The sequence below is a fragment of the Nyctibius grandis genome, chromosome 5, assembly GCF_013368605.1.
Source record: "Nyctibius grandis isolate bNycGra1 chromosome 5, bNycGra1.pri, whole genome shotgun sequence".
In the NCBI taxonomy this organism is placed as follows: Eukaryota; Metazoa; Chordata; class Aves; order Nyctibiiformes; family Nyctibiidae; genus Nyctibius; species Nyctibius grandis.
Genome location: NC_090662.1, coordinates 91,510,671 through 91,654,849, shown reverse-complemented (window position 1 = coordinate 91,654,849; position 144,179 = coordinate 91,510,671). Strand labels below are relative to the sequence as shown.

Here is a 144,179-nt window from a genome sequence, read left to right as displayed (position 1 = left end):
GTTTAGAAATAAATGCTCTATGACTTCCTCTGTCCGACTTGCTACTTGAGTATTATATATCAAACTGTAATTTAAATATCACTAACTGTATATTAAGCACATTAAGCTATATTTAACAGACCTGGCTTATATGTCTTTATTTATGATAATATATTTCTCTATATATTTATGTAAATATGTGGAAATGGAGTATGTATTATAGGGGGTCAGATTTTTCCCATGAATATATTTTTCTGAATGGAAATGCAGTCTTTAAGAGCTCTGAATTTCCCCATGGCGTTTTGCTGGAGTTTTTTACTCCCTATTGGGAAATATAAAATGTTTTGTTTTGAATTAGCTCAGCCTAAATGGAAATACTTTGGTTTGTCAAACTGAATTAAAACATTTCATGATGGGGCAGTTCAGCTTTAATTTATGTCCACAAGAGTTACTATGTGCCTTGTGGACATTTTAATTTATAGACATCATACTCCCATAATGCATCGTAATCGTCCCTCTCATTAAATTTTTGCAGTGTACTCTGGGAGTCAAATGGCCACAAAACATCACAGGATGCCGGCTGGGAACTTCGTTGACTGAGGGATGTGATGTATCACCCTCATGAGGCACCACAGCAGCTCCAAGGGACTCACAGTTATATCGAACCAAGATGAAGCTAAACTTTTTCTGAGAAAGGACAAATTTGCTTTCAGTAAAAATATTACTGTTTCAACATTTCGTCCAGACGTGCATCCAAAATAAATGTTGATATCAGAACTTTCCATAGAACAAAACATATAAATTTTGACAACTTTACTGTCTAATAAATAAGTCCTACCTTCAAGGTTTTAAGTGCTTTTCCCTCTCTGTTATACAGGAGCATGCACTGTAGTTTTTGATGTAGCACAAGCATCAGTGACCTGACATCTAGGTAGAATTATTTGCCGTGACTTGGGTCAGGAGCATGAGGGGAATCTGGTGAATTTCAGTAAAAGCTTGAAAACTCCCCATCTCCCCAGGGTCATGAGAAATGGTAGATCAGAGGAAACAGAGCACAGGAATAGATAGTTTGTAAAAGACGTTTCTCACACTGAAAAAAAAATATTAAAATTATATACCATGAAAGTTAAGACTTTCACTTCAAAATATTAGGAAATTCAGAGTCATGATTGCCTTATTGAGTCTATGACTGCTAGTTGCATTCTGGTAAGGTCTTTAATTACATCAGCACACAACACAGAACATAAAGCTTGGAAAATATTTATACTACAGCTCTGGATTAAATCTATTCAGGCATAGAAATGTGACATATCTTGGGGTGATGCTGAAAGAAGGCAGAGACTGTTATGGAGTGGGTGCTCAGGTGATGATAGAGCACATGGTTTGTTATGAGCTGAGCGTCAGAGTGCATGGCATAAAGCCTTGAGGTAGCACCGAAGAACCTTGACTCTAGTTGACATTGCATGGAACTACAAGAATCCAGTATGCAATTACCTGGGTTGGCCTTCAGTCAGGACAGCGTGGCTGAGACCTTCTCTTTTATTAAAAGTGATAAGGCAGATTTAGGACAAGGTTTTCACAATGGCTTCTGCCAAAGCTAGCACTCCAGCCAGTGCTTCAAGAAAGGGCAAGAGCAGTCAATGCTGCCAGTACCACTGTGAATATAACAAGTACGGACACCATTTGCACAGAGCATGTTGAATAATGGTGAAAGAGCAGAATAGTGATTTTGTTTGGGTTTAGGATTTAGGGGACTTGTCACTTACATGGTTTTCGTTTTTCATTAGGCTATCACGGGACAGGAGAATTGTGTCACTGAAACATGGAGATCCAGGCTTTTGACAAAACCAGACGTAGGATTATGCCCAACACCTGATTGCCCCTTCCAGAGCACAACACTCACATTCCAGGCTGAGAATACCTTAGTCCTGTGTCTGCTTTTCTCTATTCTTGAGGGAACACTCCTAGCTAGAGAGGGGTTAGCTACACGTAACTGAGAAGTGTGTCAGACAATTGCCCCTTTAAAGTCTCCCTAAGGATTGCTGTGAGGCAGCAGGCCTATGTTTAGAAGACATTACAGGAGACTTGTTTTGTCAGCAGAAGTGGTGGGGTTTGCTGTATCAAAATGAGTGAGAGCTCTGGATGCTGCCCTCAGCTGGCCCAGAGACAGAGTCCTATCCATACTGCTCATGACCTTGACATAAAATACCAGCTGTCTTCCCCTTCTCTCTGACCCTTCAAGGTCATGAGAGCATGAGATCCAAGGAAGTTGAAGCCAATTCGGTGCCATTCCTGCTTTCTCTGCTGATTTATCCAGAGCACCCCAGCTAGGAATGCCACAGAAATCCCCTCATTCAAGCCTTTGTCTTTCATCTCAAAGCCTTGGCTGGTGTGTATCTGTGTTTATTTAAAAGACTGTCTCGACATTGGCATTGATGCCCAAAAGACATCAATGAAGAATGCTGGAAAACTACTCTGGGTATATCCTTAAAACACTATCATTGCAGAAGGGGGTCACGGAGGGTGCTATTGCAGAAAGCCACTAAGACAGCTGCATATTCCTAGACTAAGGGGAGCCCAGTCCTTCCCGCTTTGTAGCACATCATGTAAAATGAACAGGGAAAATGATCAGTGCTAGAATCAGAAATGATTGCAGAGAAAACTCCCTTCTCCTTCTCAGCTTGTTACAACCCTGTAGCAGCCACAAGATGAAACAGGTCTGGATTTTGCATTTTAATAGTCACTTTATATTTTATAGACTTGGAAATGTCAAAAAAGAACACCCACTAGAGAGATCCCTTTTTATGTGTCACAGTTTGTTCATGAACTCGCACCAACTGGCTCCATGTGTTGCTGTGTTTGGCACCTCCACAGAGGAGGAGGAATCTCCCTTCAGTCCTCTCCCAGGAGGTCACTTCCATTCTCGAGAAACACAGGGATTAGCTGAGCTATCAGAGCATGTGCATAACGCTGCTGGGGAGAATGGAAAGTGCTGCACGGCTTCAATGGAGTCCTGTTACACACACAGCATTGACAACTGGAAAAAGAAAGGAAGCGGCTGAGAAATCATGAGAGGGACTGAAGCATACAGGGTAGTGTCGTGGCTAGTGAACGTCACCTTCGTGGTTAAAAAAGGCACTGCACTTGCTGCTCAACCCTCTCAAAGAATGCCTCAGATGCGCCATCTGCTCGGCAATTTTGCATGCTTGCTGTGAAAAAGGCAATTCTAAAGAATACTTTCAACAACTCCTAATTGCCAGCCTTTGAAAAAGGAAGCATTAAAAATACAGATTTCATATTGACTTAGTTGAGTGCCAGTGCCTCTTACACCATGGGACTCAGACTTTTCAAAGGGGTATGTCCTGTCTTCTCTACATGTATTTGTTGGGGAAGAGGCCGTGTCTCACGGGCCATCTGGAGTGCCTCCCAATGCAGGGGCACTGGCAAGGGCACTGCAGCAATAGCAGGAAATACTTACATCTTCTGATCTTCCAGTCAGAAAAGCTGTCTTAACCAAAATTAGCAAGAAGATCCCTGAGGATTACTGAAGATGAAGACAGCCCGGATAGAAGCTTATGTACATGGTGACATACTTGGTGATAAGGCGATTAACAAAAAAAAAAAAAAAAAAGCCTATGCCTGCTTTTCCTAACCAGACTAGTGAAAAAATTGATTTAAATTAAAGGAAGGTAATGATTCTTATTTTTAGATTAGTTGGCATGCATAATTGGTCTTCTAGGCTTATGAATAGTGTCTCAGTACTGAAAAAAAGAAAGGAAAATAGGAAGGACAATGAGAAAATTAAGTTGGCCATGCTGATAATGCAGGCAAAATATATTGATGTCAGATACAGTTTATATAGATGCACACACACATGCATTAGCATATATAGAAGATATACATCCCAGATTATACACAAAATCAGTAAATTTTGAGTTAGCCAGATCGTTTTAACAAATCTAAAAAATCCAATGTAGATTAACTTATTCAGTATTTGTGTTGCTAGTGTCAAATGCCTACATGCTGTCAGCTGATTGCAAGCAAAATGTAAATAAAAATATTACCTTTGGTTAGCAAAAGACTGAACGTAGCTCACACTCTGAGGTGCTGCTAAAGATGTGCCTCTCAGAATGTGGACTTTCCTTGGGGAATGTTTGACCTCATAGCTGTGGTTTTGCACAAAAGGACCATCAGGTGAAAAATCTCAGTCAAAATGGTCATAACTATCACACCAGGCACCAAAATGTGGAGCGCTCCGAAAACTAAAAACACCTTCGTCTGAAAAGGAGCCAAGAGCCCGTGCAGTTCCTGGAGAACAAGACTTGGAAAGTAGCCCAAAAAAAAGACCTGTTGCATTAAGGTAGTGTACTGGTAGATGTGACACAGTCCAGCGGTAGCTGAGTAAAACAGTAACTATGACAGTTTAAATATCTTAAAGTCAGAAGATCTGGCTAACTTGTAGTCAAGGTTTTTTTAAGTGGATCAGGGAGCTTTCTGAGATACTGGATTTAATTTCTCAGGTTTTGAAGAACTGGAAGGATTCCAGTGAAATATTAAGAAGCTAGTCTGATGACATTTTAAAGTGATAAATGGCATAACAGGGGAAGTTATAGGTCAGTTAGGGTGATATTGATGCTGGGAAAAAATAACAGTGGGATACAATCAATAAACAGTTAAAGCACAAAAATTCAATGAGTGTCAGTCAATGAGGTTTCATGGAAAAGGTATTCTATTAAAATAACTTCTCATTTTTCATTGAAAAGATTGTGTTCCTGGCTGACAAAGCTAATCCTGTTAATGTAGGTTTCAATTTCTTCAAAATGTGATTTTAAAATATTTTGCTTTCTGAATGAAAACTAAGACTGTGCCAAGACACTATTGCACATATTAAACAAATTAGAAACCACCTAAGTGACTGAAAACTGTATTTGCTAACAGAGAATCTTCAGTAAAGGGGTGTGTGTCTCTAATGCAGTCCCATACAGGTCTGGTTTTGGTCTAGCACTGTTGAGTATTTTTACTGATAATCTGAAAGCAAGTATAAAAAGTATTTCTAAATAAGTTAGCTGATCGCACAAGATTTATGGAATAGTAAATGAGGATGTGAGCATCTGAAGGATGTAAAGAAAACTGGGTTACTTGTTAGGGCTGAAAATAGTTGAATATGTATGTGAATATATATATATACGTAGTGCACATACAGCAACGAAAAAGTGTGGGTGATGTTTACAAGATGGGAGACCTCATTCTCAAAAAAAAAAAAAAAAGAAGCTATGAAAAGGACAGTGAAAGAGTGAGGCGATTGAGAAATATGACCAGGTGAGAAGACCTGCACCTAGGGGGATGCATTTGGGCAGGCCACAGAGGAAGCAATGGGTACCTTGTTCCTCATGAGAAACAGTTTGGGGTAGTGCCACTGTGAATCCCAAGAGGAATGTGCATGGTGGGGCTGGGAAGTACTCTCAGAGCAGCTGTACTGGGGCTGTTTCAGGAGGTGTTTTAGAATTACACCTGTGGGGAAACTGCTAAGCTGGGAAAGTTCCTGTGTTGTACAAGTTCACACAGAAATCTCATAGCCTTGAAATAAGCTCTTGAACTTGTCTGCTGTGAGCCTCCTGGTAGGCTGACAAGAGCTCTGCCCAGGTTAGTTAGGAAGGCAGCTGTGAGAATGCCTCCCTTGAGAGAGCACAGACAGTGATAACACCACCAGGCAATTTCTACCTTGTTATTTCTTTAGGAGGAAAGTGACCTTTTGGTGCAGCTCATATTTTTAGGGAGAAAGCCTGGACATTCTAGGGGAAGGAAAGGGTAGCATAAGTTGAGCAAGGATATCGATTAGGCTGGAAGGCTGGAAAGACTTCGCTTGTGCCTCAAAGAACATCAGCATGGAAAGGATCTCTGTCAGACCTCCCTGGTATGTGATGCCCTCTGGGAAGCTGCATAGGGAGATGAGCATTCAATGCGTCAGTCTCCAGCTACCTTACTCATCCTAGTGATAGGCACTAAAAGGCCTGAAAGGAACAGGCAGGTTAGACTATGTGAAAGATGTAGGAGCAATTTTTTTCTTGTGTGTGAATCTCTTTCTCCTCACCTATTACAGCGTAGTTAAAGACACTGATACCTGGTGTTACATTTGTGTCACAGCACTGACGCAAAGTAGACATCAGATTTATGAAACAGAAAGGTTCCTTGCTGGCAAAGGCAAGGTAATTGAGTTTCTGATGGGAGCCTGTGTTGTTATGGGCTTTTAGGAAGGAAAAGAAGATTGTCTTTGTCTGATAACCTGACATGAAGGGCCATGTTTTGAAAGTGACCTTGACCTGCCCTTGAAACTTGCACCTGCTGTTCTGCAAGTACAGAGTTGCTGGGGGAGGGTAGAGATTTACTCTTTTCCATTTCTATAATTTGATTTTGCAGGCAGAGATACAGGCAGGCCCTTAATGAAAGTCAGTAACAAGTTCACAAACACATAGGCTATACTGCTTGTCTGCCCACAAGCTTACCGTGTTTTAATTTTATGGCATTTGGGCTTGTGATTTCAAAAAAGATCATACCCCGTACTTGCACATGGCTCAGGTGGGCAAGTGAAAATTCACAAGCCATTTTTGAAATGTCTTCCAACGTTTGCATTTCATTCTGTCCAATAAAAGAGATGAGAATTAGCTGGTAATGGCACAGCTGGCGAAATAGCAGATCCAAATCTGGTAGGATGCTTTGAGTTGCATACTGCTAGCCTGTACTGTGGACACACAGGTGGAACTGACCAGGTAAAGAACAACTCCAGCTGACTTCTAGGAAAGGGTTTGTGTCAGATGACAAAAATGGTTGCAAGCATGACAGATTTCCAGATGAGTGAGGAGACCAAATCCATTCAGTGTAGAAAGAAGAGATGGAGGAGGGGAAATGCTAACAAGAGCAAAGGGCACCCCTGAATTTGAGCAGCAGCACCACATTAGAAGGTTAATCTAAGGAGATTTCTATTTTTTTTACATAGTTCATACTGAATCCATAGTGGTCAGGAAAACATCTGAGGACTGTGTCAATAGTTAAAAGAGATTCAAAAGTGGGCATGGTGGAGGAGAATAGTGAAGTCACAGTGGAAAATAATGTTTTTTAAAGCAACAGTATGAACCCCTTCACTTGCGTTGGCAGAAACTAGGAAGAAGCTTTTCCTGTTATTCCATTCCACAGACTTGGCTACAGAAAGGACACCAGGGCACATTTCATTCACGTTTGGTCAGGTATGACAATTGTTTTGTCCCTCCAGAAGTAACTAGAAAAGAAACAGTTTTAACATGCAGTGTCCAAATGCCATTTTATGGATCCTCAAGATACTCCTTTCTGAAGTCCCATGTGGCAAACAAGCAGAATTCTTGCTGCTTCTGCTTTAATCATATTGTTGGGAGTGTCATCATACCAAAGTCTTATCCAAAACTTTCAAAAATTGAACATGATCCACATACATAACTTTTGTTTGTCATTCCATACTAAATCCTACAACCTTCTTGCCTTTCACAGCAGTTCCCATCAGCCTTTTTGTGGCTTAGCTTCAGATGTTGATATTCTTGACTAAATTCTTCAGGCCTTCCTTCAGATTAGAGTTCATGTTTTTTCAAAACAGACACAATGCACCCAACACCTCATCAAATAGTCAGTTACCCCTTTGAGTTTATAGCAAATAACAAAGCTTTTTCTGGAAAGCAATCTTGTTATATAAACAGTAGTTAAAAACAGACATAAATGTCCTAATACCTTGGAAATGCCTATGAAAGTAGCATTAGACTTCTAGTTGCAGAAAGAGCAACACAGAAATTGTGAGACTGCTAAGCTTCTGATGTGATTTAAATCTCTTACGTGCTACCTACCGGTTCAACGTCTGCTTAATTCTGTGGCCTTATCAAGCCTGTTGACCATTCACATTCTCTGGAAACCCAGGATAACAGCAAAACCTATGTGGGCACCTTTTCTGAGTAGCCTGCCAGCCCAAACATGAAAATCAGACCAGATTAAAAAGTTGCTAGTGCTGATACACACCTGGGTACTATATGCAAGTTCAGAAGAGATCTTTGAGCAAACTGTTTGTCAGAGATGTCATGTCAAACCTGCAACGATGGGCCTCTCTAAAACTGAATATCTAATAAGTTGTGACACTCCTATTGTAGACCCACAGACCCTGCAGAGTGACATGTTTGAAAAGGATGAACCAAGGCTACCAGGAGTGCTAACAGAGCTATGTAACAAAAAAAGACTAAAACAGCTCAAGGGTTTATGTGATGACAGATCAGACTGTCACATGATAGGTTGTGCCCAGCAAAGTTATTATCAAAGAGTTGAGAATCTTCGTATTTGGAAAGTAAAAATAAATTATGATAAACTTACCTTTATTATTATAAACTAATGAACAATCTAAATGCAAACTTATAACAGCAATATGTAGCACAACATATAACTAGGTTTACACTATCTTGATATTAAATGGATTTTAGAAGGATTTCTTGTATGCAATGCTATTGGATATCAAAAAGAGGAAGAAAATATGGTAAGAGATCTTTTCCTGTGAGGTGGAGTAAGCCAGAAAGCCTTCTGAAAATGGTCAGAACTTCAGACAACAGGCTATGGAATAGAAAGAGAAAACTAGTGTAAGACAAGGAAGAAAATGGCTCACTGTAAGGTAGGGAGGAAAAAATTTAATGTAGGTAACTTTGCCAAGTGTGGAAAGAGTTTCAAAATAGTTTTGGAAGAGAAGTGAAAGATATTTATAACTAACATATTTATCTAGGGTGGCTGTTGTTGTCCAAATCTCTTTAGATATCATAGATTGGAGATGACATTCTATGGAAGTTGGAAATTGGGGTAGAAAATTAATTTGAAAATAGGTAGAACTAATATCATCTTATGACTGAGAAAATAGTCATGTAGAATATGTCCACCTGAACAAAATGGCAGGTATGTGTGTCTGTTTCCAAGAAGATCGGTACTCTCTGACTGCACAGTGTGTCAGACAACACACCATGAGGGACAGAAGAGCCGCTCATGTTCAGTTTCACTCCTGTAGACTTTAGCTCATCATGATATAATGTGTTGCCAGTTGGTTTCATGTGCACACCAGTCTCTCCAGAGTTCTTGTGGACCTGGATAACTTTTGCTATTGTTATGTTGGTCCCAGTATGGTAGCATCTTGGTGTCACTCAGTGTTTAGGCACTTCTACCTGTATGGTTAGTGAAGCGTGTGGCTTCTGGAGGATGGAACAAAAGTGGTATTTCTTGATGATGAACCTACAGCTGGAAAGACATTTCTCCCCAGAAGACTGACTCATTGAATGGTCTATTTCTAGCATCCTGAGCTACGGAAGCATAGAACCGGGTGGTGTACTCCAGCTCTACCCTGGGAATGTGAGACTGCAAGTTGCAAGAACAGGGTTTCTTTGCTTAACAGTGCATAAGCAGCTGCACTTTACTCTATGCTTACATGAGTGAACTTGCTTCATGAAGTCTGGGTGTCAGCAGCCGGTAGTCTGAAAAAATCTGATGCAGACTAGTTGTGTTGTGTTAGCTGATGTGATTAGGTTTGCATGGCCTGTGGCCAATGAAAAGGTTTTAAGACAAACACTTGACTTACAGTGGTGCATTTTCTGTCATCCCACATGAATATGTTGTCCCTCTTCTTGGCCTTCTGGTGGCACAGAAGACCTCTCAGTGTGCTGAAGCTCATCCAGTGAGGGCAGTAAAGCAGTGGGAAAGGCTGCCCAGAGGGGTCACACATCACAGCTGGAGCAAGCCCTGAGCAATGTGATTTGTTCTCATAGCTGACTCTGCTTTGAGTAGCGTCTTGGGCTAGAGACCTCCTTCAGGTTGGCAGGATTCTGTGATTCTAGGTCATGGTCACGTCTTTATCAAGGGATCCCATTTTACCACGTTCAAACTCCTGACTTCTGGGCACACTCTGACTATGTCCTGATTGCATGCCTGGCTGATGACTTGTGTTCACCGACTCCTATCCAGTCTGGTTTCCTTTGGAACAAGGGAGATGTGATATGCTTTAGTAGGTCTTCTGGTCTGGATAACCAGAGTCTTCTGGGGGGAAAAGCACCCAGAAGTGTTCAGCACCCTGAAAGGGTCTTCAGAAAAACCTCATGAGCAGTCACTGCCTGCTCTGTGTGGTGCACCTTTAACTCCACAGCTGACTCCAGTAAAGGTCATTTGCTGAGGCTGAATCTGTCACTCTCAGCCTTACCAGGTCCCCTGGTAAGGGGAGTAATGTCCCTAGTTCAGCCTGCAGGGGCCCCCCAGGGAGCAACTTCCATTGATTTACCAGCGGCAGAGCATAGACGGCCCTTCTCTGAAGAAAATTGCCACCTGTGAATGCTTGCGAAGATTAGGAAGGCCTCATACGTCAAGTAGGAACAGACAATGCTCTGTTCTTTCACCCAAATGACACTCTCAGGCGTCTGAGGCTTATCTCTAGTGCATTTTCTTCAGCCCCTGAGCCCCCCACCCATCCTACCTCCCATCCTCTGGCTGCTGAGCTCCATTGCTCCTGCGCAAAGCTGCAGCCCATTTAAATCAATTCTGACACCCAACACCTCTCTGTTTTCTCAGCCTGCCTGCCCCAAATATTTCCCTCCAGCCTTGACAGAACGGGTATTCACAGGGCAACTCCAGAATAACAAGTTTCCATTTTTGAGGCGGTTGTATGGAGAGCTTTGTGGTGTGGCAGCTGGCCAACGGGTGGTCATTTAGCCAGGGGAGCTCACCACTGGGTAGTTAATTTGACATGCAGAACAGAGGGGTTAGGCTCTCTCCGAAGTCCAGTCAGACACTTCTAGGTTCCCAGCATTAAATTATACCTGACATGCAACTCCAAAATACGAGCACTTGAGTGCAAACCTTGACTTCGGTGAGGCTGATCAGCCCAGCAGCAGCTCATTCACTCTGACACAATCAATTTTCTCCAGCAGACTGTGGGACTATTAGTTGCTTTAGCTGCTTTAGAGAAATACATGAGTTGCACTATGCTCTCCACAACCTCTGCATCACTAAGCTGGAAAAAAAAAAAAAAATAAGACATATCAGTGACAAATAGTGGTGATGAATCCATAAATATGAGGCTGGGAAGAGCCTCTTTCAGTGGTAATAGGCCAGGACTCCGAATTCATCCCTAGCAAGTGTAGGAATGAGAGCATTGTTGCAAAGAGGGATTCCCACCTTATACATGCTCTTTCTCCATCTCATTTAGGTCTTGGACTGAATAATCGTTATCACCACATGGTAGCTATCAGGGGCTAGCTGACACATTATAAAAGCCTAATGTAGCCAATGTGCATTAGAGTCTTAGCCAGCGCCTGAATTGTTTGCCAGAATGCTTTTGAGATAGACTGTTCTTGTGGTATTTGTATCGCTGGCAAGAACCAGAAGTAGAGGAAATCTGGAAAACATTTCTCAGGGAAAAAAAAATATCTGTGAAGTGTTGCAGAGTCTAGAGGTAGATAGATGGTACTGAAATTCTGATTGCTTATTCAAATGGCTGTGGAGTTTGGGAGTCTTCTGGGGCCCTAAGACCAGTATTTCACACTTTCTGATTATGTTAGCAGTTGTAATTGGTTGGTCCTTTATTTTCCCTGAAATTCTTTGGCCACTCATCTTGCCCAAGGCCTGTGCTTTGGCATTGCTATCCCTCTAAGGAAATGGGAGGATTGTGCCTACTGAACTCAGTCGCTTGGAAATCAGGGGGAAAATATTTGAAGTATTGATGAAAAATGTCTTCTGTTCATGTGGCACTGGCCTTTCCTGTTTCAGTGCTGTCCCCAAACTGCATACAGCATCCTGAGGTCTTTACGGAGCATTTGCTATCTAATTAGGCAGTTGCATATTAGGATGACAACTGGAACATAAACCAAAATAGCCATAAAGGAAGCAGAACAGTCCTTCTGGGATAGATTTCTATTGCCATTCATATATGTCTCTCACACAGAGCTAATTGTGAGAAGTGCTATAACATGACTACTAGAGCCCTGTGATGGCAAATGGAGAAAAACACTGACACTACATAAATACAGTTGGAATCTGTGGCACCCATTCACCAGAAAATTCTGATATTTCAAAATATTTTCCATCCTAATGGATGGATGGCAAAACTATTAAGGTTTTCCACTACACCAGAAGAACTGAGACATCCTAACTGACCTCTGCCTGACATTTCTTACTGAGATGAAGTTTTTAAAGAGAGCAAAACTGTAGCTGTAGTTATGAAAAAACTGAACCGGAATGTCTCTACAGCAAGGGCCAGTTCAGCCTTTTTCCAAGTCCCCAGGAGGTGTGATGGACCTCCTGGGACCCCCTGTGTCCCCTGCATCCTTTGCGGGCAAGAATGTGAGTTGAGCTTCCTCTTGCTGTTGCTCTGCTATGATTCTCCCAGGCTTTTTCATTTCAGTGAAAAAATACTTGATTGATTTGAATTGCTTCTCTTACTTTTGGGAATATTTGCATTTTCTCCACTGCCTGGCCAAAGAGAAACTCGCCAAACATCTCAAGCAAATTTTGTGGGAAAGCTGATGTAAAATCCCTTTATCAGTTGTGTGGAAAGGAGTGTATTTATCCTGTAGGACCCCTTGGTCAGATAACTTTCAATGAGAAATGTGAGCCTGGGACTCCTTCAATTCATGCTTGATAAAAAAGGATTGCCTATATTTTTGTCTTCTTTTCTTTAATTTTTACTCACTTCATTAGAAATTTACAGTGGAAAATTACATCTTTACACCTTTTGCCTGGAAAACCCAATGGACCACTGGATAATTAGTAAGACTGCATTTACAAACATGCAAAGAACCTGAGTAAGTGGGAATTGAAAGACCTTCTAATCAGACTGCTAAAATAGACATGTGGCAGAATATAAGGAGGAAAGAGGGAAGCAAATGCATTAAGCCCAAGGGTAAGAGGATGCCAGGCAAGAATGGTGGTACATCCAGGCAGGAAATACATGCATTTTGCTAGAAGATCGTCAAGTGCCATGCTGAGAATTCCTGCCACTCAGCCCCTCTTGATCCCACAGAGCACACACAGCTTGGCCACAGGGTATCCAGTGTTTTTGAATGTTTTGTTGTCATCTCCCCAAAAAGCAATCCCTGAAGTCTCCAGCCTCTGTCCCAGGCTTGTGCAGCCACATTTATAGCAGAGTTCATGAGGAGTGCTGGAGCAGACCCTCATCCCTTTACATGGGGATGTACCCATGGCTTCGTGAACCCATTTTATGGCTTTTTAATAATGTTGTGATCACCACTGCATTAGTCCAAGGCCAGTGTTTCTCACCATTGCAGGGAGGCTGCTTCAGAACCAGTCCTTTTTTCCTGTCTCAGACATTTGAATTGTCACCTTCAGCTGTCTCGGTTCACTTCCACAGAGGATATCCCATACCTCGGGATCTTCCAGATGCTATGAAGCCTAAATAGAACCGGACTTCCCAGTAGAAGACAGTTAACACCTCTGGTTGGTAACAGAGCTGTACCTGTAAGGTAAGTAAAAGGTGAGAAGGTGAAGTTTGGAAGCAGCAACCTTGTTTTTCCCCTGTTTTAAGCTGTGGTGGCAGCTGAAAGAGTAATCAGAATGGACCTACTTTGTTCTATAACATCTTCTCTAGGATGTAAATTAAATGCCGATGTTGGTGGGAGCTGGGCTCTTGGCTTGCAGGAGAACTGTTTGTATTACTAGGCCTGGAAAAAAAAATGTTTCTGTGGTCAGAAAACCCAGGAGGGAAACAGGAGCTACCTGTGCCCTAAATGGCTGTCTGCAAGTGCCACATGGGTCCCCTGCTGTGTGCTAAGTGACCACAGAAATGCACACCATGGTCACACCAAATGGGAGCTGAGAAGCTGAGGAGTGCTGTGCTGACATGGCTCTTACCCTATGTGGCTGGAGGCATTCGACACCTCCTCTTAAAGCTTTTGTTCCAAGCAGATCACCTTTCCGGGAGGCTGCTTTGTCACTGGCAAATATAAGGGGACATGGTTCCAAGGGGTCGGCCTCTGTTGTCTCTAATTCCCTGCAACTATGCGTAAGTCTGTCAGGTTATGAACGGTGGAGGTTAGTAGAAGAGTTGGTGTTCAGATGGCGATAGAAGAGCTCTCTGTTTTCAGATAAAGGGCTCTTAATGAGAGATTTTTGGATGTAGCTCTTCTCGGTGTTTCCTATCACCTCGTGACCTACCACTTTCCTTTTCCTTCTGATTAGTTTAATTTGAACATTAGTGTTTGCACCTTAACCTCCCAGTCTGCAGGGAGTGGGGAGAGGACATGCATCTGAGTAAAACGCCAGCAGTGACTGGTGCCATAAATCAGAGGGATTTTAGAATCTGATGACAAACCAAATTCTTGTCAGAAAAGAGCAGAGCTGACCCCTCCCAAACTGTCATTGAAGCTGGGCCATAAAAATCACAGCTGTCACCAAAGCATGCCAGGCCTCTGGGGGACATGCCATCCTGGGGACTCATTTGCTGCCTCCACGGCCAAATTCCAAGCCTTCAGGCACATTCCACTTGACATTTTGTCACATCTCTTGCTGGTGCATCTGTTCAGGGGCATTAACTCTTCCTAAATCACATTATCCCTTTTTTTGCTCAGAAAAAAAACAAGGTTAAGGGGGATATAGAGCTCTGAGCAGTGGTCTGTGGCACAAAACAGAGTCCAAATATTTAAAAATTGTCAGCTTTCAGGGTAACTAATCCTGTAGGCCATGTTGTTACAATAGTAGCATCAGAAATAAAACCTGTGTTCACATAAACTTCAAAAAATTATTTTAACTACATTCATACACCCAAAATGACAGGAAATCTTCCCAGTTGTGTCCAGTTGAGCTTTGGCCACGGACAGAGACCTGTTTCCAAAGCAGCTGGGTGAGCATGAAGTCAGACCATGATGGCTATGGTTGACCTGAGATGACTGTGCACTCAGTAGCGACATATAAAAGACAAGATGTTGAGGTACCTTTCTCAAAGCAGTTGATGGAGTCCAAGTTCTAAGATGCCTCTGTGTGCATGAACGAAAGGAATGTTTCTCTGTTCCACCTGTGCATGAGATAATAACCAAACTGGGTGGCATCAATCCTAGAGCCAAAAAAATAACAGTCCTTACAGCTAGAGTGGGGCAGTTTTATGACATAGAAATTAGAATTCACAGTTACAACTTGTCCAGCAGGGATAGCAGCTCTCTTGTCTCCAGACATCAGAGAGGCTGTAATGTACTGAAGAGTCGCTTTTATTTCAGAATCATGAAATTTGAATGCATGTGGGCTAAAGGTCCAACTACTTTCACTGAGGATGGGCAATGACAGACATCTGGCTGGGGAGTATTTGCTGGACTTCTCATATTGTTAACTAGTGACAAAACTTCTAAGAGTTTCTAAAAATAATAGGTGGTAATTTCTTTACACGCAGCATCCTGCATCCGGGATGAGGTATCTCAGTACCAACTGTTGTGCTGGACAAGGAGTTAATAACTAACCTAAGGGTCACTGGTAACCTGAAAGCCAATGATGGCAAAAGTGTATTTGTCACATGCAAACAGAATTGCTTGAAACAGTAATTCAATTTTTATTTTAAACTCCAAAGGCCATTTTCCAACACTTGTAAGTATTTCTGACTGGAAAACTTGGAAAAGATCAGCTAAGCCTGGGAGTCCTTTGTGAATCCCCTATCAGATGAATGCTTACAAGCCATCATCTTGTGCATGCGTAAAATGCTGTTTTGTTGGGTATGGATGGAAATATAGCTGAATGGAAATGATCCTGGTTAAAAGGTTATCTGAAAACAGTGATTCAATAACAAGCTGTCAGATAAAAAAATAGAGAAAGAGAAAGTAGCAGATGATTAGTATAATTTATATATTAAAAATACATGTGTGATAAGTCGGAAAAAAAGCAGTTTTTAAAATAAAAGTGACCAATGTGTCTTTAAAGAAAACATTTTAAAATATATTAGGAATAACAAAAAAAGAAAAAAAAAAGCCTTGCTTGGATAAGTAGCTTTAACAGCAAAATTGTAAATCAGAGGTGCTCAGTCTACATTGTATTTCAGTTCTACAGAAAAAATAAAGCAATGAGGTGGGGTTTATTATGTATGATACTATGGAAGGAGTAAAAAGTTTGCAGTCTGTAGCAAAGGAAGGTGGGAGACAGAAGCTACATAAATTAAACAATGAAGATTTTGAAGCAGTGAAGGGAGCTTCCTGAATCATACTATTTTCACAAATCTTGGGAATCTGGAAAAATTTGGAAGTCTTTGAGGATTCTTACTTTTGCTCTGGGGGTTAAAAAAAGGAGAGAGCCATGGGAAAATCTTGAGCCTCAAAAATGCCCGTTCAGTTTCCAGCATGAGATGTGATGGTTTGGAAAGCAATGGCTCAGAGAAAGTCACATGCATCAAAGTTCTCAGTAGAAAAATTATCTCCCTTTGCCCTAAGTATGCTGAAAACCCCTTTCATTTGGTATAACTCTCTAAGCAAGTAACAACTGAAAGCAAATACAATTCATCAGAATTTCCTCTAGCTCCCTGCAGGTATCAGAAGGGAGGTTTTCCTCAGTGTTCAGCTGACCAGACATGTCCTGGTGTGCTTTCTGGCTTTTGGGGAAAGAATTAACATTTATTTTCTTGCTTTGTTTTTTTCTTAAGGGCTGAGAAATTACCTAAAGTCAAAGACAGCTCTTTGAGTGGGAACTGAGCTGTGCTCCAAAGTGCTTCTGCTGTAGATGCCTGGGGATGATATCCTTGTGCTTCTTTGCTCAAGGTCACAGTAACCAGTTTACTGGAGGTGCAGATGGGGCTTCCCCAAGGTCACACTGGCATAGATTTGGAAGGGGTTTCACCTTCTGCAGTACAGAGTGCACTTTGTTGGCAGGGCTGTTGGTTGTGTTAATGGATCGCTTCCCTGCTCCTGTAGGGATATGGGCACAGGGCTTGTCTGAGGCTTCTGCTGTGCCTTGTCCTTGGCTTCGGTCAGGCTTTGGTCTTGGGATTTAATGTAGAAGTAGCTGGGCAACATGTATATCACAAGTCAGTGATCCGCAGGAAGTCTCAGCAGACAGCCTGGTGGGCCCTTCTTCCCTGTGAATCTCTGAAAATACTTTCAAGAGTAACGTGAGAAGGTTCTGAATAATTACTAAAATTAAACATTTTAAGGTCCACAAGCCAGGTACATTTTACCAGAGAGCTTAAAAGAGACTTGCTGAAGAGCACTCTGAGCTATTCCTGTTGATATTTCACATGTCCTGGAACACTGAGACAGTTCCAGATGACTGGAAAAAAAAGCTAGTTGTTATTCCTGTGTTCGAGAGGATAAATGGGATCGCTCAAGCAAACACAAGCACATTAGCCTGGCATCAGTCCCGGGGAAAATTATAGAAAGACTCATAGGAGACATGACTGGTAAAGAATTAAAGGATACCGATGCAATTAAAGACCATTGGTGCAATAATATGGAGAGCAGATCCTGTTGGAAAAAATTAAGATCTCTTTTTAGAGAGTGATTACAATGTGACTGATAAAAGTATGTTTGCTGCCAAAGCACTTTATTTTGTGTGATGATTTTCTGATGTAAACTTCAGCTTGTACAAATGTCTAGGCTGTGCTTGTTGGTGAAGAGTCTTCCATGGAACCTTTTTCTTTCTTTCTTTCTTTCTTTCTTTCTTTCTTTCTTTCTTTCTTTCTTTCTTTCTTTTTTTCTATGTGAGCTTGTTTTATATCGAATTTTTCCCCTGTGGAGAGTTGAAACCATACGTTTTGGTTTTGGTGTATATTGAAATGTTTCAGTTTGCTAAATGGAAGCAAAGCTGTACCTGCCCATCTAGTCTAATCACAAATGTAGGTGTCAAATGCTTATGTATTTTGCTATTCTGTCCTAGGGGTAGCCATTTGGTGGGGTTACATCTCCATGAAACATTTTTGTGTCCATCCTGGACTGACCACAGCTCTGTCTGAAATCCCATTCTCTGTGGGGAAACCATGAGGACTCTCAGCGCTTACCTGGACAATTTCAAGTTTATCAATCTACAACCAAATCACACAGACCGTGGATTCACTCAGCAGGCCTCTGTAGTTAGAACAGCAAATCTAAACAGGTCATCAATAGCTTTGAAAGCTCCAGACCTCTGAAGCTGGAGCCTAAACCAACCTCTACCAAATGGAAAGAAGAAAGACAGGGCTTACTAGGAATTTTCCCCAATAGCACCTTATCTGCTAAGCCTTCTGCTGCAAAAGCCTCCTTTGAAAGCAGCTGGTTTTGGTGACCAATGCAAAAGTGAGACTAGTTGCACTACTGCTATGACAGCAGTGCACAGTGCTTCTGAGGATTTATAGCGTCCTCTTTGCTTGCACCACAGCTTTCTGCTGGCTTAGGCAGCCTCTAATCTGCATTGCTCTGGAGGTCTCACCTCTGGCAGCACGTGCCGTGTGGTGGATGGGTCAGAGTACTACAGTCCGACGTAGCGTAGCGGAAGGAGATCAGTGCAGGCATCCCTCCACATTAGCTTGAAGTTTGGTCTTTAATTCCCTTATGTTTTGTTGCTTTCAAAGGGAAAAAGAGAGCATAAGGATGTTCGTTCCTCTTCCTCCCCATTCCTCTCCTTGCCGCATGTGTAGCTTTTCCAGTCTTCTCCGTGTGCTCAGCAATACTCAGCAGTTCTTCCTTCCCTGTTCCCTAAGGTTTCTCTTTCCCAGGCTGTCCTTCTCCTTTTTCTCTCTTCCTTTAGTCTCTTTCATTTTCTTTCCTAGCCACCCCTTGTCTCCAGACTTTCTACCTCACAGACTCCCAGCTGGCAGCTTTCCACATTCCTCATCTTTGCTCCTGCTAGCCACTGAGTTTTAACCTCTTGGAAACAATCTCTTCTCTCCCATATCTTTTAACCCGTTGCATCTGGAAGCTGGTGCTGACACAGCTGCAGCGGCAGAAGCGGCGGCTAGAGAACTGCCTACTCCCATGGCTACCACTGCAGCCTCGCAGCTGTTACTCTGTTTCCCAGCTTCCAGGTTAAAGGGTTTGTTTTTTTTTTTTCTTTTTTGGGGGTAGGATGGGAGTACTTTGACTTTTGCATCAATTGCCATTCATTGGTTATTCATGAACTGCTCCAATCCAAAAGGAAAGGAAATCAAATGCAACTGTGTTGATCCTGGATTTGCCACTTTTATCCTTCAAAAGAAATTTAAGAAGTCAGGCGCATATGGCGATGAAGAACCATCACAGAAAGGCATAGCATGTTACATAGTAAATATTGACAGATATGCAGCAGATATCTGTCCAACTCCTCGCTTTTGCTCTCTCTCTTCCCCTTTTCATTCTTCTATCTCAACAGCCAGCCCTGTTTCTGCTTTCTTCCATCTGGCAGCTCTCAGAATAATCTCACCCACCTGTTAAATGAGAGAACGTCAAGTTAAATTTACAGCAGGGCCTGGAAACAGGATGCTACAGAAAAGTATTTTAATTAAAATCCTCTAATTGAATGCATGCTTCCTTGTGAAAAGGGAGCTGCCAAGAAAGGCCTGATGTCACCACCTCTACCCCCATTTGCCACAAAAGAAGGGCAATTGAAACCAGTTCTCAACGTGGAAAGAGGAAAGGGCATTTCCAGGGAGTTTTCCAGGGTCACCCTTGCAACGCTGTTAGATGGTTCATGGGAGATTTGTCCCTTTACCAGAATCAGAGCAGAAGATGGTACAACAGCTCTGTTACTTCTGGTCAAGCACTTTGCAGGGTAACAAGCTGCCATATGTACGTAAGGATGGGGCAACATCTATGTGAAACCTGAACTCTGGATAGAAATCCACCAAATGTAAAGCCTGCCTCTGACATGGGGATCACCATCGCACAAACTCTCCTGGGAATGCTTTGCGCTCCACTTTGCTACGCAATCAAGTGGGATTTTAAGACCCAGTTTACTGCAGTTGCTGGAAGAGATGCATGAATGGAGAGCAACATTTTGAGTCAGAAAGCAAGACAGAAATAGACAGCAAGAGACAAATGCATGGGGTTCCCGTTTGGAGAGCCTGGATGACTATGTCTGTGCTTGTGGACAGAGCAGTGGATCCCCATCTGGATGCACTGTCAGCCTGAGATATACTGCAGAATATTAAATGCAGCGTTAATATGTTAAACTGCAATTGTCCGGTAACTGGACAGCAGATTGAGGAATAACAGACTGGATATGTTCAAACAAACAAGAGCGGGAGCAGGAGGAAGTATTTGGGGTGAAGAGGGAATTAGCAAGTGCGGTAGAACTGCGTCACTGCAATGTAACTCTAACTCTTCTAAATACTATGCAAATCCATCGACAGTATATACTTCCTGTAACCATGAAACCTCTGACTTGTCTTTCCTTGTTAGACAGTAGTTAACTGTTATGAAAAGAGAGTTACAGACAATAAAATGCACAGTACATGCCTCTATCTAAAGACACAGTAATACTACTAACAATTCGCGACATTCTGCAATATGTACAGGTTTTTCCATTAAGTTGCCCACAACACGAAGGGCAGACGTTTGGCACCACCACATTCCTGCGCCTCCAGGTTGGTAAAGGTCATTTCCCGAGAGCCTCAGGTCACACAGGAGAAAAGTTCCCAGTGCCCTCAGGTGTTTGCCAGCCCTCCTTCCTTGACAACAGAGAATCCTTTCATAAAACACATTCATTTTATGTTTCGATATTTTTATGTTTCATTGGTGTATTTAGAAATTGGAAAATCTTACATCCCCTCTCGAGAAACCTGGCAGGCATGTTTGGTTCATACTGGGAAAGCAAAACCACTGGCAAACCCTCCAGCCTTTGCTAAAATTTAAAATGGACAGTCTAAATGCTAAAGGCATTTTGAACACCCTTTGTGAATGCTGGGGAATTAAGCATAAAGGAATTAAGACCTAGAGAAGAGTAATTTTTTTTTCACAGCAAATCCTAGGATGCAAGAGTGACTTCCAGACCAACAGTACAGCTCCCCAAAACAGTAGGTAGGTCAGGTTTTTAGGGTAATGGAGAACAGAGAAGCCAAGACTTTTGTCCTTTTATCTTTTGAGTGTCACCTACATACTTGTCAAATGGAGAGTAAGCTTAGCAGCAGATCTGAAAATGTTGTTGAGTGCAGTAACTCTTTGCACACCAGGAGCAGTATTTGCCTATTCTTCAGCAATTCATGTCACCATATGTGCTCTGGAAAATGCTCAGGTACTGCTTTGAGGATGAAGAGCAGAGCTGGTGGACCAGGAGTGCAGGGCCAGTGCTGCAGATGTGGGCAGGGTAAGAACAGGGTTAGTGGTTGGAGAGAAGCTCCTGGGATGGCTTGGAAAAGAACTGCTGACAGTAGAGATTACCCTGCCAGCCAGAGCTCAAAATGGATATTTCTATACAAATAACATCTTATACAACCCAAGATAATGGAAATGTCCCATGAGAAACTTATCATGTTTTTTAAAGAAACACCAGTTGAAGATGCTCCACTGTACGAAGAACAATTCTAGCATTGAACTAGTGCACAAAAATGGAGAAATGCCCTTGAGAGACTGCAAGTTTCCGTAACTACATTGTTTTATAGCTGCATTAACCATAGCGCACTACAAAAGTCATTAAATGAGCATGGAAGTAGGGTTCAGATCCTCAGCTGATGAAATATTTCTGCAGTGTGCAAAATTTGCATTTTGCTTCCTGCTAAAAAATCTCAGGAGTTTGCAGGCATACAAGGAAATAAGATTCTGCCTAAAATCCTTTAAGTAATCTACAGCACCATGAGTGTTCAGCCATTGACTTAATTTGGACCATATGAACCTCATGAGTCACTTTCAAGCAATCAGAAGGTAACAGTTCAAGAGCAAGAGACAGCAAAATATAGCTAGTGCCGTACTACAAGCCTTGCACAGTATATGCACAGAGTGCCAGGAATATCCAGTCCTGCCCAGTTGTTATCAGGCTGTTAAGCTGATATATAAAAGACAGTGAGAAGTGTTGTCACTTGCAGCAGGGATCAACAAGGCTGACTGAGCTCCATAGCAGCGACTGTAAGTAGGAGAGTCAGTGTCATTTTAAAGGAAGTTTTAAAAACAGAATGGAAGAGAGGAAAGAAAGAAAAAAGCAGAGGTTCAGAGAGACCAAGGCTGAAAGGAACTTCCTTGCAACCATTTAGTCCCTCCCTAATGCTCAGGGTGGGGAAAAGCTAAGTGTGACCATTCACAGAGGCTCTAAAACACCAGGCTGCTGTTTCAATGAAGCAAACACCTGGTTAAAGGAGTGCCCAACTGAGGCAAACTATCTGCAAGGGGAGGTGGGTTAGGCCAATGGATGGTTGTTTTGGGTCTTCTGTTAAAGCTCGATCCTGTGCTGCAGTTGACCTAGAAAAGCCAGGGGAAGGCAATGAAAGGGCTTCCAGTCAGTAGATGTTCGTAGGAGACAAGCCTTGCCAGCATGCATTGATGCTATCTGGCTGCCTTCTCGTGGCTTTTGTGGCAGCCTCAGTAATGGCAGCCAGCATCTGAGAAAGCCGTGGCGACTGAGCTCACCACTCACTTCTCAAAGCTATCCTTCCAAGCTGGGTGAGAGGCCAAGCTGTGTGGCCAGAGCCCTGTGTGGGTGTGAGAAGCTGGCCCTGTCTTTGTCAGCCTACATCTGCTTTTTGGGGACACAGCTCCAATTTTTAACGTTGCCAGCCTGGTATGTCTCACTGTTCCACTGACCATTTTTAAGGGAAAAGTTAATCATCACATGTATTAGTTACAAAGAAAAGCCTGTAAAGTCCAAACCACTCAGGTTAGTAGCATTGTCACTGGCACACTCCAGAGCTTAAGGCACATCTGAGTCATTACCATCAGCTAAATGAGTGTAATATTTTTAATGAGGGAGCGTTGCATTTTGCAAATGTTAAGGCTTTTAATGGAAGAACCCATCTAGTGTCAGTGTGTCTCTGGGGATGCCACATTGTCACATATGAGCTGCAAACCAGAGATTTGGGTGCTCCAGAAGATTCTGGTGAGGCCCTGGCAGTGATCCACATTGTGAACAATCTGCGTGACACCACTGAAGGGCTTGTTCGAAGATGAAAGTCTCCAGGCTGCATACAACTGTAACTGGATGTGTGCACTGCTAGAAGGTATGAAAGTGCTTGAACACTTTGGGGTGCCTGAGGTCTGGATAGTGCACAAGCAATTTCCGTTGCTTAGCAGTTCCTTACCCTTCTCCCAGAAGTGGGTGGGAGTTCCAGAGGAGTGAGCTGGACCCATCATTGCTACCCTGCAGCTGTAGCGACCCTTCATTCTACCTGTCCATGACCACGTCCTGGAGGGACTAGTTTTGGAAACCTGATAATGTAAGGGAGAATCCCAGGTGTTGTTCAGAGGAAAGGTTTGACTCCTTCCCTAGCAAAAGAGACACAGAACTGTAATGAAAGCCTGCCTATGCTGGAAATTTTCTCACATCCTGTAAGTTCCCACATTACTTTGGTGACCAGCTGTCTGGAACTGAGCTGTGTCGCTGGGTCCTGGGAGCAGCTTCAGTTTTCTTTGTGTCTTTGATAGGTGATGAAGAGCTGGATGTTCCCAATGCCATCAAAGCCCTCAGCGACTCTTTTTTCCCAGCTGGCTGTGTGCTCTGAATCCAGACTTGCTCCTTGACAACTGTGGCCAAGAGCAGGGAAGCAGCATGAGCCAGGGTGGGCTAAGCCTGCCAGCTCCTAGTCTCACGCTGTTCTCAACCACTTCATTCCACCTCTCTGTTTCTCTCTTAGTCCCAAAGAAAGGCAAGAATGGCGATTCACGGTGTTTCAGAAGTGCTATGTAACTCTGAGGGACTGCATTGCATCCTCCACCACCAGTGCTCCCGTTGTTGCCATTGGTCATAATCAGCTGGTAAGTGTGCCCAGTCTTATACCGAGGAGTCAAGTGGGAAGGGGTAGAAAAAAAGTCCTCCCCACTTTTAGTAGAGTGTTACTCCATTAAGTCTTGGTGTGCTCTAGAAAATGCATTCAAACTGGGATTTCTGGGAACAGATCCTCACCCTTCCTGGAAGCCCAGTATGCACAGCCTGTCGCAGAACTCTGCTAAAACTTATCTACCTTGAGCCATGCACTGAGTTGTTTGAGCCCATGGGTAGTTAAGGGAAGAGAAGGGAAAATATCCCACCCCAGGCACTACTAATCCAAGAGTGAGAACCGCCCCTGCGGCTCCTCCAAATCCCCTTTGCACTGACATTGGTTTAAGCATCGTGTGACTAAACACATGGCTTTCATTGCTTTCACCTATTTCTTCATTTTAGTGCCCAAAGGGACGTTTTCCCAACTCTTGATTCATATGTGGTTGTTTCAGGTTCAAAATACAGCTATCAATCCCCCACAAAACATGGGCTCAATTTCCTGCTCTTCCCCTTCCTGGAGAGGGAACTGTTGCTGTTTATCTCTCTGCTTTTCCCCCTCTCCCATTGCATCCCTCCCAACCTCTCCAAGGCTCTTCCCTTACCTTTTGCACAATTTTCCTTACTACTGTGCTCCCCTCCTCTCCTCCGCAGCCCTTTACTATTCTCATCCTCACTCTGGACCAGTCTGCCCTCTCTTCTTGCTCTGCCTCGTATTTCTCTCTGCTCCCTCAAGCTCACCCATGCTATCCATATTGCTTTTGGCCTCCTCTTCCCTCCTGCACTCTGGGCTCTCTTGTGTATCCCCAAGCTAACTGTACCACTTTCACTACCTGTCCCTGCTCCCCAGGTTCTCCCTAATTCCCTGCCTGCCTTTCTAAGAAGCTGCACCTTCCCTCTGCCTTTCTAGGCTCATTCTCCTCTAGATGTAAGTGGCCTGCCAGCCTCTTTTAGAGGCTTTTATTTCTGGGAGCATCCAGTTGGTGGAAGACTATTGCCGTCTTGGCTGAGGACCAGCTCAATTCAAAGTTACTGGGAGTGACTGCTCTGTGGGTCAAGAGTCTGATAGAGAATGTTGGAAGATGGAGCCATTTTGGATAATGTTGATTTGTGTCAGCAGATCATGAGGGAACAATATCAATATTGGATAATTCAAGCCTCGTTAGACACGGTTATATGTTGTGTCCTCTCTCTTGTTTTTTTCTTGGGCTCCTACTTAATTCTGAAGTTTGTTCAGCCTTTCCTCTGTCTTCGATGACTTTTGCTTTTGTTTTTCCTACCATTTTTTTCCCCTGGTATTCAGGTTATAATGAGGGGTAAATTAGTTAAATTGAAAACAAATTAAAAATAATGAGTCTCAAAAAAACTTTCAAGACAATGTCCAATCACAAGTATAGAAAAAGCCGATCTTGAAGTGCCTGTACAAATCATGGAGAAAGACTCAAAACCAAACTGCATGTGAAACTGCAAATGGGACGGAGGGGGAAGCAAAAGGAAAATGCATGACAAATTCACATGAAGTGTCCCAGACAGCTTTTGTCTGCACAGAAATGGTTTTATGGGATTCTCTGCAGAAAAGGGAACAAAAAAATTAAGGAGTTGAGTTCAAAAGATCAAGTTGCATTTTCATTGATCTCAGACTTGTAAGAGCTGCCCCATCAATCACAGTTGCTTAAAAATTCCTATTACTGGTCTCAAGTGCTTGGGCTCCCCATATGGTTCATCTTTGTAACATTTGGGCATCTCCCTGGGAGCAGTGTGAGATCTGTCAGTGTCAGAGCCAGACACTCTGCGCTCATCCCTACATTCCCGTAAGTAGTGTAAGGAAAATACTATTGCTACAGGACTGAGGATCTCCATTTGATCCAGGATAAAAGTAGCAGCAGATGAGAAAAGAATAAAGATCAGAAGATTTGGCTTTCAGAGATACTGGGGACAACTGTAGACCTATGTAAAAATCCCAGTGTGTAGTCCAGGAGGTATATGGGACAGCTTCAAGCCAAGGTGCTGCACAGCGTTGCACAGAAATAAACACCTGTTTGCTCTTAAGGAGCTGAGAACATGTCTGGTGGAGGCTTTCAGACTGGAAAGGAAAATTAAGAGGAGAATCCCCTACCATGGTATTGAATAATGTGATTAACACCATGGTAGGTTGGAAGTCTTGTCAGGTACAGCTCGAGCTCATCTTGTCCCGAGCAAAAAAGTCAGCATGATGGTAAATCACTGAATGGTAATTTTTAGATAAAGTTTTGTAGGTGTACGGACAGAAGCTGTGCTCCTCCCTGGTAGCTGATTCATGCCCATGGGCAGCAGATGTGCTTTTACTGAGCTGAAGACTTTGGCTGCAGGCTTTGGCATATGGACATCCATATTAATATGGACAGAATATTAGGAATGTGCTTGATGCTGAGCACATGTTTAAGACTTTCCTATATTTCAGAGGAATATCCCATATAGCCAAATTGACTCCATGCCCTTAATGCCATTAGTTTTCCTTGGAGACAATTCAGATCCAGAGCCAAAATTCAACAAACAAATCTTTCTCACTAAGGAGCACAAATTTCTCTTTGTAGTAAGTTCCCCTTCTTTCTTACATTGGGGAAATTGTCATGAGGCTGCATTTCGAAGCTGGATCTTCAACTCAAGTCCACATCAGACTTAAGCAGCAACAAAATAACTCAGAAATGTACACTGAAAATAATTGTGCTGCAGCCTGACTTTGGTAAGAGTTAGAGCATTCACTTTGCCACCGTTGTCCCAGAGGTTGTGATGGTGCAAGTAGGAGCCTCTGATATGGCCAGGAGGTCCTTTGAGTTTGCAGGGTCTTTCTGCAGAGAAATCTGCAAGGGGAGAAGAATATTCACAATCTCTACTCCCCTCATGCTATCGATTTGCCCCCAAATGGGTCAACATTTAATAAAAAAGGGTGAATTATCTGTAGCTAAACAATGTCAATTCAGCGTCAGAGAGTGGTGGTATGCCACCAGTTGCGTGTGCAGGGACACTCTCCTGCTTCTCATCCTTCATACACACACACTCACGCATGAACGCACAATTCCTTTACAAGCAAGCTGCTTACAAGCAGCAATGCTGAATTTCAGTACATGTTCACTGTTTCACACATTTTCATTTGGTCTCCTTTTTCTCAAGTGCTTATGCATCAAATTTTTGAGGGGACGAAAAAGGTTGCCTGCATTTTCTGGATGTCTTTCTCTTGGTTCTACAAAGTTTCTCTCTTTGTACCTTCGAGAAACCACTCTGATTATTTTCTCTTGGCCAGTTTGATCCTGCTTTGTGCTCACAGGAGAAAAAACACTTTTTCTGGTGGCTGTCTTAGGATTCCGGCAAGATGCCATAGCCTCTGAGATGAGAAATGGTGACCTCATGCATAAGGGGAGGGATAAGAGGGGGCAAGACTGAATTTTTGGTTTTCTACATTTAAATCCCATCAGGTTTTGTGTTTTCATTTCAAATTCTTTCCAAAATACTGTATCTATTTTCCTCCAAGATACTATGACTGAAATGACTTTACGCTTTGCCTCCACTGATTATTTTTCTAGCTAGAAAGAAATTATTTGTCTTCAAAAGGATTTAAAACTCACCCAACAAAAAGCACCCAGAAATAAAGGGAAAAGTGGGAAGATGAGACTGCTGTAGAAGCAGGCAAGTCACAAAAGAGTTAAAGTTCTCTACACATGGCCAAGTTAAATAAGACCTGGAAGGACACATGGTTCTCCCCCCAGCACCCCCTGAACTCTGGGGTGTGAGCTCGTGAAATGCCTGGGAGGCAAAGTTGGCCCCCATTATGTCTTGTTTAATTTGGCTGCTTGAAGTACTCACTTTTTTTGTAATTTGGCTCTTCCTACAGCTCTCACACCTTCCTTTAACGTAAATGTCCTTTACATTTTCAACATGCCTTTTCCCCAGCCCTCCATACCATATTGTTCAGACAACTGTCTCTTTATCTCTGTGCACCTACACAACGCTGCTAGCACAGGGCTATGTTTATCCACACACAGAAGCAGAGTAAAACCAAACTGAAGATCGCTGCTGGCACAAGTACTGTGTTTCAAGGGGTACACTTGTCAGCTCTGAGTGCTGGGAAGGAGCTGGCAATTGTGCCCCGGAGCTTTCCACTGGCCAGCAGCAAGACTGTTCTGGAGCAGCACGCAATGGGCAAGTTTTAGCGCCTGTGCAACCCACAGCCTTTGCAGCCTCAGCTGGAAACTCTTTCACTACCACCTTGCCATGGTGGTGATAAAATACTAAGCTTGGTCCCACAAAGCCTGTATGTCTGGGTGATGTTGCAACAGCAATGTGAGAAATATAGCTCAGACTACCTATGCTTGCTGGTGTCAGTCATCACACAGCACCTTCTTCCTCCCATCTGACTTAAACGCTGAAAGTATAAATAGAGCAACATTACCTTTAGTGCAGAACCAAATTGGCAAAGATGGGGACTTTGTCATCACTTCTACCAGAGATTACAGTTTAGCAATAAATGGAGCCGAGACTGATGTAGGATATGCACTGTCAAAGGCAAGTCTTTTGTTCAGTTTACTGGTATGTAAAATGGGGCTATACTGCCTTGACCAGCAAGGGAGGTAGAGGGATTACTTAGTTAAAGTGTCTAAGTGCCTTGGCCATGGAAAGCAGAGGATAAATTTTCGAGTACTATGACAAAGAGGAGGTTGTAGGTATTTTTCTGGCTATATAAAGCAGCAAAAACTATCTTAAAAATTAATCAACATAAAATAGGAAAACCTGAAATTAGATTTTGTTGCTATATGAAAGTCTTTATTTAGACATAAGTGCCCAACAACTTTACTGAAAAGCAGTCAACTCATTCTCACACTGAAGGAGATTCAGTCTGTACTTGCAGCATTAGAAATGTGTTCACCCTAAAGTATGTACCTGTCTGAAAGGGCAAGGCCCAAAGTGGGCAAGAAAAATGCAGGAACAGAAGAAATGCCAGCTGTTGAGACCAGACCAGAAGGCTGTGTGGGAGCGTATCCATCCATGTCACTGCAGACTCTCTTTCAGGGGCTGCTGAGTCAGGGGACACTGTGTCCATGTCTGGGGACAGAATCGAGGACAGAACTTATATTCTTTCCTCTGTACACCACCAAAATAGTCCTAGAAGAGAGGGTCCCACTGCAATGCCTCTTCAGGGATTCAACACCAGCAGCCAATCACATTTTTCGTTGTTATTGCCGTGGAAAAAAAAAAAAAAGATCCAAAAGGAAATCTCAAAAAGTGCAGTAAGAAGCCAATGGGGGCCAAGAAATGGAAATGGATGGCTGGACACTTTGGGATTGTTACAGGCAGTTCTGGTTCAGTGAGATTTATTGGGCTGCCACTTTGCTGGCCTGGGAGATACATTAGAAAATGATATTTAGAAATCATAAATAATCTCATTATACTGCAGCTGTTAGCATTCTGGGAAACATGGATAAAAGTAATGCAGAACTGAATTAAAGAACCCCCCAGTGGCACAATTGTGGCAACAGCTGAAGGGAGAAAAAAACTTAGATATTATGGATAGATGAACCTAAAGAATTTTTTAGGTTTGGATTCAAGCTCAATTGAAATTGTCAACTCTCTGCTTGCCTTGTAGGGGCAACTCATGGATGCTGTATGTTGCTCCTTCTGTTGTAGAACTGTTGGACTTAGAAATGAAAAATAGTATTAGCACTGGGCATCTAGTCCACAGCCCACCCAGGACTGTTCCTGCAGGACTTTCCTGAGCTTCAGCACTGTGAGACTCTGTTCCACAGCTAAATTCATCTTGTCAAGCTACTTTTCTTCATATTCCCCTTCAATTTCCCATTTCCTGCTGTATCTTCTCTTCACAACATGTTGTATATGATGAAAAGCAAATCATTGCTGAAATTCGGTGTCAAGGGGTGTCAGACTGCCCTGAACATAGGTCACATGGATTTTTATATGGCTATGGCCCCATTTCATAGATACTGTTCATTGGCGCTAATACAATGAACATTGAATAGTCTAACAGTTCAGACCTGAAAGAGGTGGACATTGGCAGATCCTTTCACATCAGGTATCATGGCACGCTCATACACTCACAATGTGAATACAACCTGGATATTAGAAAGGAGAAGGCAAAGAACCAATGCCATATGACAGCTAAGCCTTGCTCCCCCTCTCTCCCCCTCTCACTTTTACTATTTATAAGCCTTAATTGACAGCTTGAACTATGCTCATGTTAGACAGGTGTTTCCAGCTTTACATTTCTCCTAGGCCATTGCAGAACCTCCCCATCATGTCCTGTGTGGTGGAAAACACAGAGCTCAGAATTATTTAGTTTCCCAATTTGGATTTGTGTATGACCTAAGACAGGAGCCAGAGTCTTCATTTTTCAACAGAAAGCACGTATGATAAATCAGGAATCACTATTACATAGGTTTTTAACTCTAGAAGTTCTTTGAATCAGACTGTTTCCTTCTTAGACCGTGGCAATGATAGAAAATGCTTCCCAAGTCCCCTGTTACAGGGACAGGCAGCTGAGATAGTAACTCCTAACACTTTGTGGTGTTTGTGTCACCCTGGAAATAAATAAAGAACAATTAGGCATAGCATAAAACCACTTGTGTTTGTGTACAGACAACATAACCAATTTTATGTGCTTTTAATTGTGAATGTTTCACGATTAGTTGCCTGATACATTTAGTAGCTATAAACAGTGTGCACTATAGTGTATACAGTGTAAACAACAAATTTAATACAGTACATTTTGTGTTTAAGGAGTGAATAAGTTTTCTTTCAAAGGTTAGTTTTTTTTGTTGATATGATTTTTATCTTTGTGGTCAGAAGCTAAAGCATCACAAGCTCCTGTGGGCAAGTTGAAATTCTCCATCCAAGAAGGAGGGCAGTTTAGTGATCATTATCCAAAAGTATCTGAGCTATTCACAAAACATGTTTCCAGATTCTGTGTTGTCCCTTTTGCTATGTGTTCATGGCCAGTTTTTTCTTATTTTGGATGTGTGCACTTGATTTTTCCTTTCTATGTATGTTTTTCAGGCTCACTTAACCTCCTTTATATACTCTTCTATTATTTTTACTCTTTTTTCCCTCAGTCCCTCAAATTTTTTGTTGGTTTCCTCTGGTCTTCTGTAAAACTTGAGATTGCTCCCAACTCTGTAATGTTCACAGAGTTAGGAGTTGGAGCATTTTATGGGTAATACTACAGCTGTAGGAACCGATGTAACAAAACTGAGTGCAAGACTGTATAGAGGTGGAAGTGATTTTTATATAGTTTTCTAAAAAACATGAGACTGCCAATGCACACATGGGACTCACAAGCTCCAAACGTATGGCTCCAAACGTATGGCTCCAAGTATCCTGCACAGAATCACTTGCCTGCAAGGGGAGATTGCCATTGAACTTTCACTTCATCGTCTGTCTTTCTTTCCACTAGTGGTAATGAAATGGTTTTTAGATAGGTCTTTTATACATTTCAGGAGTCAGAGGTACTGAGCTTTCATCTTGGAATCTTGGTTATTTACCCATCATAAACCTTAGGTGACATTGCTGCACACTGTCTTCTCCATCCTCATTTTGGGTAGCTTGCTGTTAAAGCTTGGCTTCTTGTTGGAGTTACAGGAAGAGAAATGGCACACACAGTGTGCTATAGTCTTGTTGCCATCCTCCCTTACTGGATTGCAAGTTTTCTGCTGTTGAGTCACCTGTGCTGTGATTTTGGTGAAAGCAACACATTCCTCAGTGTTTACCAGTTTTGTTGCTGTTGATCTTGTCCCCGGCTATCAGTACAGGCCATTGTTTGAATCCTTGCTCTCGTGTTCATCTGGTGCTTTTACACATACATCTGCATTCATACTTCTAATCTTAGTATTTCTGTTCACAGACTTTGCATAGCAACATAATACAAACCATGGAGTACAGTGCTGGCCCTGGTTTGGATAGTTGGCAGACTGTACTTAAGTTTATGATGGGTTAATTGTGCCGCAACTTGTTCAAGCTTCAGTGGGAGAGGCAGATGCAGGTAATTACATCAAGTCTCCAATCACTAGACCACATTATTTATTTAATATATCAAACTGACTGCAGTTTTTCTTTGCGCCTGTTCCTGGACCAGTTACACCAGCTTGAAATGCAGCTGTATTAATGTGCGATTACCTGACTGCACTTTAAGAGAAGTGTTATAAACCAGCTCAGGTAGGAGAGATACTTGAGGTCATATCACCTCTCTCGCCACCCCCTGGGGACCCCTGATTCTTACAAAGGAAACACTCAGAAGGCGGTGGGCACTGCAGCATGTCCACAGGGCTGTCATCTGCATAGTCTGGAGGGAAAACTGCTTCCTAGGCACAGGCACCTTTGCTGAGAATGACTACAGGCAGCCTGTCTTTTTGCCTGAACCAGCGCCACCCTCCCCTTCATCCTAAGAGAAGGGCTGATGCTTTCTGCTCACAGCCCCACTTGAGCCAACTCTCTGCAGTACTGCTGCATCCAGTCAGCTGGAACATAGTGCCCTGAGGTGTGTACGGTGCTGGATGCTCAAGGGGAGACATGGCCTAGCAAAGTCTAGGACTGCTTGTGAAAGCATCCAAGAGGGTCCTGCAGAAGTCACCCTATCTCAGCAGAGAAGGACATTATCTGGCTGAATGTCAGAGCTTCCAAAATGCTCAACAAATTTAGAACATTACTGGAGTAAGAACAGCATCTGTAGGAACTTCAACCGGTGTAAAATTATACAGGCTCCTAATCCTTCTCCCCCACAGCATGCGATGAGTTCCACACTGAGTCAGAAAAATAGACAAGCTCAGTGCTCCAGAGATAGATTACTGCACAGTTAGCCCTGCTGTGGAGGTTTATTGCTCCTCCCTGAACCAGCTGACGCCGACCACTATCCAGCACGGAGGCCATGCACGTCACTGGGCTGTCGCAACACTACAGTGTGCAGCCATGTGAACTGCTCTTTTCTAGTCTAGTCCTCTGTTCAGGCAGGCTAGAATTATTGGAGATTTTTATTGTAGGAAGGAGCTAATATTTAAAGAGGTGTGCTCTGTACTCTGCTTCTGCCATTTGTGGCCATGTTACTCCTCTGGGGTAATAAGCAACAGTTACTGACATGGAAAAACAACACTTGAAAAGAGTTCCAGGGATTTCAGTTGTATTCTATACAGATTCATGTATAGCAATTACAGACAAATTAGAAGGATCAGTCAGAAAACTGAGCGAGCTGCTTTTCCAGCAGAAGTTTTGTGTGTCAGCAGCAGGCTACAGAACCCCTCCCAACAGACAAGCTCTCAGAAATGGTCCCATCAGTCGACTCAAAATTCTGGGTTACAGACCTGGCCAAAATGCCTGATCCTGCAGGATGGTTCTCTAAGGAAGAAACAGTGCTGAAGGAGTCAGATGTTCCTTGGATGGGAACTGGCTTATTTATAGCAAATTACCCCTTGGCCACACGAGCACCCTCCTCACAAAGTTCTGTCACTGCTTTTATAGCTGCATTTCTAGTACATCTGTAGCATGTAATTGGCATGCTCAGGCATTCCTGTGCCCGGTCCTCAGACGCACTTTCATGTTGTTCTTGTTTTGTTTAGAACAATGTCCTACAAGCAACACCCAGAAAAACTCATCTGCTAGTGCTAGTCTAACATGGGATGTGTGCTCTGGGTCAATGCGCCTAGATGTGTTGGGGAAACAAAAATCTGAACACTTTTTTTTTTAATGGCGAATGACTATCCTTCAGCCCTCACCTACATCAGTAAAGCTTCACCCAGTATGCAATAAATCAGCCACACTAGCAAATCATCTGCTGTAATTTTTACTGTAGTACGTTTAACATAATGTCACAGGCTGTGTACCTAATTTGTATTTACATTTGTGCCCTGAGCCTTTTGCTTTAGCACATAGTACTTGCATTCCCTCCAGGAACACTATGTCGCACTGGAGTGCAATGTCCTGGTTTTGCTGAGCTGCAGTGACTGTGGTCACAGTAATATTTATGTCCTGTGCCTGTCAGTGTGTTAAGGAATGAAGCTAAATGAACTTTGCAAAGCTGACAAACCTGCTCTGATTATTTTTGCCCCATCCTTTTTATTTGTGTAACAAGTTGCCAGGTTTGCATTCGGAACAGCCTGTGCTGCAAGATGAAGGATCTCCTATCATCGAGATTTCCACTACCCTTCCTGGCATCTGGATTGGATTTTTAGAAAAGGGTACTTCTTCAAAGAGGTACATGATGTTTCACCTTTTAAATGTGCAGCATCTAACTTGGAGATACAGAGCCTTCTCTTCTCCTGGACTGGAAGCCAGAAGCCTGCATGGGCTAAGAGCAAATGGGTCAGACCAGGAGTGGTGGAGTAAAGACCTCCTGGTTTCTGCAGCTCTTGGTAGATCCTCTGATGTCTAATAACATGCATATGCAGATGAAACTTGCGGTGAGGGGATGTGTGTGCAGCATACCTGTTCCTGTGTGGTTTCTTTGAAAGAGGAGATGTCACACAGTGGCTTTCCCTGCACTGGGAAAATGAATAAGGGCCCTGTCCTCCTCCCCTGTCTCTTCTAAAGAAACATGTGAGAACTTACATCTTTGCAACTGTGACCACACTATCAAAGCTGCTTAAAGTTGGCCAAGGGGTTCAAATGTTTGTGGTGAAGCAGGGAAGGAAGGAAGAGGAGAGGAACCACACAACTGCTGCCTCTGCCCACCATGCACACATGCTTTGCAAATGAGCAATTAGAGGGTTCCCAGATGAGACTGTGACCATGCCAGGAGGGCTCTCAAGCCCTGTGGTTAGGGCAGGCACACAAGGAAAGGGAGTCTTCCAGGGGTGGCTGCTATGTGTGCTGCAACCTGGGACACCCACCAGGCAAGCTGGTCCCAAGCGGATCTCCCAGACTGGCCCAGGTGCATTTCTTCCATTGGCCATTGCCATCAACTCTTCTCTGGGAAGCCTCAGTAAAGAGTAACAAGTGGCTCAGAGCCTTGTGTCCCTACGGGGGTGGCAGGGAGAGAAAAGCCACTGCTGTACACAAGATACCTCTGGCATACCTGGGTCCACTTCAAATTCAATGCCCACCTCGTGTTTCTGGGATGGGTGTCAAGGCCTTAAGCAGGTTTTCTGCTCAGGGGAGTGTTATCCTGGGAGGATTTCACCTGTGCACCTAACTGAACACTGAGTAAATCATTTTAACATGCTTTAGCCTGTTATTTTTGGTACTGCCCTCCAAACACCGCTCTACTTTTGCTTTGCACAGCGACAACCAAGGAAAAAGTTTACTATTTTTTTCCCACTTCACTGTTAGCTTGTCTTTAATCCTCATAGACTGTCAGTGTAACTTTCACACTGAGTCATGTTTGTGTACTTATAACTTTACATCTTGGGATAGGGAAGCCTCTCAGGTTTTTTCTTGTTCTTTTTCAGTATTAATGCTGAATATTCTCTTCCTGAACCAACAAAACACATAAACATGCGCTAAGATGAAAGAATAACTATCTAGCTAACTAAGATCTCTCATTTTATATATGTGCCACATAAGACCTAAACAAATATGTCTATAAATATGGTCAATAATTATGGTCAATAAATGCTTACCCTAAGGTCAATAGGTTTCATACTGAAGGCAATTGGATGGAGTAACATTCTCTCAGTATGCTGAAGAGCTTGGCTGGATCAGGGACAAGATGCTCAATACCTTGAAGCATCATTTTGCTGAAGAGCCTGGGTGACAATTTCAAAGCTTTTCCCCACAGATTCCTACTAAAATGCATGGAAACTGCAATTCCAGTATTTCACACTAATGTTGAACATTGTGCCCTACATCTGTCTTTTGCTTTCTTCAGTGTCTGTTTCCAGTGATAATTTTTGACAAAATTTTTTGTTATAATCAAGATTAGAAACATATATTTTGATATTGAGAATTATTTTGATTTTGTTGAACAACATTCTCTTCTTAGCTGAAATACAGACTCACTCACAAAGAATTAAATGGAATAAATAAGAACGACCAATCTAATGCAAATAGCCAGCACAAGAAAATACTGGTTCACACAACATACTATTAACCTGTAGAAATCGTTGCCATAGGATGGAGTCAAACCCAAAAGCACAGCAAACCTCAAAGCACAAACTGAAGAGTATTTCTGAAAGATTCTGAAAGGACTTTAGAAAAGCTATGAAACTCCCTGTTTCAAGATCAAACCAAGAATTAATTATTAGGGGTAAACAGAAGACAACAAGGAAAGGGACAGATTCTCCCATCTGTAGTCCTCGGCAGCATCCACGGCTAGACACAGTAAAAGCCAGAATACAGTCAGAAGGACTAGGCACAGAACTAGGAATGGTATTGCTATATTTATCTTCCCCTGTAAAAATAAAAATTAAGAAATGTTTGCAGAATTTATCTTTCAAGGTCTTTCTACCTTCCTGGTGCTTTTTCAATTCAGAAAAAAAAAGTTTATTGACACAAGGGAAGCTGTAAACTCTGCAGCCATTAACTTACAGCCAGGTTTTGAAGGTCTTCAGCTTCACCACTGCTTTCAGTGTTGATGTCTCAATATCATATTAGAAATGTAGTGCAAGTGAAAAACTGACACATGCCCCAAAATGACATTTAAAAATGAGAAATAAATTATACTGTTATTTGTAAGTATTATTTTCTATATTGACTGCAAAAAATTATTATGAAGAGCTTTTTATTAGATTTTAACAATCAAAGTGACAACTCTAGCTGTCCATAAGACACATTTCCTGTGAAGGCAGGCACCTTACAGATCCCAAGCACTCAATTTTTAAAATTTCTTGACAGAATTTTTCTTTTTATTGTAATATTGCCTGGATTTCACAATTTAGCGCTGTGTCTTAATTTCTTCTGTTGTGCAAACATGCATGGTGGTATTTTGAAAACGTCTGTCTCTAGAAGACCACTGAAGAAGCCTCACAGACAGAGAAAAACACAGAGGGAACAATTGCAAAGATTTATTTAGCGCATTCTGTGCTTGGCACTTAGAAACAGAGTTCCGTGCATAGGGCAAATCTTTATACACCTTTTTCTTCATACATATTTTACATACAATTTTTATTGCCCTCTTTTATATTCATAATATTGAATCCTCCACTAGGCATATAAATACATTTATCTACAACACCTCACAACAAATCTCAATAATATCTGTATTCTGTTACTTGGTATTTGCATTTTCACACAACTTAAATGCATAGCTTGTACCAAGCTACAATTGTTTTCTTATTTTTAAAGGATTTGAAGAAAAAAAAAGAGAGAAGAAAAAAAACAGAAAAGAAAGATGTCAAAAGGCAATGATCTATTTGGTTAAACAGAGATCATGTGGCAGGTGGGAGGCTGGCGAATATTCAACCCCACTGTTGCTGAAATGCTAACGGTTTTCTATGGCAACTCTTGCATGCAAGGTGAGGGAGGCTGGCTGCAATTCTGTAGAGCAGAGCTCTCTTTTCTCGTTGCTCTTCCTGGTGAGGTCAGTCTGAACAGTTTCCTCCCGTTGGGTTGAGTGCTATGGGACACACGTTTCCCACAAAGGCTGTCATCCTTTTGGTTTGGATGCATCACTTTGGGTCACGTCAACAGAAGCTGAGCCCCCTCTTCCCCATGCAGCTTTCTGAAGATCAGTCCCTGCTTATGTCTGAGGCTCACTTGTAGATTAAAGCTTTTTTATCTCTTCTCTCTCTCCCATCTCCATCTGCAGGCTGGATGCTGTTAAGCTTGACCCTCACAGAGAAACCACTCGTTGGGCAGAGCCATGGTGCAGAAACATCTTTGGGAGGAGAGGCTCCAGTCCAGCAGTGCCATTCCTGTGCTACAGTGGGAGAAGGAGCCAGGGTCCACTGTTGGCTTCAGAAGTGGGCTGAGCCACTCCAGCAGTGAGGAACGGTCTGGGAAGGGAGAGGTCTTTAAAGCTATAGGCAGTACAGCTTCAGAGGACGAAGCCTTGGGAGACTGCCTTTCGTCGACACCCGGAGGAGACAGCACAGGGGCATGGCTCCCTCCACATCAAGAGTTCACGCAAGCTGAGAGTTAATGCATAAATGGTATATTCAGCTGCTTCTCTCCAGCTTCTTGTTAAAGTCATGCCCTTCTCCATGCAATGTCCAGAAAGAACAGATGCTCCATGACATGTCCGGAGGCCCTGGGCTACAATAAGCTGCAATGGCTGTCAGTCGAGGCTTTCCATAAGGTTCTGTGGCACATACCTAGATGGCTTGTGTTCTTATTTATCGTTACAATACTAGTTCCACTATAAGTTTGAAGGCAGAAATGTACTGGGATGGGTTTACTCCTGGAAACAATGAAGGTCCGGCTGCCTTCGATGCCAAGGAGAGGCACAGCTTGTTAGACCATGTGCACAGACATCTGTGAGGAAGAGCCCTGAACCGCACCATACTGTCTGTTGTCACAGGCATTGGCTGTCTGCTGGTTGCCGGAGGGAGGGCTGATCATATGCATCCCATGATCCATCCCAGTGGAAAGGTATTGCCTCTCTCCGAAGGCCCCGCTGGACGGGGAAGAGCAGAGTAAAGTGCTTTGGGAGGTGGTGAGTTTCTCTGGGCTTGCCGCCAGCCTGGGGGAAGCAGGGAAATTGTATCCATAGAGGTTGTAGGGATTGTGCAGGGAGAAGGCATTGTAGGAACTCTGCTGCATGTGGCCGCCACCGAACATGTGTGAAGAGGAGGAGGTGGAGGCAGGGTTGCCTGCTTGCATGACGTACTGAAACTGGGAGCTAGGGAAGGACCCCAGCTGGCTGCTGTATGCCTCCATCTTGCTGTTGCTGGGCAGGGAGGAAGGAGTCGGCATTCCTGAGATCAAGGATGGAGTCCTCTGAGGCATGAAGGTTTCGGAGGGCTGCGAGGCGGAAGCAGTGCCGCTCTGCAGCCGGTTGTAGCCACCGTCGCTCAGCCCTGGGTAGCTCTGCAAGGCGGCCATGTTGCTTCTGGCACATGGGGGATAATCAGACAGGTTGAGGTTGCAAAGCTGACTCTCCCGGCAGCCAACGTTGAAAGTGTTGGGGGCCAGATGAAAGGCTGGAGGGGAGCAGGATGGAGAGAGAAGGTGAGAGGAAGCGGAGGGCGAGGGGGTCCCCGTGCTGGAGGTGGTTGGGGAGGTGCCTGTGCTGCCTCCTGCAAAACAAAACACATGGGAGCATGTTCAGAGCCTGGAACCACATCTGCAAAATGAGACCGTCTCATTAAAAAACAGCTTAGTTTAATAAAGAAACAAGGGTGGTAAAATGGCCGCTGAAAAACTCAGGCTTTCTTGGCAAGAGCCCTCACTTTATTAATAGCATCCCTTGGTCTTTCCTGCTGCTTTTTTGGTATGGTTTTGTTTTTCAGTGTAGATTTTCTTCCCTTTTAAAACAGGACAGGGAAGCAAGCGTGCCACAGAGCAATTGAAGGCAGTGGGAAAAGCTGCAAGGAAGCACCACTCCATCAGTCAAGAGATCTCACATTTCCAGGCATGTTTATCTAGTCCTTTTTTTAAAAAAAAAAAAGTCTCATCTCCCTCTCACAGTCTGCAGGAAGACCACCAGTCAGTGGGCTGCGTGGCCCCACTACAAACGTGCTTTATCATCTGCTCGTGGCAGGCTTGTGGCAGGAAGTGGCTGAAAGCATGTTGGACTTCTGCATTGTTCAACAGTTTTTTCGGATGGCTCGTGGTGCAGTGGTACTGATTTAAGCCAGCAGTAACACCAAAATGAAGTGGGACAGTTTCAAGCTATAGCCTGTTCCACTGAGTAGAGCAAGGGGATGTGTCAGGATTTTCAATCATGTGCTTTAACTTTAAAAGGGATTCCATATGTTGTATCACTGGTGTTAACAAAACATTGACATATATGCATGCTGGTAGTATCAATGTATTACACATTATTTATGCTATGAATGATAGAATTGATTATTTTGCACAGCAGGGATGTTTACATGCTCTTACCTGGGAAAACAATACTGTATAACACTACCAAGACAGTACTAAACTGAAAGTAAGTGATAGGAAGAAGCTGATGGCACAATTTTGAGCTTGAGAAGAGATTATTATAGGCAAGATTCTGAGTTAGAGGAAGCTTCCTTGGTCAACCAGGAAAATCAGTTCTGTGCTTAAGGGAATGTAGTTTCCTGGTATGAAACATTTTTTTCATTTGAATGATTCCCTTTGCATGACATCCCATTTCTGCCTTAGGGCAACTAACACTGAAGACTCTTGTAAATGGAGCAAAGAGGTGCTGGTGAAAAGATTTGACCAGGGGATAAGTAGAACCAGAGGAACTGGGAAGACAACTGGTGAGACAGCATTTTGGACAGGCTAGAAGATGAAAGATGAGAGGGAAAGGGACTGGAAAAGAGGGCGTTAGAGTGGGCAGCTGAAATTTAACCAAGGCAGAGATGGCACATTGAGGATCAAAAGTAAAGGACAGCTTTCTCTTGTGTCTTCTTGTGTTAAAAAAACAGCAGGACTTTGAGACCAAATTTTTTTGCTGCAAAATGGGGGAGGAACTGAATGCAGTGCTGCTTGATGAAAAGAGAATAGGTGGTGCTAATGGTTAGGAGATGCACTAGAAAGACAGGTTCTGTGTCAGTATATGATGGTGAGAATGCAAGTGAGATTACATCTCAGCACAGGAAAGACATGGACCTATTGGAGCAGGTCCAGAGGAGGGCTACAAAACTGATCAGAGGGATGGAGCACCTCTCTTATGCAGAGTTGGGGTTGTTCAGCCTGGAGAAGAGAAGGCCTTTCAGTACTTATTGCAGCCTTTCAGTACTTAAAGGGGGCTTATAAGAAAGATGGGGACAAACTTTTTAGTAGGGCCTGTTGTGATAGGACAAGGGGTAACGGTTTTAAACAAAAAGAGGGTAAATTTAGACTAGATATAAGGAAAAAATTTTTTACAATGAGGGTGGTGAAACACTGGACAGGTTGCCCAGAGAGGCTGTAGATGCACCATCCCTGGAAACATTCCAGGTCAAGTCGGATGGGGCTCTGAGCAACCTGATCTTGATGAAGATGTCCATGCTCATCGCAGGGAGGTTGGACTAGATGACCTTTAAAGGTCCCTTTCAACCCAAACCATTCTATGATTCTATGATATCTGGCTCTTTCTAACACAACTAGGATGAAACAGAATGGGGCATTAGAGTGAAAATGTAACTTTGAGACATTAATAATGTTTGGGATTTTTTAATTTTAAAAGTTTTTGAAACAAGCGCCATAAAAAAAGAAGAAAAACAGCCTTGGGTAAGCACAGCCTGGAGTGGCTGCAGCTGACCCAGGCAGCATCAAGAAAATGCATGTTTCTGTGTTGCTAAGCCAAAGCAGTCATTCCCATTACCAACCATGGGGATAAATGCTTATTGCTAAGCCACTGACTCCTTTTGACATTCATTCAGAAGCGTAAAAGAGAAGCATTGAGTCAAATCTCCACTAGAATTAATGAGAAAATTTGAAGTTTCAAATGGCATCATGGGCTCTCTATATTCCCTTCTTGACAACACTGAAATGCTCAAACTTGCTAGTGCATTTTTGCTCCAGAGTTCAGAGACTTTTTGTGTGAATTTCTACTTTAGTATTTATTTTAAAAGGTACACTTCCCTGGTTCATTTGAAGTCTCTGACAGACAACCTTTAGTTAATTTTGTTGTGGTAAGTTAAGATGGTACCTCCTCCAGTCTTTCTCCCTGTCTCTCTGTTACAGGTCAATACTGTCAATACTGCAGCAGGATCGGCAGAAGGGAACATCTGCCTCTACACAAGGTCTGTTTTAGTTGAAAATGTTGATAAAGGTGAGTTTGAACTGAGGTGCACAACTACAGATACACATTTTCCTGTTAGCCCAGCACCAAAGAAGATAACCTCTGACAGAGAGGGCAGGCAGACAGCTGAGTTCACATATCGTCACTTAGCTATCAAAGCTCAAAACACAGAGGTCACATAATCACAAAACAATTACAACACAAAGTGAGATGTATTTAGCCCACAGTAATTCCACACTTTATTTTTTACACCACATATTTCATGAATAAACTTCAGACAGTGACTTACTTGCTGACAGTTTCTGGAGAATTAGTAAAAATAGATATGTATAGATGTATGAGCATTTAATGATCTGTTTGAAATAAAATATGTAGAATAAAATATTAACTGCAATGTCTTCATGTCGGTCTTCCTTTACTCCATAGTTAACCTTTAAAAATTATGCAGGAGAAGAACACACACGCCAGGTACCTCAAGCATTAAACTTTAAACATCTGCTGAGGAGTTACAATTGAGTCATACCCATAGCAGAGGCTTTGTCTCCACAGAGAGTAAGTAGAGATCTCTGATTAGCAATTACAAGGTATTCTTAATGGTTCCAAAACTGAAACACTGAATTTCGCTTTTCAGGTTACCCCAAAAGGGGGACTAAAGCGATTCTGCTCTGAATTATCCCTATTTACAGGCCAACAGAAAAACCCTGAAATGACAACACAGTAATCAGGAAACAAAGTAAAAACCACTTTTTTCTTTTTCTCCGTAACTTTAAAATGATGAGGAGGTGAGAGATCTATCAACAGCAGCAAATGCCAGACCTGACGAGTGTCTTTCAAGAATGCTTTGCTGCAAATGCCAGCCATAAGCACAGGACACACCACAATTCTGCTGCAACAGAACATAATGCAGAAGCCTGAAGTTCCTGATCATTTGCAGAATAATCTTTGCACGTTTAAGTGGAACGGGAAACAAGACAAAGCAAGGCCCATCTCAGCTCACCCTCTTCAGAAAGTAAACAGCTCTACTCTGCTGTGAACGATATTTCCAATCCATCTTTGCTGGCAGCACTAAGTATGGGCCAAACGCAACCTGGACTTTTGTGAAGTTATAACTTGGACTGTAGTTGTTACAAAGTCAGCCAAATACTCCTAGACATGGCAGCAAGCCCAGCAAGTATATCCACACCATGCTACAGTCTCAGATACACAGATGTGTATATCGTTTTAATGGAAGGCATGGATACAAACCGATCTAGTTAAACTGATACACAACACTATGTTTAGCTCTGGTTTAAGTCAAGTGAAACCACATTTAAGGAAGAACAAAATGAATCCCTCAATAATTCTCTTGTGTTCCTTTTCTCTACTCACTATTGTCCCAGAAATAATTGCCAACACCAACAGTACTTACCATAAATGTTACAGTATCCCTCACTTCCGCACTTATCATGATTCCAGAGTGACTAATTACTATTGTGTTCAGTCTTCTGAAGATCATTTCTGGCCCTGCATACATCAGTCCCAGGTACATGCAGTTAGCAAATCAGGTTTGTATAAAATGCAAGGTTTGTAACTTCAAAACCCCTCCTTTGCAGCTGAACCTTGTGCGGCATGGCAGATGAAACTGTCCATCCTCACAGTGTCCTGCCGTTATGTCCACAGTGTCCATCTTGAAAAGAGCCTGCTCTCTGTCTGGGCATACAAGTGGTAACTAAGATGACCTTAGCAAAGGGAGAGGAGCATTTCCAAAGAGGGGGAGTGGAGAATGATCTAGTGCAAGAAAGGTCAAAAACTACAAACCGGACCAAGAAGTAAGAAATCATTGGTAAAGAGGGAAGGTGGGAAAAAGAAGAATTAAATCTTGGTGGAAGACAGGGAAACCCTATGGAGAGGGTGGGATGTAAAGGCAAACCTTCTTCCTCATGCCAGCATTCCCTCTCATGAACACCATATAGAAATGCTGGCTGTGCACCGGTATCAAATACCTGTCCACAAGGATTAGGGAAGAAACTACAACTTCTCATCTGGAAACAAATAAGAACTGCTGTTAAAATTTCATCTCAAGTAGCTTATGACTGGTTTTTCCTTCCTGTCACCTGTGTCCTTCTAAGCCTTGGTAATGGTGCTGTCTCTCTGTATGTTGCCAATAGACCCTTGCTTTTCTTTTACCTAGACTGAACTTGTGTAAAGGACAATTTCAGGGTAAGCCCAAACATACCCAGTCCACAGGTATGATGTGCCTTAAAACGAGGGGCTGGAGTATTCTTGAAGCATTCAGCATGCCAGGGTGTCTGAAAGGCAAAGGGGACCTCTTCCACACAGAGCAGGTCACATAGAGAACTGGTAACACTTCAGCGTAGATGGAAAACACATCTGCCAGCAGCCAGTGTTAGCCAAGGGAGCTTTCTGGCAACAGGGAGATGTGGGGAGACCATCAGAGCCAAGAGAGCCTGAAGAAATTGTGCGTGGAAAACTTTCTCGGATCTCTCTTACAAATGACACCACACTAGTCAGTTGACCCACAACTTATCCAACCTCCTTTATCTGAAAGGTACACATAAATCACACTTTGGACTCAACTGCAGCGTACAGGGATCGCTTGCTACCATCACCTGCAGTGCCTCCATACAAACCTCTTAGTCCTTGAAGTCCTTGCTTAGCACAGAGGAGGAGAGCAAGCGCAAGCTGAAGCTGCAGTCAGCACAAGATACCTGAAAACGAGGACCATGCCCTGTGCAATGGTAGCCTCTCTTCAGACAGCTACAGGCAAGAGCTTTAGAGTGGTCTGGGCAACTTGATTGTTGCCATTATCTGACAGCATCAGCAACCTCCAGCTGTTGGCATGCTTGGGCTCAGACAGTGATAACCTGGTATTCACTGTCTTGTTAAGAACAGATGTGGCTGAAGGTCCTCAGAGCTTGTGCCTTGACTTTCTAACAAGGGTGAGGAACTACAAGGTGATTTGTCTTGAGATGATTTTACATTTTGATGTATCAGTCAGCACAAAGTTATTATTCTTTGAGTGTAAACGCTTCTTAAACAGCTCAGCCCACTTCCACCTACAAGCTAGTTTAGCTTATCATAGCCACAGATACGGGCTGCAGGTTCAGCATGGCCAGTCTATGGCTCAGAGGCTGTACTCAGCTCAGCAGAACAGTGTCTGGCCCACAGCCTCAGCCCAGCCATCTTCTCCCACCTTCAGATATGAGCAGAACCTAGCCCAAAGGCCTGATGCTTGGGAGTGAATAGTGCACAGCCTTGCTGATCGGTTTCCTGCAGGAGCCACAGCCCTTCTGCTGGCACACACCCAACACATCAGCATCTTCACCATGTGACAGGCATGTGTCTGAGCAGCTGAGGGTGCAGGAAAGCAGGGCTGTGGCCACTAGCCATTCATCTGGCTCGTGGCTCTCCTCCTGGCACTTTGCTTGAGCTAATAAGCCCTCCTGAGAGGCAGTTTATATTCACTTGGGCACAGAGCCATGCTAATGCAGATCTCCAGCTTTCCAAATGGAGCTGGCTGGGAGCTGGCATGTGTCTGGCCAGCATGGAGCACAGACAGAGGACCCTGTCCATGCAGACATACTAGCATACTTTAAGTCACTCCTGAAAGGTCTGATTTTTGCGAAGGCTCTACAGACTTGTACACATATGTAAAGGGGTTTTCTAAAGCATGGGAGAGACCAATCCTTCCCAGTTTTTTGCAATGTTCTACCCTTCGATATAACAGTAAATAAAAGTGATGGCATGCACGCAGGAAAACAAATCTGAACAAAAAGGTCAAATCCCTTTCCCCTTCTGTGCACTCGCACATGCAGGCACCTTAAGTAGGCTTATGAAACTCACTCCCTGTCTTCCAAGTTACTGTGCCTTTGGTCGCAGAACAAAAATGAAGTACTTGCCAAAAGGTGGAAATCTGAGACAGTTATGAGGGAGGGTTTGTGCAGATTTCCAGGTGATCTGACTGATAGTTTATGAGGCCAGAGGGTGCCACTGTAATCATCTGATCTCATGTCCTTTAAGAGCCAGGCCTCACACAAACCTGGATTCATTCCTGCTTCAAGCAGCACATGTCCCAGTCCTGCTCAATGCCTACTTGCATCTCCAGGCATCTGAATGCCACAAAATCAGATGTCACTCCTGCTCTCACGTATCATGACAACATTTGTCTTGCAAGTATAACTGACAGCCCGAGGTCTCTCTTCCCGTTCCTAGTTTTCCAAAACTCAAACCTACAGCCTTCAGAAGGACTGAAAGATTCTTCATCACATCCTTCTTCCACCACCACTTCCCCTCTGAGTTCCTTCTTCTCCACCTTGGAAAACTAAACAGCTTTGATGTCTCTTCCTTGTCCTCTCACCAAACAAGGGAAGGGACACCTGGTCTGTGAAGTGCTGGACTCTGTTCATTCTTTCCGTTTCTAGGAATGAAAACTTCCCTCTTTCATGGGAATGAGAGCTATTTCTATCTTCACAGAGTGTAGCTGCCTATTTTCTCTCTAGAGCCCTTGGCCAATTATCAAATTATGAATCCGCTGGTAAAATCTTTAAAAGGCCCAAATGAGACCCGAAATCTACTGCATGCCAAGTTTCTGGGTTGGCAGGGGAAACATAAAGAGTGCTTTGTAGTTCTTTGAGATACAGCTCACAGAGTGAAAAGAAAAAAAGTTACAGCAATAGATTTAAGGGGGAAAGTGTGTACTGTACAGTACAAAAGTGAGGAATGAAAGCAAATTTTTTTAGGGCTAGTAAATTATAGAGAAGGATCTTTTTTATAAGTTTGCCTCAAATTACGAGAAGCACTGGAGTTAATTGTAAATCTAGAGCAACTCGGAATAACACTTTACTTCCCTTTAGTTCTTATAGATTTCTGCAACACAAACTAGGCAGTCAGAAAATTAGAGATCAAACGTGCCTCAGTCATCCTTCAAAATCAAATATTTTCAAGATCTAATGGTAAAAAGCAACCCTTTTTTCTAATGTGGACAAAAAGTACAATTCAAGATGTCTGATTTCCATTCCCATCTATATCCAGAGCATCAAGAGGGCTTTCCCAAAAGTAAGCGACAACATCCCCTTACCAGTCCCCCCAGACTGTCTTTAATGCAAAGGTTTCTGCTCCTCGTATAAACACACGGTATTCCTGGGCCAACTCCACACTGTCTCAGGAGAAGGTCTGTTGGACATGACTTTCTGTCTTGTGTGCAGACAATTGTAACGTGGAGTACACAACACTTTTTGTGTACTCATCAGCTCCTACAGAAATGTCTCCTGTTTCCCTTCTTCAAGTACAGACAGATCAAATCAACTCAGGCTTGGAGGATGATGAGCACCCCACTTTAGTGGAGAAAAAGCCAAAAGTACCAGTTATTTGCTTCTTTCTGCCTCAAGGTGCCTCTGATGCCTTCAGATGAAGTTCTGGAGGGCTCAGTCTTCCCTCCACTTGACACCAATACACGTTTGCATTTGCGGTAATGTTTTCAGATGGGTGCAATCAGGGCAGCTCTCTGAGTACCACACCCAATGTGGAGAAGAGTATACCAAAGAAAAAATGAGTAACGAGAAGTACAGACAAACTTTGGCAAGACAGAGGTGATGCCTGCCTGAAAAGGGTAAAATTTACAGGCAAGGAACCTGGAAAAGCAGCAACGCCTCCACTCAGGGTATCTGTCTCCCATCTGCTGATATATCACGCAGCCTTAGGGTCTGTCTGGACTAATTGTTACTACAAGAAAACATTGTTCCTTTGCAGCAGTGAATGAGCAGATTGAACCTCTTCCACACAGAGGAGAGGAAGCCTTTTGTGCATGTCCTTGCCAACACAAGACTGTAGCATTACAATGTTCCCTCTCAGAGGAAGATGGTAGGAGCTGTGCTGAATCGCCAGTTTGCACATGCATGCTGCTCTAGAGATAGCAGCATATCTGCTTCTACCAAAGATACCTGCTGATACCAGAGATAGCAACAGCTGTCTTACCTGCAAGGAGAACACCCCTCTTTGCCTCCGGTACTGTTTTAGACAAACTTCAAGCTTTTGATGCTAATCTCAACAACTGATAACGAAGATTTTACAGACTCCCTAATAGATGGCCTCTCTACCTCAGGTCCCCAATGCAAGATCAATGGAGGTGCTCAAGTTGATGGAGAACAGGTTGAATCTACTGAAAGCAATCTGTAGAGTCCTGAGCAAAGGCACTTAATAAAGCAAAGAAACTCCATTTGAAAGGAAAGCTGCCTTGAGCACTCACCAGTCAAAGCTAAGATGTTTGACTCTTGCAGACTTGGTGTGCATGTATCAAAACAGTAATTTAGTGGTGAAATAAAAATGTATGTGCTGCAAAACCTGCCAATATACCGCATCGTGTGACTCTCAAACTGGCTCTGAAATTCAGCTTAGAAGGCAACTGTTTTTACCAACTGCCATGGTACCTTTGACTTCACTTCTTGCATAAGTCATCAGCTTTTATAGGAAGGATCAGATACTGATCACTATTCTAGCATTGTCACAGTGCTTTTCTAGTGTCTATGTCCTGGCAAAACTTACAGTCAGTGATAGCATCTGCTCATCAAAATATCCCATGGGAAACTGTATGTCACATAAGAGACAGCAACAGCTCTTTTTACTCTTGGAAAGTGACACAATCCAGAGTTACTGGAACTCTTATTTTCTTTTTTCCCCCTCTCTTTTATTTTTTTTTTTATGCTCCCTGTTAAAATCGAGAAACTGAGCCACGTATTTTTAATAATGAGAATCTGGACGAGGTTCAATCTAAATTTTGAAAATATATTCCAATTAAAGACTTTAATAGATTGCTGGCTTTCCCCACGTCTCATTGCCATGTGCATTCAATAATCCCAAGCCTCCTTTTTCCATAGTAATAAGGAGATAGCTTGAAGAGCGAGTGACATCATTCTCCAGAAGGTCAGCCTCTCCTGGATTGCTGTTTTCTGAACATTTTTTGCAAAGTTTTTGTTCGAGGGGACTTTCCTTTTTTCAAACTGGCTGCAGATCTGCTGGGATTGTGTCAAACATTGCACTTGCCCTTGTAAAGCTGCAATGACTTTTGGATTGCGTGCTCCAAAAGAGAGGTTTTGTACTCAGATCAGAGGGTTTCACTGACAGAAACGGCATGTTCTTCTCCTTGGTAGGACAATACGGTGACCACTCAGGTCACAGACCTGCAGAGACTTACTGATGTGCTTTACTTCAATGGCAACATGTGCAAATAAAGCTCGTGGACTGCTACAGTCAGCCGCACCAGGCATCTGTGTGACTGGTCATGATATCAGGCTCTACAGTTTGTGTGGCAGCTGAAACCTATCATCGTGTAGATTAGAAAGTTATTTAATCCCTGTATGAAACAGCTGCATCCAGTGCGCCAAGTATCGATTCGGTGTGTCAGTGTGGCCCTTGCTCATCATACAGATTGGGCCAAAAAAATGAGCAAAGCAGTAGGATGCATGTTGAATGGGAGAAAGGATAATGTGGAAAAAATTATAATGCCTTTAGATAATTGTATCATGTGGATGCATCTGGAATACTCTGTGCAGGCTTGTTTTTAAAGAAACGATTAAGGACTTGGAAAACTTCCCACGTGAAGAGAAAAGAGATGACTGGCACTATTCACTGTGAGAAGCACAGAGGAGGGACATAAAAACCTGTAAAAAAATTAATTGTATGAAGAAAGTGGATGAGAGGGAACTTCTGTTCTCCTTATCTCGTAACATCCCAAAAAAAGGGATGAACATTCAGTTAGAGCAGAAAAATCAGAGCCACCGTAATGAAGCATGGTCCACACAGTTGTGTCATAAAAACACGGAAATCACAGTCACAAAAGTCTATCAAGGATGGGTGACACAAATCTACCATGTATTCTTCTCTGTGCAAGATAGTATAGGCTGTAAAGATTGAGTACTTAATCTTCTTTTTGATTAACTATGCAAACTGAGCTTTCATTCTCAGGCATCTTCTCCAGCCAACAAATCATTCTACTTTTATTTCCTGAATCCTCTTCAATCTCTTCCCACCCTTTAAAAATACATACAGTCGAAGACTGTATTGTAATGTCAGTTTGCAGCTAGGAAATTGTCTCCCCACTGCTTACCACTATTTTTTTTTTACACCAGAGATCACATGTCCCTTTTTATCACAATATTACATACACTGTCCCTTGCTCTTTGCAGAGCAACACTGGGACTGTCCTTACTGGATGTTGTTTACACATTTATCACGTCAGCTTTGAGATCAGTCAGCTATTCATTTCTTAATACACACTAATGCTAACTTTTCCAAGTTGGCACATGTGGCAATAAGTGAAATGCTCTCCAAAAATCCATCACATCTATACAGTTATTTCTCTTAGTCAAACCTCTAACTTAACCAAATTATTCAGTTGGATTTGTTTGACAAAACTGTTTTGGAAAAGGCACATAACACTTTTATTTCATGAAAAAATTACCAAGCGACAAAAGAAAAGCTAAGAATCCATAGCAATCCATAACACAGAAAAATCTAGCTGGAAAGCAGCAAAGGCACCATATTTATACTGCTGAAGTCCCGAGCTCCTGCCCCAGAAAGCATAAGTTTTTCCACCACAGTAAGAGGGACTTATCTCTAGAAAATCAAGGCTGAATTCCACAGTTCCTACAGGAAAACTGTTCCAGCACTTCACTAGACTTCATGTAACTGAAGCCTATTGCTTTTTTCTTATCCACCACAGACAGCATCTTATTTCATTACTATTATGTATTCTCTTCCTCCTCACCAAGCTGAACAACCATAATTCGCTCCTCATCGATGATGTTTCTTCCTAGGTATGTGGCCACTTTTGCTTCTCTCATCTCATCTCTCTGCAGTAAGTATGCACTCCTCTTAAGCTGAAATGGCCACATCTAGTCCCAGAAGACTCCTGTAGCCCCAGAGCAGTTTCCCAGCTAATAATTCAAGAGATAAAATGGAGGCTTGCAATTCCTTAAGTGTTTGTTCAGAAATGCCACATATTCACCCAGCTTTGGAAATAACAGCATTATCCAGAATTAAAGTGTCTGTTTATTAAAATAATACCCTGAAAACATCTAATTCATAAATATGCAGGGGTATGAGATAACAGCATGCAGCTCAGAGCACTGAAGCTTCAGGTGGGAAGAGAGGAGTAGAGTCCCACGCAAGTCTGTTACATGAAAAGACTGGCTAAGGCTCAGAGGATCTGAGGTGCAATAGCTTATGCAAAAGTCAGCTGTTAAACACCAGTGATTTACTCACCTGTCACACAGTTAATGTGCTTGAAAGCAAGGAGATGAAGTACGGGCACTGTACTTAGATTTGGAGGGAAGAATCACATGTGGCTTAAAGCCACCTCAGCATTTCTTGCTCTTTCTGCCAGCAATTCCAAGGGCTCCAGACCAGCATATTTGTGCTGGCCCTTCAGATCTGTCATGGCAGCCAGAAATTAAAACAGAGTGTGTTTGTACCTTGGCTTTGCACCTATTGCTGAGACCAGGGGCCAGCTTGTTACAGCAACCATGGAGAGTTGAGCACTATGATGGAGGGAATATTTCTGATTTATTATCTTGAGGTTGTTTTGCACGACTAAATGCAGAGCTCGAGAGCACTGTTTTGTAATGAGTTTTAAGTTTTGACACCGACCTGCAGACACAACTTTAGTTAAGGGCTGCCCTAAACCTAGTGGTCTGTGGTGTGGTGATGGTGGTCTGCACAGAGCTGGCTGGTCACAGGGTACTGGCTTGCTTCCTGGTTTTTCAGCTGCCAAACTATATTAAAACAAGCTAAAAATACATTAAATATTTTCCTTTCCTACTATTACCTTACTACGTAAGCAATAGCTGGACTCGCCACTAGGATGTTATCTGATAACCAATGGGAAGGGAGGGGAGGTGTGGGAGTCCGAATAGGGGGTGAGACAGAGGAGGGAGGCTGCTGCAGCAACTGTGACCAGGAGGAGAGGCTGTTATGTTTCTATTTAGGTGGGTGATGAAAACGTTTCTGAATCCCTGTTTTAACCCATCTCTGACCACATGCCTCACTGCAAGTGCTCCTTGACAAGTGCCCCTGAGCTTGTGCAAAACCTCTCCTGCTCTCCTGCCCTGTGATAGGCAGACCTGGCAGCCACTGCTGCTACCCTCCCTCTGGAGGAGACCATGCCATCCGCAGATGGATTCGAGGTCTAGAGGGAAGTTTTGGGGTGATGTCAAGCTCAAATGTGAAAGGCTGGAGAATCTGCTACACAGCGCATGCATTTGGTTTTGGTTGTTTAACCTCACAGGTGCCACGTTTGAACATGGCTTTGGATTGTTTCTTTTCTTGCATTTATATCGGAATAAAAAAAGTACCAGGTTGCCCTGATAGCTCTCTTCCCAGTGATCACTGTTTTTAACTAGAAATAGCTGCAATGAAGTGAATGGGGAAGACCTATCAGTGCAAAAAAAAAAAGTAACACAGCCTGAAACTGGAGATGAAAGCCCTACGTAACAAATGAGATGTAAAGGGCAGAAGTTATGAAAAGACACAGCATGAACAAGCAGAAAACACTTGGCCTACCCAATAATTCGTCCCAGCCTCATACTAACAGAAACTCTCTCCAGCAAGGCCACTGGGTTTTGGAAGTGAGGCAGCATGATTGTGGAGGGACGCACATTTCTGGTCTCCTAAAGCTTCCAGAGGACACACCCCCCTTCCCCTTGTGTCACCACACAAATGGCAAACTCTAACTGTAAATGGAAAACAACATGCCTAACATGCTGGAGTGTTTCCTCAGTCTCTCTGTTCTCTCTTCACACTTAACTCATGCTTAACTCTTGCTGTGTACTTGGGCTGGTTCTCCCAACCCTGTGCTCCTTCCTGCTCCTCCTTCTAGCTCTTAGGTGCACTGGGGACACTAGGGAGATGAAGTGGTTGCACTACATCTCATAAGGCATGGCCTGTCCACCATTTCCATCTATCCTCTCTGCTCAGTGTCCTTTCACAGCAGTCAAGAGCTCAACGTGGTGCATGAACTGTCCCCGGCCACCAGACACAGAGCAGAGTGTGTTGCTGCTCTTACACTCTCTTCTCCTGCTCTTTTTACAGCTCTTTCCATGCCCTTTGTATGCTCACCTTGCTGCTTCTGCATGGTAGTGAAGTCTTCAAAGGTGAGAGTGCGCACAGGGGGCCTCCAGAAGGCATAGGTCTCCATAATGGCCTCCAGCCCTGTCCTGTGCAATGAAAATAAAACAAGGAGAGAAGAAGAATGTCAGTCAGCTGGCAAAAGTATCAGTGCTGGGGAAAGAGGTCTCCAACCTCGCTTGACAGGCTGCCAGCGGCCACCGAAAGGTCACCTTGGCATCTGTGAATTCCTCAAGCGAGCCTTCAAGCACACATGCTAGCCAGCAGAGTAAAATGAAATTTCCCCAGCCCAGGATTTCAAAAGCTCCTAACAGTCTTCCAGTGCCTTTTTATTTTTTTAACAAAACTTTCTGTCTGCTTTGCAGGGGACATGTGACTGTCGGCTACTGAAGGCATGTTTTATCGTAGAGTGGGCTTCTACACTTTGTGGATGCAAGCTGTGATGTAAATGAGGGAGGTCTGGGATTCAGCCTTCAGAATCAGAGAGCTTTTGTGAATTGCCTTTCCCTCCCACCTCCTAGTTCTGGACACTGCTTTGAAGTGCTATGGGAAGGCATCCAAAAGGGAGTCTCCTTGGTTTTGGGCTTCAACTAGAAATGCACAAGAGATTTTTTATAAAAAAACAGTGGCATTTCTGCTTTGGGTTCCTAACTCACCACAAAGACAGTACCAGAGAAAAAGCCAAAAACCAAGTGAGAACTTTTCCCCTTGAAGGGCTGGAGTCTCAGATTTGTTCTTATTTTCACCACAGAGTGCTAGCTCTGCTCAAAGTCTCTGACTCCACAGGCTCAGTGAGGACACAGGTGCATACCAGGGAAAGACCCCTCTGTTCTTTACGAGACAATCCCTTGGAGTTTCTTCCCAGGAAAGGCTCTCCTCTCTGAAAGCTGCACATTGCTCTGTTCCCCATTCCTTGCCTTCCCCTGCCTCTTTTTCTGCAGTAGGTTATAGACCTCACCCTGACCAAACACGACTAGAGATGCTTTGTCAAATGTGAGAACATATCTCCTTTCAATGCAAAAGGCTCTAACATCCTCAGAGCCTCTCATCAGATGTTGAGCTGATACTGGAGCTGCCTTTTGCTTCTGAAAATGTCTTTCTGCACGTGCCTCCACTCACTCAGTTAACTTTCCAAAGTCTCCCCGGAAGCTCAGATGCTTTAAATACATTGGAGTTGGCAAACCAAACTCTGTATTTTAAGAGGAGGTTTAGAAGAGAGGTTGTTGCATGGTGTTTATTAGCTGCTAAGCTGTTAGAAGTAGAAACAGAAGACATCTCTGCATAGCAGTCTGACACTAGCGCTGAGCACATTACAACAAAACTATTTGGTTAATACAGTGGCCTCTGCCAGCTCATAGAGCTCAGAGACAACAAGGCAGCGCAGAGTGTGAACCCATCTGCTAAGCTGGGCTCTGTGTGCAAAAGCAGCTCTTCCACTACTGGTACCACCCCCAGGATTTCCTCCACTCCCTGTGTGAGAAAGCCACACATGTTCAGCCTCATCCATCTGCTTCTCGACACACGCAGCCAGGAAGAGAACAGTACCTTTTTGCAGCCTCGTAAACAATCCCCAGCCCAAACACTGAGGGAGGACCTTCTGCTGCCATGTATCCAGGGGGCATAAAATGCCCGGAGCAAGTCGCAATGCAACAAGACCTACTGTTGAAAGGACCCGCCTTGATGATTAAAACCAAGTAATACATCCAGAAATGTAGACTGAAATTTCCAGCTGTGCTAATCCAGCTGCTCTGCATCTGCCACAAGGATTGTGTGGGGAAGTAAGGAGGCCAGCTCACTAAAACCAGTGTTCACACAGTCTGGCTCAGTCATTAGATCCCCGTACACATAACCCCACTCTGCACCAACATCTGACTACTAGCTCTGCTCTCATTGCTTCCTTCCAGTAAAATCCAGCCCTTAAGAGGAGGTGTCTCAGGGAAACAGTAAAGGCAGGTTAAAGCTATTACCCCTGCCCCTGCCTAGGGCCTGCATCATTTGCAGCTCAGTTTGACTCACAGTTCAAAGTTTCTAGCTCTCTGTCTACCACTTTCCCCTGCATCAATACAGTTCTCGCAAGTACCATGTAATTTGTTCTTCTAAAAGAAAAGAAAAAAAGAGAATAGTCAGGAGATAATAAAAAGAAGAAATAAAAGACTAAATCAGGAATAATATGCTGCTTTCAGGGGTTGGACTCCACTGTGCCTGTGAGCCCACAGAGGGTAAACAGCAGCAATGAGTGTATCAGGGCAGCTTGCAAAGCTGCTCTATTCCTGCCCTGTATGCCAGGGAAAAGAGGGATGCCACCAGGGACCCACCTACTCCTGCTCCAGGGGACCAGGTCTAGAACAGCCCCTTTGCTGTGGACATGGCTCCTGTCACCCTCCCCTTCCCACACTGCAACTGCTGGCAGCAACACTGTGGCTTCACCAGATTCACAGCTTGCTGTGTAATGCTCCAGGCAGCACTGCAGCCACAGGTACCTGAAGAATGGATGCTGAACTCCACAGCTGGCTTAAAGCCACCTCTTTCACCTCTTTCCTCTTCCTGCCCCAAATGAGAGTCCTTTACTCCCCCAGAGGTGTGCACATGTTGAACATGTGTTATAAAACACCCTCCCTAAGTATGTGGGTGACAGAGCTCAAAGTTGTGTCCAGTTCTCCTATCCAGAAATTTAGGTCCCTGTATACTAGATCATCGTTTTTTTCCCGGTGTTTTTTTTTCTTTTTTTAATCTTTGTGCAGAACAAATGCTGTGGGTGTTTCTGAAACAGTAGCTAAGCAGAACACATCCTTACTGAACTTTCAGATTCTTCCATGCATCAGAAAAGATCCATGAGACAGCAGCCTCCTGTGCTAACCTTTAGGCCCCTACCACCCCTTGTATGGAGTATTGCAGAAAAACAACGTGCAGCCATGCAAAAACAGCTTGGGTCAGAATGCTCACCCCCTTTGTGTGACTGATTTTACAACCTGTATTCCTAACCTTTAAACAGATATTTTTTTCCTTCTTCCTGTGATGTATTCCTATTTTTGTAAAAAAAATGGTGGGGTGAGGAGGTGGGAATCAAGAAACTCCATTGCTGTCAACTCTAACAACCCTCTCTCCCATAGCAGCTTATGACATTAATGTGGTACCAAGATATCCAGACCCACATCACAGACCTCCACCACAGGACAGAAAGGTAACACTCTCCTAGTCAACAGAAATACTGGAGTGCTATTCTGTGGGTGTTCCACCCCTAACAGGGAAAACAAATCCCACCCAGCCAATGAAGAGACATTTTGGGACAGCAATAAGTGCTGACAAATAAAAAGAACTGTTTTCAGCATTTCTGAAATCTCAGCAACTTTTGGGCTTTGGTGAGGGCTGCTGGTACCAAGTGTGCTGAACATTACCCGTGCGGCATCCGCTTTCTCTTCCAAAGAACTGCACTGAAAAATTGACTTCAAACTGTCTATCAGGCCATAAACCCTCCCCTCTCACACCATCTTTATGAAGGAAGTAAAAAAAGTATCACAAGAGGACTCACTGCCAGTTTTATTTTAATAAGGTCAGTCCTTTAAAAGGTATCCAAAATTCGCTCTCTCTTTTTCATTCATTTTTTTATTTTTAGTGCTATAAAGTTTTAATAATAGGCAATAACTGAAACAGTTCCATTGTCTGAAAAATGAAAAAAGATGTACGAGCTATCTGTGCACCTCCATAATCCATCCCATATGGCTGACCTTGCCATTCCTGCTGCACGCAGGATTCAGGTCATCGTTTCGTTGTTCACCGGGGAAGCCAAACTATTGGCTCCAAGCACCCTCCTGGCTCTCTTACCATAGACAAAAACTCAAAGAGCATTTCCAACACAAACAACTTTTATCCACCTCAGCTGCCCACATCTGAAAGGAAAGTGCTGTTGCTTGCCTTCAGCTTAATTTTTTTTTCTTCCTTCACCCTGCTGGGTTTCCTGACTGTTGTCCCTTCTGGCTTCCTCCTGGATAAGGAGATCCCACAAGCATCCCACTGTCAAATGAACTTTACTCAGTCTCCAAAAATAGACTCTGTGGCATTAAAACTGCACCCTCACTACCCAAACATTTTCCTAGCTGAGCTCCATATGTCAAAAACTCTGGTTCTCAATCTCTTGAAGTTCAGGAAAGCAACTGAGTAATACCTGCCTCATACGTACATTACGTAGGTATCCTTTCACCACCAGGACCGGTTCTCTTGTTTCACTTTTACAGATGCTTCAAGTGCTTTTGCAGATAAAGCAAAGAGGGACCAAAAATCATGTAGAGGGAATCTCTAAGTGGGAACTAAGACTCGGTCTTCTAACACAGGCTAACTCCTAATCCATCAAGGCTAATGGCTAGATTGCTGAACACCATTAGTTAACATGGTTTGAGTGCTCAAAGACTGCAAAACAATGTCCAGCTGCTGAGCTGTTTGCATCTTTCCCTCTGAAATACCTCACTACTCCTTCTCCCAGCAAAAGGACTCAGGTAGCCAGCTGTGAATGGAGACAACCATGCAAACAACTGAAGGAGATCCAAGAAGGGATCCATGAAAAGATCGCTCCCCCAGATGGATACAGGCAGTTACATCATGAAGGGGTGTCCCAGAGCAGCAGGTTTTTAGCAGTCTTTTGTACTAATGAAGGGAGATCACAGTCATAAGGAACCATATCCAAAGGCTGTGATCTGATGTAAGTGAAAGATTTAACAGGGAAACTAGTATTAAAAACAACAGTCAATACCATAATTTCTGCAGCAGGCAACAACGGTGAAACAATATCAGAATAAGAAATAAGCGAAGGAAAACATCCCTCTCCATGTCATGGAAAAGCCTCAACACAAAGCAGAAAGGAAATGTTCTAGGGCAGAAGTGGCCTGAGAGTTCCTCTCCTTCCACCATGCTCTGTTTTTTCCAGTTTTGTTTTTTTTCCTCCATCATTTGCTGGCAAACTCTTAACCATAACTCTGATTCTGTATCCCGATGTCACTGTGATATGATGCCCTGGAGCAGCCTCAGACATTCTGTGGCGCCTGCTGCTGCCACACAATTTTTTTTTCTTTTAAGACCTTATACAAAAAAAAATGCTTGGACATATACTACACTTGCCTGCTTCACAAATGGCCCCTTTTTCAAATTACCCTGTTTCTTTTTCGAAGGAGGCCTACATTTTCAGTGGGATGTTCTCCAGCTACAGCCTGATGCACTGTAGCTGACTGAAGTTGTTGTGAGGATGTGGGAAGCTACAGAGCATCATGATCGCCACTCAGGTTGACCACTGATCCTGATGAGATTAGAAAGTCACAGGGGGAAGATGAAGGAGCCAGCCAGCACAGTTAAGAAAAGTCCCATTTGGAGAGTCTTTCCCCTACACAGCTAGGACCTTTAAGCTTTTTTCCCTCCTGTGTGTACATCTATGTACGTGTCCTCTTTAAAGGGGGCAGTTGAGCCTCAGAGTGTCCTCCACTAGTTGACAACAGTGATGCAACCTTAGCCAGACCACTGCTTGTGAGGCAGGCGCCTGACTGCTATATATGCTTGCAAATACCTTTGCCTGTTTTTTCTTCCTAAAGCCTCAGGCTGCTCTCTTTGATGTGTAATACCTTAAAGATTTTAATTCCTCTTTACATCAGCAGAGAGCCTTACAGAGCCCTCCCCACAGCTGCAGCGGTGTAGCAATTTCCTGCCCTTTCTTAAATCAATGAGCTACAAAGATCAGTAATTCCCAACCTTTTCAGGAAACTGTCCAAATTCACTGGGCTAGGACCTTATTAATACCTTCAACGTTAATCTAGCCCACCATGTACCTGGAACTGCATCAATCCCTCTTCTAAGCCCTGCCTCCAGTGCAGCTGTATCTCTGCGCACAAGGAAGACCTTTTTCCCAGGGCACACACCACTTCCCCCACACAGGAGAGGAGAGCAGAGTAAAAGTCCCATATGCCTCAAGTATCAGAAATAATGCTCACGGCTGGAATTAAGTAAAGGCGGTAACATCTTTTTGCATAGCTAAAGATGAGAACAGAGGCACTGAGCTAGGAAGTCGCTAGGTGGGTAATATGTCTTCTTTGTGATCATGGAGAGTGTAGCATTTAAATGGGTGATGGGAAACAGGGCAGTTGCCCATTCACTGAACGCTTCCCATACCAAACCATGAGTGAGGTAGCAGTCCTGGTGAACACACGCAAGAGGAGCATGCAAGTGAAAAATGAATTACAGTGCCCATGGGGACAGCAAATAAGGGCTATGCACATGACGTTCCCTCTGGTCTGCACACTCAGGCCTTGCTTTACAACCTGGGGTTCTTGTAGTGTAGTCATATATGTCTAATTCTGTAATTAACTTGTTTAAAGCCTTTGTCAGACTGTTTTAAAGGATACCCACATCATTTAGATCTGAAATATTCAAATCTGCTGCACACTCTGCTGGATTCATGAATGGCAGAAAAAGTTGAAAGTTTTGCTTGGAATTTGTTATTCTTTTTGGTTAACTCTGTAAAGTCTTTTACTAATACAAAAGTTTTTTTTATTGAAGTTCCTGGTTTACTATTATGTTGTTAAAATATAATATATTCTAAATAATGTTTAAGGTTACTTAATCTTTTCATAGAAGTCCTGACAAAATTAAGTGAGACAAAGTGAAACATTCTGACATCACTGGAGAAAAACTGCAATTGTTTGAAAGTAGAACATTTTTGCACTTTTATCCTGCAAACCTATCAGGAACTCAATTTTTCTTCCAACGTAAAGCAAGCATTTGTGCTCCAAGTTTTGGAATTTCCTGTGAAAATTAAAATTAAAAAATGCCCTTCAGCCAGCTCTACGTATAATAAACAACAAGCAGAAGTGTCTAGGTCCCCCCTCCTACAGCTTTCATTATTTTGTAGAGTGTTAGCCTGTGACCTGTCTGTTTTACAAGCTGCAATCTTCCATTTTTCTATGTCTGTTCTTCATTTTAGCAACAAAAAAAATTTTTTTTTAAGAAACTCTACAGATTTTCAGAATTTCATTTATTTTACTTCGTTCTTTGGATATCATGACATTGTATCAGTAATACATGAACAGTTTACTAATGACTTATCAGAGATGCTAAAAAATGTTTTAATTCTGTTTCTCAACAACGAATGGAAAAAGAAGAATAAGAAAATAATAGAAATGAGCATAAAAAAATTAATTATCCAGCAGGGAAAAAAAACAACAGCAAAACATACATATAGAAGAAAACAGCCTTGAAAGTAGTGGTAACAAAAGGGGTACTGAGGTAGCAGTGAACAGGAAATTAAACATACGACAGCAAAAAAATACAGTCACAGAAAAAATGTTGTCAAGCAGGAAAGTGATAAGCTGTCTTTACAGATATGTTGTCTAAGAACACCTAAAACCTTGTGTCAGGGTTTGGGCCTGCAGGATCCAGGCAGAGGTAGGAGCAGCACCGGAAGAAACTTCTGAAAAGAAACGGGGTCAATCTAGCTGGCTGACCTGGAAAGCTATCATTACACATTGGATATGTTTAGGCAAAATAAAACAGTCCTTCTAATTCCTCTAAGAACTAGTCTACAGCAAACTTCTGTAAAAATTTATTAGGATCACAAAATGCCTTCCTCGGCCTTAGACACATGCCCTGTGCACTCATTAGGGGAAGGAGATACGAGATCAGTGAGGAAACACAAACAAGCTCCTCTTACCTGTTTCTCCCAGAATCTCTGAACCCTTTAGCGAAGGGGTTTCTGTCAATTTTTAATCTGGTGATCTACAAAAGAAGAAAAAGAGAACTAATTGATCTCTCCAATTTTTTTTCTTTCAAAAAATGAAAATTACTGATGATTACTACACTTGCTCAAACCACCTGTAAAATTATTTTTCAAACTTATCTCCCCAGAATTGTATTAAAGTTGCCCTTACATTATCCATGAACAGATTATCTGCTTAGCAAATGAATGGTGCCAGAGGCAGAAACCTGGCAGCATCAGGAAACCTGGCACAGCACCGGGGCTGAGAAGCTGTTCCTGAAGGAGAAGAACACCTTGGACCCAGGTGCAAAACCCCAGGAGCTATAAATCATCAATGGCTGTATGGTTTGGGAAATGGGCGCACGCACTGCTCAGGTTTGGCTGGTATCTGGGTTATCCCAGCCTTAACACTCCAGATATCCAGCAGCTGGATGCATTCATGGACCTTCGAACAATGCTAAGAAGAAAAGGACAAGCAAGCACAGGCTACAGCCTCCAAAGATGGCAGCTGGCCACCCAGTCACATGCACAAGGTGCTGATGTTCTTGTCAGCATCTGCGTGGCCCTTCTGGGTTTTCTGGTCTGGAAACCATTTTTTTTCTTTTTTCTCTCCTCTAAGCAAAGGAGACAGCAGCCGGACTGAGTGCTTTTGGGGAATCTTCCTTCCTGCTTTATTTTTAGACAAGAATTCCATATTGGTAAATATGGAAAATAATATTGGGATTTTGACCTTGCAGCCCATGGTATCATACTCCCTGTCAGCTATTCCCCAGACTGGTGCAGCATGAAAGCTTCCCTCACCAGCCTTACCTTGTTGCAGAGACCCTGTCTCTGGAGTGAAAAGAGAGCAAGATCTCCAGATCCTATCAAATTTGAGGTATTTTTGCTGCAACTGTTCAAAAGGGACTAGTTTAATACAGACTGATCTGAAGCGGATTTGCAGGTGTTTTGCTTCTGTCAGAACCAAGCCCTTGCTCTGGATATTAACCTCAAATCTGGAATGCAGCTCCTATTTTTGCAGGAGCTTAATTTGTGAACTTAATTTCCGCTGGCCTGACTTTGCAGCTGTCCTGGGACTTGTGTGTACCGAGACAGATATGTTCTGTGGAGGATGGAATTACAGCAGAGGGAATCCCTGTGGTGGATTTGCTAACATTTTACAATTGTTTCCAGAGGCGCTTCTCCCAGTAAGGCAAAGTTTTACAGGCACTGGAGGGCACGCAGGCAGATTCAGGGGATTTAAAATTATTTTTAACGAAAAGGTTTCTCCAACCCATCAGAATCTCCTTTACTTGTATTATAAAAATCCATCCCCCAATTTCAGGGGGACAAAACACCCAAATGTTTGGAGTTCAGAGACACAGGAAGAAATTTCTGTGCTGCTTTACAGTGAGGTGGCTTACAGAGCTAGTGCCTGACAGAGATACCTCCCTTAGCACCTCCCTTACCTCCTTAATTATGTCTCATAGGTCTGGTTATTAGGGAAGAACAACAGGCTTTTTTCCTGTCATTTCTTCTCCTTTCTCTATCCTCTTTCCATGTCTGGTCTACAGTTAAAAGTTTGTGGAGTACATGCATTTGGGCAAGGGGGGCAGGAAATTTCAAATGCTGCAATGACAGCAAACCCACCATTGTGTTGCAATATTTTTTTCTGCTGGAATAGTTGATCCATTTTGGATCCCAAATTAAGTCAACTCAAGGGGACCAGACAGAGAAAAAGTTAGGAATGGGTATCCAGAAGCAGTCATGGGAGCACTGCAAGCACGTGTTCTCTCTCTTATATGTTGCAAAATAAAAACTCTATAAAAATTAACTAAATTGTTACAATTCACAATTGTTACAAAATGACTAAATATTACAATCTGCCCTGAGCTGACTTGACACTGGTCTGTCACTCAGTCCAAGAATACTAAATATAATGACATCCACTGAGTTCAAGAAGTCATTCTCCAGAAGCACAGATGTTGTCATGGAAAAAATATTTACTTCACTATTTCTGATTCCAGAGTCCTCTGCAATTTATGGCAGAAAATTGTATAATCTATTTCCCTAACAAGCTTGATAACATTATTTTTCTTCTAAGCCAGTTTGTACCTTCATTCTAACTTATAACAGCACCTTGCACTCTCTAAGTGGATACACTATTAATGCAGCAAAACTGAGATTCTGTTTTGCACAGCTGGGAAAAAATTACCCTACACAGCCCTTTTAATGCCATCACAGCCCCCATCCCAATAAGGAGGAGAGTGGCAGGAAAGGGAAATGGGATGTGCGCAGTACCTCTCACCTGAGAATAAAATAGGGAGCATGTGTACACAAAGAGGAGCACACTGAGCCCAAAGCCTGACAGAGGTGGTGTGAAGGTTAATGGGAATCCCTGAGGCAGAGGTAGCTGGCAGATGAGCAATACATAAGAAGCTGGCAGATGAGCGATAGATAAGGACACTACAAAGGGAATTGGTGGATATAAGGAGCTCTCAATGTGTGCAATGAACATGCCTGCAGACGTGATGAAGCAAGCCACCCCCTCAAAGGCTAGGACACCGTCTTTCGCTGGCCACTGAAGGAGAAGGGAGAGCAAACCTATGCAATCCACAGCAAGGCCTTTCCAAATCTCCTTTCTTTGCTAGTGTCTCAAATGCTTGTACTGTCAAATGCTCACATTTTCCTAGCAAATAATTTCCTTTTAAAGATATCATATCTTTGGGGAAAGTAGGGATAGACAGGGAATTCTATAATCAAACACTAGTGTACACTGAGATTACATTTCTTAGTGCCATGAAGTCTAGTTTAAGAAAAAGGGCAGATAAGTAACAAAGCTCAATAGTCAAGGTCTCTACAGATAGGATCCCACTGTGGCAACATCTTTTCCTTATGATCTCCGGAGTCAACAGTAACTCCACTCGGAACTGTGCAAGATCTGAATCAAACATGAATTATGCATGAGAACTTCAGTTCATATGCAAAACACAGACTACTGCTGCTTATGTTCAAAGGCTTCTTTTGTCAGCAAACTGACGAGATTGCACTTCTCTAAAACTTTTTCCTTCACTGCTAAAAAAAAAAAACAACAATGTGTTTTCTCTGTGAGATAACAGATCTGGACTAGTTGTACTGCCTTAAAATTACAGGGGACAGGGCACTTTAGTCTGTACCATGAGGCAGCAAGGAAGAGTGAGCACAATACATCTCTTTATGGTTGATCTCACAAAAGCTGCAGGCACCTTATGTGCGAGGTGGTTTTTTGGCTAGATACCTCATGTCTACACACTACCACATAGAGAACATTTGCTTTTTGTGCAGAAAAAGAACAGTGAGCCTGTAAAATGTACACTCTTCGTGAGCTACATTTCTTAGAGAAGTTAATGTCTCAAACACAAAGAGCACACTGATATTTTTATGAACACCTAACATAAAAGGAGCCTGAAGGCATGCAGCTTTACCTGTTGATTTTGGTAGGCTGTCACTGTGGTGAAGACAGTCTCAGGGAAGTTGAAGGTTTTCACCCCATCTCCTGAAGGAACTGGCTTTGTAGGAGAAAGATCACTGCTGAAATCCTTGCGGATAACATGAACACGGGGCTGGTACTTATGCATTGAATGTAAGATTATCTGAAGAAAAAAACAAAAGAGGGAAAAGGACTTTTTTTTTCTGCAAAAATATTCTGCACTACATCGAGATGTACAAGGAAGCAGGGATGGAGTAAGGGCTGATATGAAGAAAATTACCCTTTTCTTACAAGTATGTGTGAGACAAAGTTTGTGCTATGTGCAGAAAGAAAGAGGCTTTATTGCTTTATAAGCAACATTTTGAGGAAAAGCACTGAAGTAGGGAGAAAAGCTCCATAATTCTGGAGAGTGGCTACAGATACATGTGCCCAGCAGGGCACAGGAGCGTTGAAGCAGCAGCAGCAGCAGCAGCAGCACCCTTCCGAGTCTGAGAGGAGCGAGGCTGGGGCAGCAGGCACCAGGATTAGCTTCTAACTTACATGGCCTTGATCATCAAGCTCGTTGTTGGTCAGCTTGAGCTTGTCAAAACTGACCACCTGCCTCATCCAGGTGTCTCCAGAAGCCAGTGAGTCAGGGTGGATGTAAACCCTCGGGGGCACTGGGGAGTCAGCATTGCCAGCCACCATCCACTTGGAGCTGTGATACACATACCTGAAAGAGGAAGAGAAGATGGCTAAGGGAAGTTGTCACTCACTCACTCACTCACTCACTCACTGGAGGAACATTTCCAGGGCTCCCCCTCCCCTGCCACCCTACCGCATGCACCCCAAGCTCTCATTTGCAGTCAGGGGAGAATGTGCTTTATTGCAACCTCCTGCCTTCTAAATGAAAGCCAGATTACCCCTGAGCCACTTGTTCAGACTTGGTTCCTTATTAAAACCACCTTTGCAGTTATTTTCCCTGTAAAACTCTGCCACATGTGCCTTCTCAACTCCTTAACCCTCTCTGAGCCAGAGTAAGAGATTAGAAAATATAGGTAAACAAAAACCTCTCTGAAAATATTAATAAATGCCCTGTAATTTCCAGAAATCTGCACTGGCTGCCATGCTAGACTGTGCAGAACACGTGTCTTCACCCAGAAAGGGCAAAATCCAATGGATACCGCTAGAACAACTGATAAAACAGAATTTCTGGTTTGAAATGTTGCAAAATAGGAAATTCCACATAGTACTACAAACATTTAGATTAGAAGAAAAAATAATTTTTGTGTTCCTGGTCTTTTGTCATCTTTTGTGTTCCTGATCTAGCCATCCTCTATACGCCATAAATTTCTCTACCGCAGTTTTGCTTAGACACTTTTTTTCTTTCTATCCTGTGGCTCCTTCAGCCTAAGGCATTTCACAAACAGTCCTGCTAACACCTCTGAGTTCTGCCCTGTGCTGCCCCTCATTGGGTCTCTACTCAGCTCTGCTAGGCTATTTCAGTCCTTACCTACAAAGAGTGACTCATTTCCTGTATTTTCACAAGAAATAAAAAAAAAAAAAAAAAAAAAAGAATCTGTTCCTTTCACTGCTAGTTTGCTCTAAGTGGCTACACAAGCTAACAAGGACAGAAACAAAGTGTAAGACAATATATTTATTTTCTACATTAATGCTGTCAGAACCACAGTCAAAGGAAGGGGAAAAACATCTAGCTGACTATCAGACACTACCTTGATGCTTCCCAGGAGAAGCATTTTCCTGAGAAACACTCTGCAAAATCTGAGAGCAAAAATGTAATATTTAGCATTTGAAGCAGAGGATCAATTCTTGAATCCTTGAAATGTGGTGCAGTCAAGACTATTCGGGGAAAAGACTTGCTCTCAGGAGTCTTTTAATGAATACAGATAAATCACTTCTGTCTGGATAGTTTTCTGGGATGCAGAGGACCATGGGTTTTCCAGAGTATCGGAAGCCCAATAATATCAGAGAAATCTCTTCTTCCTATCTTTCATCTCAGCAGTGGAGATTCACCAGAGGGTTTCTCAATGGCTCCACACTGTAGGTCAGGGCCCATATTCCCTGTGGCTGCTGTGCTGAACAGTGAACACTTTTAAAACAAAAATCACCCAATTCATTTCAGGCCAGGCCTGAGCTGCCCATCTTAGTTCAGCTGGTACTTGCCGATTCCTTTCTTGCTGAAGTAGTTTTAGAGGCTCCAGACTCTCCATGGATAACTGTATTTATCAGTTCCCTCAGACAGTTGTTGCTAATCAATCATATCAATTGTGAAATGTATGCTAGGGATATCTCTGATTAAAAACTGCTATTTGAAAAGAGCAAGATTTCAATCCAAAAGTGCAAGAGGTTTGTGTCTCACAATTCTGGTCAAATCAACTACGTTGGTGTAAATCAACATGGTGTCCTCCAGCACACCTTAGCAATGGTATATAATGGCATATGTCTTTCCTAGGCTATCATTAACAGTAACTTATCACAAGGTTCCTACCTCTGCACCTAAAACGCTTACCTGTATCTCTTGTTATCCACAGGCACAATGTCCATGGCAATATAATACTGCTGATGGGGATCCAAGCCTGTAATTTTCACTCTCATGGCTGGAAACATTCTCCTAGGAAAAGAAGAGGAGAAACAAGGAAGAAAATGGTGAATAAGGAAGCTGAAGGGGCTCCTTAGACCTCTCTCTGACACCAGGAGCACAGTACTTTACACAGCCCAGTTCTGGGCATGACTCCTCAGGGCTTGATGTGGGTAGCAAAGACTGTGCTGTCAGTGTTTTGAATCTTCACATTTTTCCCATGGAAGAAAAGGGGTAGCAGGATAACCACCTGTGAGTAACAATAAAACACTCTCAGTCGAGCACTCTGTCTGTTCCCACCTCCTAGCAGAGAGTTATGCTATGCTCCACACAAATTGTCCTCTCTAGGCATTTCTAGGATGGGCAGTGTACCTTCTTCCTGCTGTTTTTCCCACTGGCCATCCATCTATAATTATTCTCTCATATTCCATTAAACACAGGGTCACTTTAGTTCTCTTTTTTGAGAAAATCAGTATAGAGTTTGATAGTACTGGAGTGATATATAAAACAAATCTGTCATCCTGAAAGATCCTCTCACTCATATGTTTATAGTTATTTAAGAAAAAATGTCCCTCAAATTGATCTGCTTATTAGGCATATATTTCACATTTAACAGCATTATCATCATGGTTTCCTTGAAGTATTTTGTATTTGTAGTATATTGTGCAATCTTTATAATAAGTGTTGTCTTTTCTACATCATATGATAGAGATCTGTCTTAAGCATTTTCTGCTGATAGGCAAGTTATGAAACTCTACACCAGCAAGAATCAACTCCCAGCCTTTCTTCTCTTGTCTGAGCACAAGTTTAACACTGCAGTGCACTAGTCACTGTTCTGGAGGTGTTTGTAGCTAGGCAATTATTTCAGAAGAGAACAGCTCAAAGCAATTTTAACTTCAAAGCATGTCAGTGTTAGTGTGGTTATGGCATAATTTTTCCTTCTTAAAAATTTTCTGGTTGCCAGTAGTTCGATTGCCAGTCTACACTTCCCTCAAACAGCATGTTGAGTGAATGGTTTATGCCATATTATATTTGCAACTAATGCAGTATTTTAATGTCTTCATAAAATCTGAGGGGCAGGACTGGTTGAAGTGCAAAAAGAAACAAGCAGCAGAGCACTGAAAGAAATCCTTCATTGTTTCACTGACTGTTAACTCAAACCTGAGCTCTATTTGAGTGGCTTCTCAGCCCTCATCTGCAAAAACCTTGAGCTGAGGTCCTACAGGATGGTGTTACTCAATTGCATGACTTCTGCCCAGAAGATACAGAACTTTGGTAGGAGAAACTCCCAAAGTACTGGATGCTCATACAAAACTACATTGTGCTCCTCTGATAGCTAGATATATTGTTATGGAATGGGGGTAGTTTGTATGGAAGGAGGATATTAAAGGGGAATTTAAAATCACAATGTCAAAATCGTGGAAAAGTGTACAAGAAATATTTGTCCACTGTTTCCAGGGCCTGTCCCTAGAAATCATTGTGATACTTTCCTTTCTGTTTAGTGAGGAGCAGTGAAATGTCAGAGAAGAAGGTGTAGATCTCCTCTCAACATTTCTGTTTCTAAAAGTATTACCAGTGGGAACAGCCTGGAGGAGGAAGAAAACAGGAAAGTTTATGTCAATATCTCCAAAGATGCCTCTAAAACTTTGCACTGAAGGGACGCAACCATGAGAAGCTATTTTATTCTTTCCCATCCAGGCCACATGTACCCATTTGCAGAAGAGGGTGGGAAGGAGAAGGTTGGTGCTCAGCCTTCACCATACCTGCAGCTCTTCCATTTCAGGCCACTGAGAAGGAAAGTTCTGACCTATTAGTAACTGCATCTGCCTTGGAAAAGGGCATTTATCATGGAGAGCCAAGAGAGCACCACCCCACAGCTGCCGGAGCACAGCTAACCCGAGTTATGAGAGACATAAAACTGTCAGAAAAATTGTCTGCAGAAACCCTTCAAGGAGAGAGCAGATTTGTGCAACTGATGGTATGAGTTTGCTAGTTGAACGATTGAGGGGGCAGGGGGGGGAGAACAAATAATGGATTAGTCTTTGGTGGCTTGAGGGCATTACCTTTTTTCTACCACAATGGCTCATTAAATCTGCCAAGCCAAATGGGTACAGGATGTGGCATTTTATAGTCCAGCTCTCCTTAATTGGAGAGAGGTGGCTTGGGAGCAGCTTAAGAGGTAGGTCATGTTTCAAAGGGTTGATGAGAAACCCAGGATTAAATCTGAGTCTCTTTGGGTCTAAGTCTGAGCGCCGTATTGGGAAAATTGAACGCTGTGTGTCCCAAGAAGCTCTCTCCAAATCTGCAGCCCCGTGTAAATTCGCAGTATAGCCTGTGGGGTTGTTTGCTTATAAAATACCTTGTAAAAGATTACCGCAGACCATTCAACAGGCTTAGACACTAATCTCTAAAATGATTGGAGAGAGCTCAGCTGATCCCACTGCTTTCTCTAAGGTTTAAGTGTGCTTTTAAAGTTTTATAAATTATTACTGATATTCTTTTTCTGTGGGTGTAAAAGTAACTCAGGTTTCTTTGCCATAAGGATGTGGCCTGGAACTGTCACAGCAGGTCTCCAGGAGCACTGCTGCATGGAAAAAGGAAGATGGAAAAGGCAGAGGCAAACAGTAGTGACTTAGGGATGTACTCAGGTGTAACCCTGGTTAAGTCCCTGTGCTCTGTGTTTCCTCTTGGCTGGCTCTTGGCTTCCCAGAGGCACCAGTCCTATAGAAAATAGGAGGGTCAAAGGCTTGGAAGGAATTCAGGCCATTTGAATATGGCTGTATTAACAAACTGCCAAGAACCTTTCATCTAGAAAGATACCAGCTACAGACACGAAAGCCTTCTGTTTTCTTAGGGAACACGTGATGATATCTAATATATTTTAGGAAGAGGTTTTATATCAGCAGCAGTTTGGGATGATCAAGTTATTTATATGTTAGTTTTACCACTCAGCAGGAAAAGAGTCTTCCTAAACTTAGACTGTGAACTTACATACAGCACCCTTTTAGGGGAAATACGATGTGATATGAAATAAGTTATCACAATTATTTTAGGATGACTCAGAAGTGTTTTAAAAAGCATTTTTGTAACAACTATGTGCCTTGGTCTATCAATTCCTGTCTCCTTCCATAACAAGAATGAGGTTTATGAAACTCTGAATGTGAAAAATATTAATGATATATAAAGATCTCTAAAACTTGATTAAAATAGTATTTGCCGGCACAGTAGTGTACTGATGCTAAGTTTGGGAACTTTCAGCAATAGAAAGAAGCAGTTGGATTGTGGCAGCCATCATTATTTTTTTTGTTGTTGTTTAAAATTTTCATTTAACACAAAAATATAGCTCAATTTTCCTTTGTGACAACTGTTCAAAGAAGGAGGATCACAGGTATATCCCCAAACTGGATTTTTTTTTCCAATAGCATAAAGCTTCAGTTTCTGATCCTTAGGAGTCTCAAGGTGCCAACTCTTATCCCTGCCTCTTGAACCAGCACATGTGAAACTTGTGTCAAGTTGGATCCATTTTCAAAGTTGGCCTGCTCTGAGTGGATGCATGGGCCAGATGACCTCCAAAGGTCCCTTCCCACAGAAATTCATTCTCTGTTTCACAGCTTAGTTTTAGAGAGGGCAATTGTGCAGTTATTATTGAGGGGATACGATACAAAGAGTGCTTGGAGTCATGTTCTGGAAGGGAAGCACTGCCTACTGTTTATGGAGGTGGTTATATGAGTGCGACCACGCACACAAACACAGCCAGGAGGTATTCCTCTGGGGACCCAGTTTCTACCTGTCACAGGGCCAGGATCTCATCTCAGCAACGAGGGAAATTATCTCATCTGTCATGTCATAGTTATCATATCTGTATTGTGGGATGGCTCAAACCTAACATTAGGGGATAAGAAATAAAAAGGTACCTGACAGGTTGTCTCAAAACACAAATGCAATTCCTTGAAGTTCTTCAGACATTGGAAATACTCCTGTACAGACAGCTTAGTGAGCAGAAGTCAGATGAAAGTTTAAAAGGACTGACACAATTTACTGTACAGTTTTCATGACTGTTTAGTGTAATGATTTATACATTGCATAAACAACTTAAATAAGATTAAATTTGCTTAAGGGTGACGTCTGCTAAATGCAAACCCTAAAATGAAGGGATGTGCTCTTCAATTGTAGCAAAAGACAATTGGTCTATTGACAGTAATAGACAAATAGAGGTCTATAGACAGTAATAGAGTAGTCATTTCTCAGTCATACAAAAATCTGAGTGAGAAACTCTGAAAAATATTCTGATTTAGATTTGCAGATTAAGTGTGCACAGTGTTTACAATGTGTATGAGTTTACAGGGCAGCCTGAAGTTATCATTGCTATTTTATACCTCATATTTCCTTGCATTTAAGACTGGTGCCAAATGTATATTTCTTCACAAAAACAGACCTGTGAGGAGTGAAAGGGAGGGAAGGAAAGGGAAGGTAAGGCAAGGCAAGGCAAGGCAAGGCAAGGCAAGGCAAGGCAGGAATGCCTTCCTGTTTCCCTCTGCAGCATGGGATCATGTAGAGGACATGTTTGTGTTGAGAGGGAAGGCTGAGGGCAGGGTTTGGGAGAAGAAGGATTTATTGTTTATGAGGGAGAGGGAGCCCAGCAGATCTTCTCAGTAGCTCCCAAAGGGGACAATTTTCTGGAAGCCAGAGAAAGCTTATCTGGCTCACTAGGTCAGGACCTCTGGGCAGCAGTTTGGTAGCTGTAGCCTGCCAGCCCTCGCTCTGAGAAGTCCTCTCCACAGGCCCCTTCAGTATCAACACAGCTTTGCAACAAAATCCCTGCTGCTGTCCCTAACTGAAGAGCACTGTGGGGCCCTTCCTTCCTTCCATTTGAATTAAAAATAAATTTGGTAATGTAAACAGCCCCAAGTACACATTTCAAACAACTCAGACTCATGGTTTCAGGGAGGCAAAGAAACTCCAGACGAAATGCCATTTAACCTATCAGGAGGCACAAAGGAGTCAGGAGAGGACAAGGTCCCCTGTTCCACTCACTGGTAGCTTTTTGCACTCTTATTACTGAGCCTGGCCTCAGCACTTACGTTTGAGCCATCCCACAATACAGATATGATAACTATGACATGACAGATGAGATAATTTCCCTCATTGCTGAGATGAGATCCTGGCCCTGTGACAGGTAGAAACTGGGTCCCCAGAGGAATACCTCCTGGCTGTGCATGTGTGCGTGGTCGCACTCATATAACCACCTCCATAAACAGTAGGCCATGCTTCCCTTCCAGAGCAGGACTCCAAGCACTCTTTGTATTGTATCCCCTCAGTAATAACTGCACATTGCTTTCCCCTTTGCGCAGCACTTCTTACAGCAGTAAACTAGCAGTTACTCCTGCAGCTCAGGTGTCCATGGACTTTATCTAGAGCTTGTAAGGGTGGGGATTCAAATTCCTCTGCTGATGCTGCCAGGGTACATGAGTGATCACCTCTGGTGAAGGAGAGTAGAGAGAAAGAGTTAAAGATGTTTTTAGGACTAGTTGCTTAAATCAGTGTGACCTGGGGCTTAAGCTGAATTTATTTTATTTTGTACAGAGTCTAAGATTGCCTTTAAAACATAAAGGAGATAAAGGTGATTGATCGCAGATTTGAATACACTGCAGCTGACAGAAAGCTGTTTGCATCTTTTACACAAAGAAAAAAGGAGTCTTGTTATAAACATCTTATTAAATTCTGAATATCAACATTCTGATGGAAAGGAAGAAAGAAAAAGCTCTAAGAGGACTGAGGTAGGTTTATGGAAACAGACAAAAAAAGACATCTATAAATACAGCATCAAGGAAAGAAAAAACAAAGCAGAATTAAATGTGAGTGGGAGTAGGAGTCTGAAAGTTAAAAAGTGTAGTAGGCCTGACATAGGCAGGATATAGCTCCAGAAATACATTTGAAATGAGAACGTAGGTTAGAAACTAGAATTACACAGTAAGAGCAGAAGGACATTGTGGGGGTCAGACAGGAACCAAGCAGTGCCTTACGAGTCATAGAAAATTAAGGAGCAGCTGTAGTTATAGGCAACTGAGTCTGTAATTATAAGGGCTTTCAAAACAAGAAGGCCTTACAGGACTCAAAAAACTTTTACAAAGAGAAAGCAACAAGAAGAGCAAAATCTTCCCTGGGTAAGGAAGAAGTTGCAAATTACACTATGCAACTCTCACAATTTCTATAAGTAGTAGGAAATCTTCAGAAAATAACGCCAGTTCTGCTATTTTTGCCAGAAATCGTACAATCTAATCTATGGGATGCATCATGTATCATGCACCCCATATGGAGAAACAGGACTGCTAGACTCAGCTCTCACCCGTCACAGACACACACTCTCTGAAAGAAAAATGTTTAACCTAAGAGGTTAAACATTTTATTTGTGAGTTTTAGAATATCTATAAAGACCACCCCCAATAAACAGATGTACTACCTAAAGAAACTGCCCGGCTCTTCATTTATGCTTTGCAAGGGTTAACCTACAAATGTAGTCAGCAGAAAAAAAAAAAATCCCTCCAGTATTGTTAACATCACTTCTGGAGAAGAACATCATCAAACAGAAAAAAAATACATATACTTAGTAGCTATATAAATTTTGTGTGGGCAGTCAGTGATGAGCCAGTTGGCTATCAGGACTCAAGTAATGATAAGCATCTCCTTTCAGGGGAAAGAATACTATTTAGGATTGTAAAGAAAATACGATTTGCACAGTAAGCTATGACTCTGTATTGTGATACATGGTCTTTCGTAAGTGGGAAAGTTACCAAGACTGGAGCTTGCAAAGGCACTTGAGAACGCTATTAATGGCGTTACAGAAAAAATATTGGAAAGAGAAATATCCTTTACAGTCCTTACGGGTTTCACTATTCCTATTCCTACAAAAAATTGTCAAAATACATATTGTTTCAGACTCATTAAAATAAAGCTAAGGTGTCTGTCTTTCTTGGCGTGTGCTGTTAAAGTTGACAGCTGCATAAATAGGGAAATAGATATTTCATCAGAAAATGCAGAGCATAGACACCTCTCCTCCAAAACATGAAAACCAAAATCTTTGAGCTAAAATCTAAGAAAATCAAAACAATTTTTTGGGGGAGGACACCAGGTTGAAGCAAAGACAGAAAATCAGGTGGAGGAAATGAATCTGAATGTCTTGTTTTGGGATGCTTCTTTACTAAATGGGGCTCATTTTTTTCTGGCATGGTGCTTCACTGGAATTGTAGTTCAGCTGCATCATGTACTGACATGGAATGAACTGTGTACATCTCATAATAATTCTTAATCATCTTCCTCTTATTACTGTGTGATTAGGGATATGTATCTATTGTTTGTTATGATGATATGCGATGTGGGAAGCCATATTTGTCAGAAAGACAATATGAATGGCAAGTTCCATAAACCATTGCTGATGTGAAACATTTCAATTCATAAATATCAGAATAATAGTTTTATATCAAAAGTGTCAAAATACATAGTTCCAATCAACAACTAAGAGTTTATAGCTCAAAGACAGCAGACGACATATTTCAACAAAAAGTTGTTTTAAAAAAAAAAAACAGCAATGTATTTAGTGCTGTAATTTCCTAAAACCTTTTAAGGAACTACAAAATCTTTTTTGTATATGTGCATCAGTTTGACCACATAGAAATTTTTCAATTTTTGAACTGATTGAAAGTGTTAATTTCATTATGTTATATCTTTCCAGGATATTTCACTGAGTTTTTTTCCATGAACCCTTCTTCTCCAGCACCCCTACCAATGCTGTCAAGGCTTTTGTGAGAAGTTGAGTTGAACTATTTGCAAAATTGCAGTGTCATTGATGTTGCAACTTCTTTGGTGACTTTTTTTTAAAAAAAAAATGTAATCAGGGTATGGCTTTTTAAGATCCCAGAAAGGTCAGCTACTTCATTCAGAAATGTGTGAGCTGCTGAGAACATCTTCATTCCACTAAGCTCTGGGCATTTTAGAGTGCACTGGTGTTAGTGGGCTTCCAGATATTTATGCTGTTGTTAAGTCTATCTACTCTATGTATCATAAGAGAATTAATTATAGTTAATCCAACAGGGAGCAATATATTATTTTAAATTTCCGAGACAACATGGCCTAGGCACCAGGACAACAAGGTCAGAAGCAAGGACCTTGGTTCTGCCACTGTCATATTTAATGATGCTGGACTTAAACTGTTTAGGTCTCAATTTCACCCCCTATGAAAAGAGGATAATAATAATTTTCTCTGTGTCTGCTTTGACATCTTCAGAGAAAAGGTGTTGCATAATAGCAAGTGTTATAATTCCTGTTACTTTGCCTCTTCCATTTGAGGCAGAAGGGCAAAAACAGCAGCTCAGTCTGTACTGATGCAAGATGCTTCCTGTGCCAATGAAATCATATATCTAAAACCGGGAGCAAATCTGGTTCTGATAATCTTCTTCAGGTATTATCTGGGTTGTTTCTCCAGCATAACTTTCCTCAAATTATCTGGACTTCCTGGGGCTACAGAGCAATAGCTCACTTCACGGGAACATAAAAAAAACAAGTCTAGCTGTTCTGGAAAATTCTGAAAGCACAGACATGAAACAAAATTATAAACAATAAAGCACCGTGTTTTTTCCCCAAAACTTGGGAAAAATTCCCTTCTGCATGCCTGCGGAAGGGGCAGAACAGCTCCTGGGACAGGCACAGGGCTCATTCGCCTTAACCGGCTCTGTCCATGGTGCTGACTTCCGCCTCTACAGCATTAATCGTAATTAACGCAAACATGGCTAAAAATCCTAGTTTGAGGGATCCATAAATTTACAACTAGTTTCCAGTTGTGTTTTGGCAAACAGACTTCTAGCCATTTTTTAATAGTGGACAGCAATGAAGATCTTACCCTTGGCTAAGAGCATGGCAGGGTGAGTTTTTCATTTTAAAAAAATCTGACTTATTAGTGGCTCTTCCTAACCTCAGCTGACGTGGTATCAGTTGCAAGAGCAGAGGGAAACATTAAGCCTGCACATTTTTGATACAGGAAGTCATTAACATTTTATTTATTTAGAATTGCAGGAAGACATTAATTTGGTGCAAAGGTGAGTTTGAATTTCACTATATTTGAGATTAAATCTACTGGCTCATGAAGTGCTGTGGGAACTTGAAAGGAAACTCAAATGGCTCACCCCCAAATTCATAACTCATCTTAAATTCAGTACAGCCAACAGCACAATGATCATTTCCTGATTTATTTGCTCAAAGGAAAGACTATTCTCAATAGTTTCCTGCAGCTGGCAGTTCTCCTTTGGAGCCACTGATTTAAGTAGTAATATGAAACAATTTTACCTGTCTTAAGAAAGCTAGTAGGAGATACAGCTGTGAAACTCTGATGGCCATTTAATTTTTCCTGTGTATTTATTCCTTTGGCTTATCAAAAAAAAAAGAAACATTTTTTTTCTTAAAAAGAAAATAATTCTTTTGTTATGATTTTTTTTTAATTGGACAGAAAGCCAGAGATGTCTTACCTGCCTGCTTTCGTGATGATCATCTCTGTCCCAATGTCATGAAATCTTTTCCAGAGGTCAGCACACTGCAGCTCTACCTGGATCTCTTCCATGGATGAAGGTGGAGGAGGCTGAGGGCCTGAGCCACCAGATGTAAGGTCAGAATGGGAGCCAAATGAACAGGACGTCCTTTCTGCCAGCACCTCTGTGTCTGACCCAGTGCTCTGCTCTGAGTCTGCAAAGTAAACACGCCAGGTAAGACATTCAGTTCTACCTGCTGTGAGTGGTCAAGGGAGAGAAGAGGAAAGCCAACAAGGGAAGTGCTAAAGAACGGTGCAATGGCCTTTTTATATATATAGATATATACACACACACACATATATATATATTTATGGTTTGTTGTGATTTATGGCCTGATTTGGGGCTTTGGGTTTTCAACATGACATCTGGCATTTTTGCAAACTTTTAGGAACAGCTGAAAAAAGGACCCTCAACATAAAATATAAATAGTAACAAACATCACCACAGTGCTGGGAATGGAATACAAAATATAGATTAAGAAAATAGAAATGAAAAAAAATTAATTCAACCCATAGTTTCAATCCAAGATTAGATGGGCTCACTGGAAAACTACATTCCATTTAATTGAATATCCTCCCGCACTGCTATTGAAGAGTTGGTTATTTTTAAACAACACATTTTTTTTCTTTTAGTATCCTTGTCATCAAAAATAATGAGCATTTTTTTATTTTGCTATTTGGCAGCATCATTTGGAAATGTGTTTTATTTGCCTCTATAATATCTTTTTTGGAACAATGATATTTCCTGGGAAAATAACCATTCAGCTTTTGGTGAGGAAAATGCTCTAGGCTACTGAAAGACAAAAATGGGAGACAGTAAACACATGGAATGTGTTACCAAGGAAAGCAATTGAAGTAAACTGCAAAAAAAAAGCATATAAGACAATCACCTCTCTTTATGGAGGAGAAGATGAAGAAGGCTTGCTCAAAAAACAAGCAAACAAACAAAAACGTGACATTGTACTGGTTTAAAAGTCCAGGTTGGCATGTTGAGTCACATGGCCATTTCTTTGCCAAAAATATCTCATGTATGTATTAGGTAGGTATGGCATACATATGGTCCTAGTTCTCATACGGTAGGGCTAAGCTCAAATTTTGCAAATAGCAGTGTTATTTTGCAACAGGGTGCACACCCATATTATATCAAAATAATTCACAATACATTCTGCAAAGCAATGTGTTTATGTTTTGAACCTGATTTTTAATAAATTGGCACTAGTGTTATATAGATGATTGACAAAGGAATAAAGTGATGTGAAGCACTTGGTCAAATGGTTCAAGAAGAGCTATGTGGATTTCAGAGAAGGTACAGAAGCAATACTTTAGAGTGTCTTCATTGATCACATATGTACAAGCATCCCAGTGAAGGAAGAAAACAGCTATTTATATGTATTCTCTGCACTTTAAGAAAGAAAAAGTTATCTCTGCAGGGGAAACTTAAGGAGACAAAAAGTAACTATCTGTGTTAAAAATGTGATGAAATCACCCCAGCTAAAATTCCTTCCATACCAAGCAAATGCCAGAAACTCTTTAACAACCCTGAGGTCATGAAGGCTGAGTCTCAGATTTACAGTGTTTCTGAGAGACAGTGTCTCCTGGAGCAGGTTACACATCAGTGCAGAGGGCTATAGTTAAGAAGAGGCTGGGGGATGAAGATGCCACCTGCAGAACCACCAGCCCCACCTCCTGCCACATAGAAACATTTCTGGAAAATTCACACTGCTGCAGTGGCATGGACATAAACTGTTTGGCTGATAGTATATGAGAAACTTCCAGACCCAAGTGCCATCAGGAAGCATTTATCTTCTGTGAGAACCCTCAGTGATATGTCACTGGATAGTGGACATTTTGCCTGAAGGACATTTTCAGTAAACTTTGCCAACTATTTAGGCAATCTGCCAGCACAATGTAGAAATTCTGTAGGACACAGGAAAGGTTCCATATGTATTGCTCCCAATCCATTTTGAATATGGAGTCCTTTATGTCTCCCACTGACTTCCAAGTTGGACTGAAGCAGTAACAGGTCCATCCCTCTAAAGGAGTAGCACAAACCTACCAACAGAGGATTCTTACTTGGAGACCAGTACTACACCCAAAACTGACATCCTAGACACAAGCTGATGCAAGATAATATGAGATAACCTGCTGGGGTTCTGTGACCACAAGACAGAGAATCAATCTGAGAGTACAGAGGGGCTGACATTTGCTCCCTGCCTCAGGAGCCCAGTGATGCAGGAGCAAAGTGATACTTATGTGCTTCCTCTAGCTCAAATTATTCCACCTCAAAAGGCTGGAACACGTAAGCCTGAGTAGGGGTCACTATGCTTAGGACATTTGTTTTCCTAGTGATTGTTAATCACTTTATCCCTCAACAAAAAGCAAGAGTATACTTCACAAATCACAGTAAGAACTTTTTGTATATCTACTCATCTGCTGAACCATTAACCAAAAGTCTTATATCTTCTCTGAGGTCCTAAGAAAGTAAAAGTAAACTACACTAGGAGTCTGAAGAGACTGGACCTAGAGAAAATCCTCCATTATGGAGTCCTCCTCCTGAAACGAGGTGCTAAACTGCAGGTTTGAATCTAAAGAGACTGATTTTGGCCACGTCATCTGTGCTTGGTTCAGGCACTCAGAAACTCTGTGCATCCTCTGAAGCAGTATGGTAAATGGCCAACAGATGGCACTTGTCTAGATGCTGTCCCCACATCGTTTCCTGGATAGCCTTTCAAACTGGGCATGTGGCTAGAGCCTTGGGGATTCCTGGGAATTGACTGGAATTGCATGCTGCAGAAAATTAAATATCAGAGGCTTAAGCCCTCTCTCACTGATTTTATGCTGATATCATTCCACTGACTTTACAGACTTTAGAGGGTTTTTTTGACGATGATGGAAGTGGAAGGAGAGCCACAGCCTTGGATATAATTTACCATACTGACACAAATCAAAAATTGAAAAAGGAATTCACTAATTACTGATAAGCCAGTATCTACCCAACCATGCAGTGCCACGTAAAGGAGAAAATAACTTTTTTCTTCCAAGGACTATTATTTTGTGCCCTGAATTGTGATCTATAATTACCCCCAAATTACTGCACAGAACAGCAAGTACTTCTCCTTCCTCCAATTTTGGAAATGGGAGAGGGAGAGTCACTAGCATTGCTGCTCTTAGTTCAACTGTCTCAGTAGGCACTGAGATGGGTTTTGTGTTTTCTTCAGCCTTTCCTGAGCTAAGCCCTCCTGAATGGTGTCATCCAGTTGGAGACAATGAGTTCATTCCAGACCCAGGGAATTCAGGGGAAGTTGAGTGCATCTGACATATGAAAATCATCCCTAATAACATCCGGCTCTATAAGACTCTGTGACTCTTAACTAGAATTCTTTACATGTGTTAGGATTCTGAATTAATCAAGAGACAGGTGTCAACATCTGTAAGTGAGCAACACACAGAGGGGTGCAGGGTGAACCAGTCTCAATATGTAGTAATTAATTGTGGCAGCTGGCAGCTAGCACAGCTCAAGCCACTCTTGCTCACAATGAAACAAGACAAGAAGAAGATCTGAGTTTTCTTCTGGCATTTGAACTGGGAGGTTGGTTTTGTTCATGCACCAGTTTCAGTAGGGTGCAACTTCGCTAAACTTAAAGACATTGCTTCTACGTTACGTTGGTGTAAGCAGAGGGGAATTAGGGAATAGCTCCTGAAGCTTCAACAAAATAGAGCATGCCTGTGAACACTCTGAGGTGCAGGTTGTGGCTGGTACTACATATTGTGTCTGACTGAAGGACAAGCAGGAGAATTTCTGAGGAAGGTAAGCTTCCTATAGTTTCTTCTAGCTCCAAAGTGACAAGATAAGATTATTTGCCTTTCCTTAAAGAGGTGCCTTGTACAAAAGCCATATGCTGAATTCAAGGTCCAGCCACAGGGAAATGCAGACGCCCTATGCAAGCGGCTTCCTTTCAGAGTTAGGAGACCTTCTCAGACTACTACCATAGGAACACTGGTTCTCTGGTGCCGTGTTAGGTTGCAATCCATGCCACTTTTGGCTTATGTTAGGCAAGCAGCAATTGAAACAGTTTTATGGTTTTCTCTTGCTAGGGTAGAGTACGGTCCTTGAGAAAGGATGCTTCAAAACTGAGCTCATCCATTGCTGGACACTAGCAAAAGTGGGAGTAGATGCAACTGAGGTTTCTAAACCTGCAGTATTCCACTGGACTTTCAGTTGAGACAGTCTCAGGTCAAAATGTTCCTCATTGCTTTTATCAGCACCCATGAACTTGCACTTTATGATCTTACCTACTTTTCCCTACAAGGTCCTTCCCCTCACCTGTCTGCTTGAAGAGGGCCCTTCCTCCTGCTGCACCATACCTATTGAAGTGAACATCTCCAAAGCTCCTGACGACTGCACAGTTCATACCACTCTGCCTCTTTCATTTCCCTCTTCTTGCAAATCCCTTCTAAAACCATCCATTTCCACTCTTGCTCATTCCTCATGTTCTTTTTTTCTGATGTTTCCACTGATTATTTCTGCTGTTCTATGGAGTGATGTGTAGCCAGAAGAAAACAAAGCCATTTTTGTCTGTGTGGAGAAGGACCCAATGACCACAAGGGAATGTCAATGCTTAACTCCTCCAGAATAATACATTCTTCCCAGAGACAATACAGATAAAAGTTTCTAGAATACTATCCCTTGTTACAGGCAGCTTGCTGGACAAACAGGCTGACCAAGTGTTTTTGACCATGGAACTTGGCCTGATCTGTCAGAACCAGATAGGCTCTTGCAAGCATTGTATTTCAAGGAACTTGAAACTATCTAATGTGACACTACTGAAAAGTTCACGAAGAAGACCCATGGATTCAATGAGAAAAAAAAACTCTGTGAGGTCTGAAGCATAGCTCTCTTTGCACTGTGCAAAAAGACTGTTCCCTTTCTACTGGCCTGTTGGATGGCTTCCTATCATCCCTTCTTACCACACTGGCCACATAGCCAGCTACTGCAGTTTAACATTGTTGGACCTGGAGGAGAGGAAGTCTCAGCACTTTCAGCAATCTTTGAGCCTACCAACAAGACCACAGGGTCACTTTCAGAGCTCTGAGGGGTTCTGTCGCTGTTGCTGAGATTACAGAGGAACATTAAACTAGTTCAGATTTTTTCTTTCTTAATCCCTTTCCCATTTTTACTATCTCCAGATCTCCCTGGAAATCCTCAGCTCATGATTTCTTTTGATCCACAAATTCCCAGGCTTCTTGTTGGCAGATAGGAAGGAAAACACCATTCTCACAAGCATGGTGACTCTAAGGTCAGCATCCCCACTGAGTGCCCCAAGATGACGGAAAATAACCCCAACTGGCTTTCTGCACCAACACTATGTGTCCTGGGATCAGAACCCTGTTACACAAAACAGCGAGCTGCTACTGCCTGACTTCTTCCTACAACTCAGCTGCCTAGTATTCCTCATGTACATTCCCTGCTTTTTCATCATTAGTTTTCTGACATTTATTTATTTTATCTGACATTAATTTTCAGACATTAATTTTCTAAGCAACTTCATACATGGATCTTCAGCAGAATTTCCTCTGCAGCTGGAGCACAGCAGGGCTACTGCTCCCCTTATTCAGCCAATAAAACAAAAAGAGCTCAGTTTAGTCCTTGGCTATATCATGCAGCTCATGCACTCAACAAATGTTTTACTCCAAGGTGTCAAAGAATGTAAACTACAGGAGTGAGAACAATGACAAAAACGTTATATACATAAAACACCACATACCCAGAGGAGCCCAAAAGACATTCTCATTCTCTTTTTTTTTTCTTTTTTTCCCCTTTTTTCTTTTTTCTTTTTTTTTTTATTTGCATACTTGTAGATATCTAATGTAGATCCTGTCAGATTCCATTAGCATAAAGATTTCTCTTGGGTGGAATGTGGCAGCTGTTACAAGCTGTTAGGGTTTTTTTTTTAACTGTTTATTTTTGTTTGCAAGGTTTGTGAACATTTAGTGCAACAGGTGGTCCTTCTCTCTCCCCTGCAGTTGATTTGCTGGCAATCAGGAGCTGCAGACTACAAAGAAGGTACAAAATCCTGGACATGCATGGGCAGAGAAAATTTGGGGGACATCACTTTTTCTTTTTTTCTATGAACTCAGCTGAAATGAACAGAGCTGACATCTTGCTTTTGCTGATGGTTGCAGATAGATCTCATGGTTCTTTTTAGCTTTCTAATTTTCAAACTGGCTACTGCCACCCTACAAAGTCAGCAGCATAGGAACCATGCATATAGCAGTGTGACGTTACTGGAATCCAGATACGAAATGTCACAAGCCTATGAAAGTGAAAGAACAGAAACCCACTAAGTCCGAACTGTTTGGAAGAGTGGAAGTTCATCTGGCCATGTTGTGGTGGCTGCTGGTGCAACTACTCCAGGTATAGAACTGTTTCCCCTCAATAATTAGTACTTGGGCAGAAGCTGAAACAAAGACCTCAGTAACTTCAAAATTACACAAGAAGTCCAGCTGTGGCAAAGACAGCAGGAGCAGCAGAGGTGAAGCAGGCTGCAGTTCAACAGGGCCTTTCAGATTAGCATGGTTGCATTTTATGCAGCTGATTCGGCAATTGCTCTTGCTGTAGACAAAGGTTTCTAAACGCTTCCCAGGTGATTGTAACCGTATGCACATGCTGCACACAACAAATAACACAAAGGTAGTTCTGCAGGTGTTCTTATATATTGTCTTATACCCCCAAACTGTCTTCCATCCATTCACATAACCCACTATATGAATTGTGCCTTCTTCCAGCATCAGGCCCATTATTAACAATATACAGCTAGAATTTGTAACGTGTTTATTACTGATAATAGTGTCATTGAATGGTATGAGTTGGAAGGGACCTTTTAAAGATCATCTAGTCTACCCCCCAATAATATTTATTATTATTACATTAATGACTATGAGTTGCAACCAATATCAGGATTTACTGATCTGGAGACAGCACAAGCTTGTCTAAACCGAGAACTTCATCTACACTCATGCTGCATTGCAGTCTCAGACAGCCAAAAGAAGCATTCAAGTAATCAGTTTCCAGCCTAAGACCCTTTTATGAAACCACAGCAGGACAAAATGGCATTAATATCAGCGAGACTCAAACAGACAAAACTAGATGTTGTATAGATGGGAAAAAGTGGCATAGACAAATAAAGAGACCTGATATAGTCACGAGTGAAATCAACATGAGACAAGCTGATTTTGAAGTGAAGAATTCCTCTGGCAAGTTAACCTCAAAGACTTCTTCATCCTTCTGAACTATAGTTTTATAAGGTGTTTTCATAAGATGACTTGAGACAGCAATGCTTGTAAAATACACTCAAGCTGACGGCTGCCCTTACCAAAGCAAAGACTGAATATGAGGCCAGTATGACATGGGATCATTACACATCTATATCCCCATGGCAAATACAACTAGTAAGAGAATATAAAAGCAAACACAAAGACCGAAAAAAACATGCTGGCTTTGGCTCTAAATGCAAATCTTGCATCAACTTGACTGTGCATGGCCAAGAACTGACTGCCTCTGCCTTGGCTTATTCCATGTAAGACTCAACAAAGGGACACAAGACCCAGCAAAAAAAAAAATCACCCTGATTCACTGGTATGCTCCAGCTGCTCTGTTCCACTCCAGCAATGCAAAACAGCTGTAAACTCAGTTTAACCAGCAAGTTAAATTGGGTTTATAGCTTCTCAGTATTGGCAAAGAAGTACAAAGCAGCTGGAGTTTACTAGTGTACTTAGCCCTGGGGGCTTGCCCTCAAAAGTTAACTTTTGCACCAGCCAGGATGAAGAATATCAGCCATAGTTAAACTTTAAAGTGATTTTTTATCTCACAATCTATTGTATTTTTTAAGAATGTTGAGAAAAAGAAAACTTACATATTTTGCCAACATACAGTTTAGGATCAGGCATTCAAGAGAACAGCTCCAGTTTCGAGTTGCATCAGCTAAAAATGGAGATGCTGGCTGCTGGGCTCTGAAGTCATCCTTGGCAAACACAAATTCTTATTACAGAGTGTAAGCTAGGTGACCAAGAGTGTTCTGAGTAGTGTCATAGCATGGAATTTCTTTGTAGACTTCATACCCAATCCCACCATATTCTCTCACGAAAACTGCTTGCAACACATCAGTCTGTGCTTTAGACTATCCATCACAACTAAAAATATCCCATCAAATGGCTGTCAACGAAAAACCCATTCTATAAATTCTCCCACCTCTGGATTGAGGTAACTTGTTTGCTTAAAAATATTTTATAAGCACAACCTTTCCCCAGCAGAGGCTTCTGGGAAGCATATTTCAGGAGAACAAACCCCACTGAAGTAGCAAAACTTGGACTCAGTGTTTGATGTTGTATTATTGTCTTCCAGAAAGCAAAAAATAGATTGGGTGTTCAGTATCTCAGATTAGCTTTGAGGAAAATGCAATTTGAAATTTCAGTATAGAAGAAACCAAGAGATTCCTAAAATTCCCTGAGGAGATTCTCTGCAGCTGTCAGTCAGCATTGCTTTAGGACAAGGAATCACCAGCACAGCCTCACAAAAAGACTGCTCAGTAGCAAATATTCAGAAGGCCCATACTTAAAATGGTAGAGGGCTTAAAAAGAACATGCAGAAAAATAAGCTTCGGTTAAATCAGGAGACAAAATAAAGTAGTATAATATTCAAGAAAATGCAGAACACACAGAATGGCAACCTTTAAAAATATGAGAAGTACTAGGGAGAAAGTGGGATGTTATTAAAAGAAGAGGGAGGTGAAATTGATGACAACTTTAATCTGGCCTAGATCCTGAACTGTACGGACTACAGAGAATTTGTCTGGCCAATGTCCAAGAGTTTGTGTAAAATTAAAGAGTGGAAATGCACTTGAAAGTTAGGGAAAGCTAAAAAAAATAAGAGACCAGGCATTAGATGCATTATATGCTGCAGCCTGTAAACATAGAGTCATTATTCTTATAAATAAAACCATACAACAAATATTTAGAGACCAGCCTAAACCAAAATGTTGGCTCTAAATAACCACAAATTGTGCAGGAGTTTGAAACTAGATCCCAGCTCTGTGGCAAGCCCTTCCCTGATGAGAGGGGGCACAAGGTCTGGGACAGTCTGTTTCTGGATTCTGCGGCTTGGACTGCTCTCTGCCAGCCAGGAAAAAAAATTATTCATAAAAAAGGAAAACATGACACAAGATTAATGCTGCAGAGGTATCTATTCTCTCTGAGACCAATGTGAAATTGCTGAGAAATTTTAAATGACTGTGAAGTCCAGAAAATATTGCCATCTTTTTGTAGGTATGAACACAGCTCAAATAAAGGAAGGTTAACATTTTAAATATTTGCAAGCTGATATTTAGTGGCCTACAAACCACAGGGGAAGAGACATGACATATGTTTCCCTATACCATGGTGGTTATCTTGACAGCAGTATCAAGGAGCCAGCTGGCATCTTAATAGCAAGAAATGTCCAACCCTTTCCTGAGTCCTACTGAGCTCCTGGCACTGCTGTCACATGGCAGTGAGCTCCACTGTGTAACTGCACACAAGAAGAGAAAGAGTCCTTTTTCACTTTAAAATCCATTGCCTTTTTAGTATGAGTGTTCATTTGTTGCAGTGTTATAATGAGATAAATACCACTCTACTTATTGCTTGTAATTCCTTTCTAAATGAAACCATTTCAAAAAAAAATCAGGAAATTTCCATGGGAATAGTTCTACAAGAAAAATGCATCTCCATTAAGCGGAAGTTTCAAGGTTAAACTGTTCGTTTTCTTCACAATCTACAATTTTCTTTTGGGAAAACAGTAATTATCAGGCTAGTCCAGTTGAACCGATGTTTGGGTTTGTAATAGTTCAACAAATCATTAAACTACATTTTTTTCATCTAAATGCTACATTAGCCAAGCTGTTCTTCAGACCCCCCACACTCCTTGCTGAACCAGACTTTGGAAGACTATCTGCCCTCGTACAATTTTGATCGCCCTCTATCTAAACTTCTTGACTGTAATCCAAATCCTTTCAGATTTTATTCATAACAAAGCTTCTCCTTGACTCTGAACGTTTTAATTGCTTGCTCTCTGAATCTATTCTATTTTTATTAACATACATGCGCGCGCACACACACAAAAAGACACATAAGTATATGTATGGGATTGAATTCTTAAAAATGTATTTGGCATTTAAATTAGTGATCTGTCACTGGCTTATGTAGCAAAAATTATAGTATTTTCAGTGGTACTTTCCTTGGGAAGTTCCTTGCAACCTAATATTCTGTTTGCTGTTTTGATCACCTCTGCAGAGTGACCAGATGTTTTTACTAAACAATGAGCCTGGGGCATTTTTCACAAGTGATAAACATATTCTTCCTTTTATTTGCTTCACATAAAACTGACTTGCATCCAAACCAGCCAATTTTCCTGCCTCTGACTATGTAGCCATGTAGGTAGGGTTGAGAGAGAAGACTCTCCAGAACTGCCTGAGTACAGTACTGATTTTTTTAACTTCTAGTGTTTCAAGGCTGAGCCAGCAACATAAAAAATTACTTTTAAAAGTGACAAAACGGGGGATGGAGTTGGTATGAGTTCACAGGGAACAGAACAATGAGAGAATGGGTAGGTTATAGCACTGCATTACAAGAGTATGGTACATGGACTTGGAAAGGATGTGTTAGGAAGTTCAATCCAGCCTGTGCTATGAAAGTCAACTATGTCATATAAAAATGATTTCATCTGAAATCTGAAATATCAGACACACATGCCAAGCCATAAATGGAATCTCCCCTTCAACTACAACCAAGAATGTACCTCATACCAATTTGGAACAACTAACAACTTTAAAATAATCAGGCAGCTTTCAAGTGAAGGATGCTTAGAATAAAGTTATGCACAGAGTGTTGAAACTGTATAAGTTTTCGAAGTTGCAAAAGCTGATGCTTCACTCCACATCCAGGGAGTGGTACAAGGCACTGATGTTTAAGAGCATCTTAATAACTAAACCACCGCCCAGATGAGCTGGAACATTGATGTAGGCAGCCATCAACAGCAGCTGTAGCTGACAGAAGACAGGGAAGGGGATGCTGAAAGAGACCTGGGGGTAAGAAAGGACAGATGAGTGGACTTCTATACCATGTAATTTGACCAGACAAAATAACCCCGTGCAATTCTGGGAAGCACATACAAAGACAATGCTTCAATGAGAGCCAGGCTGTGGCTGCATTTAGCAACCAGAGCAGGAAGAAACCCTAGAGACTTCCATTTCACGTACAGGAGAGGAAGGAGACACTGAGTTATGTTCCTCCTCAGTCCAGCAGACAGGCAGGATGAGGAAGGGATGGGGGACAGAGGAGTGCAAGCTTCATGACCATGCTCAGAGGTGGCAGAACAGCAGGTATAAGCTGTTCCCTATGGAGCAGCAATGTAACAAGGAATGAGGTCATGGCTGAGAGAGACTCCGGGCCCTCCCCGCTCCACCACAGCAATTAAATTAAATTAACCCTACTCAAAAGTCAGACAGTCTGGACATCAGCTCTTGGATGCCAACCATTTCACCCTGCAGATCTGCTCCTGTCGGGCTGTCTGACTTGTTAATGCAGATGTTGCCAGCAACTGAATTATCTAAAAGATCAATATTTTAAAATTCCACAGCTTCCATGTACTTCCACGGAGAAACATCAGCACAAAACTGGTGGCTTAGCCTGGAGGATCAGTCTCAGCACATGTTTTCTTTCCTTTTCCCTTAACATCCGTGCTCCTTGGATGTGTATTTGTGGCTTGGCTTTTTCTCTTTTCTTTTACTAACTGTCTTCAGCTCAAGCTCCCAAAGTCACATCCCAACACACTCTGCCAACCACAATCCCACACATCAAAATCCCTACATGCAGTCACACGTACTGATTCCAGGAAGCGCACACTGCTGGACTTTGTTGACTTCCACTGAGCCACCCTGATTTACGCCTGCTGAAGCTATGGTCCCGAGTGTAATAACACCTACACTGCACAGCTGTCCCAGATGTGTATATCCCATTATCCAAACAACAGATGCATCAGCATGCATGCACACACATATTCCAACATCTGGTGATCACAAGCTAACTCTAATAACTCCATGAACTTCATTCATCTTTATAAAACTCACAAACACTTCATCTATACATCCACTGAAGAGGTGCATAACCTTTTCCACTTCACTGAAAGAAGTATGTGCTCTTAACCTGGCATTCACAGTCACACACGCAGAAATACAACCAAGCACTTGCACTTAATCTTAAAGCATACATTTAGTCCCCCCTGAATAACAGGGCATGAATGGCTCTTGACATACACAATTCACAGATGTTGCACATAATGTGCATTCAGATATACACCTCTCTATTTCTCAGTCATACCTGTACGTGTGCCTACATGCCCTTACCTGCTATGAGGCGCACTTTTCCACTTTCTGGATAGAAGTCATGCCAGAATAAAACTGATAAAAGGAAATGAAGAATCAGATCCAAATATCCAGATATCTGTTAACTTAAAAACATCCCACTGTTTAACACTAAAATTGATACTTGCATAATCCAGCATCTCTGGATGTCAGAAATTTCTAGTCTGCTTTCTTTTGTTTCTCTCATCCACACCTAATCTAAAAGTCATGTTCAAGGAGAATGTGGGCAAAAACTTCTGATAGTTTATGTTTGATATTTTACAAAAAATACTTTAATTCAGAATGCTCGTGCCTGCCTGGCTCTCAGTTCAGTGCACTGGAAACAATGGGATATCCCACTGTGATGTTCTCAGCAGATTACACCTTAAACCAAAATACACTGGAAAGTAGTCAGTCTGGAAGCATTGAAGTTGCAAAGGACTCAGGTTTGCCTGATACCCCCACCAGCGATGTCAATGCATCAGTGGTGACCTCAGAAACCTGTTGGCTTTTGTGACATCAGATAGCATCCTTTATGGATGTCAAAAACAGCGCTAGTAATTTTCTGTGTATGAATACCCACACATTTTCAACCATGCAGACCTAAACTATTTCATAACCCATTCTTTTAAAACCTTTAAAAGCATGTACTACACTTGAAAAATTATATGCCTATTTTGAGTTTATTGAGGTTTTTTCCCAACCATCTTCTCTCTAAAAAAGTTAGGCTTTTTGACAGTAGGAAGAATGACTTGCTATATCTTACTGCAGATGAGAAGAAGAAATGTGATGCATTCTACTGAATTAGTTTAGAACTTCTGGTTAGCAAATGAGGTTGAAAATTTTCATGGGGAAAGGAAATTTGCAAAATCCTCAACAATCTCAACTACAGGTAAGAATGCAAATATTCCGTATATTTTTGAAGTAGAAAACAAGAATTTACATCACCATTAACTTCTAATTTAGCCTTCAGGATATGAGTTTAAAATAATCAACTTTCCAGATCTCAATTGTGCAAAAATCCCTGACAGCTAAATTAATATACTTTAATATAACAGCAAGTTCTCAGGGTTCTGGGCGTCTTGGTATATCAGCTCTGAATCATGCAATTTGTTCCACTTATCTCACTGTGCTGTTAACTATGAAATCAAAGGGCAAATGTAGTGATAACATCATTAAACATTTCATTAAAAAAAAAAGATAATGCATTGATTTTGCAGTCTCCTTGTGCCTCCCAAAAAGCTCTGTTCAACCTCACTCTGCTGTCCAGCATTAGCGCTTGCACACCAAGACACTTCTGCACTTGGGGGTTTCTATCACAAGCAGTAGCGGCACAGAGAAAACTGATAGTGTGCTACTGTAGAAAATACACAGAATGGAAAGTCAAAATCATTCACACTAGAGCTTAGAGATGGAAAGACACCCATGGACACCAACATACCAAGAATCCAGGTATCTACCAGTCCTACCAGTGCTTGTTGACATTCAGCATATTCCACATGAAAGGTCTTAATGAAAAAGCATGTGACTTTCTGAAATACAGATGATCACTCACATCCTTCCCAGACACCGCTGTAGATTTATCTTACTGGTCAGCTCAAGGAGAGCAGAGAGGCAAAGCAGAGTTTTAACTGTCACTGGGTTTTCATTATGAATGGTGTACAAGTGCACAAGCAGCCAATTAGCACATCCCTTATCGGGCCTCTAAACATATTATTTCATCACTTACTTTAATATCTTTTGTGCTTTTGTGCATCCTCCTATGCCCTCCTTATTGCTGAAATGCTGCCATCTGTGGCTCACAAGTTCCTTTCAGCCCTTCCCATCCTACAGCGCACAGTGGTCAGAGAGAAGCACTAAACTAGTAAGAGATGCACCGGTTCTCATGGGGGAAAAGAGAAGGAAAATACAGTTTTCTTTCAAAACAATGTACTTTTCTCCCCATCTCTTCACCTTCCCTTCAATCATACTTCTGTCACCCTCTTCTTGGGTGGTAAAATTTGATGTGAAAAGCAGCCCAAGCTTGTCTCTGATGCCGCTGAGCTTGACCATGTGGTTACAGGAGGAGGCAGCAATTTCCTCTCCTCGTACAGTCTCGAAGCCCCACAGTGATGCTTCAAAGCGAATCTGTGACCCACCCCTTCCATCCTGGAGCCCAGCAGGGTCTGAGGAGCAGCTGGGCTGCTCTTCAGTGAGATGCGTTATGGAAGGCAGAGAGAGGGAGGGAAGGGAAGAAAACAAGGATAAAACAGAAGTTAAACAAATGTACAGAGTAAGAAAGGAAAAGGAAGAGGGTGGGGATTAGGACATCTTATTGGAATTGGCTTCTTGACACTGAATGCTGTAAAGAGAGAGCAGTCCAGGAAGCATTACAACCCTGTACCTTACACCTTCTCACAAAACACCCCAGCAGAAGGAATGACAGTGAGCCAGACTAATGTCCTCAATGCAATGCAATTTTTTCCCTCCCTTTCCACAGCTCTTGGCAGACGGTCTGGCTTTCGACTGCTGGCTGCAGGTCTGATCTGCTTGAGCAGATGAGATGATTTTCTCCTGTACGTGCCAGGTAAGTAGGGACCTCTTAACCCATCTCAGCAGTTTGCTTGCCCGCTTCCATTTCACGTTCAGAGGAAAACATGAATGCAATACAGAAATGTGGGACTGCTTCAACAGGATAACTTTCATTTCATGAGGCAGCCACAGTCCTGTCTGGAAAGTCTGTTCTTTGTTTAAATCTTACAGCATTTAGGTGTAAAGAAACCAGTACTGAAAAGCCTTTCACCCATCTGCAGACTCCTTCTCCCAGCTCTGACCAGACAGCATGTCTCACAGCACTCCTCACTAACAACATGGTGGAGTTGCAGGAGAGTTCCACTGAGGCATAGAGGAAAAAAAGAAAAGAAAAGAAAAGAAAAGAAAAGAAAAGAAAAGAAAAGAAAAGAAAAGAAAAGAAAAGAAAAGAAAAGAAAAGAAAAGAAAAGAAAAGAAAAGAAAAGAAAAGAAAAGAAAAGAAAAGAAAAGAAAAGAAAAGAAAAGAAAAGAAAAGAAAAGAAAAGAAAAGAAAAGAAAAGAAAAGAAAAGAAAAGAGGCTGGCTGAAATTAAATGGCTATTTCCATGTCTGAATCTCAAGGTGTCTTTGCAAAATGCCAGTTTTGCAGCCACAGGTATCTTTCTACTGCTAAAACAAGTCAGGATATTTACAGAAACATGAACTAATGCACTTTTGTGGCCTCACTGGAAAATAGGAGCAATGAGTTTCCCTCAGAAGGCAACAAAGCCAATCCAACATTACATTTCTTACATCCCCTACCTCTCTCTTACTTTCTCTGCAACTGGGGCAAACCCTTCACAAGCTCATTATATCAAGTATTTTAGAGAAAGACAGCTAACTTCCTGTTATGCATCTTACTGTTAAAAATGTGCCTTTCTTGCAGGGAAGATGCAGTTGGAGAATAACCGATTCCACTGTTTACTGAGTGGGAGGAATGGAGAAGGTCATGTCCATGAGACATGCTTTGTGTAATAACTCTGGTGTTTCTGAATCCAGCGAGGCATCTCCACTTGGACTTATAGGCCATAGATACTTTTGGGTTACTTCGATAGCAAGCATGATGCTGGTTTTGTTTTCTTCTTGAGTAAAGGATACCTTACACTGATTGGCAATCAAAAAAATTCAGTAAGAACCTCCCATGCAGAGAAGCCCGTAGAGCACAAAGCAAGTGTCCTGTGCAGGATATTGCTAGGGCAACCTATGGTGTCCCACCCATTTCCATTCCACCCACAGACCCCCTCCATCCCACCCACCTCCAGTGTACCCATCCACCCTCACACCCCCAAAACTGGTACTGCTCAGACCCCTTGTGCTTCAAGCAGCAAGTGGCCATGCAGCACTCCCTGGAGGGACAGGTGGCAGAGCACTCCCCACTCCATGGCACAAACAGGAGGCACCCGCTGTCCCTTCCGTTGAAACCTGAGCCACAGCCATCCCCTCCTTTGGGGAAGGCTGTGACAAAGAGCATTCCCTCACCCCAAGAAAGACCATGGTTCTCTCATGCACGTAGAATGGGACATGCTCATCAGGACACCCCTCCTGCAACCAGCCAGTTGCATTCCACCTCTGAATGTGGCATTATGCTTTTTCCTTGCTACCCTGCACCTAATCCATTATACAGCAATAAGTGTTGTCAGCTCTACATTGAGAAAGAAAAGGAGAATATATACCAGAGTGTGCTACAAGGCAGCTGCTCCTGCCATTCAGTAAAGGCACTGATAAGTTGTTTTACAAGGCTCCCCCTCCTTTACGAAACTCATGCAACTCAAATTTCAAAGTCTTTCTCAACAGACTTCAGCAAGTCCACACAAAACTTTGTTTGGACCTTCCACAAGCCTTCTCCTCAGCAACAGCACGCCTTTCCCCTGACACCCAATAAGTGTCCCAATGCTACCCACAAGGTACCAAGGGAAAACATCATCTGACTGGGAGAAAAATATGTTTAAAATTCACCCTTAGAATTCACCCTTCAAAGCTTTTCCCTGACATAGTTTACCTAGCCTGCCTCACAAAATATTCATCATTCACCAGGCCAGAGATCCAAACGCTGTAAAATGGCTTGAGCAAATAGCTTTCTGTAAGCATCACATCTGCCATGGAGCAATTTTGGCCCTGGTAGGAGCTCTTACATGAGGGTCTACCAGGACTCAGGCAATCATTATGCTAAACCCCTAAGAAGCACACATAAAGAGAGAATCTCTGCTGCAGAGGACAAGACTGAGCAGACAGCTTGTGCAGTAGGAGGAACTGAGACTCGCCAAACTCATCTTAAAGAGGGACCACTGTGCATCCGTGAAGTTGGGGATAACTGTTATACACCCTGAGCTGGGCTTGATCCAGATCTGATCTGGTGCTGAAAGACTCTGTAAACCACTAGCTATGTCCTAAAGACCTGTTGGTGCTAATGCTACATCTTCAAAACTGAGACTGGTTTTCTGGAAAGAAATTGTCTGAACCAAAGCTGAGATCTTAAGAGCCTACCCAACTGGTCTTTCATTCTCTCTGCGTAACAGACAGCATCATCTTTATGTCCAAATGCTCTGTTTGCCACCCCCTGAGCCTTAAACAAAAACTGAACACTTGCGAATAAAACACCTAGCACAACATTCACATGTTTATGACACAAAAACTTGCTAATAATTACCGTAGTAACATTACACATTCACATAAATGTACATTTTTATCAAACTCCGGAGGATGGAAAAAGTAGCAGGGCTTAAAGACAAGATGTTTATACTTACACCTACTTTTATCTAACTTTTAGGGCAAAACACACAGGAGAGCAAGTAATAGATAAAAAGTATGTTGCTACTCTCTACATGAACAGGCCAATGCTACATTTTGCAATGATCAAAGCATTAATCTACTAGTCGAAAATAGTGGCCATCAAATTTTTAGTTTCTAGCCCTGGTCTAGCATTTAACATCAAAATGATCAAACTTAATAAAGTCCTATTAAGACTTCAAGTCCTATTAAGTCAAGTGTTCAAGGGAAGCCTCTAGATGTAAAGAAAAGTCTCAGGTTTATATCTGAGCTAAAGAATCAGTTGCTTTTCATGTAATAGCGATAGAAGTGTCAAGAAAAGCCATGTGTAGGTTAACTTGCAGAGGGTGATACACAGTACGAATGGCTATTAGACAAGAAGAAAGTTAAACAAAAGGAAATGTCTTCTCTGAAATGCTCATTCTGGAAGACCGCATGAAAAAAGAATGAGACTGAACTTTACTAGGACAGACACCTCACTTTATTTCCAACTCTGCCAGGTGCCCACCCTGCCTGTGAGATATGTGATGAGCCATTACCAAAGATTACCCATACCCAGAGGTGTGAGACCTGGGTTCATAAGGAGAGCTGGACCTTCCTCTGGGTTTCCTGCATAATACATTTCTCTACAAGGCTCTGAGCAGTCCTTTCTCTTTTACTTGGTTTCTTAAAAACCATGCACAGCCAGTAGCCTGTCTCTGTGTTATGAAACTGATGCAGCATGAGCAAAACCTGTGCCTCTTTATGATAAACCTGTAAGATTTGTCAGCACCAGCATCTTGTCTACTGCAAAATCATTTTTTCTGGGACCTAATACAGTCTTGCCACAGTTACATTTGTGGAAAACACCATTGTGAGCATGAATTTCCCATCTTGTCACCTGACCCCTCTGCTGTATCACATCCCTCCACTCTCTTCCCTTTTTCTACTACATCATACAAAAATGGAAAATCTTCTGCTTTCAAGGATGTGCTCAGCCTTTTCCATCCTCCCCCCATACCCACAGATGACATTGAAAGGCTCTCAGTGCCAGCAGTTATTCTCAGCTACAGAGGTGCTACAGACCTCAGCAAGCACCTCTGTCACTTCTCCTATGGCACCTTTCACACACGGGAGGAAACATTTACACAGCCAGATCATTCTTCTCCCTCCAACCCTTCCTTCAGACTTGCCCCCACCAGACCCATTTGAAAGCCCTGGGAACAGTTACGGTACAGCTGAGCTCACCACCATCACCCACTGAACTGATCAATGTCATCTCGTGGGGAAAATGCTCTGCCATAATGATGCCCCTTTAATTACACTCCTTCAGTCTAGTTTAAGCAGAATTTCCATAAACACACACATGCACACCAGCAGATGTGAGTGAAGGAGAACAACTGCAAAAAATATGTCACTTTGTCTCATTAATTAACAAATTAAGTGCAGTGGTGCAGGGGTCATGCTGCAGTGCACAGGCATCAGGGGGCAGAGCTGAGACCAACCTTTTAAACATTTCCCCTGCATTTTTTGCCTGATTTCCTGTGACATTCCACTAATGCATGAGAACCAATATTTGCTTGCAGGAGGCAATATATTTAAAAGATAAGAATAACTGCCTAGTTGCCTCAATTAAGTCAGGAGATACTCCACAGTCTTCAGCATCCCTTTGTGGTTCCTCTACTCTTGCTGTATACAGGACTGGGCAGAGGAACATGAGAACTGGCAGGGAACTAAGCAGGAACTCTGAACACAAAAACCTACATGCAGTGAACACAGCTTCTGTCCCATCCCCACACACTGACCCACTGAATGTATCCTGCAGACTGCCAGTGCAAGGATTGTGAGGTACTATTTCACCCTCATCACAGCAATAGTGGCACAGCATTCAGCTTCAGAGGAACTAGAGTATGTGTACCTCCAGCTAGAAAATGTTTGTTTAACTGCTATATTGAGATGCTGGAGTGAAGCAAAGCAGCCTTTAGGCTGCTTAGCACCTGACCCACTGTTTTTCTGATTTTATTATATCTCTTTTACAGTATCATTGCTATTTCACACTTTATTTCTTTCAAAATACTTAGACTGTCTATGCATTCCTGGTGATTTACTGCATGTGATTACCTCCCATTTATTTATGCACTCTAATACTCCACAGCTTTTTATATCAAAGGTTTGCAAAGCACTTGAAAGAATCTGCCAGAAACATGCAGCTCTTGAGAAAAAGCAAATTACAGTTCATACAAATCAGTCATACAGGGCAGCTCAGTCTGCCTAAGAATGAACAGATCTTTCAAACTTCATAAAGCAGCATGGTTACCTTGATAGTACAAACCATCAGAAAGCAAAAACCTCTGCCTCTGTGGCAGCACAGAAATGCTTTTGTGCAGCTCCCAATAAGTGCTTTAATTTCTGCATACAATTTAAAGCAATTCTGTGTAGAATTTGTCACAGAAAACTATTATATTCCAGCTTCTTCAATGAGCTCGAGCAATTTCTCACTCATTTGAGACCAAGGTTGGTTTGAGGGGGCTTACACAAAGGTTACACATGCCCAAGAGCAAAGACACACACATCTACTTACATACAATGCCCTCAAACCCCTGCCAGGACTATTTCACTGTGCCTGTGCTTGGTTGTGCTAGAATCATCCTGGGGAAGTCCAGGCTGAGTCACACTTACCAGAATTGCTCAGCTCTGAGCCATTCCCTCATAGGGTCTATGATTAATTCACAGTTGCTACCTCAAAGTAGCAGTAAATCCATTTACATTCACCATCGGCCAGACTGCCTTCCTGTACAAACATGAAACCCTCACACAGAAGGCTGAGTCGGGCTTACTGATGGTGCCTGAGCACTTGCACAAACCACCTCAAGTTGTTGCTTACAGCACTACTATCGGCTTTAGAGTAGATAGATCCACCACATATACAGTCTAAAAACAATTTCACCTTGTTAACACTAGCAATGGTTCAATAGCTTTCGCACCCACACATTTTGCTGAGCAAGGACATCCCACCCCGCACAGTGCTCTCCCAGATGTGGAAAGAAGAAGCCAGGCTCCGAGAGAAAAGAGTCAGGGACAGGAGGAGCCTGGGCAGCAGATCCCTTCTCCCAGTCTGTATCCCTTCACACTCTTCCCCATTTCCTTGCCATATGCAATGGCAAGTGGCAGCCGCTGATGCTCTCTAAGGCCGCATGTTATCTGAGTGCTTAGCAAAGAAAACAGTCACATTGTTACGGAAAAAGAGTAACCATTAAACTCTCCAAACCAAATTATAGTTTAGAAAGCTGACATTGGTTTATTACAGCTGGGTGCATGGGGGATATCTCCTCCTATCATGCACACCTAAGAACAAAATCTTGCCCCTTGTATACAATTCCAAGGGAAAAACCCACCCAATTAAAAAAACAACTTATACGTAACAAATTATGCAATGCATTATGTAATGTCTTTACACATGCGTACTAAATTGGGGAAGGGGTCTGTGGTGGTCTTTGGGGGTCGCTGGTGGTCGCAATCCCCCTTTAATTGTGCTTGTGCACAAGCGTGCTCGAGGCCTTCTTGTTTACAAGTACATGTGCTCCCGAGAAGAAGATATCGTTTTGGACTTATGTCTCCTCTGACACAAGAGTTTATGAATCAAATTAATTTAGACATCACAAAGTTGTTCTTTACAGTTTTGTTTTGTCTTTTGGCCTTATATAATTAGCAGAGACCTTTGTTTATCTAAGAGTAAGCGTAAACAGCATGAATCTTTGTTTACTATAACCTTGTTATCAATCCCATAAACAAACTTTATCTACAAAACATGTAGATACTTCAGAACCTATTATTATTATTCTATATTATTCTTAGCTAAAAGGAAGATTATTGACAGGAAAGTTTGTTCTGTATAAAGGTAACACAGAGCAAGCCTTTAGAGCCTACTCTGAGGCCTACTCTTGCTAAACTGTTGCTAAATTGAACCCTCTGGTATCAACATCAGACAGTTCTCTTGCTCTGCTCCTAAAGTCAGAGCATCCAGCAGGGACCATTACAGGAGAAACACAGGTGAATTTTATGTCCAGTTCAGTTACTGTCTCAAGAAAGGTAACCTTCAGACCTCCAAAGCTGAACACTCTAAATTTTAATTTTTAGTATCATAAAAACGTGTTCCTTAGAGGCATGGGGCTCTCTGCTCTCAGTAGTTTTAAACTGAGCAAGAAAAGTATGATAGGGACGATAAGAGCAAGAAGAATACAAGGAGAAAAAGGGTAGAAGCAGAAAGTTGAAAAGGACCTGGAAGAACATAGTGGATGGAAATAGATGATGTGACGGTGTTATGGGGAGAAAAATAATTTAAGGGAGGGGGAAAGAAAAATAAAATCCAAAGAGATGAAATACAGGAAAAGGGAAAAACATTAAGCAAAAAGATAAAATCTGCCCACACATACACAAAATAATTCAGTGACTGCAGACTTACTAACAAATTGAATCACTGAAAACATTCTCAGGCATTTTCTACGTGGCTTGGAAGCCTATGTGAACACTCAGGAGCCACCTCTCCTGCCACAGAGAAGGCCACAATACTTTTTATTTACTAAAATTAAGGCTTTGATTCTAGGATTCCCTACAAGATATGTTGGCTCATCTTCCCCCTCAAAACTCTTAAGACTGTCCTGAGTCCACATGTTTTCAGAGGAAACAGGTAGAAACTCTGCAGGTTGCACAGCAGTAAGAAAGGGCAGAAAGCACAGAAAAAGAACGGGAGAAAGCTAGAGAGATCAGTACAAGAAAAGATTAGGAGAAGAAACGACAGTAAAAAGCTATAACAGCACATCTTTAAAAAAGCATAGAGCAAATAATAGAGTAAAATGAACATAAAGACATTAAAAGGATGTTAGAAAGACATAAAAACATGAAAGAAAAATATAAAGTGAAAACAGACTACAGAAAATGCAACTCAAGCTGAAACTCAAAAATTACTGTGACGCTGTGAAATGGTTTGAACAGCTTCCCAGCACTCCCTAGGTATAATTTTTATACTTCTGTGAGATGCCCACATTGCATGAAACAGACAACCACATTCAGGTGGGTACAAAACCACATATGCTGGATTATGGAGGAAATCTATGAAACTCCCCTAATATTGAACCTTAACCCACCACTGTATTTCTTTGTGTGCATTTAACTCAGAGCAATGTAGTTCCAGTTCTCTTCTCAATCACACCAGTTACATCTATCGACTTCGATAACATTTTTCATCATTTACAGTAATACAAGAGATTCCTAATTATTCTTTGTGCTCTCTTTCTGCACAGCTATAGCTCAGGCAGCAAACCAAAGGAGAATCAGCTCTCCAGTGTAATATATCGGAGAAAATATTTCTGCATCTCCATCTCAAATTAGCAAGCTCTTGAAGAGGACCTTGGAATGGACCTACTCAGACAGTCAAAGCCAGGACTTCCCCTACCGTCCTGTGGAAGCTCAGGTAGAGCCAGTATGGATTTATTTGGAAAACATGCAAAGACAATGTGTAAGAGAACAGATGACAACATGAAACCACTATCATATCATTTGGCCCCAAACTGAGGTATGACCTGTCTCTTCTCCACCAACAGAAGACGCCAATATCAGAAAGCACTCACAGGAACCCAGGGATGAAAACTGCTCAGGTGCCCCAGCTTTTGCAGCTGTTAACCCAGCAAAGAACAGGAGAAAACATTTTGCACAGCCTTCAAAATTCCCCTGGCAGTAGGGAGAGGGCGGGTCGCGGTGCCTTACACAAAATGAACCGTAACAACAGAATTTATTGCAGTCCACATCGTTTCTCCCCTGTTTTCTCATCCACCAATACCTCTTGGTCAAAGGAGGCTGAGGGACTGCCAGCAGAAGGCCTGTCTGGGCCCCATGGTCCAGACTGATGTCTCTTGAGAAGAAGCCTATAACGATGGCACCTCACGAGGCTGCACACACCAGAAGGTGGAAATGGAAGTAGATGAACCATGACACAAAGCTCACATCAACAACTGAAGCTGTTCCAAGAATGCTGATGAAATAATTTTTATTCAGAAAATGTTATTTTGTAAAAGTAGAATTGTTTCAAAGAGATATTATTATTGCTTCATAACTGAAACTATGTCTAATTCCCTGTTCCATTTTGATGATTACAACCCTTTTTGTACTGACATTTGCAAAAATCAATATCCAGGTAGTTTTCTGAAATGTTTTGCATAGTCCCACTTACTGAAATATTTTACTCTGTGCTATACACAGTGATACAGGAAACAGAAAAATAAAGTAGATACCAGGCAGAGCTGCGGAGTGAGAACAGATGCTGGAATGATCCAGCCAGTGGAAGGAGAGGTGAGCAGCTCTTGTTCTCTTTCCACCATAACACTCGATTTTGCAGGTGTCCTGCTCTGCTGCACTCTCCGTTTGGTGTGGGAAGGCTGTACGGCCACATGCCTGTTACAGTGCACAATGCCCTGAAAGAGCACAACTGCTCTGAAAAACTAAAGTGTCAGCAAGGACATCTGTGTTCCCCACTTTTCAATCATTCCTACGTTAAATCCATTCCATTTCTCAATTTACAAGCAAAGCACGTTTGGGGAGGGTGTTTGTTTGTTATTGTTTCTCTTGGTTTTGGGGACGGGTCTAACCTTGCAAGCTGGCCTGGGATTTGAGACTCAAGTTGAGTTCCTTCCAAGAGGTTCCCCTCCACTGAAATAGATTTTATTCTTGTAATTGCAGCAACACCTTTCCTGATGGAAAGCAGTCAATCTCACTTATCTTGCTAATCTCACTTATCTTGCTACTCTGGCTCTACTGAAGCAGAAGAAATAGGAAGTTGTAAAAATACTTTTTTTTTTTTTTAAAGCAGAAATTACTCTAAGAGCAGCCCATAATTTATAAGCAGCAGCTCTGCCTTTTGACTAGGAATCACTCTTAAATGGCCTTCAGGACATAAACACAGAAGTAAACAATGTTTTAGAAAGTACTAACTCATTACTCCCCGATTCCTCTAAAAACCTGTGCTGCAGCATAATCTTAAAACAAACAGATAGCACCCTCTGTAAGTGTACCCTAATGCAATGCAAAGTCTAAAGAAAAGCACTTTCTTCGCCATGAACAGTGAAAACCAATGTTTCGATGCCTTTCACTGTCATTTCTTCAAGATTCCTTAAGTGGTTAATCCAGCTCCTTAAAACTTCTCCTGTAGAGCAGGCAGGCACGAGCCAGATGAAAGTCGTGCAGCGATCTCCTGTCCTGCTGCCTGATTTTTGTTCGAGTTTAGTGAGGGTTTGTTGGTTTTTTTTTTAGCATGAGATTTCGACGGAACTGAAAATATCTCATAGCACAAACTCCACAGCATGCCGTGAGTAATTTACAGCTGCCAAAACCATCTAAATCAAATCCCACAAGGGATTCTTGTTTCTTCAACTCATGCACGTTAGAAAACAAAAATGGCCAGCAGCCATCCTCCTTCTCCTCCTCCTCTTTGCCGAGCAGATTCCTGCAGCTGGAGCTGTGTCATTAGAAGCTGCACTTACGGACTTCAGGCCAGAAGCAAGGCACAGCTTAGATATGCAACATAAGCTGTTCGATTCATGACAACAGCTTCACCTTTTTCTTTTCTTTTCTTTTCTTTTCTTTTCTTTTCTTTTCTTTTCTTTTCTTTTCTTTTCTTTTCTTTTCTTTTCTTTTCTTTTCTTTTCTTTTCTTTTCTTTTCTCTTCTTTTCTTTTCTCTTCTCTTCTTTTCTTTTCTCTTCTTTTCTTTTCTCTTCTTTTCTTTTCTCTTCTTTTCTTTCCTTTTCTTTCTTTCCTTTTCTTTCTTTCCTTTTCTTTCTTTCTTTTTCTTTTCTTTTCTTTTCTTTTATTTTATTTTATTTTATTTTATTTTATTTCTTTTTTCTTCCTTTCCTTTCCTTTCCTTTCCTTTCCTTTCCTTTCCTTTCCTTTCCTTTCCTTTCCTTTCCTTTCCTTCCCTTCCCTTCCCTTCCCTTCCCTTCCCTTCCCTTCTCTTCCCTTCCCTTCCCTTCCCTTCCTTTCCCTTCCCTTCCCTTCCCTTTCTTTTTCTTTTCGTCTTACCAAAAAATGAGAAGTGGGAGAAGTTCAGAGGTGAACCCTGTGGTCTGAATTCCCAGCATTGGCACAGTGTGCTGGCCATACAATTATTTGTGATCACCATTCATCCGACTGCATGCAAAGGTGATTCAGACATAAATTAGGATTTAATGTATAACCAGTGTTCTGCCTACATGGTTTTTGTGATTGTGTTCAATTAAAACAGAGTTTTAAGGCAAACACTGAGAAATCTATAAAACACCATGCAAAGCAAATAAGCACACACAGCGATTCAGGTTTTTCCTCAAAAAAAGCCCACAAGCAGTTTGAAAAATGTGTGCCTTGAGTTATTGATTGAGGAAGTTGTTTCTAAGGAGGTTCTTTTCCCTCATTTTTCAATTTTCAACCTCCAAAGAGAAGCCTCAGGACTATGCATGATGGCTAGTGTGTGCAAGGTGGGGAGTTCACCTTCCATAAAATGCTGGAGAACATCTGGATGAAAACCAGCAAAAGACACGAAGTGTTGGATGAAGCCCTCAACCATACCGAAGACAGAGAAAACAAGTGTTAGCCAGGCTGACAAAACGCTGCTTGATGTACGTTACCAAATGGAAAGAGTGAACTGAAGCAGGAAGGGAGCAAAAAGAAACAATGTGACAAAAGGTTCTCAGAAAAATAAAATCTAATTGCAAAAGGACTTGGTGAATTGTAAATGTGATGTTTCATGGCTCATGGGCAAAAATCCCCACCCAGTATCATCACTGCACTTGCTCAGTTCAAAGGACCCCAAAGGGAGACATGCGGGACCCGGATCTGCGTGGGGCCCTGCAGAAAAGCAGACAAAGGTGGCAAGGAGGACAAACAGATACGCTGCTGCCAGCAGGGCCTGCTCAGCTGCTGTTTGGTACAAAAGAGACCGTGGGGACTCTGGAGAAGGTTCAAAGTAGTTCCCAGGGTTTCCTTCTCTCCGCTTCTCCTGTCCCACTTCCCTGTCCGCTGCTGGGCCCAACTGCTTGGGCCAGGTGCTGAAGTCTGGATTTACACCTCTGCACATTTTACTTTCTGTACAGTAGTTATTCCAAATAGCTTTTGCTCCTTATTAAAGGCCAATATAGTTATTCTGTGAATGCTGACAAAAAAAAAATATTCTGTTCTGAAAATCTGTATGTGCAATATACTGTGCAGCCTGGCTATAAACTCCTAGTTTCCTATTTTTTCCAGCATCACACTAGCTCTAGTGTGGTGGGCAGGCTTTCCCTTGAATTTTTCCTCTTTTAGAGGACGAAAGGATTCCAGCCTTTTACTTTATCTTGGAAAGCTGAAGCAGTGAAGCTGTCAACCTCTTACAAAGCCATATATGATAGTTCGTTCACTTACACTTCTTGCACCCCACCAACGCTGCAGAAAATATTTGTTCATCTTCCACTGCACAATGTAACCCAATAGTGAGAGATGCTGACTGGGTTTGTGTGTGGGATGATTCCCATAACCAGGTCCTGTGGTCTGCTCCACAATAAAATTCAAACTAGGTTTGGGTTTTTTTAAGAAGCTTCTCATTGTCTTCTGAGTCCCTCAAGACAAAAGCAATTTTCTCCAGCATTCTTCATACTGCCGCCTGCATGAGTTGTGGTAAAAGTTCATATATTTGTAAGGTCCTATTCAGAGATATTTTCAGTGTACCAGAAAATGAAAAACATTTTAACAGAGAAGGAAAAAATTAGCAACATATTAGCTAAAACTGACTTCCAATTTAGAGCCATCAGCAACTGCTGGTATAGTTAGTACAGAAAACCTTTCCAGTTCAGGTTTGGTTTTGTTCTGTAATTCACTCTTACATAGTCAGTGACCTGAATGATGCCTTCCTGATGCTTCCCTTATGCAGGAGTAGTTTTGCTCTTCTATCTGCCCAACCCCCTGTTTTCCATTATGTTTATGCTGATGTTATTTTTCATACCACTTTCCTTTCCATTATGACTTTTTTTTTCATCATGAAAACTTTCATATACATTAATTACAGTGGTTTTTATGCCTCTCTGCCTTTATCAGGACAGCAAACTGCACTTCCAAAAGATGGGCTTTCTGCAGAATGTCTCATTTAGTCTCCTTCTAGTCTTATGCAGTCTGAGTAGGTTTCCTTCTTGCTTATATGAGCTCATCTTTTGTCACCAGAAGCTTGCCTGGATGTAATCTGTATTTGAATAACTACTTCTTGGACTTTAGAAAGGTTCTATTAGAAAGAATTAATTAAGCAATGTTACTAAGAAAGCCAACACTAAACTTCACGGGGAACTTTGCAAGCTAGGTGAAGAGTAGATTATTTCACTTTACCTTAAGTCAGCTCCTTATTTTTTAAATCAATCTCAAGAAAACTGGAAAAAAATATTCATGCCACTTTACAGAAATTCTTCTTCAAGGAACTATCTACATAGAGACATTCAGGAATACTGTACTAAACCAATGAGGTTGTTGATTTAAAGTGGATTTGCTAAACTGCATTAAGCTACTTAAGTGGAAATCCCTACTGAGAATTAAGATGACCTTGATCTGATTTTACTTACTTCATTCATCTCCAGAGAACAGCTACCCAGGATTTCCACGTAAATTAGCTAATACATTAAAAATTAATTCATATTAACTTTCCAGCATATCCCTCTATAGCAAAGTCCTTAGTTAATACACTTCCAGTATTACTGTTGAAGTTCAAAAGGTTTCAGGAGCTCTGAGTAACTATTTGAATACCTAGCAACTGTGTCAATGAAGAGAATCTTTAACAGACTAAATATGCTGCTTTAACCGTCACTATTTAAAAGACTCCTTGAACCCTGTCATCTCTGGTGGTGATTATTTATGCTTCCAACTTATTTTAGCAGATCAGAAGGCCCTTCATCACTTGAGCTAAATGCATAGGATGGAGGCAGTAGGAAGACAGGTCCAACAAGCAGACTGCAAGTGGTAAGCTGCTGAAACAGCTCATTTCATCTGCAACCCGCTCACTGCCCAAATCACAGGAATCATTGGAAAAGCAACAGCAGAGAGGGATTTTCATATAGAATCGTTAATTGTTCTGATGGTCCAGATGTGGTTGACGAACTCCGTATAAACTAGGCTACCACTTCTGCACTCCCTCCCACATACCTATAGTCCACCTGGGCATGCGCTGTGCCTGCATGTTTTCTGCAGGAAAGGCGTCAGACCAGTCCAGCCGCGCATCACTGTAAATCCACGTCTAGCCTTTTGCTCCTGCTGTCCCACACTTCTGACATTTGGATATCTGACTTTTTTCCTGATTTACCTTTTAATAGTTTTTGCTTTATTTTCACTGTCTCTTGCCACCATGTTGCGAACATAATCTCTGCATAGCGAGTTGTTTATATACTGATGGTGTGTACAGAAAAAATTGGGATAATATTCAAGTTCTGAACACTTTGGAGGTGGCAGATCTATGTTTGCTTGTGCAAAATTTCAATCCTTTTCTTCCTGTCTTCTGCCTCATTAATTGCCCACTGTTACTCATTCTGGCAGTCTCAGGAACCCTTATATTTTTCTTAGTAATATGAAGATTTTCAGCCTCTTACACTGTAAGTGCCTCTAATGTCTAAGGGAGATAAAAAAAGATCCTAGTTATGCTCCCCTTCATGATTTATGAGGTAATGCTGATGTGTGTTATGAAAAACATTTTTGGATAAGGTTTAGGGTATGCTGTTTTCTTAAGTGAAATGAGTGAATTTGAGCAGAACATATGCCTGTTTCTAAAGACAGTGGGGGGCTTGGGGATGTGTCTTTCATGGAATAGGATTGGGAAGTGTTTGCTTTTTAAAGAAGCAAAGGAAAAAAACTCAGAAAATCCTCTTGTGTCCCTATATTTCAATGTTCTGTACAAATGTAAATGTTTGTATGTTCATATGCACTGGCACACATCCAGTTCAAACCAAAGAATGCAAACTCTGGTACTACCCCTGTCTTCCCCTTCTCTACTTCTTGCCTTCTCCTAGGAAAAAAGGATAAACAGCAGTAGTTATCCCTGCTGCTGCTGCATCTTCCCAAGCTGCTTCCCATGGCAGGGTAAAGGAGTTGTATGGCTGGAGTCTGCCCACCAAAGCAGTGTGCTCATGGGACAAGCCTAGAAAAAACTTAAATGAACATGAGCTAGCAGTAATTTGTACCAAATCTCAGTGGGATGGAAATATCCCTCTGCAAAATGTCCGGTTCTTGTTCCAGACTACAGGCCTGCAGGAAAGGAGGGAGATTTCTGTTTTAGGATGCGTAAACTGCTCACTGGACCCTCACATTGTCTCTACAAATAACTGAACCCTTTTTAGTCCAGTTTTGAAAAGTAAAGAAAATCACCCCTGAGCAAAGAGCAAACACAGTTTATTTCAGAATGACTCTCTAGGATTACAATAGAGACCATGGTGCTACCTATTTAAGTATTTATATAATATGATATTTCGCACAGTCACGTGCCAACATTTTGAACCATTTAATGTGAAAAAAAAATTATATTCTGTGTTTTGTGCATGTTTAGTGTTTTTTAATGCAGACATACCTGAAACCCTCAGTTCAGTTGTGATCTCTACTGTGTGCACCAGGAATTTTGTTCTCAAATCTGTCTCCCTGTTTTTGTATTACTAGAACCAAAAATTTACCTTCAGTCTCCTATTCATTTGCTGGTAATTATCTTTTCTCTCTACACTGAGTAGTTGCAATTTTTCAGTCTCTCAGCCTCTGAAGGCTTGAATGTCAGAAATAATTTCTGTTCATCAACATTTTTTGTGGGGGACTGAGCAGAAATTAACATGCATCCCCCAGGTGGTTGTCAGTGGTAAGTAAATGCCCCCCCTATTTCTTCCTTTCCCCTGTCATTTTCTTCTAACACTGACCTGAAGAAAAATGGTTTCCTCCCATAAGTGTTTAAACGTATGCAATTACAGCAGTAGTCTAATTCCCAGTTGTGGGTGGGAAGAGCAGGCTCAGGAAGAATTCAAACCTATGGAAATGATGTTTTGTTCTGCGAATTGAACAAACATCAGGATCTCCTCCAGTGCTTGAAGATGGAGGAAGCATCCTGCCATAACACAGGGGTGACTTGGTAGCCACCAACCCCAGGTCGCAGTACCAAAGAATGAAAGCCCTGTGTCCGCATGAATGACAGCAGGACCGAGAGCCCCCAGTCCCGAAGCAGCTGCAATTCTAGTATTACAGCAAACTATTAGCACACACCAAGGCTTCCTGATAGCAGGTGCAAGAGCTTCCATTGAGATAATCATAAAAATAGTTTGCTTGAGGGCGGGGGCAGAAGATTAACACTTTTTGTGGCTAACAGTTTAAGGGTCAAATTGTGTTGTCAAGCCTGACCCAAAAGCTGGTTAAAAGTGCATGGGTATTTGTATTTAGAAGCAACTCATTTACATGCCCCAATACAACTTGGATTTGAGGAGAGAAAAAGTAGGGGTCCTTAGGAACCCATAGCATGAGGGAAGCAATGGGCAAAGGAGGCAATTTTAGCAAGAGCTTTAAATGATTTGAATGAGTCAAGGGTAAATTAGCCAAAATCAGCAAGGAAGTCTGCATCAGTAAGTGTTAAATGTATCAGGGAATTTACAGGCATAACATTCTTCATCAGAAAACAGCAATAAATATTAGCTTGTAGCCTATAAAACTAAGAATGCTGAATTAATAAGATCAATGCACTCAGATACATTAATATAAATTCAAAACAGCAATTACTCATGCCTGGGACTCAGAAGTAGAACAGCAACATCTAAGAATGATGAAGAACATTTATATTTATTAGTAACAGAGGAGGATGCTAGATAAATTCAGATCAGTCCCCTAGGAGTAAGTATATTCAACTTGGCAGGCTGAGACCACTTGTGCACAACAATTCTAAGAGACTTGGCTTGAAGAGATCTCTGGCCTGCTGTGATGGTCTTGGATGTATCTTGGAAATGCAGGGGAATGCTGAAAGACTCGAGTAGTGTCAGTATGAAGTGAACGGGATGAACAGAGGAGCTCTGCTGACGAGCCTGGTATTCCTTCTGGGCAAGAAGAACGCAAAAGCTGGGAAGAGATCCCATTCATAAAATAACTGAAGAATAAAGATATAAATAAAGCTATATCACATAATTCTATGGAACATAAATCTTGTTAAGCAGGGCATGTTAAAGCAGGAAAATGCGAAGTTGTATATTTAGGAGCAAAGAATGGGAGCCAAATGTACAAACTGAGGATTGTGTTTTGAACAGTGGTGTGTCTGAAAAGGGGTGGGGGGGTCACAGTGACAAGGCAACACAATATGAACTCCCAGTGCAACGCTCTGGAAAAATCAAGTAACTGTTTAAACTGGGGAATATTAAGTGGGATTTGAGGTAGTTTTAATCTAGATTTTTGAAGTTTTTGAAGTAGCAGTACTACTACTGAAATACTGTATACAGTCCTGTGCACACATTTTTCTAAAGGATGTTTAAAAGTTCAATGGGATAGAGAAAAGAAACAGCAAAATTACTTCTGGTCTGGAGAAAAATGTGTTAAAGAGAAAGATGTAAGGAGCTCTGCCTCCTTCATATACCAAAGGAAGATAGGGTGAGTTTATTACAATGCAGGAATATGCTTACACTACAAAGCATGAAATATAAGAGAATTCTTTCATTTCCTGGAGGAAGGAATGACAAGAACCAATGCAGGAAGGTGAAGCCCTTTTCTAAGAGAAAGAAGACACACGTTCTTAGTAGTGGGGTGATAACTCCTGCTGCAGGTGGTGCTGAATTCTCCTGCTTCTGAACCTTTCAGGTGAAGCCTTTGTGCTTTTCTAGAAGATACTCTTTAGACAAATAAAAAAGTGACTGAATAAGATGCTGCAATCTGTGATACATGGAAATGTAAAGAGACAATCTAATGTTCTCTTTGGTCCTTAAACTCATGTATATAAACTGCTGTTACTTATCGTGTTTAGAAGGTAGGCAGGTCTCTGTGGGTTTTCATCAAAGCAACCGAGAATGCTGTTAGGGCCAAAGACCATCTCTTACTCCACACAAGGATACCATAAAGCTACAGGCATCTCGGATTATTTCATTAGGAAGAAATAACTCTTTTAGTCTTTGTGCTCATTAAACTAAGAGGCTTTTGTATTAAAGCATTGAACAATGAAGAAGTTGTTGGCTTTGGATAATGATGATGACTTCAAGGGGGGCCATTTTCTGTGTAAGGCTTTGACCCTCTTAATATTAAAAGAAAAAAATTAAATAGAAGTTCAACATGTGCATTTTCACTAATACCGTATGATAGCAAATATAGAAACAGTAACTATTGCTTTGCATTGTAAAAGAAACATATCAGCTGCTAATGTCATTTGTTGGTAGAAAACAGTAAAATACTATAGCTAATCAGCATAATACCAAGAAAATCCTACAAAGGCCACTAGGAGCCATCAGTATGTTACTCAGTCTACACTGCTCGTAGTCTGCAGCATATCCCTGCTGCTAGTGGGAAAAGTTTGAGCTGCAGTGTTAAAGCACATAACATACTTGTGTTTACTTGTATTAAAAATAAAAAGTCACTATTGTCAAAGACTGTTATTCACGCTAGAAAGCCAAAAGTTGTCTTTGAGTTTCACTACAAAAAGGGTGTGGACATCACAGGAGTGATCAGTTACCTACCCTATTTATCTCCTCTGAGTTTCAAAACCAGTGTGAGTTTGAATCAGAAATAAAGCTGAAAAAAACCTGAGAGGTAAAACAAGTTCCTTTTTCTCTGATGCAGATGGACCAAATTCCATAATGCCCTTCACCTTCCCCCTCCAATGACATGAATCCAGAGGATCTCTGTTGACAGGAGAGGTATTATCGGGAGCGCACGTCTGCATCAGCTTCCATGCTAAAGACAACTCTCGAATGCATCAATATGACAGTAAATTTGCAGCAAAGACAGCAAGAGTAATTTAATGTTTGCATTACATCCTGAATTAAGTTGCTTTGCTTATTCCCTTTTGCATCCCGGAGCATTTACTGTTCTAGCTTATCCTATGCTCTCCTCTGTAGGCTCAGATGGAAAGAACAGGGAGAGGTATTTTTCTGCTTGTACATTTGTCAGGCTTTACATCTTGCAATGTTTATGGCTTTGATGTGACTTTTTAAGGAAAAGCTTACACTGGGCTTTGGTGGGCAAATTTGCCACATTCTCCCACTTCATGATTTCATCCAAACCATACTCCAGAAGCTCTGGTTTTAATATCCTAAAGCATTTTGTAGTTCAGAATCACAGAAAAATCAATACACAGGAAAGCAACACCCTCAAACTATAGACTTCCCCTGTTAAATTACCATCTTCAGTCTCTCTTGATCAGGTCTGATTTCCTCTTTAAACTCCTTTAAAATCTCTTATGAGCCCTGGATATTACTGTAGAGCATATCCTGCTTTCAAACACACTTTCACAACTGCTCACAGTTTCAAGAGACTTAATAACAAGCAGCACTTCCCCGTCTGGGCAGCAGAAATCTCTCTAGCGAGGCAGGGTGCCTTCCTTGCTTTGATTTCCAAAGAGAGCAAAGGCTTTGGGGACACCCAAAGTCTTCTGCACTGCCAAGTTACCCCGGATGGAGAGGCCCCCTCCATATGTACGAAATAAAACTCCTAGAGGACACCCTCCTTTTGGCAGCAGGCGTGCAACGTGCAGAGACACCATATTGAACTGGGCACGCTGCCACTCGGGTTCAGGCAGCCTTTTAAACCCTGTCCTTCGTTTGATTTGAATGATCTGCCGTGGATCGGCAGGCGAACAGCTGCTTTTTGTGTAGGCTGTCGGGCAGGCTAGCAATCGATCCTGCTGGCCAGGCTGGCAGAGCTTTTAAAATAATGATGCCCTCCCATCCCTGCTCTCTCAGCATCTCTCTCAATTTTGCAAGCACCTTCCACTTCAGTGGTCAGTACCTTCTGTTAATGAGTAATTTCTGGTCACTTGAATTTGCAGTTCTGCTCCAATGGGCACAGGACACGGCAGCGCTTGGAGACCCAGAAGGGTAGCAATAAGGTGTTTTAGACAGAGGTGATGAGACAGAGGAGAAATTCAGAATGGCTGAAGTTAACTCAACGAACGTCAGGGCAGAGATACAGAGTATGAAACACCGGAAGCAAGTAAGTAGATCAAGTGTAGTAAGAAACTTGAAAAGTTATCTGAAGATTTTTTGTCTCCTCTATCAATAAAAGGGGACACTTGCTACTGCAACAGGTAGCATTGGATTGTTTATAAAAGCATCAGCTAAAAGGAGTAGAATAACATCTTTTAAGTTTAAATATTAGAAAAGCAACAGCTGGAAAGCCAGTAGAACTCATGAACCAATTCAAATGATGCCTTTAAATGTTAAATATTTGACCAGTTTAGGTCAACAAGTTTTACAAGTAATTAAAAAAAATATAATAACACGACTGCACAATTACAAGAAGCTCCTTTGCAGAGCAACAATGAAAGCTGCTTGAGATGCAATATAAAAACAGACACTATACTGCTCTTCAGGTCATCAAAAGGAAAAGGGGTGGCAGTTTTATTAGTCAAATACCTCCTTTTAATCCTAAAAGACTGGTGTTTGAAGATGGCAGATATATTCTGATCAAAGACCTCTAAAAGGGTAACTTAGAAGAGTGTATATTCCATAATGTTCCATCCAGGGACAAGCCTCTTTCATTTCATGTTATTTTTTTTTTAAGAATTTTTAATAAAATTGAGGACAGGAGAGAGAATTGTAGTCAGTTGATGAATCCAGCCCTTGATAGACCAAGGTGATCAGGATTTGCAGATAAGAAGGTAATTTAAAGCTAGTCACCTTGTTAGATGCTGGTAATGTTCGAAAGGCAGTAAGCTCTTAACTCAGGGGATGCTCTTACTACTGTCAACCATGTGATGCATATTCAGGCACTGATGTGTTCCTTGTCACTAGATGCTTGTTAAATCCTGTTACTTTTATCTCTCTGGATGTAATCAGTCGGTATCCTCACTCCCCATGCCTAATTTTAAAAGACTGAAATTTAAAACAAATTATATTGATGGCAACTGGATGGAACTCTGCTTATAAGTTAAGGCAAAAGAAATATCTATAGCTTTTTCAGAGTTATCTAGAAGAAAACAGTAAGCTCATTGAGAAGAAAACTCTGTGGGATGCTTGTAAGGCAAGGATAAATGGTAAAGTTATCAGTAAAGCTTTCCATCTCAAAAAAATCAAGAACCAGAGAAGAAAAAAGCCTGGTGGATTCCTTTCAGTCCAAGATTAGCAGAAAGGTACTAAAAGGTTTTGTAAAAAAAAAAAAGCATAAATCCATAGGGATTGGAGGGACTCGATTTCCTGCAAATCTGTTAAACAGAACCAGCCTAAATATGCATAAACCAAAACATATAAGGGAAAGATGGTGGACAGGCTTTTAAAAAAGCAGATAATGTGGCAGTTTCTTCAAAAAGGACAGCAAGGGACATCTGGTAACATGTTGAGAAGACATGTTGGGTGATTTGAGACCAAAAGGTTTTATTGATCACAGGTCAACTCTCCAAAAGCCAACAACTTTTAAATTGCTTTAAGGACTTCTTTCCCACAGAACTACAAGAAAAATACAGAATTCTTGGATAACCCACTTAAAAGGAGGAAGTGAATACTATCATCGAAAGTCTGGATGCAAATAAGGCAGCAGGAACAGATGGGTTTATGACCAAATACAGTGTCATTAGACCTATTTATCAAGATCATGCAAAGAAGAGGTATTTTCTTTTCCAGAAGAAACAAACAAACTAAAATTTTAAAACCCAGATAACTGCAAAGCTTGAAAATTATACAGGTTGGACTTCTTTTCTCTGGATGTAGAAATATATTTGATTAAACAACAGGAACTTACAGTCATGGCACTAAAAGTATGATTTTGAAGATACGTTGAGGACTTGCACTTATGCTCTATAAAGATCCTACAGCTCATCTGTTAGTGGACTGAATGTCTTCAAGGGGAAGACAGTTGATGAGGCCCTGCTGACAGCTGATGGCTGTTAATTTTGGCCACGAGGAATTAAGCAGGATTCTCAAAATAAAGCAACAGGGGGACAGATCAGAGACAGGACCTGAGATAACTCTCTTTGAAACCTTCAGCACAGGATGCCTCATAAGCAGTGGTGTTCCAAACATGCAGATACAGCTCAGCTTCTGCAGTTTCTACACATAAAATTGTTAATCAAGATAAAAGGCAAATGTTGGGCTTCTGCGTTTCCCAAACAAAGCTTAGATATAAAACTATTGCAGACTAAAGATTCAATGAGATACCTGGATACCTTGGGTCTGTTAATATGTCATGGTTTATTAATCTCGTCCAAAATACAACATCTATTTCAAAAAAAAAAAAAAAAAAGAGTTTTAAGAAATAGTGTAAGAACAGAGATTTCTGAGATGGGCTAAAAAAAACTTGTGAAAATGAATATACTCCCTCACATTCCTTTCCTGTTTCACGACTTACTTGTATGTGTACCAGACAGCACTTTAAAGACTTGAAAAGCTGTTGTTATGAATTTCATCTGGCAATAGAGAGAGCCAAAACCAAACAGCTCCGTACTATTGAGGCCTCCCACAGTGGGAAATCTTACAGGGCTGAAAGAGTGGCACATTATTACAGAGCTCAGCTGAAATAAGGAACTCGGCTGAAGGATGTTTTATACTTGTGGGCAAAGCTGTATTTGTAGACTGATACAGAATGAGGATGGTGTGAAGAAATTTCTGAGATTACCACTGTGTAAGAAAAAGAGATTAAGGACAAAAAAAATATTAAAGCCACTTCCTTACTTGGCCTTCCTTGATATATAAATAGGAAAAACTGATGTCCCTTCATCTTTCCCCATTTACCATCTTGCTTAAAAATAAAGAATTCTTCACTCAATCTAATGTATAGCTCTGCTTGCATTATGACAGACGTCACTATTTAGATTAATTCTTTCTGAGGAGAATATCAAATCTGATGAAAAGATTTGTGATAATAAAGTAAGAATTCCTCTCTTCTATCAGCCATAGCAACCAGCAATAATCATATAAGAGCTCTCATCTGACCTTTTTGCCCTTTCGAGCAGCTGACATAGATGAACTCAGGAAAGACAGAATTATTGCTAAAATATATGTAATTTTAATGGAGAAATAGATACGTCAGAACGAGAGAGAAAGAACACATCCACTAATTATCTTCCAGGCACGATTTGCTCAAAAACAGCTTTAATAAAAGATAGTTGTATCTATGTATCTGTCTCGGTAGCAAGTCAATGTATTTTCTGGGGCGGTGACTTTTCCCACTTGAGAACCTCTTGACATGCAAGATCCTTTTCTGTCATCCTGGGTTGTGCCAGGGACTCAAATATTCTGAGTGGACGTGACCAGAGCCCTAACCCTTGTAGCAGACAGCAATATCCCCTTGGACCTGCTGGGCTGCCTACTGCCTGTTTTTCAAATGGAGTTCACTTGGTGCAGAAGGAAGATAAGATATCCCTCTTGCTGTGAAACCCTAAATGTGAAATGGCCAAATGTGGAAGATACCAAGTCTCCTCCTTGAACTGGCCCTCTTTTTCCTCCTTAAAGATGCAGTCTGCTAATTCTGGGACACCTTGGTAACAGATGGAGAACCCCATCAGGTCACACTTTTAGAAATTAGTCAGAAGAGGAAAAAGTGATTGTAAATCTAGATTCTGTTCTTTACTTACACAAAAGGCGGAAATTCACCAGGTAATAAATCCAAGTCCCTAGCCATGATAATTTTAATGAATAATATTGACTGTTTACCTTTTGTGCATGTATTCTTCACGTATTACTTCTCTTTACATTTGTTGACAGGTATCATTCTTCTATTATGTGAACTGTGTCATGTTAATGTTTTTGTGAATCTTGAATATCTTGGTTTGCAATTTCTGCATGTTCTAGCTGTGTTTTGGTCTGGGATTTTTAGTTGTCTGAACAGAAAATTGTCTTTGTTTTTGTTTTTATTTTTTTCTTTAATGCATGGTAAATAGCTTAGGAAGTGCCTGGCCTGATAATCACTTGCCAGACAACATCTGGAGAGAATTATCAGCAGTAATGTTGCTGTAGGCAAGATGGTTTGAGTGTATGAGCGTGGTGAGTTTTCTAGGGAAAAGGATCCTGAAACAAAAGGGGGAAGCTGGACAGCTGGGGAAGAGATCGTAAGAAATCAGCTGAACAGAAAGTAGCTTAAAGTGGCCAAGAATAAGCAAGAAGGAACAGGGTTGATGTACCCAAATATACTGTCTGTTTTAATAATGGATACTTCTTCCCAGCCAGGTAGGTACATCCTTGACAAAAAAAAAAGGTATGTCTGGCCAGAAACCTTCTTCTGGGCATTTCATCCCAATTTGCTTCTCTGCAAAAGCTCAGAGTGAGTAGGAGAGATCCTACAGTGTCTAAATAGACCAAGGAAGTAAAAGGCACTAGATGTGCAAGATCAAATTAAAGCCTTGAACCCATGTCTCAAGCTCTTGTAAATTACTGACAGGCAGCCATAGGCACACAAAAGAGATGCAGCCCAGTCTGACCTTATCTGTATGGCTTGCATTGTGCAATTCTTGCTTTTATTGAGCAAAAATAAAAGGAATTTATCTCAGATTACACAGATAATGCCTAGCTCACTGCTGTTCTGCCCAAATGGCTACTGTATTCATACTTCAGTCTTTCTGGGTCAGCCTCACATAGTATCAACATGGGAAAATTCACTCAGGTCACTGGAACTGATTTATAGCCACAAGAATGTGGATTTTGTCTGTGTTTTCCTTTATGCTACTTCCTCTTTTCTCTACGGTAATTTTTTAAAGATTTTTTCCCCTAACATTCTTGGGCTTCATGTGCCTGATACTGCAAAGACAGATACAACTAACTTCAAAGACTGGTCCAACTGCAGTTGTGGCTTGCACGGTAAGGGTCTGGCCTGCTGAGCTCATGAAAGCAAAGTTTAATCTGTTTTGTGGATCAGGCTCTTGACCTGCCATAAAAATAAATGCTATCTTCTACAGTTATTAAATGGTAGACTGGTTCTTGTTACTACTGCGGTATACGTGTCTCTTCCATATGCCTGTCATTAAAAATAATAAATTGGGTTCCCTTATCTTATGGAGATCTCTTATTTTCCCCTCCTGTGTTGGTCTTCTGTTCATTTCCACACAGTCTTGCTGACAGACTCACACAGTTTAGATGAAAACAAAATGCAGCAGCTTTTTTCCCTCTGACAGCAGAGATGCTAGCAGTCCACACCTTCATCTGATGTTCCACTTTACCAACAGCTCTCTCTGAATGCGTAAGGGAAGTAAGGTAAAAAATCCTGCACAATACAAGAGGAAATAAAATTCCATACAAAGATGGTATTCCTACTATTCTTCACCACTGTTAAAACGTTAATCAATTTTTTAATACACTGCCATTTTGTGTTGCTCTTTGTTAATTAATTCTGTGTATATTCTTACTATGCCATGAAACTATTTGTATCGTGCAATAGATGAGCAGGATCTTCGGGTTTTTAGATATTGAACACTTTTCCAACAACAATGTTGCTGCTCTAAAATGACCGGTTATCAATTATGACTAATATTTTCCATGAAGTCACTTTATTGACATACAGCTGATACTTAATTACAGTCTTGGTTCTCATGCTTCCTCCAGTGAGTGCTACAGTCATTGTAGTGACTGCACAACAACACAGAACTGTTTTTCTGTCTAGTTATTCACCAAATAGTTGCATCAAAATCAGCAAACCTCCTTCTACTTCCATATGTAAATTGATTAAAGTAAGTCTCTTTTTTTGAAGGATGGGAATTCACAGGTTTTGCTGCATCAGAGAAGTTGTCTTTTGCCCCATCCCACCCCTAGATTCCAGCCATTAGGAATTATTATCACAAATTTCCTTCTAACAGACAATCAAAAGCAGCGAACACACATTAATGGCTCTTGTGATTAAACTAGGACTTATTCAAAATAACATGCAGACAACCTATTCAGCAGGGAATGTGACACTCAGCACTAACGCTCAGGTCCACAAAGGTATTTAGGCACCTAAAACACACTCTTGATTTTATACCATTAACATCCATGGCAAATGGCCACTCACGCACTTTTCAGGATAAGAAATCGTCCAAAGGCACGTTCTATCTTGGGGTTTTGTCCTTTTTACCCTTTTGTTATGGTTAGCTTAGTTCCTCAGTCCTAGATTGTTCTTCTGTGAAAAAGGCATTTTGAAAGCCCTTAGTTTCTTTCTGTTCAAAAAATAACATTATGCTGCATTTCAGGTTGTCTCCTTAAAGTCTTGCACTATTTTTTTTATTGAAACAACATCAAAATATGAAAAGTAAAGCCTCTCAAGATATATTACTGATCACCGTGATAATATTTTTCTTTCATACTAACCACCATGATTTTATTTTCATGTCAGGAATTACACTGTCTCTGAAGTTTTGCTAGTCAAACACATGAAAATGTGCTAGGAAGTTGTGCTGCTGAATATGATGCAAATTCATCAGACGTGTGCGTGCTGAGATGCTACCCAGGAACATTTCTCAACTTTTTCTATATCATTGGCCACCTAGACTCTTTGAAAAAAAGAACAACTCGTGGACCAAACCAGATGATGTTGCCACAATGGATTTCCCTGAAGATCAAATAAAAATTTACCAACTATTTAATGTTTATTTATTACTTTCATTTTCACATCTTGTTTTCTTGCTCACAGCTGTAGTTATGTTTTCAGGGTGTTTCACACTTGACCCATAAGTTCAGTCCCACTGCTATCAGAGATAAGGACTGCTCCTATTAACTGTGATCCTGCTACCCTTAACTGCAGTATGTGTGGAAGCTGGCTCAGTTGCAATTACATGGAGAATCACTTGAAAAAACTATAACATTATCAGTGGTTTTAGCTCTGTTTATATTGAATTCATCTGCTGAGCATCTCTTTACATTCCCCCCATGGTGTTTCCATGCATTGTTCCACTCTCTCCCCAGTGTTCAGCTAGAAGGACAATGGGAGAAAGTGGTTCCATATTTCCATCTATCTATACACAAACGGAGTCAGCCCATGCATTCTTTTTTTTGTATTTTTTTTTTCACAAAAAAAAAGCTCCCAGGGCAGGAAAAGAATGCTGGATCAGGCCTGTCCATAGTCGTGTGTTCCCTAGCATCCCACAGAGGGATGTTGTTGCTATTATTTTAACAGCAGATCTCTGCTGTTGTTGCTATTTTAATGGCAGATTTTAAAGCTTCCGCTGACATTGGTACAGACCCTGAAGCTCAGCTAGAGAAACAGAGGTGGTGAGCAGATGGTGATACAAAGGAGGAATGTTGTATCTATAAATATTCTGGTGAAATTCATATCCAGTGTTCCACATAAGAGCCAACAAACTATACTAAACCCTTAATATGGGGTTTAAATTAGTATTACGTGGTAAACAGGTTCTTAATCTGGGGTTTCCTGCCAGGGAGATTTTCACTCAGAGTAGGTAACTATCTATATCAAACCACCAAAAAATATTATGAAAGGTTAATTCTGTATTAATTATCATTACAAAAATGTTAACATTTATCAAATAAGGGGAAATGTTTCCTCCTGAGTTGTTAGGGCTTCTAAAAGAGCCCAAGGGAAGGGGCGGCGGCGAAGGCACCACGACCTCCAGGAAAATGCTACTGAATGGTTTGTCAGAGTCAGCATTAAGGTAATGTTACAGTACATCAGTTGAACGTGCAACAACTCAAATCTCCTTCCAGAAAAATCAAGCGAATGAAATGACATTCATAAACCTCCAAAGTTTAATACACTGAACTTCTCAAAACAAGAGTTAAGATTGAAGCTTTGCGTTCAAATGGCATTCTTTATTTCACCATCTTTGAGTGTACTTTATATATTGGATAATGGGTCTCACACACACAGAGGTTTATTTATCATTGATTGAACACTCAAATACCAACTGAAACTAAACAAACAGGATCAAAACCAATTTGGCCTGAGTCTGGTTTAAGGTCAAACAGCAGGTAAGTAGCAGGACTTGGCTCCAAGCTCAGCTCCCTACTGTCCACACCCCTCTGTCACACTGGGATATAAAATGTAAAAGGATAGATAGTCTGTCTATGTATCAAAAATTTTAGCTATATTTCTTAGGAAATCAGTCTCACAGGAGGCCATCAGCTGGTCAGTTTTCCCTTTTCCCTCTTCCCTTGATATTCTGGACCCACTGATCCAATTTGACTCACTGATCAGCTTCAACCAACTTTGACAGAGGGATAGAGGTCTCAAAGGAATTACATTTCTACAAATTCTGTGAAAATCAATGGCTAAACAGAAAAGGGGAATCCAAATTAGCACCTCAACTAAGAGGTTCCCTTAGCTACTTGTGTGATGTGCTTGTCCAGGCAGAATATCCTGAGCCACGAGCCAGATACATAAAACACTACCCTTTGCCTGGCTGTAGTAGAGGAGTTGGGACAGAAATCGGTGGTATATTTAGGGAAAAGTATGTGGAGCCGAAAATATTGATAAACAACAGGATACAGACATTGGGAAAGGGGCAGGAGGAACTAACGTTTCTGTGATGGAGACATCAGGACATAATACAAGTCATTTGTACAGCTGCTTGCAAGAAGCTTGCTTCTTTTGTTACTGGAAAATAGCAACCAAAAAAAAATCTCCAAACCAAATGATAGTTTAGAAAGCCGACATTGGTTTATTGCAGCGCTGGGTGCATGGGGGATCTCTCCTCCTAGCATGCACACCTAAGAACAAAAGCTTGCTCCTTATATACATAATTCCAAGAAAAGCCCACCCATTCCAAAAAAAAAACACCTTATGCATAATATGTTATGTAATGCATTATGTAATGTCTTTGTGCATGCGTACTAAATTGGGGAAGGGGTCTTGGGTGGTCTCTGGGGGTCGCTGATGGTCCCAATCCCCCTTTAATCGTGCTTGTGCACAAGCGTGCTCGAGGCCTTCTTGTTTACAAGTACATGTGTTCCCGAGAAGAAGATATTGTTTTGAACTTATCTCTCCTCTGACACAAGAGTTTATGAATCAAGTTAATTTAGACATCACAAAGTTGTTCTTTACAGTTTTGTTTTGTCTTTTGGCCTTATATAATTAGCAGAGACCTTTGTTTTTCTGGGACTAAGCGTAAACAGCATGAATCATTGTTTACTAGAACCTTTTTATCAATCCCTTAAACAAACTCTATCTACAAAACATGTAGTTTGCTTCAGAACCTATTGTTATTCTCTATTATTCTAGCTAAAAGGAAAATTATTGACAGGAAAGCTTGTTCTGTGTAAAGGTAACACAGAGCAGGCCTTTTAGAGCCTACTCTGAGGCCTACTCTTGCTAAACCATTGCTGAACTGAACCGTCTGGTATCACTTTCACTGAAATACCCTTTAAAAGTCATCAAGAGTTCAGGGCTCAGAAGGAGAGCAAAACTAGGCCTTTGGAGTGGAAAATGCTTATAAAATCTTTCTGAAGAGCTGCTATGCAGTTGTTTGTGCTTTATTTTACAAAATCCAAACACTAACATCTCACCTGTGCTCTGCAAATGGCTCTCAGCAAAATACCTGCACCAATGTGTGACAGAACAAGAAATAAAGATTGCCTTTCTTCTCCATAACTTTCCTGCAACTGAAGTCCAAATATTGAGTAATAGCAAAACACCTTTCCCCAACTTTTATTGCAGATTGATACCCAGAAAGAACGAAAGATAATTTCTCACCTAGCAGCTCAGTCCCCTATTATTCCCATCTACATGTTGGGTCTGATAGATGTTAGTGCACTGACTTTACCTAGACCTGTAAGATGACAGCAGGTTTGCAGTCTTTATCTCAACCAGCTCTAGCACAAGTTAAAGGTAACATGCTGTGGCCGGACTAGATTTTTAAATTATGTCCATGCATGCCAGTGTCATATTTTAAATCTTAATGGCATTTTTGAAAGCATGTAAATGATTTAAGCACACATTTTTTTTCAATTTCAAATGTAGTTTAAGCTTTTAGGTTCGAGTAAATATGTAAATTGCATCCCATATATTTTCCAGCTCTCAGTGGCTTCAGTGAGACTATTTTTCCGAATGAGAACGTATGAGGGAGGTCACAATTTCATTTTGTTTAACATTCTGTCTTGCATTGCCACCATAAAAGGTGACTAAATAAATACTGCAATTTCTGAATGGACTTATCTTAAGTTCCATCATCAGAACTGCTAAATACGCAAAATAAGATCATGCACCAGGGAAATAAAATCAAAGTCCCACTGGGGTTCAATGGCAAGCAACAAAAAGGCTTGACAGTTTTACATTGAAAGGAAAATATACAACGAAAATAAACAACCTGATTCCTCACCTCACAACTACAATCATTTCAATACATGCTATTTTAATAGCTATTTCTGCTTAAAACTATATACTTATGAAAAATTACATTCCTCTCTGAAGGGTCTGTCCCTTACTAGAGTTACACATCACATCTAGCATTTCTATAGTTGAAGTATTAAAGAAATATATTTTACTCCACATTCTCCATTGTTTACTTTGTGCCACGGACAGAACGCTGTGCAGTTTCCATTTCCCCTACAATTAGGCGCTGATCCTACAAACACATAAATGTGAGCCCACCTTTCCTGCTGGGAGGGATTTTGATGGGAGACTTGCCGCAATGAAGGACATGAATACATTTTGGCAGGATCAGGGCCTCAGATAGCAAGGAGGAAACCGGCTAACAGAAACCACCTTTGCAAACACAAAGAGGGAAAGATCCCAGGAACAAAAATTAATGTTTTATACATTTTTTAATGCCAGCCAGAGTATTTAAAGAGAGCAGAAACTGGAGGGCTTAGAACTGATTTTTTTTTTTTAAATCTGATTTGAGAGTGTCCCTTTAAGGATTTATGGCATGGCACAGCCCAGGGTTTGCTTAGTTTGGCTTTTACTAAACTATTATTTTCTTTTGCTAAGAGGTTCAGCAACAAAAAGTGCAGCTTTTTCTTCCTCACAGCTATTTGCTTCCATGCTATCAAATATTTTGCCTCCAGCTTTTGCCCTTGACTTGCTCACGGGATGTAAATGATGCAGGAATTTCGGCTGCTCTGCTTCAGTTTAGCAGAGTGATAATCTTAGGCAAACACTTGCAATCTGTCTTTCATTAAAAGAGGATTTTTGCACTTCTGTTTAACACGGGGAATTTTTTGAATTGCCCTTCTAAAAGAGGATTTCGCTTCCACTTTTGCCTGGAGGGAAACCCTTGCTGCCACGAATATATCTGCTGGATAAATGGGAACGCTCTTGTTGTTGAGTGGTTCTCGCCAAAGAGAGCAGACAGTTCTACCTTCAACACCCGAACATTAGGTACTTACTGCAAACTTAATTGGATAAATCGATGCATAAAGCAATGCTTCTCCTGTTAAAAAGCAAGGCATTTTTTCACTACCCTATACAAAAGCAAGTGTTTAAATTCCACTGTAAAATGAAAGTAGCTTTCATTACCAAATGCCTGAAACGTCCTGCAGATCACGATTCTCTTCTTTCTAGCCATCAAACATAACACTAGTGTCTAATACTTGTTGCCATAACAAACTGTACGTGCAAAATAGGAATGGAAAAGATTGGTATTTCTAAAATACTTAAAATATGCTAAATATTTAAATTCAAGGTTTTAGTGGCCCTAGAAAAAGATTAGGCTACAGTCTTATTTAAAAAGAAATTATATCCAAAATATTATTAGCATAATATACACATGTACATATTATAAATCTATCTATATCGAGAGGCTTATACATGCACATTATGTGGAGAAAGTATATAGAAAACAAAACAGGATTTGAACCCAAATTCTCTGCTGTTCAATATTAGACAGTCACTTTTTCTGAACTGGTAAGAGCAGCAGGAATTTCTTGCCTGAAAAAAAATCCCCAGTTCTTAAACAAAAGAAATCCTGGAACAAAAACAAAAAAAGACAGGGAGAACTACATGCACTAAAAATGGGGAATATTAGCTATTTGGTGTACGTCATTGTTACTGTTAAGCTTTTGTTTAAATACAGTGACAGGATGGCTAGAATTCTCAGCTGCTTGCTGACTCTGGCCCCAAATCAGTATCTACAGACTCTTCTGAAGAGAAACAAAGAAACAAATATTTTAAAATAACTTTTGAAAGTCATGTCCTCATAAAAAAATAACCTTTCTATCTGTGCAAGGGTAGCCAAAATTTAATTGAAGAAAATGAAACTGTTAGATCTCCAGTTTTGCAAATCCTTGTGTAAGGGACTAAATCACTGACTGATTCCTGTGCTTTCCTTACTAAACCAGGGTGCATTTTGAGCCAACAATTTGAATTGGGAATCCCCTTATAATTGTTTTAATTGCTCTGCAAACTCTGCAAACTATGCCTTCACCTTCAGATTTCTCCCTGCACCCTCAAATAGGAAATTACTGCTTTCTATTCCCTTGCTTATTTTTAAGATACACAAGAAGAAAGGGTTTTTCTTCCAACATCTTAGACAGAGGAAGAGGAACAATGTCTCAGGAATTTCTGATTTCTTTTTCCACAAAATATTCCTTTATAAAATGGAGATTTCACCTGTAATTCATTGTGCACTGAAACAACACAAGACCTCTGGTCTACTTCACAAAACTTTCATAATTTCTTCATTCTTCATTTAGGGTTTTCACTGCACTGAGGTTTTGAGTTCCTACTCCAATACCATCGAGCATCCTTCTGAATTTATTATTAAATTATGTCAAACTCAGACCACAAGTAAAAGGATGACAAATCCTGGTTGAAGTCCCTGTTTCCCTAATGACGGAGATCCCAGGGAAGAGTTAAGAGCATTTGACCTGCTGTGCTCAAAGAAGCAAAGTCTGGCATATGAAATGAAGATCACATCTTAGTACCCATGTGGGAAAAAAATTTAGCCAACCGCAGTGTAAACGGTTGGTGTAAATGTTGTCTTATTAAAGGAAGGTGACTAACCAGTAACACCTTTAAAATATTATTCTGTGTACAACTGTAATGTCCCGAAGCCCTGGATGTGGGTTGACGCTCCACTGTACTGTTAAATGTAAGCAGAGGAGATCATCGGGTTGTCCCAAAGAGTCATCAGTCTAAGTATGTGCAACAGCCCAAGTGCTAACAATGAATCACCTCTTGCTTCAGAAATAAAGCTAGATAAGCATCCTGATTTACAGAAAAGTCATGACTCAGACGAGTCAAAAATATTACAACTGTGGATCTGGAGTAAAGAAAAAAGGAAGCGGAAAATAGGAAAAAAAAGCCTTAAAAAAAGAAACAGTTTATTTCAGGAGAGAAATACAAAATAATGAGTATGCACTTCATTAGATGACCATAATAATAATAAAAAAATTTTTCTTCCCATTATCTGCACAGAAAACATCACTGTGTAAATGCTACAGTAAATAGCAACTATCTGAGATGTAATCATTTATATTTTAACTCAGGACTGTCAAGCATTTTCAATTAGTACTCAGCAATTTTCTGAATATTCATAAATAACACTATTAAGGGTCAGATTACAAGTAAATATTCAACTACAAATAATTGTATTAAGAAAACATTACTACTATTCATAATTCTTCATTTAAATTATGTGGCCCTAGCCAGTGTATGTGAAAAAGTAATTTCCAAGAAATTTTGCTGCTGTGCAGACAACCGGCCTTCCTCTTCCCTCCACCCCCACCCCCAGGAGGAACACACCAATAAACAAAATAACATGTAGAAATTTCAAGTTGAGGGGAAAGACTGAATTATCTGTAGGAGCTGATTATCATAAGTCAAGTTTAATTACTTCCTTAACAGTAAATGTGTTATACGTAATTTAATTAGTAATTAGAAATTGCCTCCAGGTATACCTATATAATAAATAACTACACTCATTGTAATAATGACTAACATGTTCTCTCAGGCACATAAAAAACTTCTGTATACTGACAATTTAAATATTAAAAATATAAAGCACTGAAATATCTGATTTTTATATACAATAGAAATCAATAATGTACAGCCAATGCAACTGAATAATAAAATAGACTTAAAACAACACCATGTGTAACATCAATTGATTATAAAAATGCTGAAGGCCTGTTAGCAAAAGTAACAAATAGGATTTTAAATATGATACTAAAAAATCCTATGGAGTTCACTCTAAGATAAAATATTTCATCTAGAAGATTCTTTCTAATTTTTCCTGAAATTCCTGATTTTTTCACATCAAACCATGGAGAAGAAAGACCATAGGAAGAAACCCTGTTCTTTTTCCTGAAAACTTCTGCTTGTTTGAGAGGTTTTCCCTTTTTTTCCCCAGGCCTCTTACATGTCTAAGATATACCAAATGATTACGGGTTTGTCTGTTATAGTGTACTAGGTTGCCTTCATAAACTATTTTGAACTGTTAACAGCGTATTTCATTTATAGGAACCATGCCATTCATTATTTGGGGAAAGAAAAAAAAAAAACACCACCAAACAGGAGGGTACCCAGATGCAGGGAGAAAGTCTGAAAATAGTTTCTAATTCCTTCTTGTGTCGCGAGCAGCCGCTGGGTAGGAAATTAAACTCTGAACCACCCCCTTTCCTGCCTCTTTCTCCTCTTTCCTTCCCAACGGTGGTCCCTCTTTCTGCCTGCTTTTCTACTCCTTTGCCCCTATTAACTCCTCTCCTCCTGATTTCACCATCATTTTAGCCCCGCAAGGATAATGTACATACGTGACTCAACATTAAAATGAAGCGAACAGTGACAGTGACCCGGTCCATCCCTTGCCACTGCCAAGGGGGCTCCTCAGAGCAACGTGGGGCACCCAGTCCTCACCCAGGCTGAGGTACGGTACCTCTATTCTTGGTTTGTTATTACTCTACCTCTTCTCAGCCCAGGGACAAGTCAGCACCTACAGAAGCCCAGGGACATCCCAATCCAGCGGGTGTCCGAGAGCACAGCCAGGGGCAGGGCATCTGACACGGCAAAAGGACAGAGGCAAAAAAATGCCCCAGACATTTTCCATCCCCTTATGGGGTTGAACAGCTTTTTTGTTAAAGGCTGCAGCCATACTGGATTACCCACTCGTGTGATGCGTATGTACTCTGTCAAGCCTCTCTCCATTTGTTCTCAGTCAATTATTCCCGAATTACCCTGGATAAATGATGCTCAGCACCTTAATGTAACTCAAGTAATCAGTCTTGAAACACTCTTAATAAACAGCTGCTTCACAATCAAATCTTTCATTCCAAGAAGCAGAACGAGGTTTTTTTTCCTGAAGCTGCATTAAATGACCGTATTTTCACAAAAGCTATTAATTATTGTCCATTTCTGTAACAGCACACTGCTAGCAGCCTCCACAGCCGCCCTCCCTTTCCCCACCCCAGGCGCAATTTCCTGAGTTATGGAGTAAACAGAATTACGGTGTACAGAATAATCCGAGCAGTCTCTAACAGGGCAGTGTAGGCTTTCTGCCGCTCCGTCAGCACTGCAAGGACCTGCATAACAGAACTGTGATGTTACAGTCTTATGTGGGTAACACTCCCAAGCATTGAAGTGAATAACGTGACTGGCTTGTCGCTAGGCAGATGGAGACTTTGCTAGGGTTGTTTGATGGTAAATGAAGACTTCTTTTTATTTGCTCCAAGGAGCCTGGCACAGGAAATCCCCAAATCCTACAATAACAAATCTTCTATTTCTCTTTTAAATTCTGGAGCAAAATAAAAACCATTAGGCACCCACGGCCATGTGCCGTATTCTATTTTTTCCCAGCTTCCTACAAGCTTCTGGCATAAAAAGATTAAGTTTTCTGAAGTAAAAACAACTTCACAGTTTAAAAATAACAGCCTCATTGCCTTGCATGGAGCACTGTTTTGTTGTACTACACAATAAAAAGGCAGGAACACTTAGAAATTGCAAAGATGGGCATAATCGAGAAACCTGTATCTGATCCAAGCTGATAGTTTTCATACTATCAGGCATTTGCAGGAAAACTGAAGAGCAGAGGAAAACATAATCCTTCCACAGCATAAAAGTGATCACCCAGGCATTAACCTCACTGTTGTGATTATTTTATTTCATACAGACTGACACAGTATTTCAGCAGATGAAAAAGAAATCCCTGTATATAAATCAAAGTTATTCCAATCCTGACAGTTGTGCTGAGGGAAAAGCTATTTTCTGGTTATCACTGTCTCTTTAGTGCATCTCAGAGCAGAAATCCAGCAAGAGGTCAAGATCTCCGTGGCGATTACACATTCTTAAGGCCACTGAAAATAAGGTCACAAAAGCTGCGCCCTTGAAAATCAGCATCATAAAGTCCTTTGAAATGCAGATGCTCGGCATCTTGCAGAATCAGGCCCTGCTTTAGCAGCTGCCTCGTAAGTGTACTCCCACACAGCCTTTGCGTTGCTGTATTTTGAGATGTCATGGGACACTTGCAATGTCTTTGTTTTCTAATTTTGCAGATACCTAATAAATAAAGGAACAAACTCAGGGGCAACACACATCTTTGCAAGAGGGTATGTCAACTAAAAATTTAGGATTGGCAATCCCAATTATTGCATGGTATTTTATTACAAGTAAAGGCAGCATCAGAGACCAGTACAACCTCAAGGCTGAAGCCTGCTTTTAAAAAAAGCCAGTGAGAGTGTTTCCATTAAAGTCTGAGGGGGCACAAGGGAATGCTCAACAGGACTTCTACTATTTTTTTTGCCCTGATAAAAAAGATTGCTTCAAGCACAATAAAAATACATTTGCATTTTATCTGTGCAAAGTGCATCTATATGCAGAGCTTAAAGAGGGATGACAGGGCAGCACTGGGATTATTTCTTATCAAACTGAGTGATGCTTGTAGATGTGATGACAATGACACCTATGAGCATTTAATAACTGACCTTTTAATAGGATCCTCTGAGAAGGACTGAGCACAATCCAGTGTGGTAAGTAGGTGAAAAAGACAGGTCAATCTGTGAATCTCTCCATGTATTCCCAAGGTCCTTTCTTCCTCAGCAAACTCAAACTTACAGAAGTGATCTGCAGGCATTTCAGGCATAAAACAGCAAGAACTTATTTTTTGAAGACTCCCTAACCTACTCATGGTATGCACCATATATTTCTAAATGTTACAACGTGTTCTCCTTAAAATTATTTTCTTCCTGTAACCATCCACACAGTCAGTCACCCCTTTTGGTATCTTATTTAGAGATACTGCTATTAACTGCTGCCGCTTCTTAAGATGTCTACAGTGCCTGGTTCTTCACTCTCATTAAAAGCAAAGACACTCTGGTGTCTTCAGTTCTCCCCTTAGCTTTGGGGTAGATTTTTGATCAGGCAGTTCTCTATTCCTTGAAGCTCATAAAAGTAGAGGCTTGGTTTTGTTAATTCATTGGTCACGGGAAAAATGTTAATGCTAGCCAAGAGTGCATCCAGTCCCTGAGTGAAGTCAAAGAACTTTAAGTTATTCATAATTATTCAGTGTGCTCTGGCCCAGTGATTTTCAAACAATTTTTGCTGTGGCTATATTCATATAAATGTGCTGATTATTTATATGATTTGTGTCAGTTCTTAACCAACTGGTTAAGTACTCCTTAGAAACTGTAAATCGGTTCTTTTAAAGGCGGTTGGCAAGAATTTCTTCCCAAGTTCCTTTACGAGAGCTACATGTGTGGACATTGCTGAAAATGTCCATTTAACAATACTGGAAGATTTCCTTCCCAAAAAGAAAAGCCTTAAGAAGAATGAGCAGGTGAAGATGCAGTGCAGTGAAATTGTCCACTATGACAGGGACTGAATTCTACTGTGCAGGAGTCTAGGTGAACTTTTATTTTAATATATGTATACCAAATTGACCAAGAAAATACATCTTTGGAGAAATAAAAACTTACGTATGAAATCCTGAAGAATTTGGCAAAGAAATTTTGTTGTTAAAAGAAGAAAAATTGTGAAGCAGCTTTGAATGTCTAAATGCTTGATTTCATTATTATCTACATCAAGATGCCTTATTTCTTTAATTGAAAATTCATCTTATAATTTATTTTAAAAATATTCTTAATTAATTTAAACAAGGAGGTTTGGGGATCTATTTTTATAATGGTTGCATAACTGAAAAACGTGAGGTAGTTTGATGGTACAAAAATAAATATTTAAAGGTTGGCCAAAACCTAAGTTTTCCTGTTCCTCAATAAAGTAAGAAAAAAAAAAGCTTTTATTCAACTAAACCTACATGCCTCCTCATCATCTTCACTTTATTTCTGCTAAGTCCCCAAATGAAAAATCCTCCTCTGAATTCCTCCGTTGTTGCGGATCAGTATGCAATGGCCTAAGATATTTGCTGGTTGCATCCTTCTCTCTAGCAGCTGCAAGTTTGCATTTGCAAATGTACAGCAACCATTAAACAACCCACTGTCACAGGAGTTTGACTTGGACAATCCTTTCACCATCTTCACAATACTGTCAGATCAATAGATCAACTGAGCAAATAGCATATGGAAATATTATTGTAAATATTATTGTAAATATTATTATAACAAGTGCTTTTGTCACTTCTTGGATTGATTTACTGATTCATTGTTTTCTGATCTTGCAGAATACACAATTAAAAGATGCCTCCAGCATGAATACTGTTGCTATAACTTGAATTGGCACTACGTTTCCTGACAGAGTTTCAACATTTCTTAATCTGCTTTCAAAGATATTTCAATTTAATTTTACCATAACACCATGTTATCTTTCCCTAGCCCTTCTCACCAAAGTACACCATGGCTTTTGCTGCTTTTACTGCAAAAAATGCAATGGCATTGTGTTTTGAGATAGCAGATGCTTCACAGGCAGAAAGGTTGGGATCGTGACCTGTTTTAATCAGTATTGGAAATAAGCAGCAAAAGGCTACACAATTTTTTTCTCTGAAAATAAAAGTGACTCAACATTGCTGCACAGTACTCTCTACCTGTGGAAACTCTAGTTCCAATAATAATCCGGAAAAGCCAAATCTTTCGATGTCCTGCTGTGCAGAGCTGCTCCGGGCATGATTAGGCACTGGAGCACTGGGAAGCTTCCAGTTGCCTGCGTCTCCCTGTATGCCCAGGTGCCTGCTGCTGCTCTTCCTAATGCAGCCACACAGCTCCCAGGCTGATAGATACTGACCATTCACGTGTATACCCACCTTGCTTTTGCTGTCAGGATTTAAAGATAACTTCCCAGCCCATTCCTACAAAGTAAGGGTGTTGTTCAGGACGATGTCAGAGAGCTGAGAGCTAAGGGCTAGCACAAAATCTTTTAACTCCATCAACAGACACTAGCAAACTCAGCCTCTCTGGGAAACTCTGTTGATCTCTAAAACGTTGTCAGTTTTAGAAAACTTAAGCTTCTTTCACTGAACTTGATTTTACATCACCAGTGTAAACTACAGATCTCAATATGGACGCTTGGGGTGATTTAAACCACAGTTGAATAGATTTTACTTGCAACAGGAACTGATGTAAATGCCATATGAGCCGGTTTCAATATATACAGGAATTTTCCAAGTGCTCTCAGACTGATTTTAGGTTACTTTTTAAACTAATGTAAGCTTATTAATCTAGATCAGAAGGCAGGAAAAAAAGAAAAGTTAAAAAAAAAACACGCTTTGACCTTTGAAGACATAAGACCACAAGCAAAGATTCATACAGGAATCCAACTGATTAAAAGAGGAACAGTGATCTGTGTGGCTAGAGGTGACTTAAGTGGCACTGAGTGTGTTGTAAAACAATGCAAATGCTCTTTCCTGAATGTAGCACTCTTGGAAGACATCTTTCAACTTTTTAATCTGAAAAAAGCATCAGTTTTCCTTAAAGGCAGATATAGATAAAGCAGGACACTTCTGCCTGAGGAGAGGCTAGCTGGGCTGATATTTGATATAAGCGCTCCGTCCCAAGTGGGAGGAGGGAGAAGTGATTGATGGTTTGTAAGGAATTACTTGACTTTTGCTTGTAACAGAAGCTTTTTGGATTCTCCCAAAGTTCTTGTCAAAGACAAGAAATGTCTTTTGAAATAGCGGCTTTCCCCTTCCCAGCACATGGAATAATCCTGTGTAAAAAACGCTGCAGATTTAAAACCCATATAAAAGAAAGGAAGACATTGTTTGACACACTGACTTTTTTCTAACACTCTGCTGTTCTGTAAGATTTGACTCGATTATTCTATTACCTGTCCCATTAATAGAGCGTGAGCAATTCACCTCTCTGCAGGAAGAGTTTCACAAACCCAGCAGCAGGAGTTCGCCAATTCAGTAAGACGCATATTACCGCAGAGACAAATCCTTCTCACTCCCTGTCTCCTCCGGCTCCAAGGTCAGAGTTGTACGAACTTGACCAAAGCAACCATTTCCCGAGCCCCCACGGGGCTCTCCTGGCTCTCATCTGGACAGCTCCATCTGCCTCCGGCAACTGTCTCCTCTGGGAAGGGCGAGAGCATTAGCTCTGCGCCCAGAGTACAGGGGGAGCAGAAACATTACGAGGGTCAGATTTTCCCGTTTCCTTCCATCACACACAAGGGAGCAATGGATCTGAGCTCGCTATCCCCCCTTTAGGAGGCAAACTGATGATGCAACAGGTGGAATGAATTCATACAATCCCAGTCACACACATATTTGTTAGAAAGACATAGCATCAATAAATCCCAGTCCCAATCCCTTCTGCCAAAAGCAAAGCTGGTGCTCTCTGTCTTACACCTCGTTGTTACGGAGCATCGCTTATCGGCGAGCCTCAAGGACCTCGCAAAGGATAGTGCAGACCAATTCACCCTACCTCAGGAAAGAGACGAGAAAAAGTTTTCTGCCAGCTCTTGAAATCCTAGTCCCATCCACCGAGCACTCAAACAAAAGCTGAAGTGAGAAACTACGTCTGGAACCAAATTAAGTCACTCCCCACTCACGGGTTTAACAGCCGCTGCTCAAAAAATGGGACTTCATCACTATGAGTATTCAGAAGCAGTGGTATAAAAAAAAAAATAATCGGGTATCATCAATCGCGTTTCTCCCGCTCGTAATATTTGTTTGCCTCTCCGGAGGGTTGGCGGGCTGCACGGCTCCCGCACCCCCGCCGGAGGAGGGGGGGCTGCCTGGGGGGAAGGGGGGAACAGGTACCCCGCGGCGGAGCGGGATTAGGATGGATATCCGTGCCACCTCCGAGGCTAGGCAGAAAAACTGCACGCCACGGTGAAAGAGACGGAGGTTTTACTCTTGCCAGCCACGGAAGGCTTTGTCAAGCTACCGGATCTTAATCTTATGGATAAGCAGCTGTAATAAATACGTTGTAGGTCTTAAAATGTGCGCCGTGTTGTTTTCTGTCGTTGCAAAGCTGCGCAGTAGTTCGTTAATGTAGCTTTAGAAAAACATACGGAACGAAAAACAATTCATAATGCAACGTCTTCGCGGACTGACAAAAATAAAACTCTCAAAAATGTTTTGGTTTTTTTTGTTTTGCTCTGTTGTTGTGGTATTTTTTAACTGATGGGTGCATTTTTAACGTATGCAATCAAAAATACCGATGGGACGTGTGATATGAAGACTGCACTGGCGAAGTCCGTTTACAAACTCGCTAGCGTGTTACTTTGCGAGGAACAGGACCGTCCCAAAGCCCAGAAATTATCTCTTTTTAGCCGCACCATTTTGCTCTGCCTCTGAAGCGCCTGTGTAGCGGCTCTCTTGTGTAGCCACCCCACTGCCTAAGGGAGCAGCCGTGTTTCGGGGGACTGAACCCGTCCGCGGGGAGACGTCCCCCCCAAAAACCCCATCGTAAACTCCCGGCGAGCAAAGGACCGCGCTCGGCTCTGCCTCGGTCTGTCCCTGCGCAGAGGGAAGGGCTGACGAAAGCCACCGCTGTAAACGATGGTAAATAATATATACATCAAGGGAGGCAACGCCTGGGCCCCCCGTGACCTTTCCGCTGCTCAGGTTTAATCTATAAATACCCAGAAGACATTCGAGCCCATTGTTTTGCTGCCCTCTGAAACCAAACCTGCCAAGGGGACGGAGGGGCGTCCGCCGCCGCCTGCGCCCCACCACCCGCCTCCTCCTCTCCGCAGCAGCGGCGAGAGCCGGAGGCCAGAGGAGGATGCGGGGCGGCCCGGCCCGGCGGCGGGGCAGGGGCGGGGGAGGCTCCCGGCCGCCCCGCTCCCCTCGGCCGAACCCCGCGGCGAGCCCCACGCGCGGAGCGCCCCGAGTGGGAGACGGCGGGGGGGGGGGGTGGAGACGACAGAGAGGGAACTGCCGCTGTAGTTGCGAATTCGTTTTCACAACTTCGTGATTAAAACCCGCACGTGATTAAAATCCAGCTTTATCTCCCTTTTAACTGAGTCTCGTAAAACAGCACATTAACTCCGGTGACAAGATTCATTGCTGAGACATAAATAACTTGGATGCTCGGGAGATATTTTTTACAAACCTGGGAGATGTATCCGCTGGCTTTTCTCACCTTTCCCCACGCCACCCCCCCGACCCGGCACCTCCCAGTCTGCCACCTCGCCTCTCCCGGGAAGATGCGGCCGCGGGGAGGGTCTTTGGGGCACTCGAGAGGACTCGGGATCGCCGATATTGTCGCCGAAGGGTTTGGGCACGGCTGGAAAATCGCACATAAGGGGTGAGGGATTTCGCCAAAACGGGGAAACGAGGAGCGCTGTCTCCCACGCCCCCCCCGACGGCTCCATTTTGTGCATGGCCAGCGCAGAGCCGCACCGAGGGCGGCGAGGCCCCCACGCCGGGAGCCGAGCGGGGCCGCCCCGACGACACCCCCTCTCCCCCCGCCCTGCCCCGGGGCACCCAGCGCCACTCGCGGTGGGGACGGAGAGGGAAATCCCCGCGAGCAGTGGCCAACCCGTGGGAGAGAAATCCCAATACCCGTCCGCAAGGAAAAGAGCTGCAGAAAGGCGAGCGAAGCCTTACTCTTCTTCCGACGGTGTTTGGTTCCCCGCGGCGAATGGTTTTCAGCCTTTCAGACCGTCCTGGGCCGAAGTTGAGGGGGTTTTATGAGAAGAGATCGATAAATCGGGCTAGACCGATTTGCGTTGTCACATGCAAAATCCACACATCATTTCCCAGTGCATACTGTGATATTTGGAGCCTCTCTGTAAGCACACGCGTACCAATAATATCTCCAGCAGGAGGAACAGCCCTGTGTTATTCCCTAAGCTACTCAGGGCAGCGACTTTGGGTTTTGAACCTTTGGGACGCCATAAAAATTCCATTTTCTAATTTTTCTTTTATACCGCTGGAGATTTGGCAAGTTTAAAATACTTTAGGTGTAAAGTTTGTTCTTAATTGGGCCTTGTAAAGATGGAATTTGGTGGCCATTTATAGAGCCGCTAATCAGTTTTCACCCAGCAGCAAAGGTACACCGCGGAGGACTTAGGTTTAATGAAGTGACTGTGCAAATTACAGTCCCGGACTTTATTTAAAGTCTATCAACCTCCTAAAAATGATTTCTCAAACTGTTCTTGATTTCCTTTGCTTTATGAAAAACATCACGTTTGCTTTCTAAGGTTTCAGGCATTAGCAGCCGTCCTCTCCTGCTCTCCAGTCTGGCGCAGGGGGAGTTTTCCAATACTTTATTTCGAATTCATGGAGAAATGGACAAATTAAACTTCTAGACCGTCTAAAAATACAACCTATTGTGGCTAAAAATTAATGAGAAACTGTTCTGAAAAGAAGACTGATGCCCATATCTGATCTCGTATTGGAAAGGGGATTTTTGTCGCTTCGTTCGCGTATTTATTATTTTGAACGGGGAAGACTCTGACACCGTGACGTATTTTTTTTTTGCGGTTGATATTTTGATCGCTTCTATTCTCTCTCCTGTACGCCCGTCGCTCTGCTAAGAGAGAGGTCCCAGCAGCAGATTTTACCTACATCTCCTTAGGATCCGCAGCGGCAGGACTGCTGCTGCTACAAGCAAATTGAAATGCGGTTCCTTGAGAGCTGAGCGGGGCGAGGTCTCCGGAGTTCCCGGTCTTTCGCTCCCTTCAAAAACACTTAACAGATTTTTTTACAGCAGATATTTTTTACATTTCGATCTCTGATTCTGTCACCTTTTTTTGTTTGTTTTTTTTTCCTGTTTTGGTTTATTTATTTGTTTTACGCTGGGTTTTGGGTAGCTGATGCTTATTGAAAGCGCGGGCAACGTCACGCGAAAAAAAAAAAAAAAAGGTGTTTTCTTCTCCAAATGCAGCGGAGTGGACTTGGCGCGAGTGGAGGAAATTTCTGCCCTTTCTCTTACAGGGTCGCGCACAGAAATCGCTTGACCTTTTTGCCCCACGCGAATATTAAAAGAAAAAGTAAAGAGAAAATACCTAAAATTCACTTTCTCCGCACACTATAATAGTGAGAGCGGGGCCGGCGGCTCTGTCCCATTTTAAAGTGTTGGGGAGAGGGGTGGGGGGACGGCGAGAAGGGCGCGGACGAGGGGGCAGCACGGATACGGGAGGCAGTGGGGGGCGCGGGGGCAGCGCGGGTGCGGGGGGGCAGCGGGGGCGCGGGGGCAGCGTGTTTTCACCCCTCGGGGTCGCGGCGGGTCCGCGGCTGCTTTTGCGGGATCGTCGTTTTAGGCCGGAGAGAAAAGGCCGGGGGCTACGAGAGCAGACCGAGGGTTTCGATACCAAGCTACCGGCTCCCTTTTAAATAAAAATAAATAAAAATAAATAAAAATAAATAAAAATAAATAAAAATAAATAAAAATAAATAAAAATAAATAAAAATAAGTGAAAATAAATTAAAATAAATAAAATAAATAATCAAATAAAAGTTTAAAATTAAAAATAAAAATACCAGGAGGGAAGTGTCGTGCTCTCTCTCCCCAAATACCCTGCAGCCGACCGAGGGGCCGGAGCCCCGGCGCTGCTCCAAACGCCCCTGTTCCCGGGAGGCACCAGGCTCGGTAGCGGGGTCCGGACTCCTCGGAGCCCCCCTCACTCGCTGTCCCTGCTCCCAGCTGAGGCCCTTTTCCTTGCGGGAGCAGTGTCTCTGCGAAGAGGGGAGACCTCCCGCCCCCGTCTGCCGGAGCCGCCACACGGGCTTGCCCGCTCCGTCCCAGACACGGAGCGAGGCCGCGCCGCTGAGCCCCGGCGGGCCCGATCCCCGGGGAAGGATCAGGCCCCCAGCCCCTCGCTGCCGGGCTGAGCCCGCCCCCGGCCCGTGGCGGTCTCGGGTGGGAGCTCGCTGCAGGGCGGGGGTGCGTGTGCAGCCGGTCCCCGCCGCTCCGCGCAGCCGGCGCCCCTCGCCTCGGCGCAACGCTGATCTGTGCTGCCCGCCTCATCCTCCTCCTGCAGCGAAACCTCCGGTTAGGACTGCACGGGGTGGTGGCCGGTGTCTCGGAAAGCCGCACGGAAGAAGAGAGGGGTGATCCCTCCCGCGGGGATCCGAGTGTCGTGCCCTAATTCCTTTGATCCCGACCCACAGGGCACCCCACGATGGTCGGGAAGCTCCGGGGCAAGGCGAAACACCCGGGAAGGACTATCGCGACCGGCAGGCACGGAGAGGGAGGAGAGAGGGAGAAGGAGGAAGCGCGGGGGTGACGCGCCGCTCCCTCCCGGGACATCATGGAGTTGGGGTGGGAAAGAGCCGCAGTGAGTAGGAGAAATGTCCCCGTAAACCCGAGGGGCGGGCGGGGAAAGCAAAATCCAAGGAATCTCCGCAAAATCCGCCCCCCTTTTCCCCCACCCCCGGTCCTGGATGTTTTCCGGGACGCGCTGCCTCCCTGCCCCGGCGCCGCTCTCCCGGCGGGCACCTCCCGGCAAGGGCTCAGCGGCGAGCGGCAGGGAAGGAGCGGGGCTGGGGGGTCCCCGAAGAGAAAGGAGTTGCACTAACCGGGGTTGAGGTCCAGGCATTGAGTCGGGTCTTCATTGTCCCCCAGCTGGCCGTTGGGGCTGAGGCTTTCCATGGACAAATCCAGCCCCTTGTCCTCCCAGTCTCGCAGTTTCCTCTTTTTATTTGTCCCAATCAAGGCTTCCACCGAGAAAGCGTGCGCTCGGGAGCTGAGGGCCACCGCCGATCTTCGCCTCTCACTCATCTTATCCCCAGACCCTTGGGCAGATGAGCGGCCAGTGGCTGGGAGCGCAGAGCTCAGGGACCAGAGGCAGAGCCTTTCGCCTCTTTCTCCCCCCACCCCTCCCCAGCTGCACCCCCAGAAGAACCAGCCCTCAGTCTCCTGAAGGCACTACATGAGGCTGCAGATACTCCGTAGGCAGAGTCGGGAGGGTGTGCTCAGCCCAGGTCCCCAGCACTTGCTCAGAGGGGCTGCAGGCTGGATTTCATCTTTTTTTTTTTTTCGCCCCCCCTTCTCCCCTTTCCTTCTGTCTCTCTCTGATTGATCCAAACTTCTGGGATTTTTTTTTCCCCCTCTCCAAGAGTTAGGCAGGCTGTGTGCGCCTGTCAAGGAAAAAAAAAAAAAGAAAAGAAAGTGGAAAAAAAAAAAACCCTGTCCCCGGCCAATAGGAGGGAGAGATCGGGAGAGACCCAAAAGCTGCGACCCAATGGGGAGGGGAGGGAGACTCGGGCTTCAGGGCGAGGAATTTTGGCCATCTGAGTCCTGGAGCACCGGTCGGGAGAATTAACTGTTTGAAGAACGGGGAGCCAGTAGGAAACCCATAGCTCTAAATGCAGAGAGGTAACAACTCACGCACTTCTCTCCGCCGCACCCAGGTTTCCCAGGGGCTGCTGCTGCTGCTAGCTAATCCCCACGCAAAGCACCCGAGAGGAGCTTTACCACCCGGGGGGGCCGGGTGAAGGGGTGTTTTTAAAACGTCATTCATGCCCTGTGTTACTTGCGCTTGCCGGCGGAATCGGTGTTTGGCTCGGCAACAGCAAGGTCTCCGGGCGGGGGGGTTGAAGTTTCACTTCAAAACCATGCGTGTCCGTGGAGCGGCGGGGCTGAGCGGGTGGCGTGGGCTGGCGCCGGCAGCGGAGCAAACAGACCCAGACAGCCCCGGGCAGGGCAGCGCCTTCTCTTTGGGAAGGGGGATTTTTTATATACATATATATATTTTTTTTTTTTTCCTTTCACGATCCTTTTTGTCATTTTAACTACAGCGAGAACAAACCCGCTAGACACAGATCCCGGCCGGTTGCCTGGATGATATTCAGCATTTTATTTCTGCTCGCCTGTTCACTCTACCCAGAAACCAGGTTGAGGCGGGTCCGGAGCTGCTCCCACGCTCCTCGGTCGTGCCGTGGGGCAGGGGGGGCTCGCAGTGAAAAGGAACAAGGGCTGCATTTGCGAAGGTGAAGGGAGCACCGTGTGTTTTCATTAGCTGATGGGACCACGGAAAAATAGATGAAGTCAAGCGAAACACCGTCTAGGGAAAATACAGCGGGGAAAGCCGCCGGGGGTTAATTCGATCCCGAGAATCTAATACAGGTTCAAAAAAAACAATAAATAATTTTATAGTAAGGGAGGGATTTAATATGAATTTAGCCACGGTGGAACAGCGGGGGAGGATACACACCAAATTTCAGGACGGGGTTCTTTTTGGCCGGGGTTTCTCTGATGCTCCCCGAAGGCGCAGAGCTGCTTCGAGCAGCGCCGGGGGAGAGTGAGATTTTTCTTAGGCGAGATTTTTCGATGGGGCCGGACACATGTGAAGGGAGCAGGCCAGTTCCTTTAGCTACCAGAGTGACCCCACGGTGCCCATGTCTGCGTGGTACAGCGGAGCCCTTCAGCCCCCTTTCCCCGGCCTAAAGCCCTGGCTCCCGCCGGCGTGACCACAGCCCGCCGCGGTTCACACGCACGGAAAGGGATTTCGGGTGAAAAGCGAGAAAGAAATCGTTTCTTCGGGAAAACACGGGGAAGTTAAGCCCTGTTACCTAGGCCGAGAGGCAGGTTTTGTGCGTCCCCATCACCCGCCCTACACCCCCTCACCACCCCCACCACCCCTCCCCACCGATCCTTTCCCCTCCCCTCTTGTACATCGCCTTTGACAGGTCACTCGCCGAGGGCTCGGCGCCGGGCACAGCGGCACTGCCACACGGGGTGTCGTGGGTGTGTGTGTCCCCCGGCACTGCTCCCCGCGGAGCCGAGGAACGGGTCAGTCCCCGGGCGGGAGCAGCGGGGAGAAGGGAGCGACAGAGGCAGGGGCTTGGAGGGAGCCGGCAGTGGGACTGACTGAGGAGCGGGACCCGGAGGGGGGCACACTCGTTTCCAGCCGGTCCCCCGGCTGTGTGTCCTTCCCACGGCGAAGGAATGTCTCCCAAATAATAAAAAAAAAATCAGTTTCCCTATTTTCGAAAGCCTCGGAAACACTCGTCTGGGAGACAGACACCGAGGAAGGATTTAAAGAAGCTGGAGGGAGATTTTAGAAAGAGAGCCCAAGAAAACAGAGGATTATTTATAGCGTTTTAGCGAAAGGAAATGGTGTTGGAAAGGCAGGGCGATTTAAACGAAATTTGGGGGCTGATGTAAGAGCTTAGAAATATGTTTTCCACAGCGTTAAGTGGGGTTTTACGGGTCGAGAGTTTAAAGCAGCCCAGACCCCTTTTGGTCTCTCACCGAGGGCTGCCGGTCGAGGTCTGTAAGCCGTGTCAGACCACCCCGCGCCCGGCCCTGGCAGCGGCCAAAGCCTCCACAGGAGCAAGCAGAAACACAGCGGAGTTCCCGTGCCAGTATGGCCCCTAATTGACACACCCCAGGGAGCGGACCCTTTTGCCAGGGACGGGAGAGCAGCTCCCTGCGGTCCCGGGAGCGGTGTCCGGGGGCGCAGGGACATGCAGCCGCCGGCCGCTCTTCTCCCTCCTCCCTGCCTCTACGCCGATGCCCGGGAGATTTAGCACAGTTCGCCCTCCCTCGCCCCCTCCTTGCCCCAGGGGAAAGGGCAGCCCCTGCGGCGACCTTGCCCTCCCCGAGCCCTGCGGCCCCTTGCACAACCTCGTGGGAGGGATGGGACTGGGGAGGGAGAGCCAGCGCTTCCCCCTCGCAGGGACCGCTGCCCCCTGCATTGAGAGGACTCGCCCAGAGAAACCCGCGCTCCTCAAACCGGGGGTTGGGATTTCGATTCAGCCTTTGCACCAAAATCTCGCTGAGCGAAATGCCTCCGCGCTGCGCCGCCGGCACCCGGTCCCCGGGGCTCTTAGCCGGAGAGCTCCTAGGGACCGGGTCCTCGCTCACCGCGGCAAACGGCGTAAATCTGGAGCCGGCCTGGGCTTAATCCGGATTCCGATCCGACTCCGACCTCCGGCCGCCAGAGATGAATGCGTCCCTTTGCCTGGTCTTTATTCCAGACCCTCATTCGCAGGGGTAACCCCCATTAAATCCAGGAAACTGCTCCCTGGAATAAAGTGGCGGGAGCAAGGGTCGCAGGGCCAGGCCCCGGGGTTCATAAAGAAATCATTCACTCCTGCTTTCCAGTCGTCGCAGAACGAGCCTGAAAATATTTGTTTATATATGGAAATATTTGGGGAAAAAAAGAGAAATGAGGGGAGCCGGCTGCGGGGCGGGAGTGCTGTCCAGATGTGCTGCTCGCGCAAATTGTTGAGCCCAGCCAGTTTCAAACCCTGCGCCATAGCAAGGAAAACCTTACCGAAGGTCCTTTAGACAGACCTAGACCGGGGATTTATTACTTTTTTTTTAAGTTAGTAATTGAAAACAATGTTAAAACTAATCATCAGGTGCGGGCTGAAGGCTGTCTGATAAAGTGAGCGAGTGATTTACTGGATTTTAACGCAACGTCGATTATCTTTTAAAACGGACCGGAGGATTTCGAGGCTGGCGCTCTCCTAAGAGGCGAGTTTAAAGCGAACACAAGTCGCCGCATGAAAACTGGAGCGAGGTGATGTTCCGGGCTGCGCGGGGTCAGTTATTGTGACTGTGGAAAAAAATACGCCTGCAATTTATTTTTATGGTCTGCACAAACGGTATTGTTGCGTATTATTAACTAATTCATAATTATACCCCTATTATGCTGTCGATTCGTTCCCTCCCCTTCCTTCCCCGGGTTTTCTCAGGCTTTGAGTATTGAACCACCGCAAAATATTTACAGTCTCAAGTGTTTTTAAATGGGCTTTGTTTGTGTTTTACAGAATAAAAATCTCTATTAGTGTTTAAACAAACACCATGCCAGTCTCTTAAGCCTTCCAGATGTTTGCAATAAAATGTCAGGTTTTGCCTTTGGGACTCGAAATAAAATTTAACTACCTTCACCCTGTAATTATTCTCTTAGCTCTCCCTTCATAAATTTATCTGCTTTCTATCAGGAGAGAAAAAAAATCCGATTATACACTTGGACTATAAAAAACAGCCACGACTTTCCCTCCATTTTACCAGGACTTCTCCCCGACTTGTTTCGGCAGCGCAGACCAACGCGCGTACATGATTTCTGGCTCTCCTGTTTTCGGGGCAGCAGAAGAAGACCAGCCAAAGCAGAAACGCATCGGCAGGTTTCCTGGGCTTAAGGCAACAAAATGTCCCGTGTATTCGGGCCTGTCCCCCGTCCCCCCTCAGCCCTATCCCGGCCCCAGTGTTCCCGGAGGGGAGGAGAATCGGGTACTTAAAAAGTCACTGAACTTCCTCCAGCTCCGGGCGTCGTTTCTTCGCAGGCACTAATCAGACCTGACTGCATTTCGGAGCCTCCCCGTGGAGCTGTTTGGAAATAAGCAATTGTGACGAATAATTCAAACAAAGCAGGTTCCCCTTCGCAAACAAAGACGAAAGTTCCGTCTAGAGACCCTTCTGCCTCCTCAGCTGCTAACTTGGACCAACACAGGCAGGGTTAAAAGCCATGCATTTTGTATTTACCCACGCCAAACTGCAGCACAACCCGAGCGATAAGCGAGGTGTCTAGGTGATCTCTTTCTTCATTTGCCGCCTACAAACACACTTCGCCCGGCTGTCACCAGGGTCGCCGAGTTTCTGCAGCGTTCAGCTTTCCCTGCATCCATAAAACCCGCAGATACACACAGGCGCGCTTGGTTTGCTCCTGTGCGCTCCCTGTGAGCTGCAGTCCCCGGGCACAGCCTGGGGGCGCGCCCGCCCGGGACACCCCGCTTCACACCCACGGGCGCCCCAGGACCCTCTCCCGGCTGCTGCTGCTCCTGCCGCCTTTTTTTTTTTTTTTTTTTTATATTATATATATATATTTTCCCTCTCCTCCTGGGGTGATTTTCTCCCTGCTGAGGTCTCTGCTGACAGGTGAATTCACGCGGCCGCAGCTCTCGTGTGGCGAGAGGCAGGAGGCAGCTCCACGGAGGGCAGAGGGCTGCAAGCCCGCCTGAGAGCAGAGGTCTCCCCAAAAAGGGCTGCTCTCCGCTCGGCTCCTCCGAGCAGGAGAGGGACAAGGAGAAAAATAGGTGTCTAATCGGCCATGCCAGCCTGTTCACAGCTCGCCACCCGCCACGTTACCTTCCTGACAGCCATATCTGCCCCCCGCCCCCGCCCCGAGAAGAGGTGGCAAAGCGAGACGAGGCCGCTCACACGGCTGGTGCCGAGGGGAAGGGGGGGCTGGGCTCCGCCGCCCCCCTGAGCGCTCCCCCGGCCCCATCTGCAGTGGGTCACTGAGGTTTCCTCGGGGCCTCCTTTTTTCTGCCCCTGCCCCCGTTTGCAGGTGGGCTGGGGGTGGTGTTGGCCGGCGGGAAGGGACTGAGAGAGTTCTCAAAGCGGTTCCTGGGTCTGGCTTGGTTTTTGTTGTGCGTTGTTTGTTTTTTTTTTTCCCCGAGAAATAAACCGCCCTTGCGGGATTTCGGAGATCTGGAGGGTTGGGGGACCTCTGAAAGAGCGTGGAAAAGCCGGCAGCGGGGCTGTATGTAGACAAGCTCCTGCTCTAGGACCAGAGCTTTGACCAGACTCACTGCCAGAGCAGGGCCACACGAGCCGGTCCCGGGGAGGTTGCCCGCCAAGCGACAAACGTCTGCCGGAGCCCGAGGGACTCAACTCTGCCGTGTTTGGGCTCAGCATTGCTATTTCTCCGAGCCCAGACCGGGCCATGGATGCCTTCCCTCTTGCCCCACGCCTCGCCGCGGCGCGGACAGAGGGATGCGAGGAGAACCGGGAAAGCCGGGCCGGGGCCAGGCGTGGGGCAGCCCACGCGCGAGTCCCGGCGGGGAGATTTTAGTCTAAAAGGTGACTGTTCCCAGCAGGGTGCCCGGCTTTCCTTTTCCGCAGGGGAAGAAAAAGAAATCAGTTTCACGTCCGAAGCAAACAGCATTTACACGGCGGCGCATCGAAGAGCTACTTCTTTGCAGATTATTGACGATATTATAATTTAGGGTAGGTTGAGGGTTTTGAAGCTCTGGGTTTTGGTTTTTTTTTTGTTTGATTTTTTTTTCCCCCCAGCCTCAATGCAACCGCCAGCTCCCAAACCCACAGGACTGAGTTATGATGGGTGGGGAGATCCGGGGCTTCACCCGCACACGGCGCTCACGCTACCTTGCAGCTGCCCCAGCTGAGGCTGCCGGACTGGGAGGAGGAACGGGAGCGGCCAAGCTCTGCTTTCACCTCCCCACAGTCCAGGCCAGACCCACCTGGCAGCCACGCTTCCCCCTTGTCCCCCGCCTTGTCCCCACACCTCACACACGCCGAAAAAGCGGCGGTCCCCAGAAAACGCTGCGGGTCTTACACACAATGGTTCTCGTATGGGGCGCTGCAGTCGGACAAGCGGCCTCTTGTTACCGAGACGGGATCCAAAGTCCGCTTTTCCAGGGAAGAAAGCCGAGCTGCGCACAGCATTTCAATGCGTGTTCAGTCAAAATAAATAAATATAAGGGGATTTTTTTTTTCTCTTCAAGGTACAGCTCTTTGAACCAAGAGAGGTCTGTGCGCTCCCCTATCTCACACACGATGTGTTACACTGTAAACAATCCCGTTTAGGGCCGATCCTAAAACGCAGCTAACTGTAACGGGACTATTCAAAAGAGCGGTGGCTGCGTGATCAGTTTGCTATCGAAAATAGGCTGCCACAAAAGCAGGAGAGCAGTCCCCGGCCTCCACGACGGGCAGCAATGTACGCGGCACAACCCCGGGAACTTCAAACATGGCTTATTTCGCGTGAAACGCGACTGCTGGGTAAAGCAGGCACGCCAGAAACCCGGCTCCGGTCCCCACAAAATGGTCATGATCCGTCGGGCCCCGGCCCCGGCTCCTTTTCTGCGTCGCAAACCTTGCCCGCTCTTGCTCCGCGCTCGGAATTTGCCCAGATTTATTATTAAAAGAGTTTTTCTTAGTCTCTAATACTGTTTTTATTAGTTTCTAGTAACCAAAACACTACCGGGGACTGGGTTATGCCAGAGTTAAATTTTGGGCTGTCCCCGGGAGCATTTGCTTCTACTGCCTGCGGTCCCTCGTTTGCCGTGCGCCCTGCCTGTCTCGCAGGGCTTTTTCCCGGCTGGAAATCAGAAACC

The 144,179-nt window shown here is 42.7% G+C and overlaps 1 protein-coding gene across 1 annotated transcript; it reads right to left on the bottom strand.

Moving 5' to 3' along the window:
• Nucleotides 1–36,794: 36,794 nt before the first annotated feature.
• Nucleotides 36,795–137,210, bottom strand: TBX15 (T-box transcription factor 15). The gene is made up of 8 exons (XM_068400556.1): nucleotides 136,665–137,210; nucleotides 75,994–76,207; nucleotides 66,410–66,511; nucleotides 64,441–64,612; nucleotides 63,896–64,063; nucleotides 60,408–60,472; nucleotides 52,715–52,812; nucleotides 36,795–38,981 (listed from the first exon to the last, which is right to left on the bottom strand). The coding sequence occupies exons 1-8, from the start codon at nucleotides 136,864–136,866 to the stop codon at nucleotides 38,197–38,199; spliced, it is 1,806 nt and encodes a 601-aa protein (XP_068256657.1). The 5' UTR covers nucleotides 136,867–137,210; the 3' UTR covers nucleotides 36,795–38,196.
• Nucleotides 137,211–144,179: the final 6,969 nt, after the last annotated feature.

Coding starts and splice junctions, on each gene's coding strand:
- TBX15 (XM_068400556.1), bottom strand. CDS start 136,866: ATGAGTGAGAGGCGAAGATCGGCGGTGGCCCTCAGCTCCCGAGCGCAC. Junction 66,512..75,993: donor ATCATCACGAAAGCAGGCAG/GTAAGACATCTC, acceptor TTCTTTTCCTAG/GAGAATGTTTCCAGCCATGA. Junction 38,982..52,714: donor TACCATGCAGAAGCAGCAAG/GTGAGCATACAA, acceptor TTTGTTTTGCAG/GAGGCAGCACAGGCACCTCC.